The 144,179-nt window shown below is 38.0% G+C and overlaps 1 protein-coding gene across 1 annotated transcript; it reads left to right on the top strand.

Moving 5' to 3' along the window:
• Positions 1 to 9,467: 9,467 nt before the first annotated feature.
• Positions 9,468 to 118,091, top strand: LOC128733110 (homeotic protein deformed-like). The gene is made up of 10 exons (XM_053826730.1): positions 9,468 to 9,925; positions 24,696 to 25,542; positions 51,782 to 52,078; positions 84,665 to 84,734; positions 84,806 to 84,985; positions 94,405 to 94,919; positions 108,700 to 108,800; positions 109,221 to 109,404; positions 117,388 to 117,752; positions 117,816 to 118,091. The coding sequence occupies exons 2-10, from the start codon at positions 24,726 to 24,728 to the stop codon at positions 118,089 to 118,091; spliced, it is 2,805 nt and encodes a 934-aa protein (XP_053682705.1). The 5' UTR covers positions 9,468 to 9,925; positions 24,696 to 24,725.
• The last annotated feature ends 26,088 nt before the right edge of the window (positions 118,092 to 144,179 follow it).

The raw sequence follows: 144,179 nt of genomic DNA on the forward strand, positions 1-144,179 counted from the left end.
ATGTACCTTTTTCTCAGAAACTATACAACGTATTGGAACAAACTTTTTTTTTTGTTTTGTTGGTAGTAGCTTGACAAAGACTTTTATAACTTGAACCTACTAAACAAAACACAATCAGAAAAAAAAAGAAAACAAAATTTAATTTTTCCAGTCATCTTTTCTTCTTCTTTTTCGTTTTTCTCAAGCTGTATTTCGTTTACAAAACTCATAAGTTATAAAAATCTTTGCCAAGCTCTTACCAGCAAAACCAAAAAAAGTTTGTTCCAATACATTGTGTAGTTTCCGAGAAAAAGGTATATAAAGTTTGAAAATCGTGCCATTCCAGGAGCGGCGTTTTATTCCGTCGAGGTTGTTCGACGCCGCACTGGAATGCTTATGTGTATGATCGTTTTTTGGCCACTTCCCATGGTTGAATTATTACAAAATTAGTATCAAAATAAGCGGGAAAGACTGCAGAATAAAAATCTGAAATAAAAAATAATGAAATTTTCAAAAGTTTTAGTCGTTTATGTCCCCTTAAGGCCAAAGTGCCGGCATTCGGATACGCAGGTGAAATTTAATGAAATAAAAATGCTAAAACTAAGTTTAATTGTTTCATTTGATGCCCTGAAAGTTTGATACCAATCGCATAGAAACTCGAATTTTGCAAATTAATTTTGTGCGTTGCAATTCTACCGTGCACACCTTTTAATGATAAAATTCGTAAACATAAACTGGCAAATACAGTCCGCCAAGCTTCATTAGTGGTTAGTGGTTCGCATGATAATTCCAAGATTTCTTTTGCGGTATCAGGCTATTAAAAACGGAGAATCAATACCCAGCGAATTTATTGCTACGTCCGGTGTTCCACAAGGCAGCTATCTGGGCCGGCTCATTTTCCTATTATATTTCAACGATATCAACTTTTCGCTACGAGGATCCAGGCGTTCCTTTGCTAAGATCATCAGCTTAGATCTACTGCGAGGTCAGAAAAGTAGAAGACACCATGTTCCTGCAGCAACAACTGGACAGTTTTTCTAGATTCAACCATATTAGTCTACGAGCCGAACCAGTACCTCTTCGTAGCAGAATATTTCTCGAAGTGCGGTTTCAAACGACAAGTTATGCAAATGAAGCCATTGGGCTGCAATAAGTTTTCAACCGAGTGTCAGTTGGGTTCGATTTTCAACTCACTCGTAGGACTATTCTTAAACATTTTTCGTGCTAGTTAGACTAAAGTTGTCATTAGGACAACAATATATTTGTTGGTATAAACAAATGAACGAACGCAATGAAAAAAATACATATACAGTCAGTCCACAATCATGGGTCACACACAATTATGGGTCGTTTTAGCTTTATCTGTCGATTAATACGTGGATATTATACTAAATGAATGATAAAATTGTTACTCATAAGTAGCACTAATAACTTGATCATTCATTAGGTAATTTTTAAACGGAACTTAGCAGTTAATGTTAAAATGACTCCTAATTGTGTGTGACCCATGATTGTGGTCTGACTGTACCTTCAAATCACATTAACTTGTCATTATATACCATACCCCACGTCTATATGCTTAACAGGCTGTTTAGTTTTATGATAAAATAATAAATATTAACTACAAAATACAAGCATCAAGTTGTCAAAATATCAATAGGTGTTGCTTTGGAAGTCTCATAATAATCCTTAGCGTGTGCAAAATATTTTATAGATAGTTTTATATGTGCTTATTTCACATTGGTAATATACGGGCCTGATCTTCAGGCGGATTAAACCATCCAATATAACGATAATTGTCAAAAAAGAAATTGAAACTTTCAGCATTTTTCCAACAGCGTACCATAAACCTGAAAGATGTATGCTATTTTTCAAAAGGGTGGTCATTTGGACTTTGGAAACAGAAGGTCAGAAGGTTCGCCCGTAATTTCATACCATATAACATAACTCGTTTGCTTCGTGATGCATGTGGCATCAAAAACAACTTGTCGCTGCTTCCTTCTAACAGAAGACACTCATACGTTTCTTTTTTTTTCTACCCTCTTTTGCAGGAGGAGGACGATAATCAGGTGATCTCCGCAGGTAATGACCAGAAATCGAACTAGTTCCCAGCACTTTACCGTAATTAAATAACAGCAGGAACGGATTGGCAAACCATATTTGCATGTGGCAAAACAAAGAAATAAATGCATTATTTGCACTTAACCTTGAACCATTACATCCTTTGGGTAGGTTGTGATGCTGGGAAAGGGTAAGATGGGTTGACGAAATTCTATTTAATGTTACTATTTAGTTTTCGATACAAGGTCGAAAGTTTTAAAACGGTGCGTATCATACGTTTGCAATGACCGACGTGATTTGCAGAGGAAGGAAGTTTATTATTTTTTGCTTGAAAACTTTTATAGAATATAGTAACAAATATTCAGCATTTTAATTTGTGGTTAATTCAGTTATTTTCTTACGCAAAGAATAAAAGTAAAGCTAAGTCTTGGTGCTACAATCAGCTGTAGCAGTTGGAAGTTGTGTTTATTCGCAACACAGGACAGTTATTACTACGATCTAAATGATTGTTACAACCTCTTCCAGTCGAGATTCGAACCTACAAAAATTGGTTTGTTAGATCAATGTCGTACCTTGGGGCCAACTAAGAGGCGAAAAAAAATAATATTAGGCAAACGGTCTTTTGGCATAATGGTCATTTAGCATAGTAACTTTTTGGCATAATTTATAATTTCGCCAGATTTTATTGTTTAGTGCTTGCTAACAAGAGGCGGTAACAGTTGTTTACCAAATTGTAATCCATGCGAGAACTAAGAAAAACTAACTCGTAGTCCATAAATTTAGTTGAATTAATAAACCTAGACAGAGGCGATTTCGCTTCCGTGTCACCGGTAAACACTCACGTCCTGCGGTCGTCTTTCCGTGATACATCTAGGAAATGCGGAATTGGTGGTGCTAACTGAAAATTAACTATGAATTTAAAATCCATTACCTTATTTACATACTTACTTAAGTGATTTGTCGTCCTAAGGCATAGCCTGCTGAACAAATTTCTCTAATTCATTCGGTTATGGGCTACCAGTCTCATGTACTTTGGACAGCGTATACTCTCCGCCAGATCTCGCTCTACGATTCAAACTATCTTACTCACTGCGCTCCATATCTCCGGTCATCTTATTGCTACCGGATTAGCAACCAACACCAGCTTTTCAGGGTAGTTGTCCGGCATTCTGGCGACATGCGCTGCTCATTGTATCTGTCCAGCTTTACCTACCTTTTGTATACTGTATTCACCATAGAGCTGTGCGAGCTCATGGTTGATCCTCCGCCTCCATACTCCATTTTATTGCACGCCGAAGATCGTTCTTAACACTCGTCTTTCGAAAACTTTGAGCACTCGCAGGTTCTATTTTGAGCATTGTCCACGATATATCCCCGTAGAGAACAACCGATCTAATTGAAGTTTTGTACAGAGTACACTTTGTTCGGGGGCTTAGTTTGTTCGACCGCAATTGGTTGTGAATCTCATAGTAAGCGCGACTTCCGCTGATAATACGCCTCCGATTCTTACGACTGGTTTCTTTGTCCGCTGTTACCAGTGCGCCAGGATAAACCAATTCATCAACTACCTCAAACTCAATTACGTCGATCGTCATACTACTGCCCAAACGGCGTCGTTTAAGCGTAGTTGCCTTTAACCAAATATTTTTTCTGCTGCGCGCTTCAGTCTGGTCAGCCACTGTCACAGATGTTCTACCGATAATATCCATGTCACCGGCAAAGCAGATGAATTGACTAGATTTGTTGGAGATCGTGCACCGCGTGTTGATATCCCCTCGGTTCATAACATCTTGAAGCGCTATGTTGAACAGCAGGCATGACGAATGAACTTGCTAATCCTCCCGAAATCCGAACACTGCACTGTGTTGTACCACCCTTCGTAGATTGAACCAATTTGATCAGCTCCTTGTGGAAGTCATTGTCGTCAATAATTTTTCTATAGTTCTGTTCGGTCTATGGGATCATATGCAGCTTTGAAGACAACGAATGATGCGTGGGAATTTTGTATTCACGGCTATTTTAGAGAATCTGTCGCACCGTTTATATTTAATCGGTGTTGACCATCCTTCTACAAAACCGACCTGATAAGTTCCTACAAATCTGTTCGTAATTGGTGTAAGTTGCTAAGTTGTATGAACAAATTATGCAAATATGCCTCCAAAACACAAAAATTTTATGCTGCAAGAGGTCTGCCGTATGTTTTTGAACTATCCTACGTGGTTTGTCGTTGTTTCTAGAATTGGTGTGTCCTATATACGTTCTTTGCCTTTTTAACTGCACCAATCTCTGAATATATACTTGAGGTTTTCGTTTTTGGGCAGATACATCGATCAAACCATATTTTTACGATTATTTATATTTGTTGTTGTTTTATTTGAGCCAATGTACGATATTACTGAAAAGTACTTTCACCCTATCATTTCCTGAATTTCTCTCATTTATTTGGTTTAAACTAAACTAAACTAAACACACTGTATTCTATTTTTAAAACTTATTTTTAATATTCTTTTGAAGTACTAGTTATAGAATACTAAAAAATACCTGCAGAAAAAAAAACAATTTGTATTATCTAAAAGTGACAAAAAAGTGCCCACTTCATTTGGCTCCAGAAAGGATGAAATAAGGTAAAAGAAAAGTATAAAAGTATTTGACCTTCACAACGTTCTGCAGGTGCTTCGATGTACTCACCACCACATTCTTCCGAGGTGCCAAGGATCTAGTTCTTTCCAGGCGCACTCCAGGATTTCAAAATAGTTATTTTTTGGTAACACCAATTTTGTCAACCCTGGCTTTGAGAATCGCCCATAAATTTTGGATGGAGTTGAGATCCGGGTGTTGATCCGACAAGACCGGAACAAAGACTTGGTCTTCTTGGCAGAATGCATCGGGTCGTTGTCCTGTTGAAATGCGAACTTCTCTTCAAGGCCCGTCTGGATCAGCGAAATCTCCAGATTTTCACGCAGGATTGTTGCTGTGGGACTCTACCATCATTAACTCATCGATTCTCATGAGACTTAGCATTTCGTCCCATCACCAAAAACGCACCAGACCATACCATTCCCTCCTTCATGCTCCGCCGTGCTTTGGAAGTGGCGCTTTTGAGGCTCCTCAGTTGATCTGTGCCAAACGCGATCCCACCGCTTTCGGTTAAATAGCTCGAATTTTAATTCATCCGTCCAGAGAACCCCTTTTCCAGAACTTGAGGGGCTTATCACCATGCTCCTTAGCAAACTTAAGCAGTTCGGTTTTGTTTGCCTTGTTGATAAATAGCTCCTTCCGGGAAACTTTGCTATTAAACCCGTGTGCTACGAGACGGTGACTAACAGTTCGACTGTAAACTAATAGCTGAAGAGTTTCTTGGATCTTGCGAACTGCTGTCTTTGGGTTCTTCCTAACTTCGCGCATGATCTTGGTATCCATTCTTTCATCTACTTTGCGCTTCCTGCCTTTTTGCAGGTTCACCCAACACTAATCCAAATGTTTTGTTTAATTTTTTCCCAATCAGAAGTTTCCCAACCGTAAATAATTGTAATTAGTAACATGTTGCCAAAATAAGACAAATTTTTTAAACAAAACCTAATACACTGAGACACTTTAAATGGATTTTGAGTAGTGAGTCTAAACCATTAAGTTGGGAGGCTCTGTAGCCGCAAGATTACCGAGTCTGCTTTGACAAACGAATGGTCGTGGGTTCGAATCTTAGTAGAATCAGGCCATTCGATGTCAAAGTGACTTTAGCATGGGTTTATTCTCAGGCCCCTCATCACCCTTCCTTCATGCTGAGTTCTACATTATCCCGAAGACGCTTCTTATGGTTAGTATACTGGTATGAGGACCTATTGAGGTAATGGTTTTAAACCTCATGAGGACTCACCAGTTCTAACTATAACGAGGCGAAACAGGTTTGGTATAGTAGGACATGCATCGAAGCAAGGGTAAAACCCTCATACACATAAGCACGCATAAAAAAAATTAAGCTTATCGTTTGTCTCAATAACGATAAAGCACAGAATACAGCATACACCCAAGCAACATTGCAATAGATCAATAATGTTATGGTCAAAGTGATAAGCCCATTTAAAAAAGACCATTAAGTTAGCTCAACCAAATTGTAGCAAAAATATTTAAGTATGTATGATTCGTTCAGTGCAATATTTATTGTTCTTATATGTTTATGTCGAGCTCCTATCTAGCGCCTCCACGTGGTCATACCTGGAAATACTTCAATTTGTATAATTGAGTAGCTAAGCTAGGAGATGCGGGCTCGTGTGGTTTCCAGTTCCTAACCTTACAACTGTAGTTTTAGGCAACCATTAAACCACACGACTTTATTTTGAAGTGTTATACCGTTCTGATTTGAACTTACCGGATAGAGGACATTCTAACGAACACGGTGGTATACAATAAGCATAACATTTTATCATATTAGCGATACTGCCGAACATTTTATTCTGAGTGTTCGAAGTTTGAGACTGTTCTGAGTCTGAATCAGAACGGTATTATTTAAACTAATATTTTTAGTTGACTAATCTACTTTCAGAGAGCGAAATAAGGCGGGATATCTTTGGCTAATTGCAGCCTGGCTTCTGGTCTAAATGCCATTAGTTCATCCCCGAGAGTCCGGCCACTTAACTTTTATCAGCAAAGATACTCCCAATGACTGTAAATAAATCATTTTCTATATGGGAAGCGTTTGGTTCGGGAGGTCCACACTTTCTTCCTTCCCCTTGATTTCAATAAGTTTAATGGAATTAGGTGTTATTTCTGGTTCCACTTGATTCCTTGGAATTCTCTCTGTGGTACATGCTGAGCAGTTGGTTTGGCCGTTGACAAGAAAAATGATTGATTCAAGTATTCGTCATTTTCCAGGAAGCTTTCAAGAATTGGCTGCGTTAGTGTGAGATTAGATTAGATTATATGTTAATATCAGCCTTTTAGTTGCCTTGCCTTGAAGCCAGTAGACATATGTTCGAATTTCAGCTGGGAGAGGCTGTTAGAATCAATAGGCTCGTAGCACTGACCTGCAAATGTCCTGTACTCTAACAGCTGGCTGCGAAGTCTGTCGTATAAAAACAGTAGATCGAGTTTCGATAACGAAATGTAGCACTTTTCGCTTCGATCTTGCTCTTTTGATTACTGCACCTTCGCCAAACAGAATTTGAAAAGGAGGTGTATGGGGCATTTGTAGAGCTAGTAAGTATCTGTAATACTGCTGAAGAAAGCAAAGTTTTATCTTTAGTATTTGCGACGCTGTAGGGCTGCAATGCCGTTGGTAGCAAAAAGAGCGCTTTTTTGGCTACCAAGAGAGTAGCAGCCTTATAGCGCCATAAATGCAATAGGCATAGTAATGATTACTTCAGCAATATTGTAGATAATAACTAATTCTACAAACATCCCCCTACTCACGTCTCTTTGTTTTTTTCATATGTAGGTAATATATATTCTCAAAGTTCATAAAAATTTCAATTACCTCACTGGTTTAGAAACAATATATCTCATATTCTTTTAGTTTACTTCTACGTGTATTTTTCATGACAAAATTCAAGTGTAAGAAATTTAAGCTGCACATCTTTTTGTTTCAAATTAGATACATATTCACTAGACAAAAGATCAAAAAAATACTCAAAAACGCTTCTCATGAACTCATCAGTGCTAAATCCTCAATCAGTTTTATACTAGTCTTAGACACAGAACTTACCGCACGTCCGGCTATGGGTCAAAGCGAGTATTTTCCACTCCTCAGTGGGTCATTTGAAACCCCCTGTAAACTGAACGCTCAATTCCTTGTTCGGAATTTCAAACGGCCTGTAACAACGCCCACTTGTGTTGCGATAAAAACGCGCATGCGTGCTTATGAGTTATATGCCTACTGTGGTTGAATGTTAAGAATGAAAGAGAAAAATAGTGTGGTTTAGATTTCCTTTGATATCTGAACGATTCAAATTTTGGACATGTATTGCTGGTATGTACGTTAATTGTTGCGTATTTACCTTATGCCCGACCGACTTGGATTGTATAGTGAATTATTTAGAAAACATTATAATGTTGTTCTGCTACAATAGAAAGAAAATGTTGACCGAAAACATGGTCGAAATATTTGTCATTTATCTACATGTTTTTGATTTGATCATAACAATCAAAGAAGCATAAAAGACATGTTTAAGCAACCCTTGATTTTGATTTTTATCAACATAATATACTAAAACAGTACGATACAGTTTTTCATAAATATGTAACATCAAAAAAGAACTAGAATTTCAGCAGTTTGAAGAACACTTAGAACCTTCGATTGCAATACTATGCAAAACATGAAATACTCCGTTTAACATTCCCAAATCAAAAAACAATACCAGACAGAACGTGCTAACTCATTCACACTGGTTAAGTTGGGTTTATCACTTTTCACCTTAACAGTGATGGGCGCGAAAGGGCAGGTTCGCTTTAAACTGGAATTAAACTCTTATCGATATTCTCACACTTATCCTTGTTTGTTCCTGCTCGCACAAGTGCAATAACTTATCGCTTATTATAAGCAGTAGCAATAGCAGCATAAACAGCAGCAGCCAACATAAGTAGGTACCTGCTCAAATACCATTTCATGACACTGTAAAGTTTTACTGTCAGCAATCATCTGGCATGGCATACTACTAATCATATTATGATGCAGATTACAGTCTTCCAAACAGTTTATGTCATCGAAGCAATCCGTATGATAATTTATGCTGCGGTTACAGGTTGCTGGCGAGGCGCTCCACTCATACAGATGAATCCAGACAGCCGAATCGACGAAACAGACCATATCGATGTCTCTGTTGCGCAGCCGGAGTGTAAGCGAAGGGGGCGTGTTTCTTCAGCATGCTATCTTTCTCTACGCATGCCGTCTTCGTTTGTTTCATAAATCAGCGCGGTTGTTCAACGTCGTGACTCGCAACTTCGCACTACCACAGTTTATGTGACGCTATGAACGAAATGTGTGAAGGACGATATAAAATCGACGAATCGCCAACATCTGGGGAAAGCTTTGGAATGGTCGAGAAGATTTTTCTTTGTGTAAAGAAAAATTTAGTCTAAAACAGAAAGTATTTAATAGCTGCAGTTTTTGAAGAAATGCTATTAAACAATAAACTTTCCACGACCATCCCTTGTCCAATTTTAAAATCGATGATCGATTCCTGTCTTCTGTGTGTGTCTGTTTCAGTAGGCTATGCGCACGACGGCAGTAATTCTATTTATAATATATATACACGTGTATACACTCTCAGCAAGAACCGGCAAAAAGCGTGCACAGTGCGCACACAAACTCAAACGTGCGGCTGCGAGTAGTGAAATTTTCACTCCACATGATGTTGGGTGAAATAACAAATTCCTTGAAGTAGTTAGTCAAACTCAAACATTGGCGCATTACACACGTACAGTTTTCCGTGGGCCGAACGCATGGAAGCGTGTAGTTTTGATGCTCTCGCTTACGGTTTTTGTTATTCATACTGATGGATTAGCAAGCAATAGAAGTGAATTTTAGTGAACATTTGTGTAACCATAACAGGAGTGTGATTTGTAATCTTACGGATAAGCGGAATGCGTTTTGCGAAGAACAAACAATTGACGAAATCAAGTGCACAATTGTTGTAGGTCATAAGTGAAGATACAAAATCTAGAATACTACGAATTCCAACACGTATTTCAAACAGTGAAAAGTGACAAATACGATGGGAAAACTAAACCACCAGTGAAACAGATTTAAAACTGTTCTACCTTAAAAGCTAAAGATATTAACAGCACCGTGTATCACTGAAAACAAGTAGGAGAATCTCTGATTAAAATTTTCCGGACTGGAAAAACACTGTGAGGATTTACTACGGAATAGTTCAAGTTAAATTACTTAAAAGTGAGTGTTCGATCATCCTGTTTATACATACTCTATCATATGAAATTTTTATCAGTGAAAGGACTTTCCAACTCTGGTTCAAAAATTGGTTGAAATGTAAATATTCCAAAAACTGAACAGTCTTTTTACTATCAAAAGCTAAGGGTCTAAGAGGAACAATCAAAGTACACATTCCAATGGGAATTAGCTTTCCGGTAGTTGAAGTTAACAATCATACCAAGCATAGATCCCTTCCTGCAAAAACTAGAAAACCGCAAAATGACTGGTTTGCAAAATTGGCAAGTGCCCTGTTTGAATAATGTAGATGCGTTTAATATTCAATCTATGGTTGAAGTATGACCCGGCAGCAGAAAAGTGTTGAAAGGAATTTAAGGTGAGAACCTGCTACGGTTTCCAGTCTGGAATAATTATTCCGAGAACGTAGGCCAGGGGTTGGTGCGGACGGGGAGATTGTCTGAGAATCATGTTCCATTCATCTTTATTCAACATGATTAACGTGGCATGTGATCGAGCACATGATTGCCACCTACGAGGAATTCTATAGCCAGTTAAAAATACATATGTATTTTGATGAAATGAGTCGGAAAATTATTTGATGTAAATCTTTTCACTACACTGAACTACATATTATCAACACTTAAACTACAATAAAATTTACCTTATGTCACCTAGTGATCAGCAGAGGCTTTGTTGCATTGTTCAATGGTGAATGTCATTGGAATTGAATTGGTTCCCTCGTCAGTACTCTATGCGAAAGAACTTTCCGATTCCAATAGTATTCCTTATGTTGCGCAATCAATATATACCTCGTAGGATGGCAATTATTGATGCTTCATTTCCCTTAATACACACACAGGTCGGAAATATCATTTATAATTAAACGTTTTTTAATGCACACAAACTCTAGTTTGTTGGAACTGAATGTATGGAGAAGTTCTTTAGAAAGGCGAAATTTTACATGACAAACATTTTATATAATATACCTTCACATATGCAATGGATTCGGTTTATCTAAAGGTATGCATTTACCACACAAAAATCTATTACGTTTAATTTGTCTTAATTATATGGTTCTGAATACCACCGGTTCCGTTAGACTTGTAATGAGTATAGTTAATAAGCCTGAAAAAATTAATATTATAATGTTATAATTCAAACATTTTACACGTTGCACATTGTGCAACATATATTTTTTATGCCACAGGTGTGAGTTTGTTCATCATACCCAATTGCAGTTAATTATAGCCGTGTTGCTTAAAATCTAGTCTTCGTAAATTTGCCCGAACTCATGTTGGAAAAAGGATTCCAGTATCAGTCACGCTGTGTAATTGAACCGTCAGCCATATAATATGTTTACTTAAAATATTTTAAACATTCCAAAAACCAGAACAGATGACTGATCAATTTCATAAAAGACACAAGCAAAGTAGTAAACTTCCCTCAAAGAGTGTAAACCATACCTTCATTACAACCATATTCCCGATCGCATCGTCTTATGTACAAGAAATTACTGTCTACCAGGATCGATTTAGCTAGCCACACCACCACAAATGCTACGAGATGATTGATGATGATACGAAGGAGTCACCAATGTATTCCTCTACAACCGCATCCAAATATTCCGGTAGCAATTTCATCACTGTCCAATCGGTACCACAACCGTTTTCTGTGTAAACATGAAATATGCGCCAGCAGTCGTTCCAACGGTAGCAAATTCGAAAAATTAGTTCCCGTTATAATAAGGTTGCATTTAATTATTTTCACTAGCGTGCCTTGGCTGAAGCACGTATCCCGCCTTCTTTATAGAATTAAATGTAAAAATATTAATTGCCTATGGTGTAATCGAGAAGCCCAGAGTTTTTAACCTAATCGTCCGACATTTTAACGCTAAATTACGTATTTGTTTTCTATATTACGGTACACTGTAGAAGTACGAGAAATAAACTTTTAACGAAAAGTGGTTACGTTTTGCAAGCCTATAATTCAATCGTTTTCAATGGATTTTAAAGATTTGCATTAATCCAACAGAAATTTTTTATACGGTATGTGATATAGAAAATTTATTAGAAATTTGTCAAATCATTATTTAAATGGGCATAAACATCAAACACCATCAAGACTAAACGAATCAACTAATCACATGTAAACACGCGCCAGACCAAAACGACAAGTTTATTTAATTCCGAATTCGACTGTTCACTTTAGAAAAAAAGTGGCAGTTTAACTCGGGAAATAGATGTTTGTCATGAACCACCTTGATGTCCTGAAAGTAAACCGACGCAACTACAAATTAATCTGTCACAGTGCAAACTGCTCTCAACTATTTTCGAGTAAATTGACGAGTGCGTATCACTGTTGTAAATGATAAGCCTAAATAATGTAAGCAAAGGTTATTTGGTAAATGAACAATATTTTATATTTCGAGCAAGTTTCTTTAGCAACCTACTTACCTGAATTACCGATAGAAACAGTAAACCTATTGTAATGGACTTAACTGCCTACGATGAACGAATTCTCCAAAAAATTAATAACGATAGAGAATGATTTTAGAAAAAATGTATCAACAGTGCCAACTGAAAAATAGTTAGTAAAAAAATTCTAAGTGAAAGCCAAAGAAATTTCCAATTCAATCGGAGCAGAAAAGACTTTGAAATATAATGTCCTCATGAAATGTCGAAGAATAATAACGGTTTCGTTCGACATGGTGGGGTTGTTTCCGAGTTTTCCAGTGAATGAAACTACGACAGCGTAGTGACAGTAATTGGAAAATAAAGTCAGTAAATATTTGTCGTTAACCAAAATTTTGAAGGGAAAAATAGTTGTTACATATTTAGAGGTTACAAAATATATAAACAAACAGAAAGCGCGGCCATGAGGAACCATCACGTATTCTACGTGAGCTATTCACGAGAAACAACATGAGAAAAAAATTGAATCATAGAATCATCAAACCGATAGTGGTAAAGTATATGTATAGTGGATATTTTAAGAATTCCATCTTGAGAAGCCACCATTTTGTCAAAAATTATTATTGCGCTAATTCCTTCGATCAATTTTAAGATAATATAATTTATTGCTGATTATTTTTTGGTTTTTCGAATGCCGATGATTCAATTCATAAATAAGTGCTCACTTCAATACACCTTGTTTTAAAAGCGTCCCAAAAGATTAACAATAGCAGCTTAAAGTTACCGTAACATGGATACATCAAAAGCAAAGCCTTGGGTTCATACCATCTTTAGACATTAACCTTCTTTATCGACAGACTGCGCAGCCAGCTGTTGAAGTACAGGAAAATTACGGGGCCACTTCAAAGATCCTACTGACTCTATCTAGCAAGCACCGCCTAGCCGAGATTCGAACATACGATGACTGGCTTGTTAGATCAGTATCGGATACTAGTACATGGCTACAAATTAACACGTTTAAACCCACGTGCGAGCAGTCATTAAAAAGCCCTTATCGCATAAAAATTGTGCATGGTGGTCTTATCCCGTTCGTTATGGGCAGTTTTACCTCCAAATGGTCTATTTTCATATTTCCTTATTTCAACAAAACTATATTAACACTAAATGCGACTTACTAAGTATTACTAGATTTACTAAAAATTTTCGCGATTTAAATGAAATAAATTTTTAGTAATGCGTAAGCAAAGTTATAACAAACTGAACGATAGTAATAAAAATCTATTTTTACATATTTTTTGATCGTCTATGCGTTACCGCTAAGGCTGTGCGAGATTTCGTGAAATTTCGAGTTTACCGAAATTTAACGAAATCGTACGAAATTTACCTTAGATTTGATAGTAGATCACCATTAAACTAAAGTTAATGCTAAGGTAAATTTCGCACAGTTTCGTTCGATTTCGGTAAAGACGAAATTTCGCCTTAGTTACCGCTGTACAAGGTATTGTAAAATACTACGTAGGGACTTCGTAATTTGTCTGTCATCAAAAACTAACACCAATTTATACAAGGCACTGTAAAGCCAATTTGGGTGGTTTTACTCCGGCGGGCGATCTTGTTCCATCTACCCTTACGTATTGAAATTCTATTTAGAAGCATGAAAAAAGTATGTAGAAGGGACTGTGTCTCAGGACACAAACGCAGGCTTCATGTAGGACTACGGATGTGTACATCTATAGGTACAGTCCGTCCCGTTGATATTGATACTACGGTCATTTCTATAAATTTCATGTAAAGATATTTTCCAATTCCTAAAACCTAATTTTGATAGAATTAATGCAAGCTCTGTTTTGATATATTTTCCGTCTATGTTTCATTACTTTCAATTTTTCTATAACGCATTCTTTGAAATTAATTGGTTTCTTTGTTGGAGTTGATGCGTGGAAGATTTTCCGATCGATCTCTGCAAAAATATTGAATATATATCTGGAAACCGCTAATTTGTTAGTGCTCAAAACCTATCACTCTTCCGTAACTCTCGCATTTTTTGGAATGACCCCCTATATCAGCTTGCTTCCTGAAAGACGTAGTCCTATGAAAGAATTCTTTGAAAAATGGTTCATATAAGTACAAATAGGGTTTATTTCTGATTCCCGTCGTAGTAAGTAAAGCCCTTCTAATTTTCATCATTTGTTGGGTGGATTTAACTCCAAAAGTTCTTGTGCTGATTTGATTAAAACACACTTACCTTCCGATCCGTGAACTTTGAAATCACTGAAAAGCGATTATTAAAGCATATTATTGAAATTAAGCAACTGACTTTATTTCTTAAATTCGTCGTACCGTTTTAAAATCCGTCCATCAAAATTTTTCATCGTCTGAACTAAAAATCACAACAATGTTTACGAAGCTAACGCGCATGTATTTGTGTAGGATGGCATGACAAATGTTATTTTACAAAATTTCTGCAGGTCAGGCAAGTTTTCCTGACTGCAGAATAACGACAATGCCTTGCGTGAGTTGTTTTCATAAATGAATGACGGAAATTAAAGCGGTTAGTCGACATTTTTTTCTTCGTCGCACGAAAAAAGTAAGAAATTTGGCTGATAGGACTTCTTTTATGATAAAAAGCATTTAAATAGATCTCAGCTCACCTTGATTGATCGGGTATGATAGACAACAAACTAAAATATTAGGGAATAACTAGTTTTGCATTGTGTGTCATAAAATGCTGATATTTTTAATAATTTGTGTTGAATAGGACGGGAATAGGCAATTACGACGAAGCAACAACATACGCTAAACTATTTTCAGTTACACTTTTGCTAAATTTTGGCGATTTTGTAAAATCAATATTGTCACGATCGCCTTGTGTGAAGTGCTCTAGGGTAGATGTTCCAGTAATGGTGGAAATTCACCAGTAATAGTGGAAACATATCATTATTTTGGGATTCTGATGTGAGATCTACGTCAGTGTCAATACAGAGCATTGATAAGTATGGACGGAAAATTCATCAAGCACACAAAGCTGTTGGAAGCTACCCAAAAAATGGTGATAAACTTAGCCCTATCGAGAAACGTGGAAAGAAAAGCAAGCTTTCCCCAACGGATAAACAGAGAACATAGAATTGCCGTGAGCCAGAAAATAGCAACAGCACAAATTCATGCAAAATTAGAACTACCGGCTACTACACGTACAACAAGTTCACGCAAACGAAAGCTTGAAGTGACGTAAGCGACTTGGAAAACCCAAGTTAAGTGAACGACATAAGCAGAATTGCTTCAGATTCACAAAAACGGGCATCCTTTGCACCGATTAATGGAAGAATGTTTTTGGGAAGAAAAAAAGTATGAAGGCCTGTATTGACGTAGAACTGCGAATGTAAATACAATTCTACAATACGTGGCATTTCACAAATATTCAATGGTTTGTTTCACAAATTTATAATTTACAGTATTGTTTACAAATACCTTAAAATATCATTTTTATCAGTTTGTATACTAATTTCTCAAAACATAATATTAGTTACTGAATGCACAATTTTTGGTTGAAAATAAAATTCTGCGTTGTCAATGAAAACATTGATTCGTATTCTTCAATTTCTTCGAGAATAACTGAAGGCACTTTTCATTATGACAGAATGATTTAGGGTATATTTATCAACTAACATATGAAATGTCAGTTAAAAAGCAGGCTAATTAAAAGATCATTCGTAAACTAATGTTCTCTGTAGCTGGAGTCCCCAGATGGCCGCAAAGTAAGACGCTGGTCTAACAAGTCAATCGTCGTATGTTTGAATTTCTGCTGGGCGAGGCTGTTACAGTCAATAGCCCCTCAACTGTACTATACTCTAACAGCTGGTTGCTTAGTCTGGGTTTAATCGAAACTAATAATTCTTTACCATTTGGACGAAAAGACCTAGTCACTTTATATCTAATGTCAAAGTAGTTGAATATTGAATTAGCAAGTGTATAAATTTGCTGTGGCGTACCTGGGAAGCAAGATCATGCTTATGTTAGTTTGGTGGTGGTACAGTCATGTGCTGGGGATGCTGTTTCTTTCGAGAAACGCTGCTTTTGACATAGATTACAACGAATATGACGTCGGAGGACTACGCAGAAATGCTGGAGATAAGCTTGATTGAAAACGGCGTAATAATGCTGCAATCGACAACTCCAAACTGGCAAAACACTGGTATGCGGATAAAGAAATCAATTTTTTTGCGTGATCAGCCTGTTCTCCGGATCTGATCCCGATCGAGAACCTCTGGTCCAACCTTGCACGCTGTGCTTACGAAAACGTTCAAAAGTCGAATCCATGAATGTTGGGAGGAGATCTCGCAGGAATTCCATTCAGCTGAAAATCACGTAACTTGTGGAGAAATTTACGTGATTTTTCACGTGGAAAGAGCATGTGGATTATTTTGAGTGTAGCAATGATAAGCGTAATACCATGATAAGAGCGGCTTTCAGTGAAAGATAAACTTTGTGGATCTCGTCTGTGTTGCTAATGAATATGAATCGTGAACAATCTTGATCGACTATTTTGATTTCTACCACGTTTTCGAACAAAACTTTAGTTTTGGATAAATGCTTATGTCCAAAAATTTCAGTTACCGTGCCTGTGGGTAATTCCGCGCATTCATCGTAAAAATCGAGTTTTCAACAGTCTTTGTTCTAAGGTATTGTCGATGTGTTCACTATTTTGGTATACCATGCTCCTTTAAAATTATTGTCAACAACTTTTGATTTGTGATTCAGACCAAACCAAAGGTTATTTCATTGCACGCGGATCAAAACGACATTTTCCCGTGGTTTCTTAACAATTGCACTAAGCGAAGATCTCAATAATCGACAGGTTTTTTTCAATCTAAAATATATTTTTTATGTTTGAAATAGTTGAAATAGTTATGATTAACTCAGTTTTCTATTAGTTTGGTTTAATGGTTTGTTGTGAGTGGAATTAAGAGCAGAGAAATTAGTGTTGTTTATAGTTCCGCGCGGATGCAGTAGGATCATGTCGGGAAACAAGGGTTAGCAAAATATGTATTATGTACTCTTGAGAAAACTTTGTAAACATGTTGAGGAAAGTCAAATAAGGTTGTTAAGTACGGAAATCTGCGAAAATGATCTTGCACTTTTGGGATCACAGATAAGCATAAAACTTTCTAATCTATCTACTATTGATGGATGCGTTTAGTATCTTTTCAACAATTGTGATTATGAGACATAGAAAAATAAAAAAACAGTGCGTTGGTTATCAATCAAAGTTAATTAATATTAGTACAGTAATGTTCCGATTTTGTTAGCTCCCGATTTTGTTTACCTCCAATTTTATCAGCTTTTTATCCCGATTTTGTCAGCCTATAAATTTTGTTTAACTTTTGTGCTTTTAAACATAATTTATAAAACTTTTCAGCCTGCTTGAAACTATTCTGATTTTCTGGGGAGAGTTTTCAAAAAATGATGGCTTCTTGCGAGTAATTAAGGGTCAAAATTAGGGTATTTTTATAGTAAAAGTTCTATAGTTCCTAAACAAGCAATGATAGAGGTATACTATATTCAGCAATGTTGTGTATTTTTACTATTTGTACAACTTTGTAAAACAGGAAAAAGTCATACAACAACTATAAAACCAGCTAAAATCAAAATAGAAAAACTGATTTTAATGATTTTTCATTTATGAGAAATAGGATTTTTCTTTCTTTGGTGAAGAGATAGAAGGTTAGTGTCTTCGGCAAAATTTCTTGTAATAATATACTGTAAACCTTTGAATAGTACATCAATGTGTTATATTGAAACTGATGAAAAATAAATTTTTTATTGCACTTTTAGGGAGATTTATGAAAATTTGAATTCCGCTGGACGATAGAACTTTTAATTTTAAGAAAGTCTTCCAAAGGTTCCATCAACCTAAAACCAAGTTTTCCCGCTCAAAGCTAATATGCGCACCAAAAAAGGGTCTAGACCCGCGTGCTGTGCCCGGTGCATGGAGCTTTCGGCTGACCAATTGAGGGATAAAACTTAATTTTTAGCAGAAGTCTTCGATATTGCAAGGTCTTCTTAAGTCATGAATTTTGAAAAAAAATCGAAAAAAAAAATTTCGATTTTGTCAGTTTCCCCATTTTGTCAGCCCAAAATTCAACATGGGGCTGACAGAATCGGAACATTACTGTATTCATATTTTTCCCCAAAATGTAGTGATCGTGTAACGTACAAGTAAATTTGACTAAATATTTCAGATTCAGCCATATTCCGGCTTTGGCGGTGATGAATGCAGTCCATTTATTATTCCAGTTGTCGACAAGTGTCATTATTCGCAATCTTTCCTATCATGTTTTGTTACGTCTGTTTGTCTATGATTCCAATTCCTATCAGACGTCCGGACTTATAATGAACTCGTTTTAATGGGTTTTACTTGGACTTAGTGCATGTTATTATTGCGACAATAAGGTAGTGCGCGGTATTACATACACGTCTGAGCAGTATTATAATCAAGGCATAAATTAGTGTGCGGAATTATGTGCATTGACACGTAACAAGCTGAAGCATTTTTTCTTGTTTTTTCTTGTAATTTTACACCAACTTTCATATATTTCCGATACAAATAAAACTTATAATCCTATCTAATGGTGATGTTATGGTTATTCCATCTTAAGATTTAAATTTTTTGCCTAAATCATAGCACTGTCGGTCGATTAATCGTTGAGTATTGCTTTCACTAATCGATTAATTCAACTCTTCGTACGGGTAGTATTCGATGAATTTTAATTCGAATGGTTTTTTCGTTATTCGATTTAGTTGAATTACTCGAGCGAATAATGTACATCTCTACTTATACTGATCAAATACAGTTGAAGGGAAGAGATGGTCGTGCTTTTTTCTCAAACGGTTTATTTTCAGAACATCAACTAGGCTCAGGCCTAATCGAAGTGATTAGTTCTTGATCTGTTGGGACGAACAGGTACTGTCATTTTTTTCTAGAATCGAAGGAAACGAAATTGTCGTACCGGACTTGGGAAGTAAAAGTACTTACATATGATTGGCTGATTAGTTCATTCTTGAAAAAACCTAATATTTATGCTTATTTCAATACTAACTTGACAAATTTCTATTGCATTCTCTACATCAATTATTGTAAAGAAAAATTTTTGATCGGTTGTTGCAAATATCTCTAAAATCCATTGGAAAATGATTGCATTATAAACGTACAAGCAAGTTGAATAGTTGAACAATTTTTGAGGCAAAGTAGCTTACTGAAGTGCTGCAAGGATAAAACGCGACAGATTACAGAAAATCATTGAGAAGACGGTCAATAATTTATCTGTTATCGAGGAAAAAATTGACCGCTTAGTTGATTTCGAGGTACGATGCTGGTCTAACAAGCCAGTCGTCGTATGTTCGAATCTCGGCTTGGCGATGCTGCTGCTAGATGGAGTCAGTAGAATTGTTGCACTAGCACCGTAACTGTCCTGTACTCTAATAGCCGGCTGTGGAGTCTGTCGATAAAGAAGGGTCAAGTCTTAGAGAGGATGATTAAGCCCAAGGCTTTTTTCCATGTTGAGTATTTTTATCATCGCGACCATTTGTTTGATCTATTGTGATATCCCCCGTTTTATTATAGTTATGTTGTCTAGATGACGTATCACTATAAGAAGTGATCGTCATTGTTTGACTAAAAGCATTTGTCCAGCCCGGTGATGCATATCGGATGAAGTGCACTACTGAGCTAGGAGTGGTTCTCCAAATATCAGAGGGTTCTAACAGCCCTCGTTCGAACCCCAATCTTTTATAGAGAATTGCCGGACATCGGCATAACAGGTGTTCCGAGTCTTCTTTTTCTATGTCACAGAAGCGACATATATCATCTTGAACTTTTCCCATTAGTTTCAGATGATATCGGTTCGGACAATGTCCTGTTATGAGACCAGCATAAATGCTAAGATCTTTCTTCGAAAGCTCCAGGATTTTGCGAGTCATTGAAACGTTTGGAGAGATAAACTATTTCGACTGCCTAGCATTTGATTCCACTTTCGAACATGCTTTCAGTTCCATTTTTAAAGCAGAACCAAGGTGAGTTAAAATAGGTGATCTAGTTTTCACAGTTTGTAGAACAGACGTGCGCGGAACGATTGGTTAGCAACCAACGACGTTGTTTATACATTCAACAGTTTCCGCTTTGAAAATTTCGGTGATCGTCAAGGGTTACCCAGCGGGGGTGAAAAACAAATTTGAACATCAGAAAACCTCTCTTGACTAACCTTGAGCAGAACCAGATAAGCCACGGAAGGGTTCAGATCCTACAAATTGATGAGAAGATCCGAGTCTTGCAAGCGCATCAGCTCTTTCATTTCCATCGATTCCATAGTGACCTGGGACCTAGTTACGACAAGACAATTTTTGGAGTGATTGGATAGCCCAGCTAGCACTAACTCGTATATCAATATAGGTAAACTATCGTAAGAATCTCCTAACAAACTCGAAATCGTAACTAAAGCTGGATAAAGTGGGATCAAGTTGATTTTTTGTCGTATATAATGATAATGACTGACATACATACGATTTTCAGCACAAAATCGTAGAGTAGTACGGAGCGACTCGCGCTTAATCGGATATTATCGTATATAAATACTTATATAGTTGTAACGCTCAAAATTATTCGTAATCACGTATATCGTCTCCAAAATAGTACGGATATGCCAATTTTGCGCATGAAATACGATTTATTTAGCATGTACATCTGTACGTAATGCTGATTTTTACCTTTTTTATACATATGAAAATACTAGCTGGTTACATTCCCAGACTTTAGACTTTCCCAGTCATTAACTTTTCGTCGGAAAGCCCAATTTCGAAAGCAGTTTTTGGGCCCACAACAGGGGCTATGTTTTTAGAAATACGTTTACTGCATTTTTCTTGCCGATCTGAATGCAGAGAATATTAACATTTTCACATTCACATTTTGTTTCTTTCAAACAAAAAACATTCTTTTGAAATTCTCATTTCTCCTTAGAGGAAGCGCCTACTAAAAGTAGATATAAGTAAGAATATTCATGGAGAGCAACGAGATGTTATTTTCTTCATTTATTGTGTACTCTCTGCCTTTAGAAACAGACAAATACCATTTATCAACACAGGACACAAAACTTCTAGTTCTTACAAAACGGAATAGTTACCATTAAGCTAACCGGTTTCGGGTAAGGTACTAAACCCTGGTTACAACTACTCAGAATGCCACTAAACCGTACAAACTCAGCCTTGAGTAGAAAATTAGACTAGTATCAGAATCATTTACTGTTACAGTTAACGTAGTTTTTGATTTCTCCAAGTCATTTTTGTTTGCGGTTGAAACTAATTGTAGGCTTGATCCCAACTTCCTCTTTGAAACGGAAATACCACTAACGGGTGACAACTAAAATTTTGGAATTTTTTTCTCAAGCTGTCAAAAAAGATAAAGATACATGAAAAAGATCTGATTTACACTCAAGTACTTTTTTTACACGGTTTGTTGTTGCGAATATTAAGAACGGGGCAACTTAGGGACCATTTATTTATTTCTCAATACATTTGGGCTTGGCCCGACATTTGTCACATATTTTGTAAATGGTCCCTAAGTCGCACCGTTCTTGAGTAATCGAAAAAAACAAACCGTGTAAAAAAAGACTTGAGTGTACTGAAATTAATGATACATTGTCCTTTGTTGAAAAAAATTAGTGAACATTTGGAAACGGTCCGTAATCGGCTGTTCGGCGAAGCTTCCATTTGATGTCGAAACAGGAGCGTTGTACGGCCGTCATGTCAACTTTGCGAAGGCATCTCTTGTTTCTACTAACCATCTGTTTGCTATTCGTGGCTCTTCAATTATTTTTGTACACCAAGGAACCCAAAATCCTGAAGAAATCTTCGATTGGGCGTACTGAGACAGATTTGTCAGGTCGTGGCTTTAGGGTACAAATGGGATCGAATGGGTATTCAGGAACGGTTGTGTTTTTTTTTGGTGTAATGCGATGATACTCTATCCGGCCAAAACACGTATTGTCCATCTGCATGATGTTTTCGTAGAAACGGGATCATAATTCTCTTCAGACATTCGTCTGGTGCACGTCTTATTGAGAGCCAAACCAGAGAGCTTGTTGTTGAAGGCATGAGAAAGAGAACGATGTCCTCCAGCGTCCATAATTTCGGCTGATCTTCCACTACCTTGCTTGCGAATAGTTGTTGAGCATCTTAGGATATGGTAAACGGTCGAAGCCGCAACATATTCGCTTTTTAAATGTTGTACCGTATACTTTTTACCGAGATTTCTGTGTCAGTTCGTAGAAGTGTACAACGCGCTCCCGAAATGCTTCTTGTTTCGACGCCATTTTAAGCAAAACTGGACAAAAAATATTGACAATAAGAGGAGAGAGAGAGATTCATATACATACTCTCATTTCTCTCTGAGCTCGTTTATTTTTGAGAATAGGGGTCTTCAAAAAAATTCCAAAATTTTAGTTGTCACCCGTTAAGACGTTCAACAATAATTTATAAATGTATTCTTGTTTGAGATAACAAATAAAAGATGACAGAAATTGAATCAATAACACAGTTTTTCTCGACGAAATTCGAATCAACTCCAAACAGTTAATGTTGCGATAATTAGTATTTTGAGTCCTAAAAATGTACTGTAATATCAAATTATGTCAATCACAGTACAAAATTTTGTTCAGTAGGGAAACGCAAGATTCAAAATGATTAGGATTTACTGTTTTGAAGTAGAGTAGACGAGAAACTTGCAGCTTGTTATTCTTTTACTTGCATGTTGCACATTAATAATTATAATTATATGTACTTAAAATTTAATGCATTGAAAAATATTTCGTGTTATCATCGGAAACGTAATGCCGAAATTGCAGCCTGCAGCAACTAGAGCTAAAAGCAATTTTCTAATTATATTTCAAATTAAAGTAATTGCATATTCAAAAAATTCTTTCGAGAAGTTTCTGTTTAAGTATACCTTAATATTGCACTTGTGCTTCTGCTTTCCAGCTGCTTGAAGTTTACTTCACATAAGCGTATTCAGGGTAGGAGACATTGAGCCAACTGTCGCGTTTCCTCTGTTGAACACAACACATTAATTTTCTAATTTTATTTTTGTACTATGCTTTGGTTTCTCTATATCTGCAAGACTGGACAAAACTTCTTTTCTTTTTTTCGTTCAAGGCCTTATTAATTTTATTTTACACTTTTTTATCATTTCGAATCATTCATTTTTGTACAAAATTAGATTCCTTTACTCTGAACACTTCAAAAAAGTTAACGAGTTTCAATTTATTGGCCTCTACAATAATTAATATAAATCATCTAGTGCGATCGCCATGCAGACTGAATCGATAACCGGTTGAACCCAGCAAATAGAGGCAGAAATCGGTCGCGCATCGCAATTACACTCCCAGCGTACGCAGAAATGCACACAAAGCGTTGCTTTATATTTGAATAAATCATAAACACATGTGTGCAGCGAATGTGAATGCGAAGTAATTGTCTTTGGCATAATGTTATCTGAAACAACTCTATGCTTTGCCATGCCGGTACAGGCACGATTGTTGTACCCTTTCTTTTCCGCGAAAAGAAACATCCTCATATCAGCCAGCGCTCATCGTGTTCGGCTTTCGGCCATTGGGAGCCTCCGACAGTTTCTGACTGTTTTCCTTCCATGCAGATCGCACCGATCGGTGCACTTATGCAGACGCTTATGTTCGAGGTTATTATTTTCTTCGGTTTTTCTGCCTCCCTAAAATTTTCGGGGCCCTCGATAAGTGTAGGACAAGAAATAATTGAACCAGCTTGCCGGTCATGACCAGAAGAAACGACAGGCAGCAGGCAGGAGGCGTCATCGAGTCGCTGTTGCGCTGTGTTATGCATAGCCGAAGGGGCAAATTGTTCATTGGTTCGAAATTGCCGGTTACTCCATGTTGGGTTTCTTTTTCGTTTTCATTTTATTTTATGTTTGCATGGCAGCACGGTGATTCGCAAACGGAATGTTGTCAGTGTTTCTTTTTTGGGGATTAAGTATTTGCGGTTTTTATCTTCTCCAGAAAACAAAACACAATGGGTTTCGAGGTGATTCGACATTCTTGAAACAATGAACCGACGAATTCATTGACAGCACTTTTTTATTCAAGGCTATTTAACACGGTATAATTGTCAATGGACGAGAGGTGTTACGTTTGTTTAAACGCATCACATTACTTTCATACACTTTCATATCATATTATTACCATATCGAACGGATAACGGAATGCGAATCAGTAACAGCATAATTTTAGTAGCGAAAAAGAAAATCGAAATAATATAATCTTTCGATCCACCCAATCTACTTGCAGGTGAATGGTGTTAAACTCTACCACTCGAAAATGGATGCCAACAATTTTGTGATGTCTTCCTACCAGTTCGTGAACTCACTCGCCTCGTGCTACCCGAACAACAGCCAGAATCCAAATAATGCCCAAACGGGTGGTTCCGGTTCCGGACAAAGTGATGGCTATTTCCCGCCCTCGGCTTACACCCCCAATCTGTACCCGGGAACGCCACATCAGGCTCACTACTCCAATCCGCAGTCGTACAATCCACTGGCAGCGGCGGGAGCGGGCAATGTAAACAGCAGCGCCAGCAGTGGCGGCCATCAATCAAGTGAAATGGTTGACTATACACAGCTACAGCCTCAAAAATTTCTTCTGAACCAGCAACAGCAGCAGCAGCAGCAACAATCCGCCCTCAGTTCTCAGAGCTGTAAATATGCTAGCGAAGGTGCTAGCGCAGGTTCGAATGTAGGTAATAACACTAGCAATAATAATAGCACTACAAGCCCACAAGACCTAAGCACGGCAGGCAACACCGGCAGCGGTGGCGGAGGTGGAAGCAATCGGCCGGATATATCGCCAAAATTATCCCCGAGCTCAGTGGTAGAGAATGTGTCGCGAACAATCAAAACGCCAACAACATCCATTTGTTCTAGCAACACAAACAACAACAGTGGCAATATCAGTAATCGAAATCCAGTGAACCAAGTGAATTTGCCCCTGGGCAGTCCGGATGCCGATGATTCCGATGCGAGTGACGATGATAGCGGCACAGAGGGAGGAAGCTCCCAAGGAGGCGGCAGTGGTTCGAAAAAAGGTGGACCACCGCCACAAATCTATCCATGGATGAAACGAGTGCATATCGGCCAGAGTAAGTAACATTTGGGAATGCTCCTCTTTGTAGGTAATTGGAATTCATCAAACAGCGCTAAGCACCTTTTCCGGTCTTTTGTATCCGCTTGCACCGCTGGTGATCTCTCACTCGCATGGTTATTATTTTTAGCGAGCACCAAATCTTTCAGAACGATTCCAAACAGTGCATGAATCCCTACTTCGTAATCCTTCAGTCGGAAAACGCTGTTTAGGTGAAGAGATAAACGTTCTCAATTCTTCAAACAAGATATATTTCAATCAAGCGCGTGCATAACAAACAATAAATTAATCATCTAATCACTTCACACCTACTGTCAGTAGCACATGCTTGATTCGTTTTGCTCTGCAACATGCTTAAAACTGGAATGTGCTACTTGCGCTTTGGTTGGGTTATGTTAAGTATCGGAGGTGAGGAAGAGGAACTACATCGTGTTGCAAAGCACTTTGAGCGATTCGACTTTTGGAGTGAAAATTGATGGAAAAACAAACAAAAATATGGCATGAAGTAAACATAGTTCAGCACCAACCAAACCGTGGCTAGCGGATTCGTTGGTGGTTTCGCTGCAAGTCAAAGAAACTGTCTTACCTCTTCAATCGCATCTCGCCATGTGAGTGCTATCATATGGTTAGACAAAAATGTCGATTTTTTTCCGCGGATTTTGTATGGTCCACATACACACCCACATCCACACCCACACCCGCACACGCACACGTATGAAGTTCACTGCAGTGTACAATAATTTCAAGCCGCCCAGCGAAACGTAACAGAGAAGCTTCTCGGGCCGTGCAATTTCCCCTGACTAATCGCCTGGGCAAAAACAATCTGGGTTAATCTTTCGTAAAATAACTTTTCCTTGCGCTGCTGCTGGTGCTTGTTAGTATACTTTGTATGATTCGTTCGTTTCTTCGTTTTGGTTACGTTGACTCTCTCGACTGTGTGTCACACGTTACGTTGCCAGAAAATGTACTTGAGCTAATTTTGGCATTCAAGCCAACGTTTAAGCGTAGCAATGATAATTTTAAAAATTCCCTCTAAAGGGTAGCAGGTCATCGGAAATGTTTATTTTGTAACTAACAAGTTTTTAACCAAACCCGAAAGGTCCATCAATTTCCAATCACACCAAACTGAAACCATCAATGAACGAATATTTGATATGGAAAAACCAATGTGCATGATGAATACAATGAGAAAATCAGTTCGATTCGAAACAGGTATGGCATATCACACATTGTACGGAAGCTGCATCCTTACAGTTACGGCTCAGGCTAAGATTCAATCATGCACGATATGTCAACCAGCCGATGAGTCGCTCAAATCAGATACAGAGAGCAGATTAAATTTCCATAATATTTTGCCAATGTGCTTTCGCTTATTGTATCACGCGCAACACATGAACCGGGTTGGTAGGACATTGCACTCGTGCAATTGTGCACTGTAGCACATTGCCGGAACCTAATGTTATGCATCCAGCCCTGCCGAGTCGTAAGAACGGAATACAAAAATTTCACTATCATTATTAATATTAATAAAGTTGCAAATTTTTGTTTGTTTCTGTTTTCAAATTATCATCACCAGGGGTAATGCATTTTCATAATGTATAGTAATGAGGGCAATTCAAAAAGCCAAAACTCAACAGCATAATATGCATGCGTTTTGTTTGTTTCATTGTAAACAGTATCTACTGTTCCTCATCCTACGGTCCGCTTGAGACTTGCGGTTGTGTTGTGCCTTGTGTGTGATACAGCTTCAATTTTCAACACATCCGTTTGCTTCGGCCTGTACTACTGACAAACGCAGCATTGAGTTTGTTTCATTTACAGCCGAACATGTAATGTCGGTTTACATTTCAACAACAGCACTTCGATGAGTGTACTTTAGTTATTAGACTTTGGTTTCATGTTCTACCTCAACAGTGTTTGATTGATTGTTTCCATTGCAAATCAAATAAAAACCTGTAATTATAGTGAAGTTGTAAGACCACCCTCAAATTAATTAAAATGGTGATTCATCGGGAAGGTGCTACAAAATTTAAATTTCAGTTGATTCGTTAAGATTCGGCAATGGGCTGGATTTGGGAAGTAGAGGATACCGGAGGGTATTTCCAGCACGCTACTAAATTCGGCTACGCTTGAGCAAATAAAAACTTTACGCTATATAACAATACTGAAAGCCTCCCAGTTGGCTTCGAGGTATGACGCTGGCCTAATAAGCCAATCGTCGTATGTTCGAATCTTGGCTGTGAGGGGCTGTTAGAGCCAATAGCATCGTAGCAACTGGCCTTGCAATTGTCCTGCACTCTAACAGCTGGCTGCGAAGTCTGTCGTACAAAAACAGAAGGTCAAGTTTCGATAACGGAATGTAGCACCTAGGCTTTGCTTTAGTAACAATACTGAAACGAATGTAGCACTCATAGGCTTTAAGGGAAAACGACTAAATTTTTTGAAAAATCGTAATTTTTTATCGTAATCGTAATTCGTAAAAAATCGTAATTTTTTTTGTTATGATTCGGCCACGGGAAGTGGCCGAAAAACGATCGAATACATAGGCATTCCAGTCCGATGTGGAACAAGCTCGCCGGAATAAAACGCCGCTCCTGTAAAACCACGATTTTCAAACTTTATGTACCTTTTTCTTAAAAACTACAAAACGTATTGGAACAAACTTTTTTTTTGTTTTGTTGGTAGAAGCTTGGCAAAGACTGTTATTACTGTTTTCATAAAAATGTAAGTAATTAGCTAATTTTTATTCAATAAACTTCAAAACCCCTGGTTTCTCCACTAGCACGTTAGGCCATTGCAAATCATTTTTAAAGTTTTTGTCATCCCCCCCCCCCTTGGAAATTGGCAAGATACATCGGGGGCAAAAAATAATTTGTAGGATATGAGTTAAATTTTTTCTATAAAATCAATTATCTGTGGGCTCTATAGCCTGAAAAACTCGAAAAATGAGTGTACGATTTGAGTTAACGCTTCTAGAACGAAATAGAAATGAGAATTCAAACAGTGGTATTTTTGGAAATCGGCCAAAAAAAATTTTTCGTTTTTGTCTATTTTTCGTAGATTTTTGCATGGAAAATAATAACGTATATATTAAAAGCAAGAATAGATGTGGTTTTCACGTTTAAACTTTAGGTAAAACTGCCTAAAATCCATATTTTTTGCACGATTAAAAATTTCTCTTTGTTTTTTTCGGTTATGGTTTGTGCCATGCAGGTTTTTTCGTCTGCCGGATATTTAAACAACACAGACACCACTATAGAAAATAGGCCCAAAATAGCCGCAGCAACTTCATCGATTCTCGTGACTATAACTCAAATTCAGTAGCGTTTCATTAAGACCAAAATGCACTCCGAGATTCAGTAAATGTTATTCTGTCAATTGGTATCAAAATCTTGTCTCAAATAGATGCACTTTCAACGTAATTCCTGAGGATTGTTTAGGCTGAAAATAACCTCCCGTACCCTACTAATGCCAACTAACGAATCAAAGTTCAATGGTATAACAGTGGCTGATGGTACTTCCACTTGCGAAAAAGGGAGGGAAGAAGAAGCAGAGTATTCAGTATCAATAAACAACATAACAAATAAAGGGTGTACCACATCAAATTGCACCACGGAAGAAACGCTGTAGAAAGTTACCCATTGGGTATTTTCTCTTGAAAATTTGAGTAGAAGTAGTTCAAAGTGTATTATTTACACTCTATTTTTATCTCGAAAAATTTTTCGAAATGCAACAAAAATTTTTTTTTTTCAGTTTCAATCAGGAATGGAAAAAGTCGCTTCTAGCGATCAGATTCAGATTCATTGACATCACTACTTGCAAGCGACAAATATTTTGTCGCGATCTGTACAGATTATGATAAACCTCATGTCAGATCATGGTTATTGAATGATTGCGTTGAGAAATACAGGTTAGACTCGATTACCCGGGAGAAATTTTTTTTTAAATGGTGTTTTTGAAACGTATTTACGTTAAAAACGTATTTACCATTGGAAAAAATTTTTCATCGACTGCTGAGATTGTTTAGAGAGCAAAATCTTGTGATCAATGCTAAAGATTCACTGTTTGTCATGCACTGTACGTGTAGCGATAACTCATAGATTTGATCAAAACCACTGATTTTTCATTCCTTATTTCAATATAATACATTGATGTGTTCTGCAAAATTTTAAAGCATACTATCACAAAAAATTTTGCTAAAGACAGTAACCTTCTATCTCCTCAGCAAAGACAGGAAAATCCTATTTCTCATATCTATACCTATAAAAATGGATTTCTGTCTGTCCCTATGTTCCTTTTAGAATCGAAAACTACTGAACCGATCGGCGTGAAAATTTGCATGTAGGGGTTTTTGGGGCCAGGGAAGGTTCTCTCGATGGCAAAAGACCCCTCCCCCCACTAAGAAGGGGTGGGGGGGGGGTTTCCATACAAATCTGTGCCTATAAAAATGGATTTGTCTGCCCCATGTTCGGTATAGAATCGAAAACTACTGAACCGATCGGAGTGAAAATTTGCATGTAGGGGTTTTTGGTGCCAGGGAAGGTTCTTATGGTGGTTAGAGATCCCTCCCCCCACTAAGAGGAAGGGCTCCCATACAAATCTAGACCTGGATCATTCCACGCGAAGTGACCGAGAAAAAGTACAAACGTGTAGTCGACCTTCTCGAATATCAACCAAATTTGGTCAGATTGTTCGTTTTGGGCGAAAAAGCACAAATCCCAAGTTTGGTGCCGATTGGACCCTCCCCTTGATTAATGGGAGCCCCCTCTTTTTAATGAATAGCCCCATTGTTGCCAAATTCTTTTGCTTATATCTCCGAAGATATTAAGTTTAGAAACAAACTTTCTTCTGCATTTTCTAGGAAAATTACCCAAGGAATCCGAGAAAGATATCAGTTTTTAGCAACAGTGCTGCCAAATATTGTTATTTTTGATTTGAAAACTAAATTTGCATTTTTCTTTCAATGAAGACAATTTGATCTCGAAAACTTCAACACCATCGTGTTCCTCGAACTTTTTTACTTAAGAAACACTCATCACCCCGACGTATTCTTAGCCGATTTCGAGATATAGCGTTTTGAAACAAGCAATTCCCAGTTTCTCGTGCCTTTAACCATGCGAGATGACCAGCAGCAGAGGTGACACAATGTCAACGGTGCAACAATACCATTCGCTTGCGTAAAGCAAAATGCAAAATACTGATCACTCGTGTTCAGTATGTAAATGTAAAGCAGAAGCGTTTAGTTTTGGTGAATCTGAAGAAAATATATGCCCTGTATATCCCGAACGAAAAAATTGGATTTTCGAAGTTTGCAGAATCTCGGCCACCAGAGTGCATGTTGGCAGGAACAGGCACACATACGGTGTGCGCGGGTGCAATTCGGGAAAATTTCAGACTGAAATTCGTAGGAGCCCACTTGGATCAAATGGAGATTGATGGGATTAAAGAGTTTGAAACCTTACAGAGATATGCTGAAACATGTTTCCTAAATTCGTGCAAAAAGTCCGCATGTGGTGATCTAAGCACTTTGAAAGATCTTGTTTGGTCATATTTTGATGATACCGATATCAAGCAAATCCAATACAAATATTGGTCTCAGCAAGAGAGATTTTGCGTAGACTGTCATGTTTCGGAGGTCGAACTTTTTGTAGAAACGTTGTTTGATACAATCCCTGATGTACTTGCGAACATGGCTACGTAACAAAAAAAATTATTTTTTTATTTACTATTTGATGGGGCTTTCAACCGTTGGTTGGTTCGCCCCAAAGTAACAAAAAACAAGCAGAGTTCTTTAAGGTGAAACAGTACTGAATCCAACATGGTCGGACATCCTATATCCTCACAAGGACGCCATTTTTGCGGCCATGTTGGGATTCAGTACCGTATCACCTTAAAAGTGTACGTAATAATCTTCGTGAGGGTAAGGTATTAGTGGTTGTCGATTTCTCCGAAAGTTTCTCATTCGTGTTCCAAGATAGCGTACAGTCGGTTCAGTATAATAATAGTCAGGCTACGATTCATCCGTTTGCGGCATATATCGGACAGGAAGGAGTTGTTTTGCCTCTGAATTGTATCATAATTTCAGACACTTTAGAGCACAATACAACTACCTTCCACGTTTTCCAGCGGTTTTTTTGGGTTGAAAAACTACTCAAAATCTGAGGTTGTACACTTTAAGGGCATTTTGAGCTAAATCCGACTTATTTACGGGTAGAATCATTTAAGAGTGTACAGACACCCAAACAACTCCACAACTGGGCGCTAAATAATTGTAAACTTAATGTGAAATTCGTGTCGGCCGCAGAATGCTGCGAAGAAAAACAAATTTTGAAGGATCGATTCAAGTCAGCAGCATCTATTACTGATATCCGATCTATGCATGCTCCAATTCCTTCTGGTACCAACACTGTTATAATGAAAACTATTTCCGAATCAAAATCAGGGACAACATTCAAGATAGTGTCATAGAAATAAGCAATAAAAGCAGAAGGAAAGAATTATTAAGAGAAATAAAAATATATTAATACTGTTAATGCCGTACATGTTAATACTGATATAAAATATTAATTGGATGATGGATTGATAGTGTCCTAATAATAGTTGGTATCACTGTTAGGGAAGACTATATTACATACTGTTTATGTGTTTCCACAACAGTGCAAAGTGCCTATAGATTGCTCATGTTTCAAAAAGTTTTATTTTGCTTGTAATTTTACATGATAAATTGGGTGTTGTTTATTTCAAAACGCTGTACCTCGAAATCGGCTAAGAATACCTCGGGGTGATGAGTGTTTCTTAAGTAAAAAAGTCCGAGGAATACGATGGTGTTGAAATTTTCGAGATCAAATTGTCTTCATTGAAAGAAAAATGCAAATTTAGTTTTCAAATCGAAAATAACAATATTTGGCAGCACTGTTGCTAAAAAACTGAAAATCTTTTTCGGATTCCTTGGATAATTTTCCTTGAAAATGCAGAAGAAAGTTAGTTACTAAACTTAATATCTACGGAAATATAAGCAAAAGAATTTAGCAAAAATGGGGCTATTCATTAAAAAGAGAGGGGCTCCCATTAATCGAGGGGGGTTCAATCGGCACCAAACTTGGGATTTGTGCTTTTTCGCCCAAAACGAACAATCTGACCAAATTTGGTTGAAATCCGTGAAGGTCGATTACAGGTGACTCGGACACTTTGCGTGGAATGACCCACTTATAAAAATGGATTTCTGTCTGTTTGCTCGAATGTTCCTTATAGAATCGAAAACTACTGAACCGATCGGCGTGAAAATTTGCATATAGGGGTTTTTGGGGACAGGGAAGCACTACGCCGGGACTGGCCCCTGGTGAAATGTTTTCAAGTTGAAGAATTTGCTCAAAGAACGAATAATAACAATGAAACTGAATAATTCCAACAAAATCAGTTTTTCAACTTTGTGTACAATTGTCTCTTTCTTGTTTTTTGTCACGTGACCGATTTAATGGACATAAGATACCCGGGAATGGCGGAAAATGTCCTAAATAGTATTACCGTGAATAGAGAATAGTTTAAAGCAGTGCTAGTTGCGTTTGAATCAGCAGAACGTTTTATTTCGCACTTTTGCGATACACACGATATTCGTATATCGTAGCGATGCTACGAAGCGTGAATGTATGCGGCTCATTCGTATGTGACGAATTGAACCATTCGTTCTGGTCAATACTCGTGATAAAATTGCTTGCCGATGCTTGGTGTACATATTCATTTTTTGAATTCTCCAACCTCTATTAGCAAGACTTGCTCCTTTTGCTATTCGTTTGAAAGTACCACCGATAGCGTCACAAGAACCTTTCCCATCAGACGTAGCAAAAAAGTGCTATTCTGCTTTTAAACCATATTTTGACTTCAAATTCGCACACTAGCAAATTTTTTGTGTGTTTATAATGCTGCTCGATCTAACGTAAAATTGACATTTGTGAAATTAATAGAATTTTTCAATAAACTAATAGTTCTGATACAAACAATTGAACTTCTGTTATATCGTGGGTCAATACCTATAATATATATATATATATATATATATATATATATATATATATATATATATATATATATATATATATATATATATGGCATGGCATGAAATTCAGAAATAAAATCGTTGTTTCCTGGCATAGGTCAGTTACCATATACCATCATTATCATAAAACTCTTTAAGTATTATATTATCAGATTCATTGATGAGTAGATTACTGATATGGGTTTTTATTTGTAAAGTAAAGTGGTGCATTGAATTCTTCCACGATCTTATTTATCAACCACGATTTTGGAAGCACTGACAGTACTTTCTACTGGTCGGTCCTGTCAGTAATATCTGCATTAAACTTTTAATTGTAAAATCATTTTATCGAACGCGGCCTCCTTATTAGTATCGGATGACTTCAAGCCAAATACAATTTATTCGAACTGTTTGTGTGATCTCCGCTGATTTTTCCAAGCGATACTCCATACTTCTCATGTTCCTGGAAGAAATGGATGACACATTTAAGGTAGGAACGATACTGTTGAGTTTTTTCATATTCTAAGGTCCCTGGAATTGAACTGGTTCTTGAAATCTAGTTCTTGAAGAGAACGGATTGCTCTGCACAGTCGTCCGGCATCCTTGCGACGTGGCCGGCCCACCGTAGTCTTCCAACTTTCATCAGGTGTACGATGGAAACTTCTCCAAGCAGTGCCTGTAGCTCGTGATTAATATGCCTCCCCCACTCTCCGCTTTCCGTTTGTACTCCGCCAAAAATAGTCCGCAACACCTTTCGTTCAAATACAGCAAGTTCACGTATGTCTTTCGTAAGCAAAATTACTGTCTCAAGTCCGTAAAGGACTGCCGGTCTGATCAGCGTTTTGTACATCGTTAGGTTTGTGCGGCGGCGTATGCTCCTTGATCGTAGCGAATTCCAGCTTGATACTAGATCTCCTTACGCATATTATTGTCGGCGGTGACCAGAGATCCCAAGCAACAAAATGAGTTTCATTGTACTCTTATGGTGGTCTTCAAGACAAATTTTGGTCTTAAATGCCATCATAAGAGTATAATAAAACCCAAATTGTTACTTGGGATCCCAAATATATGAACTCATCATCCACTTCCAGTTCATCGCCGTCAATAATTACTATCCGTGGAAGCAAACGTTGCTTTCTCTGGAGCAATCTTCCTACCATATATTTGGTTTTCGACGCACCCTGTTCTTCTACCCTCCGTTTTTAGTCTTGTTAGTTTGCCTCAACTCTTGCCGCAACTCTCTGCGCAATTCGAAAGGACTCGAGAGTGTCCCCGAAACACGCAATTAGCACAGTACTCGCTCCAGGGTAGCTTTGATCAGCCGCTTCAGTTTGTCCGGAAAACTGCTGATGCTATTGACGTAATGATGGATATGGATTGTTAAGGGTTGTGGATTTTCCAAAATTTGGTTTCAACAGTTGCTCTGAATGGTGAATGACCAATTGGTTAAAACCACATCAAATAAAAATTAAAAAAAGTTGCTCTGAAAAATAAAATTCAGACAAATTTGTTAATAAAGTTGGAGGTTGCAGTGAAAGTTCTTACCATGTGTATCTTCTTCTTCTTTTTCTAGACCACTTGCTATAGTTCTTCGACTTTGGTTTGACCTGTTAATTGTACGCCGTTTTCTGTTAGAAATTCTTCTATATTTATTACGCAAATGTGCATCATTTCGTCTACATGAGGCTTAAATCCCAAAGTATTTTTTATCACTCTTGACGATAAGATACGTAGATTATCGCGACGGCATCTAGGATCGTCAATGCCAGCACAGCATCTTGACTTCTTAATGCGTGTTATATAGGTTTAATCCATGAAAATGAATATTGTTGAACTACTTTTCACAACTGTGTTCGTTTTATTTGGCTGGCGGTGTTATTATAGTAAGCTTTTATAGTTTAAAATTTATCTGTTGAAGCATCGTTAAAGTCATTAACAGCATTAAAAAAGTTTTATCGTTATGTAGATTCGAGTTATACTAAACAACAATATAGCTTTTTTTTAATAAAGAAGGTAGCAAGATAGAAACAAACAAGTGTAAGTATGATCAAGCATACGTTCGCTTTAATTTAAGGCTGTGGTTGATGGTCATTATTTTGCTATATAAAAAAATATAATAAAAATTCAAGCATTTTGAATCCCTAAATCACTCTACAGAAATACCATCCTACGCCCAAAATCACATTTAAATCAACACCTAAATGCGAACTGAAAAATCCATCAATCGTTTCGATTAACGAAAATCACCTTCGAAACCAGAATGATATTGAATTTCCACTAGAAACCACATCATCTCACCACTAAGTGGATTCGAATAGTGCGCATTTTCGTATTGGTTTTCAATTTGCATGAACAAAAAAAAAACCAGCAGCCGGGATTGTCCACCGCGAAACCAACCGATCGTTGGTTGTTCTTTCTCTGTAATATACGATCGGTTATAATTATATGTAGGGTACTAGTTGTAAGGCTTCTTTACAAACCCTCCCGAAACGGATTCGACCGAAGCTCGTCCGGTTATCAGATAGCGCCGACGCCGAGGAATTCGTAATGACGGTGCGGCGAGACACGTTTTTCCTTGCCCCTTATTTTTCCAATCTTAACTCCGTTCCATCACACCCCAGCCCACAGCAGCGTGCATTCAAGCGTGCATCAAGATGCCACACAATTTCGAAAACTCTTGGCCAAAAAAGCGGTCATCGCAAACAGCGCCGTGATACCTGTAAGGGGGTAATTTTTGGAATGAATATTTAATCATATAGAGTGTCACGTATTTTCCCGCTGCCAGGCTTCTCTCTCGTTCAGACGGAGCAATGAAGCGCAGAAAATGCATATAATTTCAAAATGCTTGTTTCTATAACGGCTGTACATTTATCGATTATGGCGATATTGTTTTTAAAAATAATTCCTCTAGCCATTAAAGAGTACTGAAACCGATTCTGCCATCGGAAAGTTTTGAAAATTTACCATAATTTTATCATTATCGCTGTTTCGTTACATGTCCTGTACAGGTGGAAGCTATGCGAGTGTGCATTGCACAAAGCTATAAATTTCGTTCATGTCCAAACACCGACTACGAAGCGTTTATCATCGGTATTGCACAACTGTGATACCTTTAACCTGATATTTTTTTCATTTGACGCCTTGGTTCTTCTCCCTAAGTATTCTCAAATGCCCATCGGGCTTATCCTATGCTATCCTCTATTCACACACCTTTCTACCTCGTAATCCCTAGGCTAGCTAGCCGCAATCGTGGCTCCCACGGAAGAAGAAGGGCCGAACCGGCCAGCATTAAAAGGGTGTAGTACGACGATTGAGGAGAAAAAAAAATGTACGGAAAATGCAATACCGTCCGGTACAGCTCATGTAGCGTGCTCTATTGTTATCTTGCGAATAGGAAAAGCTCTCTTTCTCTCTGTGAAGTCACTGAAGTTTAGTCACGAAATTACAAAACAAAACAATGAAGGCCGCTGTCAGGTGCCGTGCGCGGTGGATAAAATAGACACTTCTTAAAGCCCTCCTAAACGAAGCGAGACCCGGTTCTGGGTGGTGGATGTTTCGTGCCCTTTAAAGGATAAGAGATTATTCGATCACAGCACAAAAGTTGACTCGCTCCGCTCTGGGGAGGTGTTCCTTCGTACGTTTCCCAGTCACTGACTGACAACACAATCAAAGAGTGTTAGAGAGGAATAAGTAAGCAAATTTACTGGCTTAATTTTGATATCTTGTCGGTGAAAGGTTTTAATATATTTGTTTTTTCGTTAGTTTATTGTTGTTAATCATCAGTCTTGTACTCCACACCTGACCAGGGCCGTGGTGTTGTTCTGCCTAGGGAAATTATATGAAAAATTACAACTTCCACCCGATGATAGAATACTTTACGTTGCCCTTTCGCATCGTGACGATTTGGACAATTTGTAAAATGATGAATCATGAGCCGTGCTACGTAGCAGAGCACACCATTTCCTTTTCCATTTACCGATAGTCCATTGGCTTGCCCTTGTCGGCTTCATTAAAAAATAAATAAAAACTATGACCACTACTAAAATCAAGAAATTATCACGCAACACAAGAATCGTTGCAATCGTTTAAGCAAACGAATGCCAAACAACAACGCCAAGAACGCGGTGGCGATGAAACGGGAATATTACGAAGTAAAGGAAAATGGCAAATTTAAAATTAATTTAAAATCGCACGCCATTGCCTTTGGTAGTTTCTTTCTTTCGCTGCTATTAGAGACAACCGCGTAAGCTTGGTAAAATTTAAAAGAAAACAGCAAATAAGAACATGAAACATGGGCCAAAAACTGGTTATGATCATGTCTAGAGGGCACCCCGATACCTACAGGATCCCAAACCAGCTGAATCCGAAGGTTGATACCGTCGTCGACCGGTTATTGTAATTTCGTATCATCATGTTAGGCGCTGGCGGTTTATTCCGCTAAAAGAAGTGCCTCCGCTCCACTCGACGTTGTGGTTTTTTTTCCTCGAAGCCAAAAGTCACTCGATTCGAGGCTGTCGATTAGTTTAATTTTTTTGCAATTGCCAATTGGTACTAGTTGTTAGTAGTTTTAAACCCAACAATTAGTAGCGAAAGGATATTCGGCTCGAAGAATGTTGAATGTTGAAAATTTAAAATAGACAAAACTGAAACTGCACGGTCGTAGGTACATCGAAGCAGAAACCGAGCATAAACAACAATCATTTCAATCTGGTCAGGCAATAAATCTTGTGAACCTGGAATAAGCTTCTTTAAAAGAAATTAAACCAACGTGAGACTGTGTACGTTGGGGTGTTGAAATCAGTAAAGAAAACTTGAATGAAGGACGGAGAAGAGGCTTTTAAAAACTGTTTTGTAAACGTTTTTACACATCATAAAATATTTTGTTGACTGTATATTTCTGCCAGTTCCGACGTGGTCCAAGCTCACGCTATACAACTCGGGTTTTCTTTGCATTTTTTGCCCAATCGATGGCGGCTGTTCAGTAGCAGCGCGTGCAAATGGAGCCGAACTGAAAACGGGTCTCACGGGCCAGACGTCGTATGTCTTATAGCGATGCTTATGGTATAATAACATAAACGATGTTCAATACGGCACAGCGCAAAGGTCCTGAATGGATTTGCCATCGAAGTTGCAGCAACACCACAATAAGGAATGCTGAAAATTGAGCGTTCAACTCCGCCGGAGGCGGCAATTTAACCCTCTAACTTAGAAAGAGTTTCAGTTTCAGTTCCAGCTACGTGTAGTCATGGCAATTACGCGAAAAGAACAGCTAAACAACACTCAAACACAGGTCAGCTCGAAATTAAAATCAGGTGAATACGATCCGCTATGAAAGAAGCCCAGAGCCGCGAAAACTCAACAATCAATATCGCTGCTTTGCCGCCTTACTCACACACAAAGTTTTTCACGTTCCAGCCGAAGAGAATACTGACCTTCCCTAACTAGTCCGTTTATAAATAATGGATTGGCACAAGCCAACAAGAAAACAATGCTTATCATGGGGTTATTGCCAGCATACAGTAAAATATATTTATTGAATAAAGCAGCGCATGCCACATTCTTGTAGGCTCCTTGCCGAATTTAAGTTAAGAATCTAGATTTCAAATTTTAGCACCCATTCTACAGCTGTTAACAAAATCAATACCTTTCTTCCCACAAACCATCAAAGAGGGTTCCATTATCAAGTGGAATGATTAATGAATTAACTTGACTGCATTATTGAAATTTCTTGTTTCCCTCCGGCAGCGCCTGGGTAGCAAACTCCATTCAAAACCTCCAGCCGACCGAAAGTGTTCGATTGCATTGCCACTAATTGAATTTTACACCTTCTCTTGTCGCGTTACAGCAGGAAAAGGCTGCGCCCGAGCTGCAAAAGTGGAAGTGACAATTGACACATTCCTTTTGCCAGGGTTGCCTTGCAAGTGCTGCGTGGGATGTGGCAAAGAGTGGTCATCATCGCCAAACTGAAATAATCCCCAATAAACGAATTTCACTTCCTTGATCCATACTTCACGTTACATATCTTTCTCAATGAACGAAGGTCAACGCAAGACACAAGGGGCCACGCCGTGGTTCGTAGGTCCGCACTCAGGATGCTGGCCGGAGCAATCTGTCCGTCCCTAACGCCACTGCAGTTTGACTCTGGCTCTAATACGTAAAAGCTCTTTTGATTGTACACGAGAAGCTGTCATAATAACCATTGTCTCAGTTGATTGATGAATGTCTGATATACTACATTTTTCTGCTACTTTATTTTATCTCGTCCTCCGACTGTGTTCCGTTTGATGCCATTAACTATGCATAGGTACGACTGTATCTCCACTCTTGCTTTTTTTTCAGAACTTTTTCGGACATTCGGAGAGTTTATTGATTTTTATTTTATTGTGTTGTTACTGTTGTTGTCCACATATCCTATTCCTGGCCACATGTGAGCTCTGTTTACATCGATTGTGGCGGACACGTGCAAAGTGTACCATATATTTAATTTTTTGAGCAGTTCTCAGCTATTTTTGTGTTTTCAATGCATTTTAAGAAATGCATCGGTGGAAAATTTTCTCGTCTCCATTCCAAGAACTCGTGCCAAGCACCGTGGTCCGTTATTCGAGTTGTATGTAGTGTTCAAGAAACTTATTATGAAAAAATAAATTAGCTCTTTTCAACAACAAGTATTCAGCTAATTTTGTATTAATTTTAAAACATTAAACAAGACATGTTCTCCATACTTTTCTTTCCTGCTGCATTCTAAATTACCCACGATGAAACCTCTTGCCTGGTTAAGTCAAAAAAGTGGTACTGGTTCGTAATGAAGTTTCTTATGCAAGGCAAATTATAACGTCATGCTAAACGTTCAGCGTCGAGATGCGAGATTGGTGGTGTTAAAGACATAAAAGTTAAACTATACGCACACAAAAACCGATAATTATAATATGCAAGCTGTTTACTTAATGGCGATACTAAAAAATAAAATGAAGTGCAAAATACAAAAAAAAAACACCTGGATGTAATATGTCACAATAGACTGTTTAAAACAATTTATTTTACCTCTATTATCACTGGCGTTGGGCCAATGAAAGGCAAATTTTAATTTGAGATCACTACAAGTTGTGCACTTCGGCCGGTTTGGTATGTTCAGGAATATTCAAAAACATCAGCACAATTAAAAGGACACAGCCCTAAAGTAAAGACTCATATGCTGAGAATACTATTTCATTGTTGAAATAAAAAAACGTGAAGAGATATTTGTAGTTTATACAATGCCCACTTGCGCAGGATAATTTTACGACGTGGCCATTAATATTACAGTGTGTCTGTAACACTGAATGCAACATATGGAAATAAAAAGACATCGAAAATCTCTTCCCTGAACTACTGGTTGTAGTTAATCAAGATCGCGTGATAGAGCCGTCGGTTACTCATAGTAAAATTTTTATAAATTTTAACACCTCGCGATTTCTCAGCCCTTAGTGTTTGAAGTAAGACACGATTCAAAAGTTTGATTAAACTTGACGATCTTTGAATACAAAATTGTCATTTTTGTAACCAAATTTCAGTATTTTAAGTACCTTTTACAACAAGTTTAATTACATACATTACTAAGATTACTTGAAAACAAGAAAAAAAATTTAAAATATACAATGCGCTGTAATCGTTTGTGACATTAGTTTTTATTTATCGTTCTTCTCTTTATTGTAAATTTGTTTATTTGGGTCGTTAAATGAGGTAGACGATATCCGTGAAATTAAAGAAAAGACACTCTTTTCTTTTCTTCAATTTCAAGGATACCTTTTCCACTAAGACGCTCCAAAAATTTCAGTAGACGGTACACACTTAAAATTTTTTACTGAACACCGCAATTTTTTGACGAAATTAGCACTGCAATTTTTTGACGAAATTAGCACTGCAATTTTTTGACGAAATTAGCACTGCAATTTGTTGACGAAATTAGCACTGCTACTCCGAACGTTCAGCAATTCTAATTTCGTCAAAAAATTATGTTCGGCAAAAAAAATTTAGTCCAAATGAAAAATGAAAATGAAATCCATAAAATAAAAACAGAACCACAGACCGTTATTAATAAAATGAGCCATTAAAATGCCATCCCACGCTTCCGAGCCAATTTAAAAAAAAATCGTTGGACGAATTTTTGAGATACCATCATCCGGGGCGAGATTGTGCCAAAAAACATATGTTTTCGTTCTTTACCTCAGTATACAAACAATTTAGGAACTAAGTCGATTTCAAACCTGTCAATATATACTAAATTGTTCAAATAACAACTACCGTAGAGATGTGTTTAGTTACAATGAAACCTAATTTTACCGGAAGTGCTTGAACTTTGGCACAATCTCACCCCTTCTAGGTGGTGACATTGTGCCAAAAACAAAAATTTAAGCTAAAAACCTAAACAGGGAACATTAGCATAAACAATACATATAAATATCAATATAAAGTAGTTCATATGGGGCCGTCCATGAACTAGAGGTGGACTATTAGGGGTAGGGGGTCGGCCAAAAACAACGCATCATACAAAAAGTATGAACGAAAATAACCCGGGTAGGTCTGAAATAACTAAAAATGAGTTCGTAGTCAATGGACAGCTTTTATATAGCCAGTAGCGTTTCTAGGGTTAACAAGGGGGAGATATATGAATGGGTGTGTTCTGAAGGGGGCATACCTATTTGATCATTTAACAAAAGTTGCCATTACTTCGTTCGAGAACCCTCGGCCGCAGAACATGTGGCCCATCCCACCCCCCTCCCCCCTCCTTAAAACTGGCAGTTTATACACCGTATAATATATTCGTCTTATATTAGAGTGTTTATTCAATGCATCTGAAATTTCCAGAGAAATAGTAAAAATTAGTTTAAATTATTTAGCAGACCTATGATGCTGTTTGCTCCAAAATAGATGATGCAATCTAATCTGTCAAAATATTGTGCTCAATAGTAAAGAATGTGAGTGTACTGGTGTATACTGACGTATTTTTGTTGTGTAAGTGAAATCCACAAAATGGATCGATCATTATGGCTTGGCACAAGTTTGGGAGCAACCGGGAACTCCTGACGATCCAAAATATAACTATGAGCCGTCTTTAGAATGTTTGGAATTTCTTGCTTAATTTTCTATTAAGTTGCATTGCACAACGATCTATTTCGACAATAAGAAAAAAATTGACTACGGTGGATCTTCGCCCACTTTCCGGACATAGGCATGAAAAACCAGCATTAGTACCAATCTTGATACAAATTACGTTGAAACTAACACTTGGGATCAACATTTATGGATTATCTCTTCGTAATCGACAAAAATAATGTAAGAAAACCACTATTTTCACTATTTTTTTCAAAAATAAGATTCCTCTTGGATTTTCTATCCGCTTTGAGTATGACGAAGAACATCAGCCAGCAGATCAGCAGATTACTCGGAGTAAAAACATCGAAATTTGAGCTTTGATTCAAATTATTTGCACTTTTTTGTACAAGTTGAATAGCTCGTGTACACGGCATAATGAGTACATGCATAATTTTTTGTAAACAATTGTGTTTGCATTCATTTCCTCAGCGACGATATTTTGTTTTTGTATGACTGCTATTTGTCTCTGCCGCCGAGAAGATAGACTGTTATCTACTCGGTTAGTGCGATAGGAAACAGACAGTTTTTCCCCAAACAAAACTAACAGTAAACACAAAACTAGGTATTAGACCACCTAGTATAAGGGTGCGCCAGTAGTTTAGTCAGTAAAACATTCGGATAGCAACACCAGTTTTCACACCAGGTACTTCCTCACTTTCCGAAAAAGAGTTCACGTATTGATCGCGTACAGCTTGCTTGCGTATGCTTGCCTTACTCTAATTTTGATGGGGAACAAGCGGCACCTGTACAAATTTTTAGTTCGTCACCTAAGCTTCAAGGTGATTCTGATTTCATGTTTTCACTCGCCCCATTCTACCCTATTGGCTTGTGAAGCTAAGGAAGCCCTAGATACTTGCGGTCTTCTGCAAAAATGTGTGCTTTCAGTGAATCGATAATTGCCTAGAATAATGTATTCTGGTAAAACGCAAGTAACAAAATCCAATTATGAAAAACTAATTTTTAAAGAACTTTACAGTGATATGTACGACGAACGTAAAACGTAAATCTAAACATATGCTCGCTGTACTCTAATATGGGTGAATGGGGACAAGTAGCACCTATACAAGTTTATAGCTCCAAAAACTTCAGTCAATCATGGCAACCAAATCGTCCGAGCCAAACAAATTTATCGAACTCAAAAAAGCCACAGCAAGTTTACACAAGGACATCGCTTTCCTGAAGAGATGTCTAAAACAACACTTAACCCCAGTTAGTCATCAACCCCAAACGAACCCCTTTACACATTATTAAACGCATTGAGTCGCAGTGGATGAAGGAGAGCATTAAGACCCTTTACAGCAAATTGAACATTTAAACTTTGGAATGCTATCACCTCCATCTAAAACTGGCGAAAGAATACCCCCTCAGGTTCCTACTGTTTCTAACAAAAGTTGAAATCGCCCAGGAATGTGAATCCGAGAGAAAGATAAAGATAGAAAAGTTTGAGTAACTACTCCAACGCAACAACAACACACGACAAGAAAAGCCCAAGGTTCACCTACTAAACAATTTTGTAGTCAACAGGTCATCACAACAATTCACCGACGAACAGATCAACGCGCTCAACATGAGACTAAACTACACAGTAACAACGACACCAAAAATCGAGAGTACTATCATCGACATGGAAACAGCAGTTAGCATCTGTAATCTTCAACCCTCCCAAACCACGCCAGAACAACTATCGCCAAGGTCATCAAGGAGAATCATCATCCAAAGAAGAGGAACCCTGAAGTCCGCATCGTCAAGGAACTGAAAGAAAAACCAGTATACTACGTGAAGGCAGACAAAGGAAACAAGGTGGTTATAATGGACAAAGAGAATTACGATAAACAGACGCTAGAGAAAAACAGCAACACCAAAGAACCGAACCACTACCCGAAATAGTTAAACGAGTTAATCACACAATTAAAGAATGTCAACCAGCGCTGCAAATCTGCATCGGAAAACTATGGACATCAAACCCTACATTACCCAGAATTGAAGGACAACCCACAATACCCAAACCAGGAACGGAAACGCGGAAATAATCACGGCAAACAGATCACCCACGGGAAAGATTACCAAGTGATTGGTAACCGAGTTCCAAAGAATGCCAGTAAAATTCCCGAGTCGTTCTGTCAGCAGCACATGAGAATTCGTCGAGCACCTAAAAACATCGGGAGAACTATCAGCAGACGACATAATGGTCTCTTTCGATGTTACAGCCTTATTCTCAAGTGTCCCCGTGAAAGAATCAATAAGCCTCTTGGAAGACTGGTTATTAAACCAACATGAGGACAACGCATGGAGAAAACAGGTGGGAGGTTATTTAAAGCTTGTGTGATACGTTTGTGTATGGAGAAGAACTACTTCACATTCAGAAACAACTATTACAAACAGTTGGAAGGTGCACCGATGAGCAATCCATTATCACCGTTCCTTTGTGAGCTGTTCATGGCTAACATTGAAAGCAAACTGGAACAAAACAAGGTGCTCCCAAAAAGATGGTGGCGATACGTCGACGACGTTTTCAGTATAAGCAAAAAAGAAGAACTGAGAACCATTCTAGCAGCCATGAATGACACACACAGGAACAGACACTTTACATATATAATGCTTTACAGCTTCGCACCGGATAGAGATAGAAATGTAATTCCTTCGGAAAAATTGCTTACTTTTGCATTTTCCAGGTACATTCTCTGCGGAAGAAATAGTTGAGTACATATATTTTAAGTTTTGTTATGAGCAGTAACGGTCTGAAGTCATTTTGGCCCGCGGTTTTCAAAGGGATATCGAATTTGGCAGCCACCATGCGTACGTCTGTGCGTGACTGTCTATACTCTATGGTTGCTGGATATAGCTTAGCTTAGCTTAGCTTAGCTTAGCTTAGACTGATTGCACATATCAATGGTTGCACTCAGCGATTGATCCGAATCAGTGAAATTGTACAATGAATCAAACGAATGTGGTTGGGAGTGGCCGGTCATTCTCACTGTGCAAAATTCAGTGACTCGATATATGAAGGATCAATAACTGCGCCGGCCACGTCCTTGCAATCAGGTGGGATTGGGGAAGGAGTGTTAGTGTAATCTTTGTTGTTTTAGGGACCGTGTTAACCTCTGCATCCCAGCAAAGATTACAGGAAGGAGTTAAATTTTGTTAGTAAGGTAGGTTTCGTTGGACGGGATTCACCTTGATAAGTGATGTGATCGTTTGTTTTTTTATAAAGATATTATTATGTATTTTTTAGCGTTATTCTTATATTCGACCTTTATTGAGCCGGCCGTTTCGAAAAGCTTGTTTAAGATAATTTAGTTATGTCGACAGATTTATGTTTGCAGATAATTTAAACCAACAGTCGAAATGTTGTTGGGCCCTTACCGATACATATTGTCATATTGTAGCAAATTGAACTCCAAACAGCCGGCCGTAGGGAGTTTTGCTATATTTTCATATCCACGATATAAAAACCCTGCAATAAGCTTTCGAAAGTACAATAAATGAGCGAAAGGAGGGACCAAGGGATATACAGGTTCATGTTTATGAAAAAAATATCCTTGAAAGTGTAGCCACGTACAGATTCAGCAAAGACACAAGAACTAGACTGAGCATAGTAGAAGGTTCGCATATATACCGCAAAGGACGATACTACTAACGCCTTCTCTTATCCCAAGGGAGTTACCACTGCTTATAAGTGTTAGTGATCGCCCGGGAATGCCCGGGAACGCCGAAAAGTATTCAAAATAATATTACCACGAAAAGGGCCTGCGAACCGAAAAATATCCTTTCCGACATAACTTTCTATGCGCACGCCAATACCGAAAATCAGCACCAAAGGAAATACTTCTTTCAATGAATTATCCGATTTACATATTCAACGAACAAACGAAATTTTTGATAATTGAGTGTCGATACTTTCTATGTTTCGAAACGTAAGCTTTACTAAAATAGATCAACATATCTTGCATATATTGTCAATATGCATTTTATAATTATTTCATGTTATTGCAAATCTGGCATTGGTTTTCAAAAGACCACACAATGCACGCAAAAGGGTTGATTATGCGACCGTCCGAAAACCAATGCTATCAGACTAAATACCGTTAGATTATACAAGACATATAACAATCAAGTTGCCGTCCATGGTTCATACGACATAAATTAGTTAATATACTAGACATGGCTTGGATGCGGCAAATTTTCTCACTACAGAATGCTGGAAGAAAAATCATGTTAGGTATAAAAAAGAAAGTAGAACCTATCTTGTTTTGCTGGCAACAGAGAAACAAATTTTTGTGATGTTTTCTCTTCCTCTTTCTTGTTTGAATCGTAATGTGCTACTCATCCCGTCCAATTGACATTAACACCAATGAACAGCAGTGAAAAAATGGCTGGACATCGCAGAACTTTTATTTCTAATTTTCACAATAAGATGCACTTTTATGATCTAAACTTTATATTTTCCACGCGCGACATATTCAGATTATACGTATCCAACAAGTTCCAACATAACAAATTGTAATAAAACACTTTAATTTGCTGATATACTGCAGCCTACCGAATATGTGTCCTCTATGGTTGCTGGATATACTCGAAAAACTCCTGAAAACAGTCACTCACAACAGATTGATGGAATACACAGTACGGCCGGGTACGCCCGGACTTCTAATAATCAATTCAGCTTCCGGAAATGGAAGTCCATGGTGGAACTCGGCCAGTGTCCGAGAGAGCCGGGAAACCATCGAAGCAGAAGTAGTGGGGCGATATTCACTGTGCTAGGATAACAATAAATGTCAAGGAAACCTTCAACAGTACTAGCTGATGTGCCATCACCGTAGCGCTACACAGAATAATGGTACCGGACTATTTGTGCAAATTTTGAGGCGTAATTTTTTGGATCGGGTGTTGATCTATGAGATACGAGTGGTGAAAAAATCCATCAGGATCACGGCAGCATTTCAAGTTTCCAAGGTGTCGAGATTATTGAAACGATCACTGGAAGATATATTTACGACCGAGGCCATAGTCACGATTAGAAATTGATTGGAGCAAAACTCCAGCTAGCCCGCCACAAGACGGCAGTACTAATCGTCAGCGACCGTAAAGCAGCGCAGTAGATACAAACAACCGTCGGATAGCACGTCATAGCTTCGCAACGCATGCTGAAATACCCTGAAGTGATATTTGAAGTCTTGTTAAGCTTTAACAGACTGCGGAGATGCGTCCAGGGATGCGCTAGATAGGATATTGCAGAACAACACCAAGGAAAACAAGTAGTAGGAGGTGTCTGCTGGGCAGTATATATTTGTTCTAGTTGGGACAATGGTCAAGTGGCAGCAGCAATGGGTCACATCGGTGAACGGTAGATGAGTCCATAGCCTAATACCGAATCTTTCAGCTCGGGCAAACAAGACACATGACGATGCTAACGTTCACCTGACGCAATTTCTGTCTGATCACTGCTGCACCAGATATCGATTCACACTCGCGCAGTTACCACACTGCTCGGAATGCAGAAAGGAGCATGAACTGTAACGCAGATTTTGTCGGAAGCTGCAAATTAAGTGAACAGATGGGCAGCGACTGAGCAACGGCAAGTTGTGACAAGTGACCGAGAAGGTTTGTTTGGGTATCGGAATCGGGAGATACTCCATCGTCGGGGAACTCTCCGTAGGAGTAAATTAAAATCATTGCCGGGATTCATTTGGGTAATAAATACAATCTAAAAACGGAAAGTGATGGCTATGAAGGGATGTATGCTAAGTCGGTCGCCGAGGATCGATCATGAATTTTTCATTCTGTTCCTATAGAAAGTTTTCCATCAGACTCTCAGCGTACAGAATGTTTGCAGATTCTATTCTACGAGTCTACTAGTTATACGAATCATTACCTTTCGAGTTTCAAACGAACATGCAGTGGAAACAGACTTAGTACCAATGTTAAACAGCTGAAATAAGTGAAAGGTGGTGATGTCGTACTGCGGCGAATACACATTGTTAATAGACATTAATAGTTCGTTTCATTAGACACATTTTGTTGTGTCATCGCAGTGGTTAAAGGAACACCGATTGCTGTATAATACCAATGAAAGCAGCCAGCTCCGGTGCAGTTACGTATCAAAACGTTGCACTATGAGGTGTCAATCACTGCAGTTTGAAAACGATTATATGAAATTTTATGTTGTACGTAATCGCAATGATTAAAATTCATTTTAGCTTATAATTAACATACATAATATATTTCTCATCCGTGTTTGTCAAAGGTTTATTGGTGCACCTTCACCATCCTGTTACTAATAAATTAAGTTTAATTGGAACAAAATAATTTAAAAAGAAACTTGACGATGAGAAACCATCCAAACAGGGAGAAATCAAAAATCTACAAACCAAATCAGGCAAGGTCACACCACCACACCATCTTTCAACAGTCTGTAACGATTAACAATATTTGTGTGTTATGATAAATAATATTCGTAATCCTTCGCTGACCTCGGATTCTTAATGGCAGTATAAATGCAATCATTTGCTCTCGTACAATGAAAGAAATCTATCTATAGAGTTGTCCAGTAAAATTCTGTTCAAAATACAATACAAAATTACTATGAAGTAAAGATTCTTACTTTCACTAACGAGCTTTAATTTACGATCCAGAAGGGGGGAACCCCAATTAGCACGCCAACTCAATGAGACGTTCCATTTACCGCTCAGGAGATAAACCCGATCAACACTTTTGATATTTCAATCGATTGTATCTGCACAAGCAGCAGTCGCCGTCACGTCAGTCGGTCGGTTAGTTTAGTCTTCTCCCCTGCGACCTCGCAGCCTAGTTGGAGAATCCGCGCTGGGCCGGCCAATTACACGATTAGGCAACTCGCGGCGGACATGAAATTAGAACTGACAAAACACACACTGTAAACCTTAAACTCGGCGACATGGCAGCTCGGGTCGGGTAGCATCAAGACCTTCATCTAGATCGCCGGTGCCAATACAAGCTGGGACTGCCACTGTATCCAGCCGGAGCGCACCGAAAAACCGTTCTCTGCACGCCAATAGTATTAAGCAAGAGCGACGTACAACTGCACAGCTGCGAGTACTAATCGCCGTTTAGATACTCTTTTCGTTTGTTAGCATGTTGCCTGTCACCGTTTTGTCACTTGTCGTTTCCATTCCAACATTTGATCGCGTAAGATCTCAAAAGTAGCGCGAAAATATCGTTCAAATGCCGATGTCAAAACAATAACAGCGGTCGGTTCGGTTTCGGATTCGAGTAACATGTTTTTTGTAATATTTTTTTTTTTTGGTCGGAACGAACTCGCAAAATTTTATTTTTTCTTCATTCGATCAAACAAAGTTGGGGGGAAAAGTTTCTTTTGCGGTATCGAACCTTCATTCTTCTATTATATTTACTGTAACATTACATTACTGTTACCATTCACCTATGAACGAGCTCCGAGTGATGTCCAGCTTCGTGAGGATGATGAATAGTCTACACACGAATCAACATGATACATATCAGCTTCAAGGTTGTGACAGTCCGAAATGTGTGTTCCGTGTTTCTATGGATGCTGCTGCCAGGGGAAGCTGTTTTCACACGAAAACTAATGGCGTCTGGGCAGAAATGGTTTAATGTTTTCACACAAGAGATGGTGCAACAAAAATTTCGAACAGATTCCAGTTAGTAAAGTATATCAATGATTATTTGGATGATTTCCTTGGTTTACTTGCTCTATGTTTCTAATTTTTATTTCTTACTTCAGCTACAGGATGTTACGAAACTTGATAAAACAAGAATGCAAGCCAATTAATTTTGAAAATTTATTAGTATAAAATACAGTAATACTATTCAGCTATGCTGCTTCCGGGTGACCGAATCCATGCCTGGGTTTCCGTTTAACTTCTGCCATCAGGTTCTATACAGCCATCTCGTCTACGTTGTTTACCGCAGAACGCCAGTTTACCTTAAACTACGTTCTCGTTCATTGGGTTAAGCTCTGGCATGTTAGGAAGGTTCTTCTTTTTGGACACAGCCTGCAAATTGTTGGCGGCATACCACTTCGCCGCCTTTATTCTGTAATGCCAGCATACCAAATCCGGCCAAAATAGCACGGAATAATCGTGTTACTTCAGGAAAGGAACCAGAACCAGTTTTTCCAGGCACTTGTTTAGATAAATTTTCTGGTTGTGAAGGTCCCACATTTCGAAACACAGGTACAGATAAGAAGACACTTAAAAATTTCTGTTCCCTTTTCCACTGGACTCCTGCCCAGAATGTTGTTTGAATTCTGCCTTAACTAAAGTTTCGTCGTTTATTACCACGCAATCGAACTTCTGGTATAATATTTTGTCTATCGTCGCAAATTGGAGTCACTACCTTTTTCTAAACCGACAGTCGGAACGGAGAGGTTGTGGTTCCACTTGAAAGCGCTGGCGACTCTTTTTATTGTCACTGCGGTTTCCGGCTATCGATTTTCCTTCGCACCTGGTTGGCTGTCGACAAAAGTTCTCAAAACAATTTCATTACGTTGATTAACTTGGTCACTTTTAACGATTTTACTAACGTGACATGCGCCTCTTGCCTCTGCCTCTTGGGGTGGCCAGATTTTTTATCTGCACAATAAAAAAGTACGTCAAGTTTAACGCAATATAACATAGGTACTATTAGCACACAATAATACATTTCCAATTTTCGAAGGCAATGAATCTAGATTCTCATGCTCACAATTTCAAGTATAAAAATTATTTTAAGTACCAGCAAATTAAAATGATTTTTTTAGTGAATATGTATTACCCATCAAGCCTTTTCGAATCAGCTCAAACTGCGGGTTTATAGTATTTTCCATATGAATGAATGAAACTTAATTGCTGTACTTGATTGCCTAACCTTTGCAGCCCATCGTGCATTGCGTAATTGTTTCTAAACAGGTCCGCTGTGATTGGTAGCTTCTAGAACTTGAAGGCATACGAAGGCAAGCTCGTATTATTTCTCAATTTCAAATCAGCAAAAAAAACGAAAACCTTCCGGCAAACTGTACTGTTACATGCTGAAAACGATTACGAATAGATAGTAATAACAGTGTTTCGTTAATTTGCAGGTACCGTCAACGCCAACGGTGAAACGAAACGCCAGCGGACATCGTACACGCGCTACCAAACCCTGGAACTGGAGAAGGAGTTCCACTTCAATCGATACCTGACCCGCAGACGACGAATCGAAATCGCCCATGCCCTCTGTCTGACGGAGCGGCAAATAAAGATCTGGTTCCAGAATCGCCGGATGAAGTGGAAAAAGGAGCACAAGATGGCTTCGATGAACATTGTTCCCTATCACATGTCACCGTACGGACATCCGTATCAGTTTGATATTCATCCGTCTCAGTTCGCACATCTTAGTGCATAGGACGCGTGGCACTTTTCGGGTACTGGTTAGAGACTCAACCAGCTCTATCAGGAACAATATCAGGGATATCAGAATAATCAGGACAGCGTACTGTTCGGTGGGAACACGACGCCGTCCGATTCAACCAAGTATAACCAAGAGTTTTGATTATCCCCGGACTGACATGAGAATTGCGCAATTCTTGAAGCTCAGCTGCCGAGGATCTGCAAAACCGCTGCTTTGTATAATTGTGTACAGTATAGTGATATTCCTGGTACAAACTGATGTGAGCTGCCGTTGAGATACTCATCGCATAATACGAAGTTGTAAAATTCTTTCTTCGATTTTATCGTGTAAATCGTATCAATTGATTCTAGTGTGTAAATACATGTTTGGTAAATTCGAAGAAAGAATCAATTTATCTCTTCTCTAATCAGTATTCGAAAAGCAAGCTCCGCGTAACGTGGAGCATGTCTTCTAGTGTGTAAGATATAGATCCGTCAGGCGGGCTCGCGGAAGGCAGCTTTTTGACACGCAGTATTAGCATCGAAACGGTGGAAATACATTTTGGTTAGGAGAATTGAACCACCCTTCTGCTATATTTATAGTAGACACGTTCGTGATAATAGAGCGTGACAAAAAGTTACCGCTTCCGAAGAACGAGCTCCGTTTGATTGCTTTCCCATAATTTTACCGAACGCCTTGCATGGAATGGACTTGCATGGAAGTTGAACGTTAACCCTAGACATTAGCGAGGACACCAACCGTCGGACTTGCTGTTTATGGGGTAAGGTTATGGGAAAGAAGCATACATGATAAAAACAAAATCGTACTCGTTCAGCTTTCCATTTTGTTGCCAATTTCAATAGTATAGTAATGAGTCCTTCTTTTTTTTGTTCGTTCGTAACGTAAACTACAGTATAGATAAGTTCGTTTTCGGGAAGCAGTGGAGAAATTTTATTTTTAAACAATAACGAATGATATTGATCTGAGATACGACACTTAATAAATTATAATTCAAGAGTTAGGTTCATGCTCATTACGACATATTGTACATATAAAAACTATTGACATTTCTAATTTATTTAATTGAATAAATAGTACTATTATTATGAGTAGGTTTAAGTAGTTAAATAACAACCAGCAAAAGATGCAATATTCAAGTTTGGTATAATCCAATTTTTTAAATCGCAAAAATCTAGTATTTTAGCGGATCTATTTATGTTTATATTGTTTATCCGACCTTTCCGAAGCTAGCTTTTGTTACCTATATTATGGATCAGATCAGATAGTCTCCGTCATTGCAGGCTGTATTACAACAATATCGACAAATTCGGATTACACAGGGATTATTTTAAAGCGCATGATCTTTCTAGATGTTCAAAATTTATTATTCATGGTTTTAAAATCAGTCATCGGTCGCCAGTGAATGGTCTCATCATTCGGCGGTTAATGAATTTTCAACAAAAAGCTATAAACGAGTGTAACTGTAGAGCCCTAGGACTTAATAAACAATTCTGTTTAAAACTACTGCAATAAGCAAATGTTAGCCAGCAAATGGAATTAATTAAAAAATGCATAACATTCCGAGATGACACTATTTTAACATTTGAAAAGAGGTAGAATGAAGTTTTGTATAAAATAAAATATTGTGGCATTGAAAAACTTGATGAATCTTTTTGTGAGAAGAACAAACTGTTATTGCGATGTCGAAGCCACGCTGATGACCTCTGAATATTGTATCATTGTAGAAGCTACCGTTTATTTTTGTCCCGGACTAACTCTACCGATCAATTAATCGATTAAAAACACATGGAACGTAGGAGTAACGCTATGAATGCAGATTCTACTTTATTTTCAACCTGCTGCTGCGTGTGATCGAAGTTGAACGATTCAGGTTGATTTTGGGAGAAACCACTGCAGCTGGTGTTATTCAACGTGATTCAACGGCTTTGTGATAGTTTTATTGAATCGATCACTCCAATCATCTTGACCCGAGTACCGTACTTATTAACACCAAACGCTCAATGTTTGCTTTAATTACCTTTGTTAATTAATGTGTTTATCTACTACTAAACGCTGATTTAAAAATCAAAAGGAAAAGATGATATCTATTGCAGGTTATAAAAAATTCACGACATATGTTACCTCTTTCGGTTAGAAGAGTCTGGGCTAAGATATATTAAATGTGGCGCAATGTGCATTTCCGTAATGCACGCCGATTGGTAACAGCAATCAACAACTAGGATCATGGTTTACATTTCAATAAAAGCACACATTAAACATGAAAGCAAAGATGCAAGACAGCACAGCCGATCAATTAGTTTTAAATAACGTCATTTCAGAAAAAATACAAATTGATACAACAAACTGCAACCGCGCTCATTTAGCCGAAAATCCTAATTTGTCATTGAAGCTTGCTCCGGGCATATCAAAAATATTTCTAGGTTGTTTGCTAGTCACTGGTGTTCAAATATCTCGAGTGGTAATTCAATTAGCACCCATGTGATAGCTGAACAGAAACTGTGACTGTCCAGTCCACGGCCAGCAGTCATCTCCCAGTGCCGAATAGAAACGTAATTAACACACCGCAATGGATCACATGAGTGTTTAGCACATGAACTTAATCAGTTCATTTTATCAGTCCGATCGAACGAATCGGAATTGGACTGATGGTCCCGTCCATCCTTTTAGGTTAGGTAAAATCATTTTGAAACAATCGTTGAGTTGAATCGGCCTAATACTTTGAGAAATCATGGAAAACCGGTTTAATCCAGCGGTCACCAGAACGTATTTTAATCTTTATCGATACAACTTTAATATGTAACAATATTCACAATGCAATATTATTCTAATCTTTCCAACACAACCGAAGTAAACATTCTTCTCTACCTGTCCTTGTCCTGTCGTAGAACTCCAGAGAGCAGCAGCTCGCAAGCCGAGATAGATGTGCAACTTTACAGATGATGATTAACATTGATCTATTTTTCGTTAACTTCATTTTACGTTAATATTATCACATGTTTGATACTTTTAAGTTAAAGTTTAAGCAGAACATCAGAAATCGGACGATAAACTAAGATAATACGGAAACGAATTTGAAAAAAATTTTATTTAATTTATTCAACGCTTAATTTGACAAATATGCGGTACAGTGGAAACAACACGTTAAAGCAGTAAATTAATTGGGAAATCAACATTGAAACCTCCGATTTAATCCACCTACGCAAACAGTACCCTATTAGGAAAGATAAAGATTACACTCAGCTCTACAAATGTTACTGATTACGGTTCTATGAGGCAGTACAGTCCATTGAACGTAACTAAACGCAGCAACACTGCATTTTCAAATCCTTCTAGTATTTCACAGGGCAGTTGTCTTGGACCATTTTTCTTCATGTTGTATTAAGGCGTATGACAGACCCATTGAGTATGTCATCTGATGTTTAAAATCTGCTCAAAATTGCTAGAATTGTCACAGTTAACGTTTTGGGGCTGGGTAATTTCGCATTTAAGTGGTGCCTATATGTACCTTGAGAATGCTATCTGCCTTTGTACACTTTACTATTTGATCTTGAGATGAGCTCGGCCGTTCGGTCATTTTAGTGCAAAGACGATTCGAAGTGCAAGCTGTGTGTGTGGAAAAAAATATTAGGCGTTTGACAAAGACGGGTCTTTTTTTCAAAATCGAAAGGAGCTCCAACCGACACCAAGTTTTAGATTTTCACTCTCTAACCTAAAACGAACGATCTGACAAAATTTGATTCAAATCTGTGAAGATCGATTACACAAGTTTCGGCTACTCCACGTGAAATGACTCATATATAAAAGTGTTTCAGCATAACGGGTGGCAACTAAAATTTTGGAATTTTTTCGAGGACCCTATGTACAACAACAAACGAGCTCAGAGAAATGAGTGTGTATGTGTTAGCTCTCTCTCTCTCTCTCTCTCTCTCTCTCTCTCTCTCTCTCTCTCTCTCTCTGCTCTTTCTGCCAGTATTTTTAACCCAACCTCGTGTTTTAGTATTGACCTTGAAATGCGGTCAAGCATATATTAATATTTTTTGAAATGGTGCGACCTTGCGACTTACAAAGTACTGCGCGTGACGCTGTTCGTCTTTCAGCGTGTTAGCCGCGATTCTCAGCGCGGATTTTCGGGGAAAGGTTCCATGCCTATGAAATAGACCAACCTCGTGTTTTTAGTCTTGACCTTGAAATGCTGTCAAGCATATATTAATATTTTTTGAAACGGTGGTGCTACAATTGATGGAGGGACGGTAGGGGAAAGTAATGAAGTTTTTTTTGGAATGGTGGGGAATGGTGGGGTAGTAGACGGAGGAAGAGGCACAATTTGTGTCTAAAAATAACCCAACCAGATACGTCGCTACCTCAATAAGTGGATTGTCTCCTTTTGGTCAGCGCCTCTGTGGTTCAAAAGTACATGAGTAATACAAGTGTTGTGGGTTCGAATCTGGTTATAATCTTAGATTATAGGTTAGTTTGACCCATGCACCCTCCAGCATTGGACAAAAGGTAGGAGTCACAACGACTACTTGTTAATCGTAGCTACCAATAACCCCCCTCCCCTCACCTTTCCACTCTTTCCCCACCATTCCAAAAAATTTTCACTGCTTTTCTCTACCGTCCCTTCATCAATTGTAGAACTACCGTTTCAAAAAACAGTATTTTTTGTTCTGTTTATGCTCACCAAGTTTTGCTCAAAATGGCGTCAAAACAAAAAGCATTTCGCGAACGCGTTGCACACTTCTACGAATTGCACAATCGAAGATCTCACCGAAAAGTATACGGTACAATACTTTAAAAGCTTCGACTATTTGCCTAACATCCCCAACAACTACTCGCATGCAAGGTAGTGGAGATCACCCAAAATTATGAACGCAGAAGGCCTTCATTCTCGTGCCTTCATCAACAAGGATTCCGTGAGCCAACGGGACGCCGCAAAAAAGTTCAATTGTTCCCACTAGTTCATCTGCAACACATTGAAAAGAATCGGAATAAAGTGCCGAAAGAAGATAAAAGCCCCGGAATACACTGAGGGATAGATTTCGATGCTGAAATCCCAATGCCGCTGGTTGATAAAAAATTATTCCGTAAAATGCTTTTTTTGGTCGACGAAAGTTACTTCCCTCTTTCGAAGACGCACATTCCCGAAAATGATAGATACTATTCTCCATGGATAGTTCCACTGCATATCCGAACATAAAATACAGGTTTAAACATAACCCAAGTAACAATTTGAGTTTTATTACACTCTCATGATGACATTTAAGACCAAAATTAGTCTTGAAGACCACCATAAGAGTACAATAAAACTCACATTGTTGCTTGGGAAGTTTGAACAGAAAGTGATGGTGTACATTGCCATTTTCGAGAGAGGTATTCCTAAGCCATGGTTCAGCCCTTTGGTTTGGCTATCGATCAAGATGTGATCAAGACCAGAATGAATGTTTGATTCCGTTTCTACAAAAACAACATGCAGATGGACAATACCGGGCAAGATAAAGCTTCATCGCATTACGCCAAAAAAACACAATCGTTCCTGAATTCGATCCAACAGCCGAACAGCCGATTACCGACCGTATCTAAATGTTCTCTAATTTTTTTCAACAATGGACAATGTATCTTTTATTTCAGTAAATCAGATCTTTTTCAAATATTTTTGTCTTTTTTGACAGCTTGAGAAATAAATTCCAAAATTTTAGTTGCCACCCGTTAACTCCAGAACGCTTTGACCGTTCTCCACCAAACTTGGCGCACATGAAATCAACAATTGAACATGACCGAAGCCCAAAATGTAAACAAACGGAGTGAGGGTTCGTTTTCCTAAGCTGGTCCAGCAAGCAATACTTGAAAAGCGCCAGCAAGTCGATGCTGTTTATGTCGATTTTACTAAAGCGTTCGATAGGGTGCCACATTTTCTGTTGGTATCGAAGCTAGAAAGGATGGGATTTCCTGAGTGGCTAACACGGTGAATACTGTCGTATCTTACCGATCGCAGTGCGTTTGTACGTATAGATGGAACTAGTTCGCAGCCATATGAGATTCAATCCGGTCTGCCCCAAGGAAGTCATTATGGCCCATTGCTGTTTATTCTTTTTGTAAATGATTTGTGTAGCACCATAAAATCTGCCAAGTATATGTTCGCAGATGACCTGAAGTTCTTTCGGGTAGTAGCATCAAGAGTTGACTGCTGTGCCTTATAATCCGACATCGATTTCCTACTAAATTGGTGTGTGTTGAATGGAATGAACGTGAACGTGCAGAAATGCAATATTATTTCATTCTGTAGGAATAGGAATGTCATATCATTTGACTACACGATGGAAATAGACAGCATCAACTGTGTCGAAACTGTAAAGGACTTGGGCATCCTCTTGGACAGTAAATTATGTTTTGCTCAACACATTACTGTTACTACTGCTAAGGCTGACGCTTTGCTAGGTTTTATCAAAAGGAATACGCAGCAGTTCAATGATATCTACTGTCTGAAACCGCTTTACTGTTCAATCGTTCGCAGTATTCTTGAATACGGGATGCTTGTGTGAGCACCTTACTATACTGTTCAAATCAACCGGATAGAACGAATCCAGCGTCAATTCGTTCGGTACATTCTGCTCAGGTTACCCTGGGATGGTCCTGTTCGTCTACTTCCGTACGAAAATGGATGCGTGCTTATACGTCTACCCACTCTGACAAATAGAAGAAGTATGTTGCAACGATTATTTATCTACGATCTTCTGGAAAATAACGTTGATAGCCCGGAGCTACTAGGTCAGATTCGGTTCAACGTACCTCCGAGGATCAACCGGCGAGCGGATTTCTTTACACCATACTCTTTTCGCCCAAAATAATCCGATTGATGTGTTTTCCCGCGAATTTGATATAGTATCTGACTGTTATGAGTTTAATGTATCTAGAAGAACTGTTAAAAATAGAATAAGTTTACATTAAGAACTGTCTGTACGATATAATCGTAGACCAGGAAATAAAATTAAAATTAAAATAACTCTTATTCGGTTTGTTTACATTTTGGGCTTAAGCCCTAAATGTTTGTTGATCTTCACATGTTTCTTGCCATGACATAGGGCAAGGGAAGGGTGTTCCTTATAGAGGGTGGGAGGTCCAAACAAGTAAAAGAGGTTACGTTTCCCTGATTGCAGCACGTAAGTGGCTGGGAGACAAGAAGATGGGAAGGGGGTGACGGAAGGGGGGTCCACCGAGGAGGGATATATGAAAAAAAGGTCTTGTTTCTCTTCGGTTATAGGGATTTATTTTCAGAGCGCAAATAGACACATAATTGGCTACATGACATGACATGAGGTGAACTGATTAGGAGGAGTTGTTGGGAGGACCGTGAATATGAAGTATGCTCCGTTATAACTCTGCAACGACTGGACGGTTCTTCGTCAAATTTGACACGCATGTTCTTTGACAGAAAAGAATCCGCACAGGGAGGTTGACAAAAGGAGATTATGCGATTTCCTACAAAGGGGGCAGGAAGGTTCAAATATCTAAATGGGTGCGCTTCTCTTGCATTTGGGCTGATAGCAGTTGTACAAATGGCTGGATGACAAGAGAGGGTACCTGAAAGAGGGGGAACGGGTAACCATTGAGAAGGGGGCGGTCCAAAAATGTAAAAAATGCTTTGTCTCGCTTTATAGGGATTACCGAAGTGATAGATTTACAACTGGCTGAATGACAACAGGGGAAGGGGGGAGCTGACAATCAAATGAGGATCAATGGTGTCTTGTTTCTTGCATTATGGAAATTTTCTTTACAATAATAGATATCCGAGCACGACTCACACACAATTGTGGGTCATTTTAGCTTTAGCTGCTTATATCCGTTTAAATATCACCTAATGATTGATCAAATTGTTAGTGCTGCTTATGAGCTACAATTTTATTAATCAATTAGTATAATATTCACGCAATAATCGGTAAATAAAGTTAAAATGACCCACAATTGTGTGTGACCCATAATGGTGGACTGACTGTATAAAATATTAGCAAGCAATGTTCAATGCTTCGTCCACATTATTTCGAATGTCAAAAGTTGTCTAAACGCTTGTTTATAAAAAGCATAGGATAGTATTGCCAGCAATCTTCTGCACGGTGCAGATAGGATTACGGACCCTGTTCGTCATACGTGAATACGATCCATACTATATTGCGCGTTTTTATAAGAATTAATCCGCAAGTACTCAAGTTTTTTACACCAAATAAATTTGACACATCTTGCCTGTACATGTGTACCCATTTACCCCAAAAAATTTTTCGAACATACATTTCTCAGTGGAACAACTTTTCATGCTCCAGCGGGAGTTCGTCATACGAAAATTCACTTCGTTATAAGCAAGATTTCTTTCATTTCTCATGGACAGACAGCAATTATTTACAAAAATCTATGCATGTATTCTTTGAGCCGTGTGCAAGAGCTACCCAACTACTTAAAAAAAGTGAAAATAGTTTGAATCACAGCTCAAAATTTCAAGTAGTTACTCCGAGCGATCAGCAGATTCTCTTCATCATACTCAATACTGGAAGAAAAACCAAAGGGACTTTTATTTTTTGAGCATATCGTGAAAAATAATAATTTTCTAACATATTCTTTTCTTTGATAGCGAAGAGAAAATCCATAAATATCAATACCAGGTTTTTTTTGTCGGAAGATTTGACCACTGCGACCATTATTTTGATCTATTGTGGTATGGTTAGTTTGAATGTAATTCGCATCAAAATTGATTATAATGCTGGTTTCTTGTCTATATTTCTGGAAAGTAGACGAAGACCCGCCAGCACCCTACTACCCTCTGGTTTTGTCTTTTACGATTTGTTTTTCATGTAACGGATGCGCTAGAAAATTAGTTTCTATTGGCAAAAAAATAATGAAAAAATAATTAATGAAAATAATGAAAAAATAAATTTTTTCACAGAATATCAAGATCCAACATATCCGAAATTAGCCCAAAATAGAAGCAGGCCGACAAGACGACAGGCATCCTAATCTATTTGCGATAGTTGCTGAAGTATTTTTTATTTACAGATTTTGTTATATTTTGATTACCAAAATTCGTCTCCAAAATCTATCCTTTTGACGAATGTTTGATGGATAATTTTCTTTAAAGTATTATGTCACAAACGTAAATAAAACTAACGTAAAACGATAAACCCAACCCAACAGGAAAGACCGTAAAAACGATGCGATGGTTCTAAGTCTTGAAAGTATACTCAAACGAAGCTAAAACTTTGATTTTCATGCAAAAATATTAATTTAGACCACCGTCAGAATAATCTATAACGTTTGCTTGTTTTTCATATCCAAAGCTCTAAATAAAAATGGTCAGAATACACGAAGTCATTTAATTAGCGATTTTCATGAATTCCTGTTTTCGAAAGATAATAACTCTCGAACGCGTAGTCAAGAGTTATAGTGTTCATGCCACAATGTAAATGAGTCTGTTCTGAACAAAAACCTTTAACATATTGTCAAAACTGTAAAAGTCCTCGCTCTTTCAAACACACGAATTAGCAGACTATCAAAATTGAAAAAACGAATCAAATACTGTCACGTTTTTCGAAACTACTCTAATGAAGGCCACGTCGAAGCATTTCATTTTGTGATAATTGCTTGTTTCAATGTTAAGAGAAATAGCTTTTGCGGCCATAACTTTCCATCATATCATTTTCATTCCCTTACCGCTGGATGACTCATTGAAATTTTCTTTTCTCTAAATCGTTAGTAGCCTAATTAAAATAATACCAATACTATTTGTCTCTCACGTGAACAAAAAACTGTTATACCAACGTATTTGCTTGAAAAAGCAAAATGGTTTAATTGAAAACACAAACGGTAAATCGCCCATTAGCGATACGCTAATTGGAACAAAATTCATCTAATCCAAGACAGAAACAACAAATGAAATTGAGCCCATTATAATGACAGCTAGATTTCGAATCCCACAGCATTCTCTTCACACCGTTCTTTTCAAACAAGTTCAAAATTCAAACATTTTAATGAAAATTATCATCGTGTTTGCTAAAATGCTTCATTGCCAGTGATGTAGAAGTGTGAATTATTTTAATTTTGCTATCAAGTTTCTTATTCAAAACTTGATTAAAACGTTTCCAACACTGAAAAAACGCCTTGATTAGCACTCAGGTCAGTTCTCTTAGTTTATTATTTCTTGAAGAAAAAAAATCACTTAAATTCTTTTATGACGATTCAAAAAATTGGGTTTTGCCATAACATTGGCTTTGTTTATCATTTGGCCCCTCAAAAATAATCGATTACTATTGTACGGACAGGATGGAAGTTCCCATTCTTATTTTTTACAAAAGAAAGCATTGGGTTATTGGGTAATACCACGTTCGTACAAATCTTCATTACAATTTTGAATGTAATTTATATAAAAATAATGTATAATTATCATTCAACCAACGAGTTTCATATCATATTTTATGTAGTATTCGAAATTACGCAACATAAACAAAAAATATTTCGATGATTGTTCATACTCGTTACCTATAAGCAAAAAGTCTAATACAATGGCTACAATAACTAGTTGATCAGTTGTGTTTATGTTTGTATAATGTAAAACAAATTGTGTTTTGCTGTTACCATCGACAGCAAGTTTGCAAAAAGATCTCTTTGTAATGTAAATCCTACTAAGTATCTCATTTTGTCTCATTGATAATAATTTTTCATTCTGACTGAACATAGAACATAGACGTCAGCAATAGTTTGAGAAAATGTAGATTAAATCAGATTTGCTTCTAAAACCTTGTAAACCCACATACCGATAAACACAAAACTTTTCAAATTAAAATTGGTCAAGGCTCTAGATTTTTGCTTTCTACTTGTCAGCGTGAGATTCGATTCGAAAACCCAGTAAATATATAACGAACATATTAGATCCACTAGAGAACCAACTGAATGACGCCACGTTTGTTTGCGAAAAATATTATCGAATCTGCCAACAACGCAGTATTTAAGTAGCACACTTCAAATGCTATTCTCGCTCAAATTAAAAAGGATATAGCAAGATATCCTTCATATTGAATTTACTTTTAGGGAGAGTATAATGCTAATTGCTTCCTAAACAAATTCACTACGTCGCCGACAACTTTATTCTAATTGCTTTATTGGTGGATGATGGTTTCTCTGCATTTCTTAGGAAAATTAACAATACCTAAAATTAAACTATGATAAAGTATACTCGCACAAAACTTGTACTTTATTTTCAGGTACCTACCCAAGTGAAACACCAAATTACGTCTCTAATTCGGCAACAGCCAAGTTCAAAACTTGCAATCACCCGAGTCGTTTGGGTATTTCGCCAAACACTGCCAGCTCTGGGGAAGAAATCCTCAAGCCAAAAAAACAAAAGCGAAGCTCAAAAGTGCGGCTACGAAAAACGCTATACAATCATTTATGACTCAGCCCTGAACCACTGACGGTACCGAATGTGTGCCCCGAGAGTGTATCTGGTTTCGAGGGATCTGACGAACGAACGAACGAACGAACGACCGACCGGAGACGCACACGCACGGAGAAAATGAAGACCGTCATCATCGGGCCATGCCGTGCGAAGCTTTTTTTCCCTACAATCAATCCTAACACAAATACAGTCGTCGACGCAGCGGTGAAAGCTTTGAGCCTATATGGCATCTTTCCACACCAGAAAGAGATAAAAAGAGCGAGAGACCAATCCGGATATCTAGCAGGGACAAGTCTCACAACTGCTCTGCAAATTTAGTTGATTTCTTGACTTCTAACATTGTACACATCAAACACCACAACCGGATCTCATTCTGCAGAGGATACAGTTTGTGTGAGAATAATCAATTTAGGAACAATCCTTCGACCAATAGCGAAATTAGAAAAGGTGCAAATCGCTATGGAATAGTGTGTACTGGCAGCATTATTGTCGTTTAAATTCTTCGAGCCATTGCGAAAAGGTTAATTCCAGGATTAACCAGCCTATCACTTCAACAGTGGGCTTTCACATGAAAAACTGTTAGCAACCAGATTGCAGCTACCAAAGCTTTAAAAAAAGATGTGTATCCAAAGGAGTTGAAACAATGTTGTACGCATGTGTAGCATTTTTTATTCCGATGGTGTAACTGCTAATATCCTGATTTTTTTTTTTGCCTGTTAGGCTTGCACTAGAGCAAGTCTTTTGATAATACAGCGCTATAAAATGGCGGGTAGAAAAACTTTCACTTTATTCAAAAGTAAATCAATAACTTTCAACTTTGATGTAACAAGCTGAGTATGCATTTTTTCGAAGTCATCATTACGAGCGATAATATTTTGGAACCTTCAATTGTGTCCGGTCAGCAGTAGGAGTTCGAAGGTAAGTGGAGCAATTTTTAGTATTTCTTTCTCGATTGAATTGAAGTGGATTGATACTGAATTTTAGGTTTTTTTTGAATAAATGATTTTTGAATGACATGAAAATCGAGTGGTGCATCGAACTTGTTAGAGGTTTATTCTAACGGATATTTCGTAATGCCCAAGTGTTTGTCAGCACTGTGGGCGCACAGTTAAAATTGAACAGAACTTTACATTTTTGCAATACCAATAGCTTGATGAAACAAATTGCGCTCTAACCGAAAGGGGTAGGCAATGTTTCAAGCTAAGCCCACCTATTTACGGAAGTTTCGGGTAAATTTAGATGCAGTAGCGCTTTTAAATTATCATAAATTTTGAGTTTGAATTGACTGAAAAATTTCAAGATGAAAATCAAATTACATCATTTTTTGACCTTTATTGTTAAATATTAGAATTCAGTTTCGAATGACGACTAGACAAACTGTATGTGTTGAATAATTGCGAATATAGAAATTAGTGTAACAATCCTGGTCATATCGACTGTAACCGTAGATTCTCTCCCTACAGAATGAGATGAAGTGAGAGCGAAATTTGCAAAACTTGTAATCGCCCATCGGTAGTGGTAAAAAGTATTGCGCTGTTAATGAATCGATGTAGGTTTATATGCATGGTAAAAGTGTGCTGGTAGGGGGTACGTATTCCTTAGCTTTTGTTTGAAGTCTCAAAGGAAAAAATATGTATGGATTAATGTACTCCTCCACTCATATTCAAGCCATTCAGAATTAACATTATTTTTATAAAAATTGAAATTAACTGCTGAATAAATAGCACTGGGAGCTAAGCGAGGACATGCTGGGACACGTACCCTACTTTATCTCTAAAATTTGATGTCCGATGTAGCATTCTGGAAAATCAAAGTTTTTAACTTAACTGTCCTGTATTTTTACGATGATTTTATTTCATAGAAAAAGACCCGCCGTCATACAAGCACCTGAATTTTTTGAATCGCCCTCATAACTAGAGACTTTATTGTTGGTGATTCAAGGTTCAGTACTAATAAAGGATGGAAAGAAGGTGCTTCTCCTTACAGTGAACCTCTGTTTGTGCTTTATTCGCCTAGTTGCAAATGGTGACAAAAAATAAATAATAAATACAGAACTTTTTTCTTTTTTGATTCAGTCAGTCGTCTCGCAACTCAGACAAGTTGTCATATTTTTCAGTTATACTGACTATTATTTCATTATTCCTTTTATATTCCTATATTTATTATATATTCATTATTTCATTTTAATGATTGTTTTAATATTCCTAACATTGACATTTTTTGTTTAATTTAGTTTAGATTTGTTTAGTTCTATCCAAAGTCTATTTATCTACAAAAAAATTTCAAAATGGACGGAAATGTTCCAGAATTTCATTAAATTTTGTGTCGGAATATCGGTGCTCTATGCTGACCAGAACACGGTGCGTTAAGCTTTGGCTCGGCACTGAAGAGCACGGTGCCAACGGACCTTGTAGGTTTTCGTTCTTCGTTATTTTCTATCTTAGGGTAACCAACCTATTGTAGACCCCTTGTGCAATTTTACATACTTTGGACCCGTCGAACCAATTCAAATGGAAGTGTCCAAATTGTGTACAGCCGCACATATACATTCATATTTTGTGTATGTGCCTGAATTCAGACTGCATATTTTTGCTCAGTTTGACATGATTTCGCTCGCAAACTCTGTGCTCCTTGATGCTTTTGATAAATTAATGTGAGTTGTTTGGTGTTCTGGCACGGTGTCGTACGGTGCGCTCCGAACACATGCATATAGCACCGCACTGTACAAAAAAAATAACCGCAAAGAGCGCTCTTTGTGCACCGCCCTGTGTGAACTGGGAGTGCGTCGTAAATACTTAAGTTAGAGCAATACTTAGTTCAGATGGATGATAATCGACTCTATAAATGCCACATACATAACATTTTCGAATTTTGTTTGGCTGAGGTGTTACAGCTAAAAACGCAAATAAGAATTTTGTCCCGAGGCTCGGTCTGACATAACAGCGACCATTGGAACCTCTATTATTCATGTATTTGGTCTTCGACGCGTTGATTTTAAGCCCAGTCCTTCCAAGCTGTCAGTCTAGCACAGATAGCCTTCGTCGTGGCAAAGTTTTTGGCTCCAAGTCACCTACTTAGCCAAGAAGTTTGCTACCTTTACTGAGAATCAAACCTCTCGTTTCGATATCTGATCGTCGGATCACCTTAAGAGCGTTGTTGAGAATCATACAGGATAAGTTGTTCTGTAGCACCCTCGCCGCGTCTCGAAGAGACTCTGTTTTATGGACATTAACAGCCTCTCCCAGGCGAGATTCCAACAAACAACGTACCTTAATGCCAACTGGGAAGCCAAAATTTTAACTCTATCATTCCAATTTGATTTTTTTGTCTGATGAAGAACACTCAATTTAAACCAAAATAGTTTTTAACCGAAAATAATTCTCCATTTCCTGAATAAACTCCTTACGGTTAGGCTATGTCAGATTTTTTCTTGTAAAACCCCTCTAAGGAACATTTCTGGCTACGCCCGTGCTAAGATGGAAAGATGGTTCGGTTTGTCGATGACGGAAAAGAAGAGACTACAGCAATGCAAAGCACTCATTCTACCAGTAATGAATAATGCAACATCAGCACCAGGATCTTCGAAAATGATCAAAGGCGAATTTTTCTGCCATAAATCCGAAGCAATAGAAGGAAAAATTTAGAACATGATGTTTGACGTGCTTCATTCGTTAAACTTCGATAGAAGCGGATATTTCCACTCTTACCTTTTCAATTGCCAGGACAATCATATCCGTTCTGCTGTGAGAGATGAATCGCGAAGCATGTTGTAAATTGGCTTTGTTAAGTAGTAATTTGGATGTTACCGAAAAATGTATCAATATCGGTATTTTTAAAAAATGTTTATCAGAAGTGTCCAATACCAGCCATCCTAAGGGTAATAAAAATATTTTGGCAGGTGCGTTGCGCGGACTCTATCTTGGCCCATTACGTCCAGGGTTTGAAAAGGGATCGCAAGTTGAATGTGACTGCGTGAATGCGTACGTTTTACGCATTCAACCTGCGCTTTTGGAACGATCATTTGACTGTTTTTGAATCCAGTCAATCTGCCGCTTGCGCTGCTGCCGTCTTATAATTCATGCTGCCTTTCAGGAAAAGCCAACAGTCGTTCTGCCGCTTTGCGCGTTGAGATCGAAGAATCTAAACTGCAAACTGCCTGGAAGCATAAGATGACGTATTTTTTCGTTTTTCTTTTTGTCTCCAAATCGGCTGCTCACAGTAATAGTTTGTTACCCGGACGTCGGTCCACCGCGAGCAAAATGTTCGTTTGTATTGGACGGAGTTCGACCGACTTCTTCCATGCACATGTAGTTGTTTTTTTTGTAGTATTGAATCATACGATAGCGCGGTTGCTTTTCGGTAGCGCGGTGACTGGCAGTCATTTGACTGTTTTGCAGTCATTCACTGCTCCAAACGGTAAAGGCAACTTGATCGAAACGAAAACGTTGAAAAGTTTTAGAACTGCCAGTTGTGTTATGCATAGCGTCAACGTCAACGTTACGTCAAATGAAGCGGTCAAGATAAAGTCCGCGTAACGCATGGGTAAACATACATCCATTACCCTACGCAATATACAATGCAATCGTTACGATAAAGCTCCATTGTTACTACTTGCGTTTGACAATCGTAAAACCCTATAACACAAAGTATGACAATCTGATATTTACGTCATCTCCAGCAATTTATACCACGGCCTCGTAAAAAATTGAGCAACTTAGGCCATTCTTTCGAGTTTTCCGTGAGCTTTGCACGGTGACGTCACGAATAAACACGATTTTCCCATTTGATATCCATCACTTTCTTTGATTTACTACCTGTAAGTCAAATTTTGCGACCGAGATTTGCATAAATTTATGGAAACAACTCAAAAATGTATAGTTTTCTCCTTCAAAAATACGTGAAACGGTAGTTTTTATACTTTTTCGATCTGTCTTCTAAGTCCATGTAAATAAACTCTTGATAGACGTCAAATAAGTGAGGTTAAATTCGCTCGTGCAACACTCTATGCCAGCTCAACTGATTTTGACACTTCATGCAAGTAGAAAGGGGAAGAGGATGAAGATTGTGATCGATTATTTAGCGGCAAAAATATTATAATGATTGACACAGAGTGAAACAGTGATGACAGATTTGTCATTTCTCCTGTCAAAATCGAATGATAACTCTACTTTTTAACAATATTTACATCAATTCGGCTCCAAAACAACGAATAAACGGGGTCTTTTTCACTTTTCTCATATTCTTTGTACAGTCAGTCCACAATCATGGGTCACACACAATTATGGGTCGATTTAACTTTGACTAATAATGCATGAATGTTATACTAATTGATTGACAAAATTGTGACTCATAAGTAGCACTAACAATTTGATCAATTATCGGATATTAGTAAGACGGAAATTAGCAGCTAAAGCTAAAATGACCCACAATTGTGTTTAACCCACGATTGTGGACTGACTGTACTTCCACCTGCATGAAATGTCAACCTGTTGGTACTGTTATACACTTTTCTTAATTTCAATTTTTGATCAAAGCCTTTGCATTTTAGTTTTGAGCCACATTTCAAAGGAGTAACTCCTTATTGTTACGATAAAGCATAAACGAATATACGGTTTTTCCATGACCGATAATGCGGACAGTGTCAGCATGCTGTCAGTCGACTTTGACCTCATAAAATATCAAACTCGAATAAATTCCACCATCAAATTTTGAAATCGGCTTAAGCATTTTGACACTGTTCGTCATGTAAAGCTCAATTTTCTCAAAAAAGCAGTTATATAGTAAAGTATCTTTTAAATATTGTTTACCGCTCAGAATCCTTGTTCTGAACTCTCTTGAACTCACTTTGCAATGATTTTACGCGTCCATACTAGGAAAATTGCTGCAAAATAGGATTTGTCTAGTCTAGCTAGTTTAGAAACACCTTCGGAGTTCCTCAAGGCAGTATCTTAGGACTCTTACTATTTTCGTAGTTTATTACGATATTACTAAACTGTTACCGCCTGGAACAAGATTATTTTTTGCGGGTGACACAAAGAGCTCTCGTATCGACTACTGTACTAGACTTCAAACGCTGATCTGTTTGTTCTCTGATTGGTGATGGCAGCCTGACTGAGTAGAACGCATTGAATCCGTACAAAAAGAAATTTGTTCGTGGGATATGTCGTTTACTGCCATGTAGGAATCCTGCCAACTTGCCACCATACGCTAACCTTGGCTTTTTGATAGGAACTTTGCCGCTCGAACAAAAACGGAAGGATAATGGCTCAAACGGCTCACAAAATTTTGACTGATAGCTATAATTGTCCAACCATCCTCTCAATGCTACAGCTACAATGCCCTCTGCGTTCACAACGCCATCAACGTCTTCTCTTCTATGGTTGAATGCTCATCGCACAAATATAGATAGGTCAGGATGAACCTATCCGTCACCTGGTCTTATTGCACAACAGTGCCGTACATAATTATATTTTTTAATTTTGTTGGTTCTTGTAATGTGGATTTTTTATAGTTAATAAGTTTCTGTGTATAATTTATATTTAAAAAAAGGGGGTTTTGGCGCTGGCTTGGAAAGTGCCATTCACGCATTTTAAGGCGGCTTTTCCCACATTTATCGATTAAGATCGGATGAACTTTATCAATAAACAACGATTAACTCGAGTTACTTCAATCAAATCGAGGGTTGTTTCCACTGACCGGTCGTCAGGACTTAAAGGACCGACCGACCTTTAATCGCACATTTGATCGATGGTTCAACTATTACTCAGTTCATACAGAATACGTCTGAATTTCGTATTGCCTAGCTACGGCCACGTTTTTGGTAAATTACTTTAGCACTAATTAATGCTTGATTAGATTTTAACGCCTGATTCTATCATCGAATTAGTCTTCCCATTTCCAATGCAAACAATTGCAGTATTTCTGTTTCTCACATATAAGTTTTTCTATTTCCACCATTTTGTTTTCTTCTGTGACCATTATTTTGACCTATCAACGAAGTGAATTAAAAATCACTCTGATTTTACCCGAAGGTCGGGAGACCACACATCAATTCAAATAACTAACAATCCCAAATTGACAGCAATAAACAAATTCAATATTTCATTAACTGACCGCCACTTGCAAAAAAAAACATTCTCTTTTCTTTACCACCCAAAAAACGGACAACAAATTGTTTACCAAAAACCAACAATGTTAGGAGTGATTTACACGAGATTATCCCACTAGAGTTGGTTACGTTTGTCGCCGACGTCGTGTTGTTGACCGAAAGGATAATCTCAATTGTGCTTCCGAAACTGAATGGAAAGATCATCCATCAGGTATCATAATTTTCTAATCCTACAGGTAGCCGCGTTGAAGAGTTTGGGTGTGTCTGTGTATATACCGTTAATTGGAAAGTTTTGTTGAGTCATTTATTATCATCATAAACTGTACCTTCAAGTTACGGGTGCTGACAGAATTATCTGGCTAAGCGGGATTAAAGTGTTAATGCTAATTTGCTCAACCCAAATCTGATCTTAAAAAGCGCTTGCCCACAGAGATTGTTGAGTAAACTTTTAACAGCAGTGATGAAACTGCGATGTGGCTTATGTGTCACAAATGTAATTACCTGTAAGTGAAAAGTTACACAAGATGTTTCGTTAAGGCGGACTGTGTTCTGGTCAATAGAATGAAAAATATTTTTGTACAACAGCACCTTCGAAATAAGAAAAAAATCATCATCGCACGAGCTGTCAAATAAAAGTTCATTCTGAAATGGACTTGAATCATAAAAATAAAAAGTATACTGCAATCGATGTCGATTGAACGATAAATTTTGGCTGCTTTCTGAAAGCCCCATCCGGAGAAAGTTTGAATCATTCTACACTCATCCGAACTCAATACGCAACATTACGGATTGAGTGTTTCGTGAGCTTCTGTTTCTCTAGACCACGATAATTAGACGTTAGCGGGCTGGGAAGGGCGAAAATGAAGAGTCACATTTATTTGAATTTGCTTACATAATACATTATCACACGTTTTGCTTTGAAGTGCTAACCACCATGTGTTTGTACGTCTATTTCCAGGGAATCTCCAGCCATCTTTTTCGTTAGCGCGTCAAATTCACATCAATGTCAGCCTTGTCAGCAGCCGCACGCAGAGGCACGTAACTCCGTAGCAAAGGGAGATTTTGCCTGTCGGCAGCATCAGAAGTTCACCAGCACACAGCAACAGCAAACGGAGGTAGAAACTCTCCCTTTTCGATTTTTCACCCGCCTACCCGGCTACGGATACATCGGTACCACATGCTGCCTCTATTGGGGTGTGCGTGCTTGTGTGGTAGAAAGGACGATCCTTTTTACAGAATTTCCTGACGCGCGCGCATCGCTTACATTCGCATTGATGTAACAGTATTGGTGCTGCCGTGTATCACTGGATAACGAACATAATTTTCCTGTTTCCGAGTAAGGGTTCAATAAGGAATCGGCAAAATGACTGTGCCGCTGCTGCGCAGGATTCAATAAAAATGGGCATTCTACGAATAACACGGTCATTACTGTGTAAATTTCCTAATGTATTTTAGAAAATATTTATATATAGCAATGAAAGGACCTAGACCATGGAAACTCGGCTGATTTTGAAAGCCTTTTCAAAACAGCATCTTAGCGAGAGAACGCACTAAACGGCAGCAGAGGGAATATAAACGCTAAAAGCTTGTCGTTTGTGCTCCTACCGAGAAGGATGCCTAGCAACAGCGAGGCACCTAATAGACGACGTCCCAATTTGTGCGGCGCGTTTTTCTTCTACTTTTCAATTACTGACCTACTATTTTCACTATTTGAAATTGAATTATTTCCCCCCCCCCTACCTTGAATTATATAGCGCTTCCATCTCCAACTATCTAATGAAAAATTAATATCCTGCAATTTCTAAGCCCGGTTTTCGATGCAGTAAAATATTATTTTACTATAAATTGTTTCATCACAAATAATTCCAATAGAATTTTATGCTAAATAATCAAACTACAAATTAGTAGAAAAACAGTTTTATTAGAATGTTACGAGAGTTTGTTCAATTTCCAGGTATTTTAATGAAGTTCACAAAATACTTATAATTTCTCACTGGGATTCAAGCATTTATTGTAGAAAATTTGTCTTTCTGCCTTTCAATTTTTAAAAATCCTAATAATTTTATTCAGTTTAAAAACGCTGTTCAAACCGAAAACTGTTGAATTTTCCAATTACCATTTATCGTAATCGGACACTAGAATATAAACAAGCAATGCCATGAACAGTTGAAACTATATTTTCCCTTGCGTAAACGAAGCACTAAAATATCCTTCATTATAACTTTATCAACTTAAGTGGAGTTGATAAATATTTGAAACAATAATAACGCATATTTTCCCCTTTCAGATTCGTCCAGTTATTTGCAAATCGGATAAATCGGAATTCTGTTCTACATCTACCCTGTAGATCCGAATTTGTTTGAATATTAACAAGCGACAAATTCGGTTCTAGAGAGGTTTGTGTGGGGCATTTGTTACCACCGCAGAATCGAGATGATCGAGGAAGACAATCAATCGATATAGCAATTAAGGACTCCTCCTGGTGCCGCAGACGAAAACAATAGCGGTAGCACTGTTGGAAGTGTTGCTTTTATATGTTGGAAAATGTGAAAAACAGGAACAGAACAATTAAATAATAAAAAATTTAACAAAATTACCCTTTGTTTAAATCTTTTAGGTTTGTGCTATATTTGTAAATTGGAACGCACTTGTAATGATTTTATTGCTAAAATCACGAGCAATTTTTATATTACAGCCGAATATAAAATTAAATGAAGTTGTATTATTAATGTTCTATCATGGAACAAAAACAAATAACTTATTTGGCAAATTATGAACCTCAACTGTTTGAACTTAAAAAGGTAAATGTTTTTACCACTTATACGAAGAACTATCTGCATGGGAATATTTACCGACTAATTTGAAGTGTAGTAATTATGCAGATATTTATAATGTACCCGATTATTTATAGCAAACGTGCGGAATCTCTGCTTTGCACGGTTCAAAATCGACTTTAGTCAACTCAGTTTTTGACCAACTACTACAAATATAGAAATGTTATTAATATTTTAATAGATGTACTTTGACAAAAATGGACGTTATTAATTTGAATGCTTAATATTAGTACAAAGGGTATAAAAGTACGAACAGTATAATATAATATTTTGAATTCCTTTAACCACATGGTTACGTACAGAAACCAGGCTATAAACGTTCGCCTGAAAATCTTTATCCTGGTATTTTTGGGGCCAAAAAGCATTTTTAAGCCTACGATCAACAACACATCTGCTGGATATTTTGGCAGCTCTTTTCGCCACGGCGCGCCGTAGTTTTCCTAGCTTTCATACAAAATGTGCCAATAACAAGAATAGCGAAATGTACTTCATCAAGCAATAATATCCCGATTCAAACAAAAATATACCAGAATTGTAACTTTAGCTGATATTTCCATTAAACTTTGTTAGAAACGTGATAGAAGAACTTGCAACACACAAAACGTATTACAAAAATGCTAACTCATTCTGTTACTTATAACACGCTTTGTTACTTTTGGATAAAAAGCATGTTTTTTGTAACTAATCTATACCTATAAAAAAGGATTTTTGTCTGTCTGTCTGTCTGTCCCTATGTTCCTTTTAGAATCAAAAACTACTGAACCGATCGGCGTAAAAATTTGCATGTAGGGGTTTTTGGGGCTACGGAAGGTTCTCTCGATGGCAAAAGACCCCTCCTCCCACTAAGAGGAGGGGCTCCCATACAAATGAAACACAAATACAATCTCATTCTTACTTATAACACGCTTTGTTACTTTTAGATAAAAAGCATGTTTTTTGTAACTAATCATCATATGTTTATATCAAATCAAATCATAGCATAATTTGACACGAAGGAGATTTATTTGTTTTCATTTGAAAGAGATGTGCAACGCTTGTATTTTGAATACGTCATCAACGTACAGCTGTAATTTATCCCAGATACCTAAATTGGATTTTTTTCCATTTACATTTATCACAACTTCTATTCACATTTTTGCAATGAAATGCAACACACATTTAACTTTGTGCATTTCACAACAGGGCAATAGCTCAACCGATAAAACAATTTTGTTAGTCGAGCTGTCAAATGACGTAGGATGAAATCACCGAAAACCTGACGGGTAAATTAAAAAAACCTCTAAAATTATTGTAGCTTCTGCATTGTTATTTTTTTATCTATATCAGAAGATATAAAACACAATCTTGAGTGTATGTTTGATGTACCGCCATAAATCCAGAACACATGGACAGTTTTTCACCAAACTACGATTATATATTACTTGACAAAGCGGAATTAGCATAGTTGTCAACAACAGGAGCAGTTATCAAAAGATAGGGTGCACCTCGACAAGGCAGAGAGGTTCAAATGTGGAAAGATGGCTTTGTTTTTCTATTAGGCGATTTTCCAGACAAATAACAGCTATATAAGTGGCCGGTAGTCAAAATAGGGGTGTCTAAAATGGGAAAGGAAGAAGGATGGCGACTGGCAATGGGGAAGGTCCAACCTAGTATCTCCTTTATTATAGGGAATTTTGAAAAAAACCGGAAGTGGTTGGGGGACAAAAAGGAGAAAGCTAAAAGCGACCCCGAACAGAATCGGAAACTCAGCTAGTTTATATATGTAATTAGAATCTTAAATATATTTTCTTGTTCATTATTACTCAGCCGACCGAGCAAAAAGAGATGTCAAGCTAAGAATTGAATCAATTCATATCAGATTTTAAATCAGCAAACAGAGTATTGCTAGAACAGTACTTAGAACAACTATTCCGAGCTAATGACACGCGCAAGTTTTATGAGAAGGTGAATCAAACTCGGAAGGGCTACACACCGAAACCTGACATGTGTATGGACGAGGGAGGGAATCTAATCACAAACGAGCGCGAGATGGTCGACAGATGGAGGCAGTTCTTCGATGAACACCTCAATGGTGAAGTCACAGAAGGAGGCGCTACGGAAATTAACCTAGGAGCGCCCATGGAAGACAGTAATGTCCTAGCACCCGATCTCCAAGAAGTCAAACGAGAAATCGGGCTGCTGAGCGCCTACCGACAGAGCTTTATAAACATGGCGGAGAAACGCTAGCAAAGGCTCTGCACTGGGTTATTCGGCTAGACTGCTGCAACTATCGCGGTATTACGCAGGTAAACGCCGCCTACAAGGTACTCTCCCAGATCCTGTTACGCCGGTTGTCGCCGATAGCACAAGGTTTCGTAGGGAATTATCAGGCGGGTTTCATGAGCTACGGGTTTCGCAGCTACGGATCAAATTTTTACTATCCGACAGAGCTTGCAGAAATGTCGGGAGTACTACGTGCCCACTCATCACATCTTTATTGATTTCAAAGCAGCATACGATACAGTCGATCGAGACAATCTATGGCAGAGAATGCACGAACACCGGACAAACTGACGCGACTGATCAGAGCTACATTGGTTCGACTCATGTGTTTCGTTCGCATCTCTGGGACACTCTCGAGTCCCTTCGAGACGCGGCGAGGGTTGAGACAAGGTCCTGCATACTGTTCAACATCGCTCTTGAGGGGGTGATCCGACGAGCGGGCATCGAAAAAAGAGGCACGATTTTTACCAAGGGTGGCCAACTTCTAGGCTTTGCAGATGATTTCGATATCATAGTCAGGAACTTTGCGACGGCGGAGGCAATCTACGTCAGACTAAAAGCGGAGTCTACGAGAATTGGATTAAAAATAAATGCGTCGAAGACCAAATACATGAAAGGAAGAGGCTCAAAGGAAACAAACGCGCGTCTCCCACGGATGGTAACCGTAGACGGCGACGAACTAGAAGTGGTAGAGGAGCTCGTGTATTTGGGATCGCTGGTCACTGCGGACAACACTAGTAAGGAGATTCAGCGGCGCATCCAATCGGGAAATCGGGCCTACTTTGCCCTTCGTAAAACGCTACGATTAGGAAGCATACGCCGCCGCACGAAGCTAACAATGTACAAAACCCTATTAGACCGATAGTTCTTTATGGACTTGAAACCGTGACGCTGCTCACGGAGGCCCTTGCGGTGTTCGAGCGGAAAGTGCTACGGACGATATTTGGCGGAGTACAAACTGAAAACGGAGAGTGGCGGAGGCGTATGAATCACGAGCTACAGGCACTGCTTGCGGAGACTCCCATCGTACATCTAGCGAACGTTAGCAGGCTACGGTGGGCCGGACTCGTCGTAAGGATGCCGGACGACAGTGCGACGAAAATAGTCCTCTTCAACAACCCCACCGGCACAAGGAACAGGGGGCCCCAACGTGCACGATGGCTGGACCAGGTCGAAAGCGATTTGCGACTTCTGAGACGACTAGGAAATTGGCGACGAGTAGACCAAGACAGAGTTGAATGGATACGAGTACTTGAAACAGCACGAGTCACTCCGGCTCTATGCTGAAGAATAAGAAGAAGAAGAAGAAGAAGTATTGCTAAGTGTCAGTTTTATGAGAAGAAGTATTGCTAAGTGTCAGTTTTATTAGTTAAATTCAGTTCACTTCATTGAAATGTCAATGAGTATCAAAAATTGCCCGATATTTCTATACAAACAGGTAATAAAGTAAATATTACGAAAGTCTTAGTCGTTTACTTGTGATTCTAATGTGTTTTTATTTCGTCCTGTTGGTCACGTGGTTAATAAACGAAACTATTTTCTCTAGTTTTCCAAGATAAATAGCGACATAACATTTTCAAACTTTGTCTGAGACGGTACTGTCAAATGAGTCAAAATTGAATCAAAGTGATCAACCCATCCCTGGATGATGTAACTGTTCACAAGTTTTTTTTTAATGTATGGGATGTCAGGGGATGTCAGTTACATTAACAGTTACAGTTTCTGGTCTTCAACTCATTCACGCTACCAGAAACTCCCTAAATTTTGTGAAGGTATCCAATTACACATTTCAGACAAATCCTTCAATATAGTATAAATATGAAGTGTACTCTTGTCACAACAACGCGAAAAGATAACACACTTATGCAAGCCGTAAAACATGTAAATAAGATGTTAAGGAGTGTCCTCATCCATTTAGTTGAAAATTCATTAGGAAATCAGCGTTAACAAATGCACATATGGCGCCGCAGAATGTATTTCTAAGCACTTCGCTTACTTTCCGGAAGGAAGAACATTAAGCCAAGTTTTAACTGGAGGAGCGTTTGGTAAGGAAGAATGGTAGACTGGATGATATTGCGAAACTTTGATGTGGGGCCAAAAATATACTGTGTAGTTCAATTACTGAGTGGGGCTCTAACCCACGCTCTTTCGGTTTGCGCCCAAGTGTTTTGACAATTAAACTATCAGTGCACGTGAGACAAGTTTTTAATAAAATTACGAATTTGGCAATAACTGACCATAAAAACCATACGAAAAATGGAACGAAAATGAATATGACACAGACACACACGCTGTGTAGCGCTGCGAGTGCATCCGCGTACGCCAAGCAAAGCAAAGCCTAGGTGCTACATTCCGTTATCGAGACTTGACCTTCTGTTTTTTTATACGACAGACTTCGCAGCCAGCTGTTAGAGTGCAGGACAATTGCAGGGCCAGTTGCTACGATCCAATTGACTCTAACAGCCTCTCCCAGTCGAGATTCGAACATACGACGACTGGTTTACTAGGCCAGCGTCATACCTCGGAGCCAACTGGGAGGCACCGCGTACGCACTAAACACTAAAATAAGAATCGAATTTCTATGGTGAATAACCAACTGGTTAAAACCACATTAAAATAAAAGTAAAAAAATGTATGATTCCAAGTATTACTAAACTTCCGTAAACTTCGATATGTATCACCAAAATTTTTACCGAACTGTTTAGATTTCGGGAATTTTTTATTTTAAGAAAAAAGAATACAAAAGTTACTTCAGCGCTCATCTATAAATTTTGAACGCTCACATTAAACTGCAATAATCTCTATATATGTTATAGCTGTCTCACCATATTTTTAAATTTAAACACATTGGTTAGGTTGTAGACGTTCTTTTATATGCTCTTCTTGCGTCGATTCAATTCTGTTACGTAAGATGTGACGCGAAGCATACAACATGCAGTACAGGTTTCTCTTCTTGCACGCGATATGTGTTCAGAAAAGTTTTACTACTCGCTTGGAGAGGGCGCTTGATTGATAAAATTAAAAAAAAGAATAGTAAATTAAATAGATTTTTTGCTTCAAACAGCAACTAGTAATAGTCGAACGAATTCGTTAGTTTTAATCCTCGCAAGTCCAATTTTATTTACACCGAGAGTGACAGTGACAGTGCTTGACAGTGACACATTCCTTACAGACTTTAATATTGTCACATGTGCACATGACATAACATGTCACAATTAAATACGTATAGCGTCCTATTTTTTCTATCTCTAACTATCCTCAGATAAATTTTTAGATATTGATGATAAGGGTAATAGCAATGTTCTGAAAAATGCGCAGCCACAAATGTATAAATCAATGTTTATAATTTTGTCGAGATGCAAACAAATTTGAGTTTCATGTTTTTAAAAATTTGTTTTGTCTGATGCAAAATTGTTGTTAATCGTACCTAAAAATTTAATGTTAAGTATTATTGATATCCCTATTATTGATAATTATAATTGAAGCGAAAATTAGAAAAATGTAAAATGTTGCACTTAATTCTATTACTATAGTTATATTACGATCCGTTTATACGTAGGTACAAATTTTTCATTTTATTATCATTTAACAACTTGCGCTCAAATTGATTCTTTTTTAAAACCCTCTCTGTTCCAAGGTTGGTTTACAGTTTTCGATCACCTGAAAAAATTATTAGTAATCAATTCGTAAAGTAAAACTATATAACAACATTTCTACTAAGTTCTAAGATTAAAATATCCACATTTAAATAGGTACCTCAAAAATTTAATCTGCTGATTTTAGTATCGGAAGCCATATTGGGACAGAGAGGCTTAACATTATTATTATAATTTAAGCCGTCGGTAATAAATGATATTACAGCATATTAAAGTTTATTAAAAGGTTCAGAATGCTTTTGAATATTAATTTCATTAATTGGAATATAATACCGGAAACGATGAAAGCTGTTCAAATTTAGTCACGCAATTCAGACTAAATCACGCATTAAACTTTCACGTGCGTTTTGATAATTACGTTACTTGCTCACACATCGGCTTTGGCTTAGTTTGTAGATTTGTCGGTGAAAAATCAACGTTTTAAAGTTAATACCATTGGAGCGTTTTACTACCATCATATTTCAGATTCCAAGTATTATAAAATAGATATAAATTAGAAAAAATTAAAATTTCCTTACCGCAAACGTATCAAGCTGATTTTATACTGCCAGTAACTACGTCTAAAACCTGTACTAACACTCACTATACATCTCTGTGTGTAGAATTAATAAATTGAACTATAGTTTAATCATACTCACACATTAAACATCTACTCTTCTGATTATGGAAAACGTTTAATTGAAATATCCGCAATAATACATTCATTCTTTAAAGTCAACTAAAATAGCATTCTAAATTCACAGCGACTAACTCTAATAATAGGGGTAATTGGTTTAGTGCTTATCAGAGAATATGAACACTCTAATTAAGATTCTATCAAATAGTTTCCTATTCTTTTCTGAATCTCACATGTAATTTAGTAACAAGCAACAAATTTATTTCTGCAGGTGTTGGTAATTTCGCAACAAGATAGATTAAATATATTTATCCACTAAAATAACAAAACAAAATAAACTTTTCGCAGGAGTACTCCAATATAAAAAACACTTGAAAGCATTGAAAATGTTCAAAATAATCAGCCGACTTCGTAAGCTTGAGTGTGAAACTAATTGTTCGAGTACAGTGGCACGCTGTTGAATTTCAACTTTCATTTGATTGAGCGATTGAGCTGTTAAAAATATAATCATTTTATTATCTACCTTCGTTTTTGTACTAAGTCACATCCCAATATAAATATTGTCATAATCCAGCCCTTAATATTAATGAAATCTATCAACGTATCTTAGAGAAATGTTAAAAGTTTATGTACATTTTTAATATTATTGGCATATGTGAAATTTTGCATGTTGCAAACAATATTTAAAAAATCATTACGGTCCTTCACTCTTATTTTTAGTTGATGCATTCTCAGGATAGAGCTACATTGTGATTCCTTTCCAGTATTAATTGGAGAGTTCGATCATAGTCAACAGAGAATTGTTAAATTATCCCTAGCATGAGCGAAGAGCAAAATAAAAGAAAAACAATATTAGACTGAAGTATAATGCTATATTTTGTTATTGAACAGATATGGAGATAACACATTTTGTTATTGAGTAGATATTTAGAACATTGGTTGTAAGATGAGTTTAATAACTGATTTTGTTATCATATCTTTATCATTCATTTATATCATTCGATATATTTCATAAATTTTTTTTAATGACTAAAGAGATTTTAAATTATAAATATTTTATGAAATGATTTTATTAATATATCATATGCTACTGCATTTGTTATTCAATACCTTAATAATACTAAAATATGTTATTCCAAACTATGAATACAGCCATGTTATTGCTTTGTTATTCATATAACATAAGTAGTTATTCTTTTGGCCTTCAAGGGACAAAATTTTGATGTTATGTTTTGTTATTTTACCAACTATGTCAGCCAAAACAAGACCAAATTTTGATACGAGTTATTCGATTTCCATAACACATTTTGATATTATATTGCTTTTCGCTCCTGCTGGGGATGCATCATGACTTATCAAAATAATCTCTGTTTAATTACTATTAGAAAAATGAATTAATTACTATACTGAATGTATGCTCATCGACTGTGAAACTATATTTTTTGGGACGGTTTTTCGGCTTTGCAGTCGTTTTATAGCAGCTAAAACAACGTTTTGCTTCTAATAATCCAACGTTTCGGTGATTTTAATTCAACATTATCAAGGAAAGTAAAGACAATTTGAGCTAATTTACATTTTTGGAGAAAATTGATTTGACTTAATTACTATAGAAAAAATATATAGAGCAACCAACTTAATTTGGACTCCATGGGAAGCTGTACATAATTTGTATACTTTCATTAGATTCTGCTGTAGGTTTTCATATGGGGCCCCGTATTCTACTAAGACGCTCCAAAAACTTCAGTTTCACATGGGGTCCAAAATAGGTTGGTTACTCTAGCTCATAGAACACTTAAATAATACCCTAACAATTAGTGTATTTAAGCGGGTCAATGCTTAAACTTTGTTTCTTTGGCTTGACTTTCGTGGCTTTATTGAAGGATTCTTTTGAGCATGCGTGTGGCTCGAGCAGCACGTTCCTCACAATCCTGTAGAAGATGTGTGCCTTTATCCTAGGTCGGAGGTATAAGAAAAGTTCACACCTAAAGGAACTCCGTCGAACTACGATCCAGTAAACATTCCAGTTCACTAGCTGCGTCACGCTAACGATGAAATCAGCTGTAATTTCCACTTCCTAGCATCCAGCTGTAGCGTTCACAATTACTAATCTCTCTTCGATCGATTATAATTGTTATTATTTATTATGTCAGCAGACACCGTAGAAACGCAACGCTAGCACGGAGCGCCATGGAGCAATGTTAATTATTTTATGGCTCACCGCATATTCTACTCGTACATCTGCTCGCCGAAACAGAGCTGTCAAACTTCACTATGGCAGTAGATAAGTATTAACCACTTAACTGAAATTGATGATTTTTCAATTGTCTCATTAAAATGCAAACACTCTACGAAGCAGAACTTGTGTTTGTATTACAAAACAGACATACCTACCGGGGAAATTAATCAATTTCATTTAAGCAAATCATGCCAGAGATTGAATTTGATCCAGCTTCAGAAAATGAAAACTTTCTTTGGCGAACAGTTAGCAGGTGATTGTATTTTTGATTGATACTTCATCTGACGAACGATTCGATTCGTTTGCAGTCGGGCAGAGTTCTTGAATTGTTGTGCATAAAGCTGAAATGATACTGAAACTTTTCTGGCGATTTTAGATCGGCCATATTTCGATCGATAGGTATGTATGGGGTTGTAGAACATTCAGCAGTCAGCAGTCTATCGGTGCACTGTGAAGGTTTTGCTTTAGGAGCATGCTTTCATGCTGAGTGAGGTGGCTAATTTGGAATGACTAGACGGAAATCTGCTGCTAGGCAAATGTTAGGAAAACCGGTCTCGCATTTTATTGTGAAACAGCAGCGGCAGCAGCAGTAGAAACAGCGGGAGCCTACAGTCTGGTTAACTGCGAAGTCATTCTGTACTCAGCTCTCGGCCACACGTCCATCAGGGTCATTCTTGAAACGCCCAGAGCAAGATTTACTTTGTGATTGAATATCAATGCATAACTTAGAGCTTTGCATATACGATAACTGTGTAACTGTTTACGAACAGCTTCAAGCCGCCACGTAATGCATTATTTTATACGATGTCGAAATTATAACAAAATGGCGCAAGCAAAGAGAGACCTGTGTGCTCAACAAAGGAAGCGCTACGATAAGCATCAGCCAACAAAATTTTAACATGACGAGGGTTCAGACAAAAGCAATCGCTCATAGAAGCGAAAGAAAATGTAGGAGAAAAATATTTTCCATCATTTCTCATGCTTTCATCTGCCGTCATGTTATGCACGGCTGTACACCCTATATTTATCCCATCGCAGGATCCACTCAAACCAACCGTACGTACGAGGAGACAAGAGCTCTGCCGGCAGCAGAAGTCCTCCCGATACGAAATCAAATACCTTAGGGAGGAGTCAAGCAAGAAAACTTTTAATGCATTCAATACTGACAGAGAGAATTTCCCAAACTAGCTAGACAAGCTAGATCACGAACTGTGCGAGTAAATCACACCTACTTGAGCGCAAAGTTTTGATTACGAGCAGCCGAAGAAATGTCGTCACCCCCAGCAGCAGACATTCAATAAATTCCAGCTAAAATTGTTTAAACTAAATGAATTCAATTGGGGACTTCCACTATATAACATCACCGAATAACCATAATTGCACTGTTCCAAAATGTACGATGCGTTGTCAAACGAACGAAAAATATTCCAGCTTGTTTGATTTATAGCTGTTGGCCAGCCTTCTCTTCACGCTTTTCATTCACATTTTTTCTCCATTAGCGATGTCGAACTAATGGCGGGAAGGAACGATTCGATCCTGTGCGCGCGGACAAAACGCTAGAAATTCCAATCTCGCAGATAACAGCGGACAACAAAAAAAAATAAACCCGGCCACTACTTCAGTACATACAATAATAGTCACAATTACTTTAATTACACCGTGACAGACGTTTCAACCTTTTTTAAACCAGCCGGTCGTCTAACAAATTGCACGCTTGAAAGTCGCGCTTAATTCAATTCCAAGCTCACTTGTTAAAGCGCTGGCACTGGAGAAAAGAAACAATAACACAATTCATCGCTATCTTCTATAGAACGGGCGGCCTTACCGACGGGTCCCTCTGGGGATTTCATAGTTTGTTAGACACCAATTCATCACTGCAAACACACACGTTAGAAGCTCTTCAAATATACCTCCATATTTTAGTGGTACTAAATTATCTGGAAAATTGCAAAGCTTCTGGAATACGAAGCTGTAAATATTTGGACACCGCAAACAGTGAAAACCGAAAGTCTCTGGAGAGTGATTTACATTTTCAAAATCCCCTTTTCGTTAACTAGGTATAAAATGCACGAAAGCATGATGATCTCTTGTCAACTGCAAGAACAGAATGATGGATTGGGTCAATGTTGGCTCTCGAAGACACCCACGCTCTACCTCTACAGTAGCTCAACCAGTATTTACGATTGATTATCATCGAATGGATTAATGCTCAGGACAGCAACAGAATGGAATAGAGTGTCGCACTGTCTGGACAAAGCTCATTCAGTGTTATATCTTCCGACTGGATTATTTTAATGTCATTGCCTCCCGTTTATGGAACAGGTTTTTCGGTAGATGACATAACTTTTCAATAAAGTCGGAGAGTTCGATACGAGTAGCGCAGGAATTTTAAACTGTGTTATTTTAATTCTGATACTGATACTTAGCACTGTCGTACACTTTATCGCGGAAAAAAGAGGAACGAAAACGAAAAATTGAGGCCACGCCGGAGAGGAAGTGTTGTTGTAGATCGAAGATGAGAATGAGTGATGATGTGACAACAATTTTTAACGTTTTATATTTATTAGGTGGTCTGCTGGCTCAACGGACGCGCTGTTATCCGGCGATTTCGTGGAGCAGTACAAAACGAGTTTCGATGACAGCGTGTTTACCGTTTTCTGTGGAGAGAATTGTGGAAGGGAAAGGAGTGCGGGGGAACTACTGGAAATCCGATGGGTAACCGTTTCCGAAAGGAAGGTGGTGTGGTGGTGGGCCCAAAATTTTACGCGCTCAAGTGGATTTTCTAGCTGGATTGGGCTTTCGTTTCATACGTATGTTAATGCTAATTTGGTGTTGTCAAGTATGAAGAATTATCTCAAGAACCGGAAACAAAAGTAATACTCTAGATTATCGATCTATCTTGGCCAGACATGAAGAGACTAGATGCTTTTTTTGTTGGATTATAGCCACTTGAGCAGCTTGGGTCATTCATGACTTCTGCGGGGTTGGGATTTGAACCTGGGTCTTCGGCGTGAGAGGCGTGAATGCTAATCACCACACCGGGACTGACCCCGACTAGATGCTTAAACCATAATCTTGTTAAGAATATTACTATAACCTAATTTAATTTTTCTTCCTATCAGTGTAACTTGCAGGCAACTCGAAGTTGAGGAGACAATTGAGTTCCAAAAATCTAAATATTACATAATGTTGTATAAACGCTAGATTATCTTTTATTGGTTTATGGCTTATTTACATATCACATCATCACAAAACTTAACTTTTTAGAAATTTTAGCTAGAAATCTTTAGCACTGTTTTATTGCAGTAATAAAGTAATTGGATTCAGGGCTGTCCTGCACTCTTGGTGCACCACCCAGTGTGAACTGGGTAATACTATCTACCTGGCAAACACTTAAGATAGAGCAATACTTAGTACAGCAATCTTATGGATAATAATTGACTCTATAAATGCGCCATACCCAATATCATCTAATTTTGTTTGATTGAGGCGTTACAGGTAAATAAACAAACTAGGTGTACTGAGTGCAGGACAGCCCTGGCTGGATTTGCAGGTCCAGGTTTCATGCCACACTGTTCCAGCACACATAAAAAGCTAAAACTTTCAGATTTTTTTTTAGATCACCTAAGATAAAGTTTTAGTCATTTATGTTTTAATTTTCTGCCTAGGTTTTTTTTTACAATACTTCAGTACAACGTTCAACGTCATAGATTTTGCATAGATTTCAAGTGGATTGCATAGAGAGTGTCCACAGCAAGTTTTAACGTTTGAACAGTTGGGTAAAATTAATTGAAACTTTGCATGGAGAAACTTAGAAGTGCATTATTTACACTGTGTGAGTCTTCTCATCAGGTGCGCAAAGATCTGAACAATGGCAAGAAAGAAGAGCGCGTTCGCAAAAAAATTCTGCACATGTATAGCGAAAATAAGAATCAATCACATCGCGCCACCGGTAAAATCTTGGAGATCCCGAATTCTGAAGAATATCTGACTGTCGATCGTAAGTCAAGATGGAGAGAAAAAAGGCCTCCGTATAGTGTTTATTTATTTATTTATTTGGGATAATTCATCTGACCTTGAATTTGTCTACATGAATAAAACTTAAGTTAAATAAAACTACGTAGCTTCTGCGCAAACAAGTGCATTGGGACACAGAAATTTAACAGTTCCTTCACGTCCGAGTTCTAATGCATTCTGTAATTGGCTCGTTGTAACCGAATGTAGTCGGGTGAAACTGCGTTTGCAATAAACTCGTTGAGCGCAATAGTCGTTGTGATGCCCGGAAATTGAGCATGGTTAAGGGCGTTGGAGAGTCAACTTCGCCGTTGATAATTTTGGCTACAAATAATGCCTGTTGCATTTTGCGTCTACGTTCTAGAGTGTCAAGTTCCAGTAAACGGCATCTATCTGCATATGGGGACAAGCTATCTAGATGGTTCCATGGAAAATGTCGCAAAGCAAGTCGGGTGAATCTTCATTGCACGCGTTCAATCTGTATGTTCCAGGTTAGCTGTTTAGGGAACAACACCAAAGTACAATTCTCCAACAGCGGGCGAATTAGAGCACAATACAGTGATTTTAGACAATGCGGATCCTCAAAACTTCGTCCAATCTTGAAAATGAATCCAAACTGCCGAGATGCTTTAGAGGTAATTAGTTCAAGATGTAAGTTAAACGTCAATTTTGAGTCCAGTAAGTCGCCAAGATCACTAACTTGATCCACTTTGCGCAACTCAATACCATCAATAGTGTAGCTGAAGTAAATCGGATTTCTAATGCGGTAAAAACTCATCAGCTTGCATTTAGCAATGCTCACAATGAGCCAGTTCAATTTGCACCATTCACCCAACAAATCGAGCAACTCCTGCAGGCTGTGGCAGTCGACTATGTTTTGTATTGGACCAAACAATTTCAGGTCCTCAGCGTACATTAATTTGCATCCAATGCCAAGCGATAAAGTGACGTCGTTAAAGAACAATAAGAAAAGTAAAGGTCCCACGTTGCTACCTTGGGGAATTCCAGACTTATTAGTGAACACCGATGAAAGGATCACAAGCGCATAGTTGGGGCTTTCGACCACACACCAAACACCTCCGTTCTAGATGTGGCAAAAAAACTAAATCTGAGCAAAAGATTCGTGCAGAAAACTCGTGCTAGATTCCGTTCAAATTCTAGGCCCCAAACCGTGACGAAAAACAGAATACGGTCGTGCCTGGAAGTTATACAATCAAAAACTGACAAAACCACTGTGCTGTATTATGGACCACGAGACCTACCATGCTAGTTTTCACTATAGGCATAATTCAAAACTACTAACCACTATACAAATTTTGGCTACTTATACTTGGACCTAAACGGTACACGGATGACGGTACGTGAAAACGGACTTCAACTAGATTTCACAGAACCAGTATTTCACTTCCAAGAATAACTTTGATGTTTCAGAGAACCTCCGAAAACAGAAGATGTCGTAATTTGCCAAGAAATTCTTGATTTGGCAAGCAATTTGTACATGTGAAAAGTGGAGTACACCTTTTGTGACCACAGATACCACGAATGGACAGGTGTATATGAAAGAGTGCCTCCAAAAGCAACTTCTTCCTCTTTTAAAGTCTAGCAACTGTCCTACGATCTTCTGGTCGGATTTGGCTTCATGCCATTATGCAAAGGACGGTCTGGAGTAGTATAAGGCAAATAATGTCTGGGTAATTACAAGTCAAGTGACCGAGAAAAAGGACAAACGCAATTACGCAAGAATTACGCAAAGGACGGTGTGGAGTGGTATAAGGCAAATAATGTCTGGATCATTCCACGTCAAGTGACCGAGAAAAAGGACAAACTTGTAATCGACCTTCTCCGATTTGAACTAAATTTTGTCAGATTGTTCGTTTCAGGTTAGCAAGAAAAAATCCTAAGTTTGGTACCGATTGGACGTTCTCTCGATTAATGGCAGTACCTCCATTTTTAAACAAAAGACACGTTTTCATCAAATCCTCTTATTTTCTTTTGCTTGGAACTTTGGAAATACTAGGTTTAGAAAGACAGTTTGATCATGTTTCCAAAGGAAATTACCCAAGAAATCCGAAAAAAGTATTAAGAAGAAAATGTAATTTTACTATTGATAGTTTGTGAAAAATCGCTGATTTCTTTCTTCAAATCGCTATAACTCTGGTTCGGCAAAGAACACCTCGTGGTTTTGAGTGATTCTTATGTAAAAAATCTGAGGAATACAATGGAGTTGGAACTTTTGAAATCAAATTGTACTTTTTGAGAAAAATGCAAGTTAAGTCTTTAAATCGAATTTAAAAGTAATTGGCAGTACTGCCCCTTAAAATTATTATATTTTTCGGAATCCTTGGACAATTTCCTTTGGAATCATGACCAAATTGTCTTTCTAAACCTAGTATTTCCAGAGTAACAAGCAAAATAAAATAAGAGGATTTGACGAAAACGTGTCTTCTCTTTAAAACGTATCTTTCTTTAATGGAGGTACTCGCATTAATCGAAGGGACGACCAACCGGTATTAAACTTAGAATTTTTTCTTGCTGACATGAAACGATTAATCTGACAAAATTTTGTTCAATTCCGAGAAGTTGAAGTTCCGTTGAATGTTCCGTCTATTTCGTACCAAAAGATCTTAACCCCCAAATACACCGGAGCAACGACCAATCGAAAATAATTGAGCTTTATGACGCAAAATCTTCTGAAACGGCTTAAAGTAGTCAAAAGAGTTGAAGAAATGAAGAAAGTATGCGTAAATATGCAAAAACATGTCTATTTTAAGGTTGTGCAAAACCTCATAGGTGGGGTTAAGGCCAATTCTTGGTATTAAAGCATAAATATTAGGTATACGGATATAAAGCATATGGACACGAGACAGAATGGAAGCAAGGCCGGATGAACGTAAGGTCGAATATTATGTTAGAGGTGGGACGGTGCTAGGATTATGGAAAACTAACTAGAGTCAGCATCAGCAGGTCTAGAAAAACGAATAAACTTAGGCAAAAGTAACTTCTGAGGGGAGGCTTTGCAACACTCGCGGCCTGTAGCATCTAATATCATCTAGCAACACTAGCAACATGTAGTAGTAGTGAACATTTTGTTTGTAAGACGACGAACCACTTTTGAAATTATTTGTATTTAAGCTGGCTCCTGTTCAGAATCAATTTCTCGCTTAACACCTGACTTCTTACTCAACCAGATAATACATTGATAAAGAATATAACATCCGTTATTTTAGGCCTGGCAATCACGGTGTCCAGATCGACAAGCATACATAGCTGCTCATATGGAGGGAATAGATCGTTGTTCCTCAGAACCCGAATTTTTCTGAATGCCTTCCAGCCGACCGATTTAACAGGAATACTGCGGCTTTTAGACGATACTCGCAAAGTCCAGTTTGGATCGAACTGAGCCAGTGAACATAGCAGGCAGAGCATGCGGATCGGTAAGTTCATGGCCAATCTGACGCACTATGTAGTGCAAGCATTCCGTAACTAAATTATTGATATGGCAGTTGAACAAGAGAACATTTCCGGGACTTTACTCACAACCCACAGTTAGCACCGAATCTGCCGAAGGTAACCAGATCTTATTGCAGGACATCCTTTAACGATATTTACTGGTAAGAACAGTTTGATATCATCGGCGTACACCAGAATATTTGCGCAGTCGATGAAGGTTTCAGTACAAAAAATAACGGACCTAAATGACTTCCTTGTAGCACACCTGAGTTTACGACGAAGGACTTGAAGCTTTGCCATGAATTTTCACATACTGCGTTCTGCATGTTAAATATGAGCTTAACCAGCCTAACAGCAAACCTCTAACGCCGAAATCCTGCAGCTTAGCTCCACCAGCATGCCACCAATTCCTATCAATGTCGGTGTAAATACAGTCTACCTGATATCCTCTTGTTATGTAATCTGTGATGGTTGTACGAAATTCATACAAGTTCGTTGCAATGCAACTGATTTATCGTTCCAATTTTAGTAGGATATCTCCAGCCGAAGCTAGGACAATTTACAACTGATTTACTGGCACCATTTTTTCTGCCTTTCATTGGTATCGATCAATATTCAATATCGAACGATTAATTTCATTAGACTAACCTCGTGTTTTGTCATGACCTTTAATGATGTCAGGCATTTAATTTTTTTTATTGTGGTAGTTTCTACAATCGACTGAGGAGACGCTAAAAGAAAGCATCTTTTGTATCAATGCTTATAGTATCCAAATGGAGTGGGTTAAGACATGAAGGGAAAAGGGTGGAAAACGTATTCAATGCTTCAAAGGAATCTAGAAGAAATTTGTAAGATTTACTCTCATGACTCTTGAATGAAATAAAAAGCAGATACCTCCCTGATCCGATCTCTATTCTTTGAAGGACATTGACACGGTCTGCTCGAGAGGCCATAGGACAATCGATATCAGATTTTTCAACTTTTGATTAGACAATTTACTTTCAACGAAGGTCCACTATTGTTTTGTCCATCATTAATCTTTTAAAATTATTGCAAAGTTTAGCTGATGGGTCATAGAATTTTATAAAATTTTGTACACGGGCAAAGGTTATAGACTTCTTTTTAAGTTATTTTTATATGTTTTATATTTATATGCAAAAAATCAACTTTCTAAATAAAATACAAACATAATAATAAAGATCCATCTTCTTCTTTTTCTTCTTTTGATACATAGAGCCGCGGTGGCTCAAGCCAGTATAGCCTCCCGATTTTCGCTAGTCATAAGACGGGATTCTGCGGGATTTGAAAAGACTCGAGAGGGCTCCCGAAACACGCACATAATACATCACCTGCTCTAGGGTAGCTTTGATCAGCCGCGTTAGTTTGTCCGGGAAACCGTTTTCGTACATTATCCACCATAGCTGTTCACGCTCGACTGTATCATATGTTGTTTTGAAATCTACAAGAATATAATGTGTACGTGCGTTGTTCTCCCGACATTTCTGGAGGATTTGTCAAAGTGTGAAAATTTGATCCGTAGCAACACAGACTTATATAAAGCCTGTATGATACTGTCCTATGAAATCATTTGTTTTTGAGACAAGACGCCATAACAAGATATGGGAGAGCGCCTTGTAGGCGGTGTAGATCAGGATAGTACCACGGCAGTGCCTTCTATCCACTCTTCCGGTAGTTTCTTCTACTTCCGAATCTTTGAAATTGGGCAGAAAAGTGCCATTGCTATTGGTTCTTTGGCGTTTTTGACCAAAGAGGCACAATTTTTGTTTGAAGAACACAGAAAAAAAAATATTTCCATGTTTTGCAACCACAATTAATTAGGTCTTCATACAAAATATCTACTGGAAATTCAAATGAAATACATTTTATTTGACATCAAGGTCATTAAAATCGGTTCAGTGGTACAAAAACTGTGATTTTTTTACAAACAGTAAAAATGAGTACCCACGTAAAGCAAAAAGAGGCATCCTAAGTACCAATTGAAAAAACATGATTTTACTGGGAAAATTACGTGCGTCCGCAGAGTAGAGAAGTGTTACCACAGAACAACAACTATCCAGGATTAGTTAAATATCTCAGAATCTTAAAAAATGCAGTTGGTTTCTACACTACTATTATGCTACCAAAAAGTTTCTTTTTGAGATAATACTAAATTAATACTAAAGTGGATTCACAGTTTTATGATTATTAGGTACCTTCCGAAATGACACAGTGCAACGAGTGTTGATTAATATTAGGAACAGCTATTTTTCGTAAAAATTATTAGCAAAATATTTCGAGAGTCACTACAAATACATTACTCCTGAGATTTTTTGCACAATGTCCTTCTATGCTAGACCATTGAATTATTTAGAAAAAAAATCATCTCCATTCGCTTTTCAGTTGCTCGACAGCGATGAAAAGAAATAGTTTTTTTCTTTTAAAGCTCAACCGATAACAAATACAAATAACAGCATCAATTGGTAGGTGATACTTTTTGCAGTTACGTTTGTGCCTGTCTAGGGGAACCGTACAGCACTCATTACCAGAATGATAAACCTTCCAACAGCCAAGAAGAACAAGGAAGCAATGAAAGCAGAATAGGGAGTGGTCTCCGGAATGCACTCCATGCGCAACGAAACAACGACGGCGAAAAGCAAATTTTCTTTGCACAATGTCGTGTTTTGTAGTGTTCATCAATCCTCCTATCAGGGTTGTGCTGATTTTCCGAACTGCGGTTTTTCGAAATTGCATTCATATATGCAGTTGATTTCAAACAGAATGGTTATTAGAAAACTATTGAAATTAATCATTCGTTATTGAATTTATTATTTTCTGTAGTGAGTAGATTCCAACAATTTTAGGCGACAATTTTTAAATACATCGAGACTCAAAACGAAACGGAATAAATAAAACCAAGGATACGATAATTTTCGAAAATAAAAGGGTACTGGAGGGTATTTTCAGCCTACATTCAAATTCAGCTCACAATCCATTTCATTCGCTGAAATACTTTGCAGATACATAACTTTAATCTGTTATGACGATTTTTTCAAAAAAAAATTTTTATTAATTTTTTTAGTTAAATTAGGCCATTACAAATATTTTATAAAGTTTTTGTCCTTTCGGTGTCCGGCCACTGAAGGGCGGGGCGAAAAAAAACAAAGTGAATTTTTTAATCGAGCAAAAAAAACATGGATTTTAAGAATTTTTATTTAAGATTTAAACGTGAAAACCGAATCTATTCTTGCTTATAATATATACGTTATTATTTTCTATGCAAAAATATACGAAAAAAGACAAAAACGAAGGAAAATTTTTTTGGACGATTTTCAGAAATTCCATTGTTCGAATTTCCATTTCTGTTTCGTGCTAGAAGCGTTAATTCAACTCGGAGACTCATTTTTCGAGTTTTTCAGACTGTAGAGCCCACAGACAATTGATTATATTGATTATATAAAAAGAAATTTGACTCATATCCTACAAATTATTTTTTTGGCCCCCGATTTTTCAAGCCAATTTCCAAGGGGGGGGGGGGGGGGGGTGACAAAAACTTTAAATATGATTTGCAATGGCCTTACCATGAAAATTACCTGTAACTAAAACTTAACTAGGATGATGAAATAGAAGCAACCGCTTGAAAGGCTGAAAATAGGACCTGGTTTACATAGAGTAAAGCGATCGACTTCAAAATTTTACATTAAGCAGTTTACATGCTTCATTTCAATTTTTTATGCATCTGATTTAAAAAAATATCTGAGTAGAGCTTTAAATCCGGCTCTCGATAAGTCTTAAACAAGAATAACGTTATAGAAACTTAATAAGTATTGATTCAATGTCCCACCCTTACCACTCTTTCCCCTTCACTTCTTATCTCGCCCTGGAGACACCATCAACACCTTTGTTTCATTACTTTCTTCTACCATTCCCTGCGTCTATTGTAAAAATCAATAGATATAACGACAAGGTCATTGAAAGTATTAGATAATTAAATGCACAAATAGTTTTTATTAAGATATCCAAACAATTGAGTAGTTACTTTTTCAACCTAAACCACCCAATCATTGTGAATACAACAAGAGAGCAGTACTATCTATCGTCACAGAAACGTAATTGCAGCTGTTCGATGCTGGCATCACTGATTCATACAGGATGGTCGCTAAATCAAACAATCGCTAGAGTGTGCTCACTCTAGCGAAGTCATTGGATGTGCAAAGAAACGAAACAACAAACACCCGAAGGCGGGGCATACGGTACGTTGAGCAATCAACCTTTCGAACTAAACCTGTACCGTTCGTGGGTTGTGTTTGTTATCCACCGAAGTCGAAAGAAGAAAAGAGAAACACGTTCATAAATCTTATTCGAGAGCAGCACGGTTGTTGTTTATCGCTTCTCGTCAACTGCATAACAAAAGAGTTAGTCGGTCAGTACGGATGTGTATTTTCGCGCGCGAGCAATTTCAGTGCACAAAGGATTATTATTTTTTATTACAATAGTGATTCGTTTTAATCCCTTAACCAAACAAAAGTGTACAATTGAGAAGCTTTGATAGTGAATATATACAGCAATATAAGAGAAATAGTGCAATGAGGTGTGCCCCGCATGATTAGTGTTTGTGCATGGAAATTTATCGTTTAACAAAGAGTGATACCAATATGCTAAAGTGATAAAATTAAGTAAAATTGCAATACCATATCCATGCCAGTAAGAAGATGAGTTCATTCTTGATGGGATATCCGCACCATTTTCAATCCATGGGTATCAATATTGAACCGAAATTTCCTCCAAGTGATGAATACGGCTTCCATAATGGATACAGCAGTGTGAATGGGATTACGCAAACCGGAAATGAATACTTGCATCATGCACAGAGCGACATGCTGCACCACAATAATGGTAGCAACAGCGGCAGTGGTTATAATGGCTACGCGCATGGTATGGGTCATTACTACCATCATCACCATCACCACCACCATAATGGGTACGCCTCTCCGGTGCAGATGCACCCGGTTACTCCAACATCCGCACCTGCAACACCTCTACAGCCAGTAACACCGGCAAGCAGCTCAACACCAAATCAAAACGATGGATACGTGTCAAACTCAACGCCGTATTACTCGGGTTTTTATAGCAGTAATGCACACCAATCGTTAATGGACGTTCCGTTGCAATGCTCAGAAAATGAAATTAGTAATACGGCACTAGGATTACAAGAACTAGGTAATTTGAACACGTTGAAAACGTGCGACGGAACTGTAATATTTTAAATTTATCTCTAATTAAAAGTTGTTATTCAAACGACAGTGACACTAGACCCTATGAATAAAAGAGTTTGCTCTATATTTTCTATGAGGTTTATAAAAGAAAAGCCACGCAAACTATTTCATTCTAACGGGCTATTGACACATGCTTCCGGTTCTGAAAGTATCCAAAGCTGCTAGTAAAAGCGTGTGTGCGAAATTCCGGCGAATTTTGAGGAAAAGTCGCAGCACTACTAGTATGTCCATAATATGCATGCATATTGAAAATATAATCGATGGTGATGAAATAGAATAGAAATATACGTAGTTCAAGATGCTAAACTTTTACTAACCGATACTCCGACACTGTATTTACAAGTTTGTTCGATTTTACATCTTTATTGCTCAGGAGTACCACATGGTAACACTCTAGGACCTTTACTGTTCATAAATGACTTATCCCGACTACTAGCGCCTGGCACAAGATTATGTTATACACGTTTGCAGAGTGGTGCGATTGTAACTGTTACATAAGACGATTAGCATCCCAAGCATATAGTTTACCCCACAAAAGTAAATATTGATTTATGACTACTACGACCGATATCCAGAATTGCTTCGTCGGAAGTGTATAAATATGTTACCGCGGAGAAATACTCATTACTTTATTTTTATTTCATATCGAAAACTAGCACGTAAAAAGCAATTATTCGAGTAGATAATATAATTGTCGCTGTAGAAGGTCTACTTTTAATGGGAAAAGTATTAAAAAGATTCGTGAATTTCAAAGAATACTCTGTTAAAAAGAACTTCATCGTGGAAAAAATTAAGAGAATAACAATTTATTTATCCAATGGCTCGCGGAGCAAACTCGGTACAAATTGAAACCGTTCCTGTAAAATCAGAAATGCTAATGCTAATAAACAGCTGATTCACTGCTTTTGCTGCTTTGCTGGTAAACGCCAACGCTTTCGAACGTAACCAATAAGTTAAAATTTAAAAAAAGCACTAAACGTTCTTCGAAACGACTTAAGACTTAATCGATTTGAATTATTTCAGTAAAGGGCACCTCTTTACTATTAGCGAAATTTCGTTGTTTTCACCTTATGCTAAACGAGCGCCTATTTCTTAATAATGTTTAACCGATTTGTAAAGTTTTTGTCCTATTTGTAAGCTCTTGTAATCTACAGGGTGAGTAGTAATAACTGTTAGAAAAGTAAACGGTCACAACAATAATACGGTTACATAAATTTTAATTTTGAGTGTATTTCCATAACATTTGACTTAATTAGTTCGAATCAAATCTTTCTCTCTTTGTTTTAATTACCAGTCGCAATTGTTGTTAAAGAGCGTTACAGCTGGCACGCACAATATCCAGAGATATTTTATCCTAAGTCTTCTCCAAATGTTGTTTGAGTATATTCACAATCGCCCTATGCATAGAAGTCGAGGTGATTCAAATCAGACGAAGAGGAAGCCCGCTCTTTGGAAGAAATAAAATCCGGAAAAATGCCCTCATACCAAGTCTGTGTAGCTTTCGCCGGGTGAGACGGTGCAAAATCTTGTTGGAAGCAGTATGGTGAATTCTTGAAGTGTTTTTAAGACGATGGAATGCAAATGGTTCTTCAAAACATTATCGATATAATATTTAGTGTTGATTTTAACACCAGGTTCAATGAACAGCAATGGGACCTTCAAATTTTTGGAGAAACATTCCCGTACCGTCACCCTGGAATTATTCTGGAACCCTTGAACACCCAGTTTGTCCCATAGAATAACCGACAGATGTGCTGTATATATCCAATCATTTTATTGGTTGTGATGATCCTATAGCAGGAACATTTATTCGTCCAAAAACAGAAAATTAAATTCACCGTTCCGCTTGATGAGCTACCGATATCTTTCGACTATTGCAACCTTCTGCTTTTTCATCAAACCGTGCACCCATTGTTTTTTTGTAAAGAATCAATCGAAGATCAGTAGTCGAACAGTGAAGTAAAAGAGTTCAGTCACCAATAGTGTCTTAATATGGAATGGAGTTCAATTTTCTTCTTCTTCTACCAGCAGAGAATCGGGGTAGCTCTTGCCGTATCATGAATTTCTCTCTACTGTACTCGGTCCTGGGCTACTCGTCGCCAATTCGATAAGCGTCTCGACACGCAACGTCGGCTTCAACCTGGTCGAGCTATCTAGCACGTTGAGTCCCAGGAATAGTGCTCTTGAAAAGAACGGATTTCACTGCACAATCGTCCGGGGTCCTTGCGAGGTGGCTGGCCCACCGTAGTCTTCCAAATTTCTCCTGGTGAACGATGGGAATCTCTCCAAGTAGTGCCTGTCACTTGTGGGTCATAGGCCAATAACCACTTTCTGCTTTTCGTTTGTACTCTGCCAAAATAGTCTGCAACACTTTTCGTTCAAATACCACAAGTGCACGTAGGAATATCTTCCATAAGCAAAGCTACTGTCTCATATGCGTAGAGAACGGAGTTCAATCGTTGTCGCTAGCTATGAACGAAATTTTTACTTTTTACATTTTCCTAGCCAGCTGTGGCAACACCTATTGTTTGGCTATGATATCCCATTTTAAAAAAGTGATAGTTTAGAAATACAGTCAATTTTCGGTAATTGCACTAAGCCCACACCCACATTGTTTTAATCGAAATTCTTGGAGAAAAGTTTAACCAAATTAAGCCAAATTAATACCTACATTAAAAATGCAGTCAAAGCGATACCCAGTTAGCACTAAATTGTACATCAATGTACGAAAATTTTCGTAAATATCTCCTAACAAATTCGGTATCGTAACTAATGCTTAATACAGTACGCTCTAGTTGATTTTCAGTCGTATATAAACTGACACACAATCGATTTTCAGCACAGAATTGTATAGCAGTATAGAGCGCGTCGCGCTTAATTGGATTCTATCGTATATACATACTTATATAGATGAAATACGTATAATTATTCCTCATCACGTCCCCATCAAAATAACACGGATATGCCACTTTTGCGCATCAAATACGATTTATTATCATGTATATCTGCACTTAATGCTGATTGTTTACTTTTATATATATGCAAAAACGCTAGCTACTGGGCATTTAATCCTTTCGTTGTACAAACAGATTTCTAAATTGTTTAGTAAGTAAACATAAGATTTTAATGACAATGTAAATAGATAATGGCATTTTTAAGTATTTATTTCACCGTTAAATAGTTGAAAAAAAACCTGAACCTGAGAGAATCAAACTCGAAAATGATCAAACCATATGATATTACATTCGGTTTAATATTTTCTAGTCAAATTATCTTATACGTTTAAAATAGTTCATTTTAGATCCCCTGAAAAGAAAAAAATGCACTATCAGAAATGACACTTAAGTTCGTTTCAGATAGGCTAAAGCCCAATTAACGGAAGCCCGATTTAAACGCAGTCCACTTAAAAACAGACCAACGAGCGAAACTTGACTGTATTGAGTTTTGGAACCTAGCTTGAATTAATGTCCTAAAGGTACCAAACGTTAGAATATTATCGATATTCTAGCTTTTTCGAATGACCTCAGCGGTTTGCTTTCACCTAAATTATACATGAGACATAAATTAAGAAGTAAGTACACAGTTGGTTTCAACTTTGTTCCCACGAACTTATCTGCTGAATAGCAAATCACTGCGAATTTATTTTTAGTAAAGTTTAGTTAGCATCGGCATCATTAGCTCTTTATAATCAAAACTAAAACTTACCTTACCGAGCATCTGAATAGAATCTAAAAATAAAGAGAGGAAAAAAAATTTTAAATTGTAGTTGTTTAAATTGCTACAATATTTATAAAACTAAAATGTTGTTTGAAAAACGCTTTAAAAATATATTCTATTGTTCTCTTAAGGCGATCATATAATAACTAAAGTAAAAAAATATTGCCCTCAGTGGCATGCAATGGCTTTGCAGATTGGCTAACGCACTCAATTTCTATGCGCTTCACACTAAATAGTTACTAGAATTTCTTTTATTTGCTGCTGCTGCTGCTGGACTGCTTAGTGCTCCAGCAAGCAGCCGCACAAGCACAGGCGTGCCCAGACTCAAAGAAAATATGGAAAACTAATTTTTCAGAAGCACGTTTTGGCTTGAAGAAATCAGGTAATCATATGATGACGGAACTATTTCTATGTAATAGGTTAATTAAATTATCAGGTGATCAGATTAAAAGCCCGTAACCTCCCCCCTTCTTTATCAACAGTCTTCGCAGTCGGTTGTAAGAGTACAGAGCAATTACCGGGCTAATTTCTCTATCTAGGAGCACCACCCAGCCGTGATTCGAACATACGATGACTGACTTATTAAACTTTTATTTTGGATAAAAGTAAAAGTTGTGTAGCTAATACCCAAGTAAAAGAAATGGTTCGCGTTTGTCAAAAATACCCGTTACTGGTACAAAAATACCATACGTCACTATTGCATTCTCGCAACTTTATTTCTTGAAAACAATAAGCCGTATGAATAAAACAGTTTACTTTGCTTTTCCCGTTTAAATCGTATGGGAGCATTTTCTCTAACTCTTTTATTCATATGGCCTAATATTTCTCAAAAACTAAAACTCATAACTAAATTCCTGAAGTTTTGAAATGTTATGTAAAAAATTGTCAGTTTTATAGAAAAAGAATTTAAAAAAGGGAGTTTTGGTCTACGCATCGTGAAAACATAAAATAACAAATATTTCCACAATGCTCTTGCGGTTTGAGTTTTATATTATATTATTCAACAAAATCATTGAAGGGAAATTGCAGAAGAATAATTTCTTATTCTTATTCTTATTAATACCAACACAGCCACAATAAAGGATTCCTGGAAATAATTCTAATTATTTCTAATCATAGAAATATTTCAAAATATTTTCTTGTCTGTATTAACATTTGCAAAATATCAGAGATATATTGCAAATGTTTAATCGACCAGGCCAACTGTGAAGTATTGCCGCAAAGACGATTATGAGAAATAAATCTTGTGTGAATAAGTTATTCATAAGTTATTCAGCACTTCAAAATCAACAGGGAAAGAAGAAACGGGAACGTCTCGTACCAACCGTTCTGAATAACTGTAATTTTTTTTCGTTGGAGGTATCTTTACTAATAAAGGTTAAATGATACTCCGGACCCTCGAGGATGAACTTATGGCATTTAGACCATAAGCCCGGCTGCAATTGGCCAAAATTATAGCGCCTTATTTCGCTCTCTGAACTCGCTGAAGTTGCTGCCTAAGCAACGGCAATCGATGTAAATCCATGCATAAACGTCCTTTCACATTCCTCGACTGGTTCCAGTTCTCAATCCAGACATCCCGTCTGTCATCACTAGTTGCTGCTAGAACGCTTTTTTATCCGAAAACCTCTCATTAAAACATATTTTCCCTGGAGACCGCTCTGCTTTGTTATTCGTTTGTTTACCAGCACAACTGCCGATTCTTCTGGGGTCTTCAGCAGCGACAAACATTGAATTTCTTTCACAATTTACATTTACACTATACAATACAACTTTCGAAAGCGGAAACTATTCTACTTAAGACGAATTCTATTTTTCCCGAAAAATAAACTAAAAAAATCGGACGTGAAAATATTAGACGTCCATTTACGGCCACGGTTGCTTCGATTTTTTCTGAAGGGAAATTGCAGAAAAATAATTTTGAAAAAAAACTCTTCTTTCTTCAAACATCTTTCAACAAAACAAAAAAAACTTGTTCCAACACTTTCTTTAGTTTCCGAGAAAAAAGTTCATGAAGTTTAAATTCTCATCTATCGCACTTTTCATGTAACGTCCACATGAATTTTTAGTAGCTTTCACTCATACGAATCCGTTTATGTGCGATCATCAGCTTTACCTAAGAACTGAAATCCATGTCAATTACAATACGAAAATTTTTCACGTAGAAGGAACGTGTCAATTTTTTAGAGTGCATGATTTTACAAAAGCGGCGTTTCATTTCGTCAAGTTTGTTCCGTGATGCGCTGGAATACTATTCTAAATTATTCGTCAGTCGCGATTTCTTGATATCCCAGTTAGCTTCGAGGTACGATGCTGGTCTGACGAGCCAGTCGTCGTATGTTCGAATCTCGGCTAAGCGGTGCTGCTAGATTAAAGTGACCAGATTTTTTCTGGACGAATGCGGGACGCGGAAGCAATCTACCCCAGGCTAAAAGCGATGATTTTAGGCTAAAAATAAATGCTTGGAAGACCAAATACATGAAAGGAAAAGTCTCAAAGGGGACAAATGTGCGACGGTAACTATCTCGGCGTCGAACCAGAAGTATAGTTGTGATGGCTGGTGACCGTGGACAATACTAATAAATATATCCAGCGCTGCATGCACGCGGGAAAGCGGGCTTATTTTACCCTGAAAATGTACAAAAAGAAGAGTTGAGAAGAGTGAAGAGTGTTGAGAATGTGTACCGCATAGACTCGTCGTTGAAAAGCTGAAACGAAGCGGTTTTCCCGATTGATTGACAACGTGAACTTTTTCATACCTAAGTAACCGAAATGCGTCGGTACGAATTGTAAGTACCTTGTCGCGGCCGTTTAATATCTGCCCTAGCGTCCGACAGGGCAGCCATCTGGGTCCGCTGCTCTTTGTTTTGTTCATCAATGACTTATGAAACTTACTCAAAGCACCGAAATTTATGTTCGCCGATGATCTCAAGTTCTTCCGTGCGATTACTTCAGTTTGTGATTGTATCGCACTCTAGGAAGACATTGGATTGCTTCTGGAATGGTGCGCAACAAATGGAATGGAAGCTAACGTTAAAAAGTGTCACATCATGAAGTTCACTCGCCAGCGCAATCCAATCCATTTCAATTACACGATGTCATCAACTGACCTGGACAGAGTGCAGACCGTCAAAGATTTAGGTATCACATTGGACAGTAAGTCAACTTTCTCGGAGTATATCTCATCATGTGTGGCAAAAGTATTCGCTGTTTTAGGTTTCATCAAGCGCAACACTCTGCAATTCAGCAACATATACTGCTTAAAGTACCTATATTGCTGCCTGGTACGAAGCATCCTAGAGTACGGAGTTCAAGTTTGGGTACCATACCAAGCCATCCACATCAACAGGATCGAACGAGTTCAGAAAACGCTACGCACTTCGCTCGCTTGGAATAATTCCACTGCACTACCACCCTAGGAACAACGTTGTCAACTCATCAGTCTGTCTACTCTCGAATCCAGACGGTTGCTGCTTCTACGGCTGTTCATTTTCGACATTATCAGCAATAACATCGACTGCACTCACTTATTATCGCAATTGTGGTTCAACGTCCCGCCAATGAACACTCGATCATCAAGTTTTTTTCAGAACGGTTCATCATCGAACGCAGAACGGCTAATTTAATCCTCTAGAACAGCGGTTCCCAACCTTTTTTCGGTTCGCGTACCCCCTGACGGGTTTCCCTATACTATTCTGCAGCGAACTAAAGTTTTGGCGAACCCCCATTTGGGAACCGCTGCTCTAGAAACATTCGACGAAGCTTGTGATATGTATGATTACAATATAACTAAGTCAGTGTTTAGGTGAAGACTTTTAAGATATGAGCTGTCCGTACGACAAACTTAAGTCGAAGACTGAATAATAATAATAATATAATAATCTCAAAAAACCCTCATTAGATCAGTAGTTCTTTATGGACTTAAATCTGTGATGCTGCTAACGGAGGGCGTACGCGCTATTGCAGTGTTCGAGCGGCATGTGCTGCGGACGATATTCACGAGTACTAACTGAAAGCGGCGAGTGGCGGATGCGTATAAATCATGAACTATAAGCATTGCTTGGAGAGATTCCCATCGTACATCTGACACAAGTCGGTAGGCTACGCTGAGCCGGACACGTTGCGTCGTAAGGATGCTAGGCGATAGAGGGACCATACGTGCCACATGGCTCGACCAGATCGAAAGCGACTTGAGACTTTTGAGTAGCCTAGGAAACTGGCGACGAGTGGCTCAAGATCGAGTTGTATGACGGTGACTGTTCATAACAGCACGAACTATCCCGGATTGATGCTGACGACAGCAACGGCGTGACTATTGGATGGCTTATTTACTAAATTGCTTCTGCTATAGTCTACCATGAGCCTCCGTTCTTTTGACCATATTTAATCTCAACACTATTTGAACTCCGCTAATTTGCACGACGTGTCAATTAACCCTCTAACGGGCAACACCGTAAAAACGATGCGATCAAGCTAATGACCATTTTATCATGAAAGTACACACAAAAAAACCTTAAATTCTGATTTTCATGCACAAATAATTATCTGGAGGAGCGCCAGGCAAGAAAAAGTCGAATTTCTCTTGTCTAACGCTCTGCCCAGAATTTTTTCAATTCAGATATATTACAAAATTAAAATACTGCATTTACTCAAAGAAATTTTTTTAGGTCGATCATTTTGTTCTAGATGTCCTTTTGCTTCAAAAGTAAAAAAGGAAATATTCGCGCATTAATTATTTTCGGAATTTTTCGGAATTTTTGTTTTTGAAAGATGATAACTTTTGAATGCATGGTCCGAATGTTATGATATTAGTATCAAAATGTCATGAAATTTGTTCTGAACACATTTGGCATATTGCCAATTAAAAACTAATTTCGTATGCGGCTCCGGAGCTCCAAAAGCGAAGGCCGTCTACAAACGGTCTTACCCGTTAGAGGGTTAAAAATTTCATTGTACTGATCTAGCGTGTTTCATATTCGTTTTCTTGACGATTCTAATAAAAGTGAATCTGGAGAACGAAATATTCGCCAGTTGCAATTGCCAACTAAATAAAAACAACAAAACAATAACAAATAGCAGGGCGGTCAATCCATACAAGTTGCAGCATATTTAAGGTTGTCAGTTATCCAAATAAAAACCAACCCGTTAGTTAGCATGAGCAATCGTTGAAATTAACGGAGGTACACGGTATAACAAAGTTATTTAGGGACAAATTAATACAAAATTACATAAATTTTTCAGTTGAATGCACATATTTCAACAATAATTCATAAATAGGGAACTTCTTGAAAAGCTCTTAGAACTCATCTGTAGCGTTCCTCTGGGCATTTCAGCATTCAACTGCATAATTGAAAAATCAATCAACGCGGGACACTTTCCGGGACGCTTGGTAATCGGGGACAGCCCCGCACAACCTGGGACGTCTGGTCAGCCAATGCTACATAGAGTCAGTAGGATTGTTGCACTAGCCCCGAAACCGTCCTGTACTCTTACAGCCGGCTGCGAAGTCTGTCGATAAAGAAGGGTAATGTCTAAAGACGGTTATGCCCAAGGGTTTGCCTTTTTGTTTTCTTGAAATCAGTTACAGGGTTTAAAAGTTAGGAATATTAAAAAAAAGAAAGGTTGACAAATTACGATTCTAGGAGCGCCCCAATTCAGAAAGAGGCGTCTGAAGTGTTAAGGGGGGACCCTACTCTGGAAAGTCGAAAAATAATGGATTTTCGTGAATTTTTTTCGCACGTTGGAATTATAGTTAAGTGTTGGGGTATTTTGGTTATAGGTTGAGGTATATTCGAACATGTATTTTCTGTTTTTGAATGCCAAAATAGTGATTATGATGCTGGTGGCAGCTGGGCGCGTGGGTGCTTTCTAGAAAATAGTTCCTTGCTGGCGGTACGTGCCGGGGACCAACGGAGTATCGGAAAACGAATGTCAAGGATGCTTTTGAAGCTTTAGGTCAATACCTAAATTGTTACGTAGCGGTTTTAAAAAATTCGAAAAATTACCAAAATGGCGGCATATTTTCCAAAATAAAGGTGTTTTTTCATCAAAAATCCGCAAAAATTGCGAACTTAAAAAAAATTGAAAAATTGAGATATCAAAAAACGGCTACGTAACAATTTAGATAATTCATGTGTACATGTTGAAAACAAATTTCAGCCAAATCGGACCACTGGATTCTGAGATACACGTACCGCCAGCTGAATAAACAACGAGAAAAACGCGTTCAAAGTTTCGTACAGCGATGCACTTTCCTTGAGGTGACCCCACAGTTTTCGCCGTAACTTTTCGACAAGATTAGATATCAAAAAATCCTTTTGGCGTGATATTTCTGAAGGTATAAGCCTCTCGAAAATGCAAAAAAAATAAAATTCTATTTTTCCGAATTTCCAGAGTAGGGAGAATTTCCAGAGTACCTTAAATAAAAAACTTGCCTAAATGATCTAAAACATAAAATTTGAACAGAATCGAAACGCTTTTTAATTTTGATGTGTTTTAGTCTATGGAATTTTTGATATGTAAATGGTTTGTTATTCGTATAGATATGAAAAATAATGAAATACACATAGTCGTAGCGTGACCTTTTTGGCATCCTGAAAAGCCAGCGCCCTTGCCGGGGACCAGTCTGGCCAACCACACGCCTCCATCAATTTACGAAACGATGATGACGCAATTTGGTTCGTAACTTTGTGAGCCATTGAAATCGCATCGGTCCAGCGATATTAGGCGCCTCCACTACTCTCAGAGAAAAAGGAGGCGCATTATTATTATTATGCTCAAGTACTTTTTTACACGGTTTGTTTTTTCGATTATTAAGAACGGGGAGAGGGCCGACGTTCGTCACGTACCATAGTGAACGAGATGCTTATTATTAATTTTATCAGGTGCTTTCCTTTTAAGTCTACTCTACTTTGCCCGCCTCGTTTCTTCGCCACTGCTATCAGCCTCCCAAATGAGCTCGAGGTACAACGCTGATCTATCAAACCAGTCGTTGTATGTTCGAATATCTGCTGGGAGAGGCTGTTAGAGTCAATTGGATTGTAGCACTGGCGCCGCAATTGTGCTGTACTCTAACAGCTGGCTGCGAAGTCTGTTGAACAAAAACAGAAAGTCAAGTTTCGAAAACGAACTATCCAGGCTTTGGTTTTACTGCCTCTAATTATAACCATCTCTGGCGAGGAGCCATAGCTAGGGTAAGTTAACTTATAGTGGACCCTTTACCTATAATGGACCTCGGGTACAGTTTCGGCGTTTATTAGCTTGTACTTTTTATTTCCGAGGATATATGATATGAAACAGAAAGTACTAAACATACCACACAGTTCAGTTTATAATTTTTTAGCTAAATTTTATGATTAATGCATTAAAATCGACATTTTCAACAAGTGAGGGTCCATTATATGGTTGACAATGCGAAATATGTCGCCATTAGTGAACCCTATTCATGCAAAATACACTAAAATTCCGGTCGCTATCCTATTATAAACCACAAGGGTCCATAAAAGGAAAACGAACATTCCATTCTGTTTTAAAACACATGTGAAATATAGAGATTTGCAACATAAATTGATATTTTTAGGCTTAATCGAAAGTTACTCGTATTGTTAGGGCCATCGGTTGCGTGTTTAGCGTCACCAAATCATATTAATTCGTAGAAGAATACCGTGACCGCACGTAATTGCGATCAGCTCCTAATTCCGATCACTCAACCTAAATGGTCAATTTTTAGAAAATTGTGCCAAAATCTGTAGTAAATGAGCACGCTTAGTTATTGTGCTATGTGTTTATGTGTCAGTTGTTGAAAAATGACTGCCTTTGGGGTACCATGCACTTCAAAATAAATTAAATTCGACAGGCAAAAGCGAAACACGCCATCAAAATGTATTTTCTTAGCCGAAGTGCTAAGCGCACGATCAAATTTGCTAAGATCATAGCAGCGTGAAAACATATTACCTTCTTCGGTATTCTATGATAACTAATAGATACAAGCATATATAACCGTTCTGTATCAAATTTGGCTGAAAAAATGCTGAATTTGCGGAATTTAATCCATTAAAGTAATTGATCGGAATTATGAACATAACTTTTTTTTCTGCTTCTAATTCCGATCACTATATCAAAGTTACAAACTGGCAAAATGCAAACGAACGAAGTTACTATTTGGATTTTAAGATTGATTGCAACATGATAACATGGTAGGATTATCGAAATTTTTTGACGTAGGACTACGTCTTACGGCAGGGTGTCAACCAAAATTTGGCGTTAAGCCACCGTCACGAAAGAATGAAAGATTTTGAACGCTAATAGCTCTTCAAATTTAAAACGGATTTTGATCATAAACGATGCAGCAATTGTATGGCTTTCTTAAACAGATTGTTTGCCAATCGCTAAATAGTGAAAATTAACGAAAGCTTTTAAGTTAAAAATTCTCCATACATTTTTCGTATGACAGTCTTGCTTCCCAGGCACGGACGACTTATTATCTAGAACTCATCCTGTTATAAATTTAATATTTACATTTGATCGGGTTATTAAACCAGTGCCGTACCTCCAAGCCAACTGAAAGGCTTAAACGTTTTGTTTTTCTAACGCTGCAAACAAGCGACAGCGACAGCGCAGTTATGAACTATCTTATTAATGCGTGTTCTTTTAATATAACAATAACATATTATTTTGAGGACTTAAGTTTTCTCCTAGAACTTAATAGCTGGATGCGTGAGGCAAATTTCTATACTGAAATACTCCGACTTTGGCACTGGTAAAAATATTCGTTTTTGATATCACAAAATAGCTCACCTAGCATAAATACAGGTACAGCAAGATAATATTATTATTATATTGTTTGTTTTTTCTCACTTTACGCTATTTTACGCTACACATATATCAATATGGTGTAAAAAGTTTTCTTTAATATTCGAGGTTTCTTCGTGAAAACCAGCCTCACGTAGTTCCACGCCAACTACGCGGTCATGTCTGGAACACAACCTTTCTGATTTGATTTTTACTATTATTTATGATCAAAGCTTTATGAAAATTTCGAAGTGACCCAATTTTATTGTAATTGTAACAGTTGAACAAAGATAAAAGAAAAGGAAAGTTTTATAATCCGCTTGTCGATCTTTTGCGTACACAAACTTTATGAATATTAAGCTAATGATAATAATGATCATTAACGCAAGCAGAAGCTGACTGGTAGGGGGATTGTCGTCAAACCACATAAAAGCAACACATTTCAGATCCATATGGTACGAGTTGACAAAAGTTTTTTGCTTTAACAGCTCATCATGACGTGATCGGAATTAGATACACCTGTGATCGGAATTAGAATCACCCCTTATAATTGTTGATCGGAATTAGGTGCACTGATACATCATACTATGATGCATTTTTTTAACTTTCGATAAATAATCTAGCCATTTTAATATTTTTTCATGAAACATAATTGAAAATACTTGCTAAAGACACATACTGTGTTAATAAATATCAAAGCTATATTTTTCAATAGGGACTCAAAGATTAATCATGCCTTAGGTGATCGGAATTAGGTGCTTTCACGGTACCACTCAAGCACTAATTGGTCTACTAATGGTTAATTTACTCTATTATTAATTATAAGTCTGATATTTGCATTGTGAAGATGTTCCATCTGGGTAATATAGATACAATAACTTTGTGGCTACATAGTCCTCCTGTTTGTCGGAAGATAAGGCCACTGCAACCGTTTTTTAGATCTATTGTGGTGAGAGTTTCCTTATTGAATCTATAGTGGTTAGGTTTATTAGGTTTAATTCTACGGAGCATAAATTTTTCTCGTAAAAATTGAATATTTGTATGAACTAAAAATAAATCATTATAGACCCTGAAAAATATTGACTGAGCTGACCGAATTTTACAGCTTTTAAGTTTTCAACTCAATACTTGGCCTATTTTCCGAAACAACTAAGACTATTTCGAAATAAATCAAGAAGAATGTTATACTAAAACAATAACACAAATTCTCTTCACAGGTATAAAACTTGATAGGCGAATAGAGGAGGCTGTGCCGACTGGGCAACAACTTCAAGAGCTTGGTATGCGGTTGAGATGTGAAGACGTCGGATCAGACCAGGTAATCCACTTTATTCTATTTTAATCCACATCAAACACGAGCGCACATTAGTACAAAGTGAGCCAAACTGTTTCGAAAAAATGGTCAGAACAATAAAACAAATAAAAGCAACGCTACCCATCGCCCTGGATAGTTTTTGTCTGACATAAAAGCATTAGCTAAATACCAAACCAGTTTAAGCCAAGCTGATTAGTCCATGCATCTATTTATATTAGTAGAACGTCACTCATAATTGGCGTTGCGAAAAACCGACGCATAGTATGAATACTCGCACGTAACACAGTTTTCTAAGAGCTAACCTCAATTCCGAATCAGTTCCACTTGCTCGAATTTATTCTGTTTATTCATGGTGCTTCATTATTTAAATTTTGTTACACGTTTTATTGTTTCACGTTTTAACGTTTTATCCTATCAACTCAGGATGAATACCTGGACGAGGAACGTTTGATGCTTGACCGATCACCGAATGAGACGGAATCTAACGATGGCGATCTGGATGAGCTGGACACCGACAACGAGCTTGAAGAAGATGTTGTAAACGCCACTAGCGATGGTGAGAGAATTATATGGCCGTGGATGAGGAAAATTCACGTTGCTGGCGTCGGTAAGTAGTCGAATGTGTTGTTGTATTTTTACATATAGCATATAGTAAGATGGAAAAACAAACAAACAAACTGAAATTCTTTTAATTAGCGTCTTAGTAAATTTAGCAATTTTACCAATAGGTTTTAATTAGTACAGTTAAAAGGGAACATTTCATTTTTCTCATTTTTTTCACATTTCATAGACAGTCTGAAGTATTTGCTTGGTCTTAGACCAATTCTGGACTGGGCTAAGTTGAATTTTTATTTCATTTTGACAAACAACATGACAAGTGTTATTGTAACACAGTTGTAATATAATTAATTGAAAATCACTAATCGTTTCGCTCCTACAATTACATGTAAAAGATAAAAAAATAATTTGCCAGACTGTTGGGGTAGCTATCATGTACTGACAAGTCTAATCGATATATCTTGTCAAAATTTATGATTTTTTTTTCTTCGAAACCGACGAGAGCTCTTCGGAACAGCATGAAATCAAGTAGAAAATCAATCAGAATAGAATCTAAGCAACAAGCAACTCTAACGAATCGTAAATTACTCAAAACTTCAAACGCAAAGGTGCGAGTTAATTGCTCAACCCGCCATCGAACCTCCTCAATCAATCCAATACATTGAATGTAGCACATAAACGGAACTGTCTTTCGATCGGACCAATATTTAGTCGAAATTCGACCGACCACCAACAAATTCTCAGCGGCAAAATGGCTTATCACAATTTCTGATCAACAAATCAGCCGCATTAATGTGACGTGAACTGCCGTTGCCGAGGCATAACAAATGATCAACCCCGAGAAGTATATTTTAAAGATACCTGCCGCTGAAAAGAAAAGAAACAAGTAACAACACAAAATAAATTACATCTAATTTATCACTCTCAACAAACAACTGCTTGCAGTCTTACGCCTCGCAAGGAGAACTTGCCGAGGACGGCTACTCTTGAAATCCTTTCGTATGAATAGGTGCCATTATAAACGCCTTTTTCCGATATTGTGTTGCACCGGAGTTGACCTTGAGTTATAGGCAAATAGAATCGAATAATCATCCACACGTACGATCAATGAGATGATAAATTGAGCCCCCTTCATGGCAGTGTTTCAAGTAACTGTGAACAAGAACGATGAAACAGAGGCTGTGTTTTCCATGCCGGAACGCAAAACTTGGGCGATGAAACGAATACAAAGGAGTGAGGCGAATTCTGGAGGGCCATACTTGTATTCTAGTTAATTTCGATTGTTACAATATCAATTTAAAGCAAATCGACATACGTGGGTGGGGACAACAAGTCAACATCGATATTTGTAATGGCTAAAAAAGTAACTGCTCTATATTTTCGAAACACTTCTTCAAATCGTATAACTTTATCAAAATGTATATCTTGATGAGGGCTGTCAAAACTTTTTTCTGGACAGACAGAGTTTGAAGAATATAAATTGATGTATTTATGACGCCGTGCTTCGATATTCCACCGACGATAGCATCGTTCTACGTTCTGGTGAGCACAGCTGCACTGGCTGGTGGTTGTAACAGTTGGAGGGTTATTCCGCCGGCAAATTTTTATCGGCTCTCCGGGCGATGGAGTGGGGCTACGAATTAAAACTTTCAACCTCGTAGCACTCGGAGCACTGGCAAGGAATCGATCTCACTGTGAAGGGTCAGACTCAGTGAAGAAGATTGTAAGAAATGCGTAGGATAATTTCGAAATATGTTTTGATTTCAGCATGTTTTATGTTGAACTCGCGAATTAATGTTGTAGCAGCATTAGGTTTGACTTCGACATTACTAGAAGCGTTTTTAAAGTGGTCGAGCACGAGATGATACTTTCGGAAGCTTCTATGGAAACATTATTGCAACTTGTTACTATGCGAGTACTCGAATTTGTGATGATACAGCGTGGCCGTTTAATGGTATTCTACGCTGCATTTCTTTGCTTTCTCAAGTAGCAATTAAAGTTTAGTTACATTCCTCTAGCAGTTTTCATGACCAATTTAATAAAACCACTAATAAAACTATGAGCTTCACTAGAACCTTCTGATGACCGCTAACTGTCTTTCGACCAAGTGGTCCACTCTTCAGAAAGATTTTACAACCTCTTTAAGAATCAGGCCATAAGCACAAATAGTCTAAACATGCTCTGCTGAAATCAGCAATAAAATCTCAAGTAACAATTCTAAAACCACTTGGTTTTACTTGAATATTATAAAAGGTTTATTGCAGTATTAATCATTACCTCTGATTTTATCGTGGAATTGTGCAATACCAAGAGGATATGAGTCCAAACACACTTATAGCTAGCTAGAAAACCATGATAAAACTGTTACTAAACCAAATTTATTCCTGTTGCGTATATTACCACGTTAAAACTGGTTCGCTGCACCTCGTCTCTTATAAACTTACCATAAGTGCGGCGTAGCAATACAAAATGGCGCACCAATCAAAATTGATCTTATCCCGGTATCTTGTCAAACTACTACTTGGGCTTATAACCTGATTCTTATAGAGGTTATGAAAACATTCTGAGGAGTGAGCCACTTGGGCAGAAAGCAGTTTTATAGCGGTCATCTGAAAGTTCTGGTGGAACTCATAGTTTTATTACTGGTTTTATGAAATTGGTAATGAAAACCACTATACGAACGTAATAAAAATTGGAATTATAAAGCATAAACCTTCCTGTGGTAAAAAAGTTGAATCAGTCTGCCAGCTTAACATATACATAAAAAGATGTAACCGTGGTTTTGGGTCTCAGATTTAGTTTTGTCCCTACCAGTCCAAGCATTCCATCTGCCATATGTGTGCGAAAGATGGAATGCTTGGACTGGTAGGGACAAAACTAGATCTGAGACTAATTAATACATGGGTGTGGTATAGTTTAAATGCGTAAAGCACTCGAGTACTAATCGAGAAATTGTGGGTTAGAATCCCAGTGCCACAAACTAGCCCAATATTTTTAGCCGCAGATCGAAACTTTCCCAGTATTCAGTTTAACATTTTTCGCACCAAACGCTTCTCTGCTTTAATCAAAATAGAGTTTACGTTTGACCGCGAAAAAGTCAGTAACAGTAAAACCATATTAATAACAGTACAAAACTAACAGATTTATTGCGGTAGCAACCACAATAAGATCAATATTGTAGTGGTATGCCATATTGTATTGCTACGCTACACTTATAGTAAGTTTATAAGAGATGTAGCACAACCAAGTAGTTTTATCGTGGTAAAATAACGACGATAACATACTTTGTTAACAGTTTATTGTGGCTTTATAGTAGTTAGGTATAAGTAACGTTTTACTTCTATCATCTTGGTTTTGCGTAATACCATTATAATAAAATCAGAGGTAATGATTAATACCACAATAAAACCTTCTGAAAATTTAATTAAAAGCAAGCGGTTTTAGAATGGTTACTTGGGATACCTAGTGAATAGTGAAGCGGGTAGAATACTATTTACCAAATATTTTTTAACCAGTACAACAACATATGGCTGATCGCAGTCACTGGCTGAACTTGAATAAGATCATATTGGATCGATCACTTCAAATCTCACCTTGAATCAGTGTATAGTTAGCTTTGCCGTTGATATTTCTGGGTCATCATTTCAGGTTGATATTTCACATCACGACTTAAATATTTTAGTCGTGGTTTCACATATGGTTTCTTGCACTTCGGATTGTCCTACTGCATCGTTGTTGCAATCTTCGAGGTATATTGTAGACATGTTAAATCGCCATATCTCTTGGCTTATTCTCGGTTGTTGTTCTACTTGATTTTTTATAATGTAAACAACTTGTCGTTGTGATTTTGACAGCTAGTAAATGGTATTTCAGAATGATATGCATATCATTGATGTGTTAAATCGCTATTTTTTCGCGAATCTCGAAATTTAAGCGCAAGGTTAAAACCTATGCGAAATGTGTCCATCAAGTAAAAAGAAACTGTCAACCTTTTTATAATGTTTCAATACCGTCCGTTTACCGATGCATGTTTCACTGAAAGTTTCGATAGTGTTAATTTCCGGGTAGTTTAGCAAGTTCATCTACTTTGATGCAAATGTAACATTTTGTTTTTGTGTTCCACTTTTGCGTTAACGTAAACGACATAAAAAGAAGCGAAATAAGGTTTAGTTTTAGTACAATTACAAAGTAGAATTACAAATGTAGCATCTACGAGAGTTTCCTCGTTGAAAGTTGTTATAAACCGTTAAATTGAAGACGAACCAATCATAAGCATAAATCGGATAAGCTCGTATAGTCCACCGTTTGCATTCCGTCCTTGCAAGTACAGGAAATTCCTAGCTCTGAGGTACATGTTCAGTTGACTCAGAATGGCGAGGCAGTCAAAAGCTCCTAAGATCAGAAGATGGCACGTCTTCTTTCCACAGTCTCCAAATCAAGCAAGCGGCAACGTTCCTCATACCGCGATAGTTTTCTGGAATTACGCCATGGAAGACTGCACAAAGCATACCGTTATTTTTTCTGTATTGCTTCGATTCTGGCGGTCCAAATTTGTTGATAAGGACCGAAAACAGTCGAGTACGGGTCACGGAACTACTTAGTGATTTTAAAAATAAATCCAAGTGACTTATTAGCTCTGCTTAGTGCGCTATCTAGGACGATCCCAAGATCTAGATAGCGATCGAATATGATTGATACGCTGGAACAAATGTCCCGCAATGCAAAAGCTAAAAGCTATACTTTTATTTTTGCGGTCTGGTGAAACACTTTAAGATGCAGGTGGTAAGCATGTTACTCGTGCACCAATCTCTATTTGTCTATTATGCGTTGCAGTTCAATGCAGTCGGTATCCATTTTGAAATTTTTACATCGTCGACATGAAAAGATCGACAATCAGGAGGCAGGAGAGCTGACAGTTTATTTATAAAAAGAGAAAATAGCAATGGTCTAAGGTTGCTTCCCTGTGGTACATAAAATATGTTGCAGAACGACTCGAAAAACTTGACCCAGATCTTCACACTCGGCCTATGGTGTGTTAGGTACGATTGTAGCCACTTGCAGACGGTGCGGAAACTCCCAGCTTCTAATGCCCGACAAGGAAGATACCGTGGTCCATCCGATCAAACACTGCTTTCAGTTCCGTTCAATGCAAATAAACCATCCAGATATGTCATTTGACAACTCAGTGATATCATCGTGCAATGATGTATGCATTCCTATCAATTTCAAAATCAACACAACCGGGTTGTGTTGTGTGTTGTTCTGCATGCTTTCATAATTCTATTTGCACTGCTCTGATGCTTACAGCTGCTTCCTTGGTCAACGAAAAAGTACTTTCGTCCTTGGACGAAACAAAAAAGTGCTTTTCAAATAAATGTAATGATGAGAGTTCCCGTTATCAAACCGGCCATACCAGACGGGACCTGAACAAAAAAAAAATAATGTGCTCTAAACCAAATAGGGTAAATCCTATTTGATTACACAAAATTATTAGGTTTTATGTTTTGTTTTCTCAAATTCTTGCTTTGTATATGCGAAAAAAGGTAAAAATAGCCGAAAATGAGCAAAATGGGGCACTTATCGATGACAAACAGGAAAGAGGTGGGCACCACCCAATTCTCCGGAAAATTTTACATAAGATCACATATTTTCCATCGGCCTGCAGGCCGTATCTTAATTGCATCTGTTTTTTGGTTCGTTTTTGCCCACAGGACGATGCACTAGGAAGGTTAATAAGTAGTCGTTGTGACTCCTACCTTTTGTGCAATGCTGCAAGGTGCATGGGTCGAACCAAGCTATAATCTGACATTATAATCCAATTCGAACCTACAACACCCATGTACCTTTGAACCACAGAGGTGATGGACAAAAGGAGACTGCACAACCCCCTTATTAAGGTTGCGAAGTATCCGGTTTGGGTATTTTTAGACACAAATTGTGCCTCTTCCTACGACTACTGTAGAAACCACCGACCGAGAAGTTTTAATCTAACTTGTTTTTACTGGTAGGACGACGACACTATGCAGGCCCTTGCGACTTACAAGGTAGTGCGCGTGACGCTGTTCGTCTGTCAGCGTGTTAGCCGCGATTCTCAGCGCGGGTTTTCGGGGAAAGGCTCCGTTCCTATGAAATAGACCAACCTCGTGTTTTTAGTCTTGACCTTGAAATGTGGTCCATGGGTCCTTTTGTCCAACTTCTCTGTGGTTCAAAGATACATGGGTACTAGCGAGCCACATGCCTTGGCGGGTGTTGTGGGTTCGAATCGGATTATAAAGTCAGATTATAGCTTGGTTCGACCCATGCACCTTCCAGCATTGGATAAAAAGTAGGAGTCTAAACGACTACTTGTCAAGCGTAGCTACCAACCCCCCCCCCCCTCCTCTCACCTTTCCGCTCTTTCCTCTCCATTACCAAAAATTTTCATTACTTTCCCCTACCGTCCCTTCATCAATTGTAGAACCACCGCTTCAAAAAAATATTAATATTAATGCCTGATCGCATTTCAAGGTCAAAGACTAAAAACACGAGTTTGGTCTAATGATGAGTGCTCTATTTAGCTCGGTTGTAACTGAGAACATAAAATAAATTTGTTTTGAAACATACGTAAATTTTGTGACTTTGTTCTGCGATCCTTCATGAAAATCTCATTTTGGAAATAAAATTGTACTCTCTCCCTGATGAGCTAGGCCGAACCACTTTTTGTTAAGTTTGCACGAATAAATGAAAAATACGATAATACGGTTGCGAAAATTTTAATAATGACACAACATGTTTTTGCATAAAGAAGTTTTAACGTTGGTTTCGAGAAAGGAAAGAAACATACAAGTATTCACGCCAGAATCCTTCGGTGGAGTAACACACACCGAAGCGTTAGCCAGGTTTCATCGAGTCATCGCCGTTAATAAAAGACAATACGTACAGCGTGTGTGGAGGCACAAAAAAGGGAAGGATCCGCCGTCTGTAGGAATAACAAGAGATGTGTTGATTGGGACGATGATTGTGCGATGATTCCCGGTATTTCTTTGCTGCTACTTCGAAAGTGCAAAACCGCGCACGAATCCGAATGGCAGCCGACCGGCTTGGCTTAGGCTCCGGTCCGAAGTGCCCTGACGGTTTCAAGAAAATAAATAAAGAGAATTTCCGCACACGTTTTTCCCACAGAAATTTGATTGGGAACTCGAATTGATATTTAATTCGTTGTTTGTCTGCTACTGTCTGCCATTTTTTTTCGCTCCTGCTCTGGCTGTAAGACAGTCATTTGGGTTGTAATTCCGAATGTCGGGATCCCATCTAAAATAGATTTAACAATTGGAATATTTATATGCCGACTGCTGGGGGAACACCGTACGTACAACAACAAATGGCTGTACGATGCCTACACCAGAAGCATTGCACTGTCTCTCTAGAAATAGCGTAATCATCGCGTATGCATCATAGAAATTGCAAGTCATTTCTATTAGTATCGACGCGGTGAACTTAGGCTAGGCGGCAATGAAAGTAAATGTTAAACTTGAAGGGACGGAAAAATTGTGCCAAGGTAATCGGTACAGACGGCAGACTAGGCTAGGACGATGCGGATACCAAGAGCGGTGCTCGATTCAATATCTTTACATGATTGCCTATGATTCATACGATTTTTAGAATTAAAGCAACTGAAAATTCTTTTTAATTTTTTAATAGAAATAACTAAAATACATCTAAAATGTGTTGACCAACCACCAACTGACTGTACTGAATGAAAGGCACGCGCATGGAGTAGAAAATCCGTCAGATGCTTTTCATGTCAATCAAGTAGAGCTTTATACGTCATTCAAACAGTTCTCGAGCCGCCATTCCGGGGTACGATGCGCGATTACTCATGTTCTGGTTTTCTTTTTGTTCGTAATACCGTGGGGATGGATGGTGGTGGTACCTACTCGTTTATCACAGTTGATACTATGTCAAGCGGTTCTTACAAAACGTGCTAATATCAATTTCTTGGAGTTTGCAATCAGACAACTATACCATTTATATTCATTTCTCTTGCTTTCAGCGAACGGCTCGTTCCAGCCGGGAATGGAACCGAAACGCCAACGTACCGCCTACACCCGGCATCAAATACTAGAACTGGAGAAGGAGTTCCATTACAATCGTTATCTGACCCGACGACGACGGATAGAAATAGCCCACACACTGGTCCTGTCAGAGCGTCAAATTAAAATATGGTTTCAAAATCGGCGGATGAAGTGGAAGAAAGATAACAAACTGCCGAATACGAAAAACGTACGAAAGAAAAACGGCGATCAAGGTAAAAACAACACCACATCGAACGCTACGGGCGGCCCAACGAAAAAAGGTCGTAAAGCGAACTCGTCAAGTTTATCAAACGGGAAGAAGCAGATGAACCTACAGAACGAAGTAAGTAGATGTTCGTATAACTGAAATGAAATGAGAAAAAAATTATAATTTTCGATCAAACAGTGCTTTCGCACCGAGAGCCTTGACAGCATGACGGACATCCATAATTCATTGAATGGAAGCAATCTCGCTGCTGCAGCCCCGTACATTTCTGCATCGGACGTCACCGGGGTGCTGTCAATGAATAATAACAGCAGCATCAACTCCGAATCCGCCGCGTCCCACGAGCAGCATCCGTCGCCGATTGTGAACAACCCACCGCCGTCTGCTGGCAGTGTAAATACAGTAGTTGCTCATTCGATCAGTATTAAACATGATTACGATCTAACAGCCCTATAGAACTATTGCAAGTCAAACTATGGTGTACTAGTTTATTTATTTTTCCAATATGTACGAATACTAACTTATTGGAAGTATTACCCTGCTACAATCACACCATTCGATGCCACAAGTTGTGCGTCGAAATACATACCAAACAAAGCTTCGTCATGTGTTGCCCGAATAGCACTCATTTGTATACACACACATTAGGTATTATGACGATCCAAGAATAGTTTTAAATTACTGGTAGTACAGTCGTTATCCGAATTCAGGTCTGTGCAAAATGGATGTGGCGCAAACCAGTTTCAATTCATTCTGCACTGTGGTACAGAAAAATATTACTTAAGAAATTATTTTTATTCTTTCGTGGTAAATGGATAGTTCACAAAATTCCGCACCAGAAAACCTTATAATGGTGACTGAATTAAGTCGCAATCAAGCAACTTAGTTTGAAAATCAGCTTCCACTGTCCCCCACAAATGACACACGATGCTTATGAATTCAAAACTAAATACTCATCACACTATAGGCAGTCTAGTGCGAGCTTTAAATTTTACGTTGGCACATTCAAATGTAGCAAATTAATTGAAATTTAAACTGGTCCCTGATAGGTAACTGCCAGCTGGAGGCTACTAAATGAGCTTTTAGCTGTTGAGGATTGTATACAAAGTTATTTTTGACAGTCAAACTCTAAATACATTGTTTATAAGGTTGGCATGGACCATGTCGAAAACACGCAAATCCGTGACTGGAGAATTGCACGAAAATTGCAATTCTGTTGAAATTTTGCGATCCAAACGATTATTTTATCTGTTTAACTCAATCTACACAGGATGTATGTCATTAAAACTCCGTCCGCATCATAGAACACTTACTAATGGTCTTACGTTGAACTTATTTAACCCGTGAACAAACAAAAAACAACAACGAAATTAAGTTACATGATTTCCACCTACAATTCAAACTATCGTAATGGTCGCCAGATTAGCCATTGCAAATTATGTAAAATAAACAAAACAAAAATATTAGACGAATAGGAAAAAAATCTCATACCACAAGCTGTAACTATTGAAATAAATTCGGATGAAAACAGTGATGTATCGTTAAGTACACTAATTGATGAACGTTGTAAATAGCTGTACAGGACTGAATATTTTCAAAGGGTATAATTTTCTTATCCAAACATAGTCAATGTAGGTTTTGTGCCATTACTTTTGAATTGGTTTCACTTTAGTTAGATTATTGTCAAGCGCATTTAAAAGTTCTAGTTTAAGAGTTAAGCCCAGTACATATACGGTATATTCTGACATTAAATGTGTCAGCCCTTTCGAATCGTGCCGTAGTGAAAAACATGAAATTTTGTTTTGGTTTATTCTCCTGAGTTTTTTTAAGTTTCAAACCACATCTTTGTGTGATCAACCCTACAGAGTAAGCTGACAACATGTTTGGAGTGTGTCCAGAGGGATATTGCAGAAGCAACAGCTATGCAGTTAAATAGAATTTAAAGTATTATAGAAGTAAGAATAAAATGCATCCACATTTTTTCACATTTTTTGCGATTTCTTTACCATATCACCGATCTGCCTTTCTCTATCTGCGGAACCCGATCATCAGTTAAAAGTCACCGTCATTACAGTAGCCCTTTCCGGAAAACCGTTTGACTTCTGAATCCTTTTTAAACTCATAAATAAATAGACGGATTAGACACCGTTGGGAATTGGATGGAGAAACGAGCGGGTAAGTACAATTAGCTTCGGCAAATATCATAAAGGGATTAGCATGCGCTTTGATGTCGCTTTGTACCATTCGCAAAAACAAAAACTGGACCCGGTGGGATGGCAGGTAACTGCACGCTGGACCCGGCAAAGAGTTTATAATCCCGGTTTTAAGAAATCGAAACAGCATGGCTCCACTAGAAAGGGTTTCGTCCATGTGAGCTTGTGAGTCGGTAGTTTTTGTTTGTTTTTTGAAGTTGAAAGTACTCTTTCGATAAACCGTCTGAGCATATTAACCAGGATAATAAACAGTTTGGTAGGTATGTTTGAGATGCGAATAAGTAAAGTATTCATATTAGGAAATCCTTAACAAATTTGAAGAATTGGGTATGGACATTATCCTTGAGATTTATGCATTAGATTCAACCAATTCATCATTATTCACAGTTACAAATTGATTTTTTCGAAGATATAGGGTTACGGATCCTCTTCGTCATACGTAAACACTATCCAGACTTTATTGCGAGTTTTTATAAGAATTAATCCACAAGTACTCAAGTTTTTTACACCAGATAAATCTGATACATATTGCCTGTGCATGTATTCCCATTTAGCCTGAAAAAATGTTTCGGAACTTACATTTTTCAGTGGAACAATTTTTCATGCTCCAGCGGGAGTTCGTCATACGAGAATTCACTTCGTCATAAGCAAGATTTCTTTCATTTATCATGGACAGACAGCAATTATTTACAAAAATCTATGCATGTATTCTTTGAGCTGTGTCCAAGAGCTACCCAACTACTATAAAAAGAGTGGAAATAATTTGAATCACAGCTCCAAATCGTCATACTCAAAACTGGTAGAAAACCCAAGAGGACTATTTTTTTAAACAAATATTGAAAAATAGTAATTTTCTAACATAATATTTTCTTCAATAGTGAACAGACAATCCATAAATATCAATACCAGGTTGGTTTGACTGTAATTCGCATCAAAATTGGTTATAATGCTGGTTTCTTGTCAATATGTCTGGAGAGTAGACGAAGACCCGCCGTAGACGAATCCATCCAGCACCCTACTCGGATTCGAATGTTTTTGTGTGACAAAGAAATATCGCGAACATTTATTATCCCAATATTTTCCCTGTAGTAATCATCTCACAAGTCACTTGTGAAAATGACACGAATCCTAAGTTAAGTAGCTCATAATTGAAAAGTAACAACCGCATTGTAACAAAATCACCTAATCATGAAGTATATTCCATAAATAACACATTTCATCCAAGTGACTGACGGTGAGAAAAACCTAGGTTTGAAAATCCCTTCGATTCGATGTTAAATGAAAGAAAAATCTTTTTACGGATTAATTCTACTATTTATTGTATTCACGACAAATACATACACTCAAGTCGCTTTTTACGCGAAGGATACGTCCCGCGTAAATCAAAACCGCGTAAATTCCGAAATTCGCGTAAAAAAACCGCGTAAATTCCGAAATTCGCGTAAAAAACCGCGTAAATTCCAAAAGTCGCGTAAAAAACCGCGTAAATTCCGAAATTCGCGTAAAAAACCGCGTAAATTCCGAAATTCGCGTAAAAAACCGCGTACCCAGCTAGCACCAACTCGTATATCAATGTACGAAAACTATCGTAAATATCTCCTAACAAACTCGAAATCGTAACTAAAGCTGGATAAAGTGGGATCAAGTTAATTTTTTATCGTATATAATGATAATGACCGGCATACATACGATTTTCAGCACAAAATCGTATGGTAGTACGGAGCGACTCGCGCTTAATCGGATATTATCGTATATAAATACTTATATAGTCGTAAAGCTCAAAATTATTCGTAATCACGTATATCGCCTCTAAAATAGTGCGGATATGCCAATTTTGCGCATGAAATACGATTTATTTAGCATGTATATCTGTACGTAATGCTGATTTTTACCTTTTTTATACATATGAAAATGCTAGCTGTGTAGATTCCAAAATTCACGTAAAAAACCAAAATTTCGCGTAAAAAATAGTGGATTTCAACACTACGCGAAAAAAAGACGTTTTGAGTACATCCGCGTAAATTCCGAAAATCGCGTAAAAAACCACGTAAATTCCGAAATTCGCGTAAAACCGCGCAAATTCCGAAAATCGCGTAAAAAACCGCATAAATTCCGAAAATCGTGTAAAAAACCGCGTAAATTCCGAAAATCGCGCAAAAAAAACCGCGTAAATTCCGAAAATCGCGTAAATTCCGAAATTCGCGTAATGAAACCGCGTCAAAAGCGACTTCAGTGTATTTCGCTTATTTTATATTTCGGACAGAACTGGTGGGATCGCAGAACAAACGAACATTAAAAATAAGATAAATAGTAATGGTCCAATGTTGCTTCCTTGTGGATCAGATTAATCAACGATTCAGCTGAGTTAGATCTTAGCACGGCCTCATTAGAATATTTAAAGGAAACCTTTTTGGCATACCGGCCTCAAAATTATTCAATCTAAAATGATCATAGATCCAAATCTAACCTCTGCACAAGAACAAAAACGGTTCTAATTCTAACTTGGCACGCCAGTAGAATACAGTAAAATAAAATCCATATAATTATGATTTTTGACAAATTGTTCCAATCAATTTATTTTTCCTGATGAAAAAGTTCAATTTCAAAGTGGATTTACGGGCTATTGACGAAATCTGCGAAGGAATCCAGAGTACTTTTCTGCTCACAATTTTGAAAAAAAAAATTCTTTGATGGTTTGAATACGGATTAGAAATCTGGCATCCAATCTGTCGCGGATTCGATCGAGAAAACTTGCACTCAAGATCGGTCAACTTCAGACGTAGGCTCAATAGATCGAACAAAGTGGTAAAAAACTATATGTAGGATTTAGAATACTCTGCTACGAACAAGAGAGAGTAGAAAACATCGATTGGCTTCGTTATTAAATGAGCTTCAAAATTCTCCATATTACTATCGAAGATCAATACTACGCTGAATTTTCCAGTTTGTGAGACAAGGAGTCCGTAGGGTTTTGCATACCAACCTCAAAATTTTTCAATCTAAAATGAGCAAATCCAGCCTCTACACGCAAACAAAAACGGTTAGAATTCGTCAATTCTTCAACTTAGTACGGTAGTAGAATATAGTAAAATAAAATCCATATAATTGTGATTTATTACAAATTGTCCCACTTAAATTATTTTTCCTGATGAAAAAAGTTCAATTTCAAACGCTTCGAAGGATTTACGGGCTATGGACGAAATCTACAAAAGAATCCAAATTACTTTTCTGCTCACAATTTCGAAGAAAGATCTTTAATGGTTTAAATAGGGATTGAGAATCTAGACGTGACGCCGTAGACTGATGGCGCCTCACTGATTTTGATCGGATCATCTAAATTGAAATCTTTGAGAAGTATTTGAAAGTTAGAAAACAAACGAAACGTATTGCGAAAGACAGCTTTTTTTCTCTCCATACAAAAAAGTTATAGCAAAATTAAAAACCATTTTTTGGTATTTTTTGGCAAAATTGGAAACCAGGGTTTTTTCCGGTTGTCAAACACATTGGAAATCCATAAAGAGGGAAAGAAAATAAAGAAATATGGAGGAGAAACAAAATATAATTGGATCATCTGAATATAGGTATTACCGGCAACCAATTCAAATACAAAGTCATTTATCAATTTCTTAATTTAAAAATCTAAATCTGCATTGCAATTAATGCATCTTAAAACAGGAAGTTTGAAATCTTAAATAAGCAGATTTTGCGCTTGTATGCCTGAAAAGTTTTTTAAACACGATTATGATAGTTGAGGTATTAAATATTTTCTGTATGTTTCATAACCGGAAAACCAGGCAAAGGCATGCCTAGAAACTGAACCATACTGCGTGCCGCGTATGGAAAACCTTACGAAGTTTATTTGAATCGGTACGCTGCTTCCGTGCCCGGTTTCGGTGCTGTATTTTAGGTACCGGTTTTTAGCACATCGATAACACTCGGTATCGCGTGCGTGCAAAGTTTTTTCTTAGCCGATTCTTTGCACTCGCTACAAAATCGCGAAATATCACCTAGCCGGGACGGTTGCGAAAGAGGATTAGGCTCGGTGGATCTGCACATTTGTTTTAATGCTCTTTATACAGCATTATCATCTTGGGGCTTGGCCCAGGAACTGGCGGACAATTGCCATAGGTGCTGAGTACCGCTAATTTCTGCAACGCAGTTAGCTCACGATTTAATCTCCGGCACCTTTAGGTCTTCCAGCAATACATTCGGAACCACTCCGGCTGCGAAAAGCACTAACGGAACTATTCCTGGGATCTCTTTCAACTCCACTGCCAGTGGACGATATTTTACGATTTTGTAACCCTGTGTTAACTCCAAATTACGGTTTAGTGGAATAGCGACGTATATAGAGAATGGCGAATTCCCTCCCAGTTGGTAGGTCAAATCAAGTTTCGATAACGGATTGCAGCCCCAAGGCTAAGCTTTTTTTTGGAATAACGATGTCAATAATGATCGTCGTAAACCATAATGTCCGGACGGTTGCGGTGAATAAAGAGATCCGTCAGAAAGGTGCGATCCCAATACAGCTTGAAACGGTCGTTTTCCAAAACGGGATCTGGTTTGCAGCGCCAACTTCTGATGCAATATCTTTGCTACGTTGTTGGGACATTCTGTATAGGCTGCATTTGCTAGTACTAGGCAGCTTGCTATAAACTGGTCGATGGTTTCTTGTGACTGATGGCACTTTTGACATACATCCGACCACTAGAGAGAGAAGTAAGTTCAACGGCTGTAAGCTCAACGCGACCTTGTCGACATAAGGCCGATATTAGTGGTAGGGGTGAGCTCCTTGTACTGCTTTCTGCTTTCAAGATGCAATCTTCTCTTCCATCGACAATAGATTGTATCTGAGATCGTTATCTGGTTCCGCCATATATAAAGCACAATAGCTCTTATAAGCGACGTAAACAGCTACGAAACATACACGCATCTGACGCACCTGAGAAACGCACAGTGCTTGAATGTCGACTATTCTAACACCCCTTTCTACTCGTGGTAAAGTAAATCTCTCCGGTGCCGATTGAGGGTGGTGCAGACCAACTTGCTTGAATTCTCGTCACACCCTCCTCTCAACATCTTCTAGGTAGGTCAGTTTTGCTCCACTTCACTACCCCAAAACTGTAGGCCAACAGAAGAACGGCAAATGGGTTGGAGAAAGACTTTAGCTCACAGTCTACTTGACATAAAAATTCATCCCGCAGTTCTATCTTGATGTACTCACTTACTTATCCTGGCTCGCTGTCCCTCAGCATTTGATCGCCAACTAATGCGGTCCACGGCTGTGCGTCTCCAATTTCTCGACTGTTCCACACTTTTCAGGTCCTGCTCCACTTGGTCTAACCATCGAGCACGCTGTACACCTCTGCGTCTGGTGCCAACCGGATTCGAGGCGAAAACCATTTTTGCGTGGTTGTTGTCCGGCATTCTCACAACATGTCCCGCCCATTGTAACCTTCCAGCTTTAGCAACTTTCTGGATACTGGGTTCGCCGAAGAGCTGCGCCAGCTCTTGGTTCATCCTTCTCCATACACCGTTCTCACATACACCACCAAAGATAATCCTAAGCATACCAGGTTGAAAAACGGCCAGTGCTTTCAAGTCCCCATCGAGCATTGTCCATGTTTCGTGCCCGTAGAGGACTACCGGTCTTATTAGCGTTTTGTATATGGTAAATTTGGTACGGGGGTGAGGCTTGCGCCTTCCGATAAAAATGCGTCTGCGTATTTCTCTGCTGCAGTTGTTATCCGACGTCAACAACGACTCGAGGAATACAAATTTATCGACCACCTCGAACTCGTCCCCGTCGACTATCACACTATTGCCTATACGAGCGCGAAGTTGTTGGACGTATTCACCACTAATCCAACCTTTACTGCTTCACGTTTCAGTTTGGTACACTGCTCAGCAACCGCCTGGAACGTCCTTCCGACAATGTCCACGTCGTCAGCGAAACAGATAAATTGGCTAGATTTGTTGAAGATCGTGCCCCGCATGTTAAAACCCGCACGTTTGATAACATCTTCTAGCGCGATGTTGAATAGGAGACAGGAAATACCTTTGCCTTGTCGAAGTCTCCTGCATGTTTCAAACGGGATTGATAACGCGCCCGAAATCCTCACACAGCACCGAACACTATCCATCGTGGCCTTAATCAGTCTAGTCAGCTTTCCGGGAAAGCTGTTTTCGTCCATAATTTTCCCGGCCTTGAAATCTATGAATAGGTGGTGCGTAGGGACTTGGTATTCGCGACACTTTTGGAGGATCTGTCGCAGCACCAAGGTTTGGTCCGTTGTCGATCACCTATCTACAAAACCGGCTTGATAACTTTCCACGAATCTATTTGCTAGCGGCGATAGACGACTGAAGATGATCTGAGAAAGCACTTTATAGGTGGCGTCGAGAATGTCGGATGTCGGAGTGGCGAATACTGGCGGGCTGCCTGAAACCAAGGTATTTGTACGATTCGCCACGAACCATATCCCTAATCATCTCCCCATCGTAAACCTCGTAGTCATAGTCATCAAAACTAGTCAAGCGCCCTACTGGAAGCTTTACTGATCGGCAATTGTCAAACCATAATTCAATACCGATATCACTGCTTACTATCTCAACTAATTTAACAGCTACTCCTCAGAATAGGTCCTGAGATCATCCATATAAAAGGCATGGGTCACATTTTTACGCACACGGTCGCAGGAAGGTATGCCTAATCTTATTGCCATGACCGTTTCTGTTAATCGTTTTGCTAAGGGGGTTCAAAGCTAGGAAAAACCAAAGCAGACTGAATGAATCCTCTTGGAAGATACCTCTTTGAATCCGCAACGTTCTCGAGCGCAACACAGTTTTTCCATCACTAACTTGTATTGTAGTAGACCACTGCGCCCCATCGCATGCTGCAGGAACCTCACGACAGTTTTTTAAATTTTTATTTAAAAAAAGAAGTTGAAAATACTCGTCTACGGTGAATGCAAATGTCATTATTAACTCGGAAATGTGCCGATCACATAGAAAACCGGTGCCGAAAATTGAAAACTCATTTCTTAAAAATAGAAGGCTGTTTCTTAACCAGGATGGATGCCATTTTGCAAAACAATATTATATTTTTTTAGTTTTGGGATATATTTTGAACACTTTTTCTACAAAACGTTCTATAATAAGCTGTATTTTGGTCGTTGTTTACTCAAAAGCTAGAATCCAGTGAGACGAGACTATGGTAGTAACTTGGCACTGTTAATTTAATAAACACTTTAAAAATGCCGGGTGTTTCACAACCGGGGACCGATGCAAAAAATAGTGTTCCAGTAAGACAATCCGCTCTAATTTGGTTACAAATTCAAATTCGACACCCGGAAAGTAATGCTATTGCATTATTGTGGCTAGCCCACAGTTTGAATCTGAACCCGGTGAAGAACATCTAGAGACTCATTGTGCGACGGATCTGCATCTGATATATTTAAAATGGCAATCCCGGAAGTGTGAGGGGATCTGGAACTGGAAATATTAGAACGCCTTGTTGAAAGTATGCCCAAAAGGATTTATAAAATTGTAGAGCGTATCTCCTCGAAAATTGCATCGCATTTTACATGCAGAAAACATTAAAAAAAATCTGAACAGGTATAATGAAAAAGCATAAATAAATATCAATAACAATATCGTGCACCTGTTTCGTTCCAGGGATCTAATTCCGATCTCGATCCACAAATCATCATAGTTGAGAGATTTTTGAAATCATTTATTGACATATTTTTTTCAATGTTTATTTGTCTATGAAACTTTTGATCTAACAAGAAAGTTGAAGCTGCGGAACGAACTCGCAGATTTACATATAAAAGAAACTCCTTAGTCGCATATTTTCAAAATCTACTTTTAAGAGCGAATAGTCCTGAGCCCGAATCGTAATATAATCAACGTCAGTCCATGTCAAGTAACTTAAGCATGCATTTATCTAAGGCCTGTCATTAAGTTTCCTTCATGCTAAATTCTGCTTGTCACGATGACGCTTCTTATAGTTTATGTGCTGGTCAGATGAACCAATAAGGACTCGACGAAAGTTTTTTTGAATTTGAATTTTGTGACGTCTTCTTTTCTTTGACGGTATGTTCTGTATCATTATTTCTAACAAAATTTTATAAAATATGTCTACAGCAGTGTCGACATTTTCTTCATTCTTGAGAATATGTTGCCAATTAACACAGTTTAATCTACCTCTAATACTTTCATAGTTAGCTTTATCGTATTCAAAAACTTCTTCATATTCGCAATCGTTGGGTCTTTGGTATTGGTGTATAAATAAAGAATATTCAATTGCTGTGTGAAATGCCTCATTTTTCCAAAGTGGGTTTAATGATTCAGTCACACAGAAGTCTTCGTAAATGTTTGTGAACAAAAAGTCTAGATAGCAATTTTGTTGGTTTTTAATTTTATTAATTTGGTTCAGACCCAAATTAGCAGTTTTGTTAAAAATGAACTGCAAGGTTTCATTTTCCCCAACGATTGGAAGTAAGATACATTCATTTTCAGAGTCCGGAATGAAGTCTGCATGGCGTTGATTGAAGTCTCCATAGATGTGAACTTTAACCTCAGGAGGCAGTTGTGATAAGATTTGTTCGGCAATTTGTAAAAATGCTTCGTAAGACGATTTATGAGCATGGTCTGGAGGAAAATACACTGAGGCAAATACATGTGTTTCACCTGCTATACGTGATTTCACCCAGACATGCTGAAATTCTTTAAATTTTGTTGTCATTATAATTTCAGAATTGAAATTAGACGACAAAACTATGAGGACCCCGCCACCCGACTTCTTTTGAGACTCAAGAAAATTTCTGTCGTCTCTGAATACGTTAAAGGCACTTCCGAAAATTTCTTCACTTTTTACGCTTGCGTCCCAGCTTGTTTCAGTTACCAGAATAATAGAAAAGAATGAACTTTGTAAATTTTTATAGATTTCTTTCATTTTTGCTGGACTTTTGCTGTTTTTGGAACGTCTTAATAGAAGACGAAACCTGAAATTATTTGGAATAGTTTTCTTTTTATTTAATTTCAGCATTAAGGACTCGCCAAATCTGCATCCACAGAAGTAATATACTCTTTTCCACGTGAAAAATCACGTAAATTTCGTTACAGGAAGTTACATGACTTTTAGTTGACCATTATTGGCAAATACAATAACATCTATCTGATTTTCACGTAAACGCATTAGTATGTGTGCAAACTACGTTGAACTCACGTGAATAGTACGGGAAAAGTTGGATGGAAAATATTTACATAACTTTTCCCGTAATTTCGACGTCAAAAATTATTCTGAGTGTTCTTTAAATGGAAACTTTTTCGGCTTCGCAGTCGTAGTCTACGCAGTCTACGACTGCGAAGCCGAAAAAGTTTCCATTGAGTGAATCACCAGTCGGTAAAAGATTGTAGTGTTCTTTAAAATCTTGTAATTTCATATCATATTAGAGATGCTTTCGAAAAACAATTTTATCAAGCCGACGACACCCAGGTAAATTGCTTCTCTATGTATTAAAAATTTTTGCATCTGCATTCACTTCACTCTCATTTTTAACAGTTTTTAACAGTTTTCATTTGATAACGTTTCCAAGCAAAGACGTCATAATTGGTACACCAGTAAATCTTGCAATAATTTTTTTTATCATTCTTCACTTTCGACAAGTCATTAATGTCTGAGCATAAGAGACGTTCCCTTAAACACATATTACTTAAACAAAAAACGCTGCACAAAATTTGCCCAAAATCTGAGTAATGTCGCAATAGACAAAGGATTGAATGGTAATGTGTCCACACAGGAAAGAAAAAACGAAATAATGAAGCTACAATAAAAAAGACTCTATTTTTACTCCTCAAAAATCCATTTACTACAAAACTTTCCCGAAATAGCTATAAATTACTATAAAACTAACAAGTCACTCAGTGAAAACTACACGTTTTGATGATGTATCAATTTGTGATTAGATAAAATACCTTCACACTTGATCGCCAACCGTATCTACTAACGCAGCAAAATAACGATCGTGGACGACCATCGATTAAAGTGACTTGGAAAAATTTACGCTGCTTAAAAGTATAATTCTTCTTTGTCCGAATGGCTAAACGTTCGAATTGTTAGCTGTCAGAGTGCCACTGCTACTATCATATCGAAGCAGCATTCTGCATAAAATGTAATAGTAGTAAAGTTTCCAACTAATATATTTAGACAGGAATGTACATTTTTCCATCGCACGATCGCACATCCATATGTAGCGACCATTTCTATTCGCTGGATCGCACTAGAATTATAGAAAATTAAATGAAATACTTCCCTTTCACTGGATACGGACGCCCAAACGAACATCTATTTATGTTTACTTGCTTTCTTGCAATTTGATTAATGATTACTCACGTCACTCAGTCCTTCTCGGCACAAGAATTCAAAACATAGATGCGAAGAGAAAAAGGCAACTGTTGGCATAAAATACAGACGAAAAATCAAGGGGCACATATCACTGACAGCACATGTCCCGTCCCGAACGTTGAATATTATAGAATTCTATAAAAGAGCCGGATTACTTTTGATAGACTTGTATGCCAGAACAATCCAACTTTTGACAGTCAGTATAAAAAATGATACATGGGAAATTAGCTACGCTCAAATTCTCTTTCGTTAAATTTGAAACCAATCCAGCATATTACTAGCTGCTATAAGTATTGAGTACAGCATAAAGATGGCAATGATTGTCGTCATACCCGCATTCTGCTCTTTGATACAGTGTAAACCTCCTCCAATACTAATGTACTATGTGCTTTTGCTTCCGACGTAAAAACATGGACGGAAAGACTGTAAAGTATCATTTATCATCTTCACAACCCTTTAGTTCGGCTCATATCCTGCTGACAGGAATTCGAAACGACCACTGCTCCAAATCCAATTTTTGTGACCAGGACAATGCAGAAAAGGGACCACCTAGTGACTTTTCCTCGCTACATGCTCCAAGCGAGAAGCAGCCGTAGTATGGCACGGAGGCAGCTTTACGTTTCGATCCCACGCACCGCAAGCGCCTGGTGTTGGATAGAATAAACTGCGAATGTTCCGAATTTAATAATACCAAGCTACGGTAGCTAGGCTTTGGAAGCAAGATTGCACACAACACTTGTGTGCAAGTTTCAACGGGGATTATTTACCAACTACGAACAAACTTTTTGCTCATCAAAGTGCTGAAACTATATGTCGAGTCTCGTTCTGATTACAACTAACTCAACGCGCAGTAAAATCTGGAATTGCGTCAAAACCGTACAAGGACGAATTTTCCATCCATTTGGCATATATTTTGTTAATTACCGTGAACGCAGGTAATTACTATCAGCTCATAATTCTGATCATTTAACTAAAGTAGTTATTTTTTACAAGATTGAATCAAAAACCATAGTTATTGAGAATCCTCATGATCAAAGCTTGCCCTTTAACTATGAATCAATCTTTTAAAAATTGGTTATGGTTAAGTGATCGGAATTAGGAGCTGGTCGGAGCTACCTGCGTTCACGGTACGTGAGAAATAAAATGAAACTAGGCATCATTGGGTTTGCGGATTTAAAAAGCACATGTATAAACGCATGTAATAAACAAGAATAATTTCTTAAGATAAACCACTGCTTCCAGAGAAATGATTCTAAGAATAAGTGATGACTGATTTCCCCTTGATGTATTTAACTTTATCGAACGCCAGTCAGTTACGTTTATACACTGCCCAACCTGGCACATACTCGCGGGGGCTCAAAACCGATAAAAACCAATGTGAACGACGCTCCCTCGTTCAATTCGGATCGACAGTACCACCCGCATTCCGTACAAAAATCTACAGCACCACCCCGTTAGTCCGACAAATTCGTAGCCCAATATGCGGTGATATAGTGATGAAAATATGACTGAAATTCGTCGAAAAGACAGCGGAAAAACGTCGACAAGACAGTGGAACGATGACGAAAAAGAGATGAAAAGATGATGAGTGAAAGTCGTTAAGTGATAGACTGTGAAAGTACGATGAAAAAAAAACGACAGAAGGCGACAAAAATACGATGGAAGCAATGCAAAAATACGTTTAAAAAAAAACAACGAAATAACGCCAAAATAGCGACAAAAAACGGCAAAGAGACGTTTAAAAAGCGCAAAAAACAGACGATACAAAAAAGACAACGAAAATATGGCGAATATAAGTCAGAAAGACGACGAAAGCACAACATAAAGACAAGTAAAAGACAACATTTTTGATGTCTTGATACAACGAACCAAAGATGACAAGAAAATGAAGGAAAGGCGTTAAAATAATGACGAAAAACGCCAGAAAAGCAACATAAAACAGCAAGTAGCCATCCAAAACAATCGAAAAAACGCAAAAAATAGATGACAAAAATACCATGAAAAGACAACAAAACTACGACAGAAAGATGGCAAAGAGACGACTACTGCGGAAAAAGGCAGCATACGGATGGAAAAAAATGGCGATAAAACGGCTACAAGCAAACGACAAAACGTGACAGTGATTAGGCAGCGAAAAGACGACGGAAGTATGACAAAGAAGTGAAGACAAGTAGAAGAAAGACGACAAAATTTAAGTAAAAAGACGACGGAAAAATGTCAAAAATGCCAAAAAACAATACAAAATGACGAAAAGACTATAAGTAGATACAGAGAGACGACAATAAAGAGACAATAAAAACATAACCTAAAAGAAATGTCAAAAAAGACTCCAATGGCAAAGGAAAGCAAAGCCTAGGCGCTACATTCCGTTATCGAAACTTGACCTTCTGTTTTTTATACGACAGACAACTTACTCGCAGCCTACTGTTAGAATACAGGTCTATTGCAGGGCCAGTTGCTAGGATCCTATTGATTCCAGCAGCCTCTCCCAGCCGAGATTCGAACATACAACGACTGTCTTTGCCTCTTTCTTAGTTTGAATCGAAATTTTAATCCTTTCTTCGATGATAAAAACAAAAATTGTTAAACTGCGGATTTTTCTTGAGCAAAACCTGGCATTACTCTATCAAATATTCATTGTCAGCTTCGTTCCATATAATGGTGATCTCTGCTGGGAAACATTTGAAATCCTCAACTGGATGCGACGCAGAAGGCATTCCTTCCATAGTCTTGAAACGCTGTCTAAATACTCTTGCATTACCCGTAGCTAAGGTTTTCGATATATCATTTACGATGGGAGTTTTCCCCGAGTGCTGGAAGGATTCCTATGTTTTCCCTGTGCACAAAAATGGATGCAAAAGAACCTTTGCTAATTACCGTGGTATTGCTTCCTTAAGTGCTGTTTCTAAGCTATTTGAGCTAATCGTTCTAGAAAAGTTGATGCAAGATTGCTCACACTGCATCTCTCCCGACCAGCATGGATGTACGCTCAACGACAACCAATTTAATCGCCTTTACATCGTTCATCATCCGTGCAATGCCAGAAGGGAATCAGGTTGACGCCATATATACGAACCTTTCTGCAGCTTTCAACCGTATAAACCATGAGATAGCCATCTTTTAATACCACGAATTCGGCATTCACGACAATCTGCTGACTTGGTTTCGCTCCTATTTCATCGGCAGAACTATGTCAATCAAAATCGGCGAATACGTATCGTCACCCTTCGTAGCAACTTCCGGCGTTCCCCAAGGCAGTCATTTGGGACCGTTCTTGTTTCTGCTCTACATGAATGACGTGAACATGATCCTCAAATGTTCGAGATTATCTCATGCTGACCATTTGAAAATGTACTGTACAGTAAAAAGCTCTAATGACGCCCATCGCTTGCAACAGGATCTGGAGACCTTTGACGAATGGAGCCAAATTAACAAGATGTCACTAAATGTGTCCAAGTGCTCGGTCATCTCCTTCGGTCGCAAACGTAACATGTATCTGCCCTTCGTGAGACGCCCCCAAAAGCGCGAAACAACTGTTAAAGACTTGGGAGTCTTGCTTGACTCGAAACTAGCGTTCAAGAACCACATTTCTTTCATTGTATCCAGGGCTTACTCGCAACTAGGATTTCTGTTCCGCTTTGCGAAAAGCTTCAAGCATGTATATTGCTTAAAATTTCTATATTGCTCGCTGGTTCGTCCTATGCTGGAATACTCCACCATTGTTTGGTCACCTTTTTACCAAAATGCAATTCAACGGATTGAAACAGTTCAGCGCAAATTTATTAGGTTTACTCTGCGACACCTACGCTGGCGTGACCCGCGTAACCTACCGAGTTACGAAAGCGGTTGCAAGCTGAATAATTTAGAACCGCTGGAAGGAAGGCGCAATGTGGCCAAGGCGTGCTTCGTCGGCGATCTCCTTCAAGGAAATATCGATTGTCCTGAATTGCTTAGTCGTCTAGATATCAACACTAGAAGACGTAATCTTCGTTTCCACGCCTTTCTCGTCAACCGACATTCAAGAACTAACTATAGGTTACACGAACCAGTGCTTAGTATGTGCCGGGTTTTTATTAGCTGCTATGAGGTGTTTGATTTTTAAGTGTCCGTGAAAACAAAAAGCGTTGTGTTAAAAGATGTTTGTGCTAGGTTAGTTCATATATGTTTTAAATAGATATTTGTCATTAGGATTATACTTTATCTGTTGACTATCTTTATTAAAAAAAAATCAATGTCCAATAGGTACATTTGCTGGACGAAAAGAACAATTATGGTCAGAAAAAATGAATATTAATTCTAGTATTGATTTAATCGTAAATTTTCCCACTACGTCAGTCACCTAACAGGAACGTTACGAAAGTGTACAAAGATGACTGGTCTCAAATTACTGCCTTGTGGTATTTCATTTTTTATGACGTGCTCCATATTATTATACTAGTATCCGGTAAGAGTAATGCCACATTGCTATCGTAGTGTGTCAGAGCCCAGTCTGTCATATATGAGCCTAACCAATTATATACCATATTCACAATACTTTGAAGGCAGCCTTTCATGAAGTGATGATTATGAATGACTAGGTAAGCATTCGCGTTGATTTATACATTATATGGTCTTTTTTAATAAAGTCTTTCTTCATGCGTTGTAATAGTTAAGTAATTCTAGTAATTATTAAGTATATGCGCAGTTTTATTTCTTTATTATTCTGTTAAAAATAATTTTATACTAAATACAAAGCATCTAGCTGAAATGTTTGTTGATCTAGCTGAAATAAAAACATATTTGAATAAGTTTATAATAAAATTTCAACTTATACAGCTATACTAATTTAGAACAGTTCACGTATGATTTACTACTTCTTATCGAGTCGCATGCTTTTGCAAAAGTAAAATGTTACGACTTTTTTGTTTGGTAATATGTCTTCTCATAATTTTGTTCGTCAACCGTGAATAGTAAAAATGAAAAATTACTCAACTTTTTATAAAGTAAATGTTACTCGAATGATTGCTGGTATAATTCCAAATTGATTTACACCTTGAAGGTAATTGAGTAGTGGAGATTAACTCGTTTTCAATTCTATTCCTACATATCTTTTACAATTTTATTAAAAACATTTAGATATATAAATTTGTAAAAATCAAACTCGCCATTGGTTCGATATTATAAATAAAATAAAAGCAACAAAATCTTATTTCTACATAGTGGCTAGTGCAGATTAGCTATCATCATATCATATTTTTCATCTCATTTTCCTCACCAGAGGTTTAACATTACCTTCAACTGTTTCTATCGTTCGTAGCTAGTAGTGTCCTAGTACTATTACTGCTTTCATTTACTATGAAATATTCACTTGAATCGAGTTTGCTTACTCCTAATCAGGGCTTGTTCGTTCAATTTGACTCAATGTTGATTCATTTGACAGTACCGTCTCAGCCGAGCAAAATTTGACAAAGTTTTATATGGAACATTTGCAGAACTAGTTATCACCTTCAATTTTGCTGAATAAAATTTTGCTTTATCTGTTTTAGTTACGATGCTACAATGCTAATACCTCATTAGTAACTAAATGAGCATTCATTTAGTCACAAGTAAGGTACTAGCATTGTAGCACCGTAAATACAAAAGATACAGTAAAACTTCATTCGGCAAAATTGTAGATAATAACTGTTTCTATAAATGTCCCATGTGTAACTTTGTCAAATTTTGCTCGACTGAGACGGTACTGTCAAATGAATCAACATTGAGTCAAAGTGAACGAACAAGCCCTGCTCCTAATAGAAATCGAAGAAAAAATCTTAAGAGTTGTAAAAAAGGAATATTAAATTCTAATTGCAATAGCTGTATCCGAATATGATTTCGCGAAAAACCTGAAAACCAATATTCACAAATTATTTCGAAATTTTCGTTCTGGTATGGATTGATTACCTTCAAAATACTCCCTCGAAGATTCAGCCCAACAAGGAAATAAAGACCTAATCTCATGAACGGTATCAGCCAGAGCTAGCAGCTAGCACTCAGTCCTGCGCTTCTACTTGCAAGATGCGTAAAATATGAATATCTGCAGAAAATTTTTTAGCATTGCAGCTACCCTATGCACCGAACCGAGAAGCGCTTGTGAGGTACAGACAAAAACGTAAAACACACTTACACCGTGCCTCTACACTAAACTGGCTGGTCACTTTTCCTGTACCAGCAAAATTGGTGCTCCTAAATCTGACGAAGGATTGAAGATTATTCACCCTGTGAGATACCTCTATAGAAACGAGCTTCTGATAATTAAAAACCTACCAATCCACAAAAGCCCGGAACTACAGGGTAGGTCACGGAGGAGCGCAATTGTTGTTATAACTTAACACGCTTGGCATCGTTCCGATGTTCACCAGTACGATAAGTTCAGTCCAATTAACAACCTCATTTGTACCTTACTACACAATACTTCTAACAAGGGACCTTCTCTCGAAACTAATTTGTGTGAGTTGTCTAATTTTCAACCAAAATCAATTTTAAAGCGCTGATATGATTTTATTCACTGCCACCTCTTCTGCCGCCATGATGCTACACTGCCAATGCTCGAATATTGCTCTGCGTCCTGCTACCAACGTAGGCACTGTATTGCGTTTATTTGGGGTGCGGTTCATCTCACCATCGCAGCATCTCTTCCTTATTAGCGCTATTGTGGTGAGCAACACTAACACTAAACACATCCTCCCTAGGATGGATTCCGCTCTACCACATCGATAGGCAACATGCTTTGTGATGCACCCTTCACAATCGGTTGAATCGATCCGTATTTGCATGCTAGCGGAGTAGAAGGTAAGTAAATCCCGCGAAATACATTTAGTGGAATGTGAAAATTCAATCGTCTTGTCTACATCTATCCGTCTTCAATCACAGTCCCGATTCTATAGAATATGCTTTTTAATGCGAAGGAAAAAAAATTACATTCAACTGGCGCTTGCGCACTATCTTGACAAGGGTTTTTTACAACATCCCCTCTAGAATACCAACCAAACCGTTCTTTGTCTGCTTTATAGAAAGCAAGAATGAAAATTATCACTAAAACCGCACGAGTCCGCACTTGTGGATATTTGACTAAAATTCGACTCAGTTAAATTTTAAATCATGCCGGTAGACTATGTCAACGTACTTGAAACTTAATTGGGCGGAAAATTGGGAGATGATAGAACTACTCTGGAGCCCTTCGCAAAAGCTAGCCACAACTAGTAAAATCGCTTCACGTGTGCGTAGGTATGGTTGGTACGACTCTGCTCATCAAACTGAAGATGTGTGGACAGCCCACGCTCCCCCCAAACGGTAGGGAACAGCAGCATGTTCGGATGGTTCTGTCACTTGGCCTTTCGCTCGTCCGGGGCTGACCATGATCGAGCACTAATCTCGAATAATCACATGTGATAACAATTACGTGTGTGTTTCGGCACCCTACATGTTTCGATTGTGAGAAATTCCAGAATTCGTTCAGTAAATAATGATGTGATGCTTGATACATTGTAGTTTGACAAAAACAGCCCGTTGTAGATGAACCACGGCTGAAAAACGTAAAAGAAAAGAAAGGAAAAATAGCCTGTTTTTAGAACCAAGTATTTTTTCTAATTTGATACTACAAAAAATTAACGAAATGCTTCATCATTCTTAGTTTACACAATTTACTTCTTGGTAGATACTACCGTTTGGCATGTCATTTCCTAGTAAGTTGCATAGTTATCAGTGTTGGCGTTTTGAGTTGAGCAATACACTTCCACAACTTGCTTGCAGTTGTCCTTTCCAATGACTGACACATGTCTAGTGTTGTCCTTAGGAGTATGAGCCAATTCGACTTCTTCGGAACATCCAACCAGATTGCTAAAATAGCTAAAAAGCATAAAAATAAAAAGTTTGACGTATTCTTCGTTACAAATTGTTTAGCGTTCACAACAACAATTATTCAATTTTCCGCATTTGTTTTACACGGTAGGCGGAAAAGTTTACGATTAGTGCTAAAATACCGCGCACACCTGCATGCATTTTATTCCTTGTTGGGTACATTTACCACTGCGTCCAGTTATTTCATCTATTGTGGCAGGCTCCAATTTGATGTAAGCCACATCACAATGTCGTATCGCTATTTGTGTGAGTGATTTCCATGGCATTGTCCCAATAAGAAATTATGTGACGAATAAAGTTGTTGACTTATTGGGAGAATTCATCCATACACATGGAGGTTGTATTAAACCCGTGTTTTCCTTTTATGAATTCGCTTTCTAGGTGATAGAAGCGACAAAAGTCATTTCATAGTTATCAGTTCATTAGTTCATCCCTAGCTGTTTTAAATGATATTTATTCACGCAGTCGCCCACTACGAGACCGCAGTAAGTAAAACCTTTTTAGATAGACTAAGAAGTTTTTGAGTTATTGTTTTGTCCGGTGATTGCCTAGCTGTTAAATTATTTTTCCAGGTATCGCTGATTTTTCCCACTTGTTTAATACTAAACCAGGGACGTCAAATGTACTGGTTGGTGACAAAAAATTGAAGACATTTACCATTTTTTCTTGCTACCAGACTTGCGACATAATACTGGTACACAAGCACCAAAAAGAAATGCAAGAACAACCAAAGCATCTTTTGTTCCACGTGTCGTACACTTTTCGGTAGCGGGGAGAAAATGTCACCAGTCTTGGAGACACTTTTTTGTATTCCCAACAGGGTTTCAAATAAGAAGGTCCCCAATACACCGTATTCTCTATCAATTTTCCATACTATTTCAACTACAACTGTAAGCAAAAAGCGGAAAATGCATGTCATTTGTACACAACATTTTGTATGAATGGTCAGCTGACGTACGAAAATGTTTGCTTATTATCATGTACGTATTCGGGCTAGTCTCGAAACTTACAAGAGAGAGGCACTGTCGATACAGGAACAGTACAGAGCGTTGGTATTGGTTAGGAGTCTGACATGGCATTGCATGCTGGTAAATGTACACAGAAAGTGTAACCGTTTAGATCCCTGCACTAAATCTGCTGACTGAACTTTACAAATATTTTTCACAATCAGATTAAAAAATGCTCCGATTGTCAATAGAGAAGCATTAACAGTTTTTTCGACAAGAAGAAAAATGGTAGAGCAGCAGGCTTTGCATTACGTTTCAAATATATTTTCTAATAAAAATAATTAAGCGAAATAGTGTTATAACGATGCGAAAATGAGCTAGATGAGTGGATTTTAGGGCAGCGTACGACATAGTCGAGAGCGCGAACAGCTATGGCAGATAATGCACAAGAACGGTTTCCCGGACAAACTCAAAAAGCAAAGTCGTGGGCTTAAACCGTCATTAGACATTACCCTTCTTTATCGACAGACTTCGCAGCCGGCTGTTTAGAGTACAGGAAAATTACGGGGCCAGTGTAACGATCCTTCTAACTCTATCAAGCAAGCACCGTCTAGCCGAGATTCGAACATGCGACGACTGGCTTGTTAGACCAGCATCGTACCTCGAAGCTAAGTAGGCGGTACAAACCCGGACAAACTCACGCGTATGATCAAAGCTACCCTTACGTGCGTGTTTCAGGGGCACTTTCGAGTCCCTTTGAATCGCACAGAGGGTTGCGGCAAGGGGTTGAACTGTCCAGTATGTAATTCAACATCGCTAATGAAGGTGTGATCCGGCGAGCGGACATCGAAATGAAAGGAACGATCTTCAGCAAGAGTAGCCAACTCCTAGCCTTCACAGACGACCTTGACATCATTAGTAGAAACTTTGGGATGGCGTAGGATGTGCGCCAGACTAAAAACGGAGGCATTCAAGCTGAAAGTCGAACCTACTTTTCCCTCCGCAAGACTCTGAAGAAGAATTCTTGATGTAGCAAGAGCCACTCCAGCTCTACGCCGCTAGAAATATGTAAGAAGTTGCAATTTTAGAAATGTACTTCACGTTTCGGTGTTTCTACTTTTTAAGTTTTAAACGTTTCCATTTTTTCGCATTTCAGTTATCGACTTTTTTATTCTGGTGTTTGTGTAATTATAAAAACTTTAGAATGCATACCTATTAGACACATTCCAGCGTTACGGGACACTATCCCTACTATACAGATTGGTTCCTATTTCATCAAATCCCTGGAATTCTAGTGGAAAATGAAGTACTCTTTAAACAACTACTTTACAAGGTATTTGCCAAAAAATTGGTGAAACAGGAAGCGATTCACAGGGTAACAATGGGTGCTAAATTGTGTCCCGTAACGCTGGAAGGTGTCATTAGTTGTCCTAGCCTGTCATTTACCTAACTGACAAATAGCTGATTGATTACTTTGAGGACGAAGAATATTTTTCACATCTAGCGCTCTTTAATTTATGAATTTTATGTCCTTCCGATGACTGAACAGAAACAAAAAAAAAACAAAAAGATTTTTTCAAATAAAAAATAACCAATTTAAACTTAAATTTTATTCACGAAAACCAAATTTATACTTGCTTTTCACATACACGTTACATCATTTTTCATACGAACACCAACCAAAGAAGAGACAAAATCGAAAGATTTTTTTTATACTTTTTAGTTTTTATTACATAGCTTTAACTTCCACTTCAGTTTCGTGCTGGAAGTAGTATTTATCACTCATTTGTTGAATTCTTTAGGCTATAGAGTCCACAGGCACAAGAAATTTTGACACATGTCCAGAAAATTTTTGTTGCCCTCTGATTTTTAAAGCCAATTTCAAAGATGGAGGGGCATTGGCCTTATTATTATTTTTTGTATATTTTACTAATAATAAACAGCAAATAAAGACAATGCATGTTTTAAGATTAGACAAAATTGGCTCACACCAATAGGAAAAACGAATTTTCGGGTAATTTTTCAAATAGACCTATGTGATAATGAGAGATTCTCTTCGCGTCTCCTCTCTTCCGCTTTTCACGGCTACATAAATGCATAGAAAAGAAAATTTTCAAAGCATTTAGCTAACTGGTGAGTCCGGGAACCGATTTATGCAAAGCTGATGTGTTAGAATGCATTTGTAACGCCGTAAAAAACAGAAGAGAGGAGACACGAAGAGAATCTCTTGCTGTCACATAGGTCTATTTGAAAAATTACCCGAGAATTGAGCTTTTGATCCTTAGAAAAGGGTAACATATATCGCCGAGAATTCGGATAGCTAGGAAAAAGCCGTTTTATTACCTACCTGCCTATGTGTTTTAAGTGCGCGGAATTACCAGCAATCACGGTACATAAACACAAAACACCACGCATCTCCACTATAATAGCAAAGCAAAGCAAAGCCTAGGTGCTACATTCCGTTATCGAAACTTGACCTGCTGTTTTTACACGATAGACTTCGCAGCCAGCTGTTAGAGTACAGGGCAACTGCAGGGCTAGTTGCTACAATCCTATTGACTCTAACAGCCTCTCCTAGCCGGGATTCGAACATTCGACGACTGGCTTATTAGGTCAGCGTCATACCTCGAAGCCAACTGGGAGGCTCCCGACCTGAACTGACTCCACTAGAATGTCGCAATTTTATTTCTTTACAATAATGTAAACCAAGAGAACACAAAAAAACATATTTTTGATAAGCTAAATAAACGCTCATACGCCAAACAAAAAATTGGAGCGTCTTAGTAGAATACGAAATCTGAAACTCACATAGTAGAGTTTAATTCGAAAGTTTTATCTTAATTTAATTTCAGAAAAAAATACAGAGCTAAAATTAAAAAGAAAATATTATGGACGAAATCGTTTTCAATAAATTCCTCAATGACTTTTTTAATAGAATTGCTGATAATGTAACAATTTTGATATCATAAGTATGCAGCTTTTTTCGGCACTTCAATTGCTTATTAATACTTTCCGGCAGTTTTCCAACAGAAGCGCTAACGAAAGCAATACGGGTATGAAATGGGGATGGCAACTAGGAAAAAGCGCCCAACATAGCTCAAGCCATCCCAAGCCCCTGATTGGCGCCTCCAAGTGGCCATACCTGGAAATACTTTAATTTGTATAATTGAGTAGCCAAGCTAGGAGGCGCGGGGTCGTGCGGATTTCAGTTCCTAATCTTATAAATGTAGTTTTTGGCAATCATTAAACCACACGTATTATATGATTTAAACTAATATTTTTGTCAAATTGCAGCCTGGTTTCTGGTCTAAATGCCATTTGTACATCCCTGAGGGTCTGGAGTAGGGGAGTGTCGTCGTGGTTGGGCCACGTTTTGGAATTCGCCCATTACTTTCGTTTCAAAAGAAATTTTGGAAACCTAAATACATACTGATTGCTTGAAAAATAAAAAAGTGATAGGCATTTACGTGAAGACAAAAAATGTTGTCATAGTCGGGCCATGTTGTACAGATTGGGCCACTGCAGAAAATCTAAGACATACGTATTGAAATTCCATATAGAGGCATGAAAAGAATGAATTCCGTGAACAACGGCTCATATATGCACAAATACCCTATTTTTAATTGCATTTTTGCGAAATTTTGGCGATCTTGTAAAATCAGTATTGCTACAATTGCCTTTTCCGAATTGTACAACTACAATGAAATAACAATAAAAATCTAAGTATTTATCGTATTAATTTTGCTTCATTTCATCACATTTTACGTGACTGACATTCTCTAGCGATTATTGCGCTTCTGCGCTTAAAATTAGGGTGGCCCAACCGTGACTACTCAAGTGACCCGACCTGTACAAATAGCGCTTTTCTAGTATTTCACCTTAGCCTTCCCAAACACCTTACTGGAGGGGATTTTTCTATAGTCTACGTGTGCAGCAGAACACCCTTCATACATTTTCAAAATTTATCTCGATAATTGCATTTCATGAATCATTTCCTGAAGAAAAATTCATTGCGCGTGGAAAACTTTTTTTTGGAAGATTTAGTCACTGAATTCAGTACGGGTGTTTTGAATACACGATTGAAACTCACAATATTGTGAAAAGTTAGCTATCACAGTAAGAAGTTTTACAATGATTGTATCATAGATATCATGATTTACTAAAACTGTAAAATCGTGATGGCCCGACCATAACAGTGGCCCGACGATAACGACAATACCCTATCACTTAACCTTTATTAGCAAAGATACTCCCAACGTCTAAATAAATCATTAACTATGTATATGGGAAGCGTCTGGTACGGGTGGCCCACGCTTTCTTCCTTCCCCTTGATTTCAAGGAGTTTAATGGAATTAGGTATTTTTTCTAGTTCCACTTGATTCCTTGGAATTCTCCCTGCGGTACATGCTGCGCAGTTGGCCTGGTCGAAGACAAGAAAAATATTTGATTCAAGGTATCGTCATTTTCCAGGATGTCTTTCAAGAATTGGCTGCCTTAGTGTGAGATTAGATTAGATTAGATTAGATAGAAGCGCTAACGAAAGCAATAAATACCGTTGGGAAGAATAAATGCTTAATGCGAAAAATGTAGATTCAGGCAAACTGAAAATTCTTGATATTAGGCCAAAAATATAGACTTAGCGAAGGTGATCAAAGGCCAAAAATATAGGCTGCTTGTGATCAACTACATTGTCTTACTCACCACGTTACTCAAGGTAGCAAAGTGGCACCTTATTCTATCACCTTCTATTACTATTTAACAGTCTAGATTGATAGCGGTTACCACCAAACCACAGCACAGCAATGATCATTTCATGACTACGTAAAGTGTCAGAAAATGTCTCACATTATTTTTTTGTATGCCCCCAGAAGGCCAGTGCATTAGGTTGAAAGGTCACTGCCGCAGTTTTAATGATCGTTTTTTTGTAGCAGAAATAATGTCTCACAATAATTTATCGCAATATTTAACTGATTTCGTTAATGCCACTCAATGAAATAATCAAAACTTATAATTTTTTTCAGTGTTCAAAAAAGTATGTACGAACTTAAAAACTATTTCACTCAAGTACAGTGCATGTTTATAATGGATAGCAAAC

This window comes from Sabethes cyaneus, chromosome 1, assembly GCF_943734655.1.
Source record: "Sabethes cyaneus chromosome 1, idSabCyanKW18_F2, whole genome shotgun sequence".
NCBI classification, from domain to species: Eukaryota; Metazoa; Arthropoda; class Insecta; order Diptera; family Culicidae; genus Sabethes; species Sabethes cyaneus.

Bases quoted from the DNA above. Each gene is read 5' to 3' on its own strand.
- LOC128733110 (XM_053826730.1), top strand. From the start codon at position 24,726: ATGGATGCCAACAATTTTGTGATGTCTTCCTACCAGTTCGTGAACTCA. The intron at 25,543-51,781 runs GTAAGTAACATT...GTTAATTTGCAG, and splicing joins ACGAGTGCATATCGGCCAGA to GTACCGTCAACGCCAACGGT. The intron at 84,735-84,805 runs GTGTTGTTGTAG...TATATTTATTAG, and splicing joins GAGGCCACGCCGGAGAGGAA to GTGGTCTGCTGGCTCAACGG.